This window comes from Pleurodeles waltl, unplaced genomic scaffold (assembly GCF_031143425.1).
Source record: "Pleurodeles waltl isolate 20211129_DDA unplaced genomic scaffold, aPleWal1.hap1.20221129 scaffold_97, whole genome shotgun sequence".
Classification (NCBI taxonomy): Eukaryota; Metazoa; Chordata; class Amphibia; order Caudata; family Salamandridae; genus Pleurodeles; species Pleurodeles waltl.
The window spans coordinates 373,686-517,864 of record NW_027150408.1 but is presented as its reverse complement, the minus strand read 5'-3'; the positions used below and the strand labels follow the sequence as shown (position 1 = coordinate 517,864).

Below are 144,179 nucleotides of genomic sequence, written 5' to 3'. Positions count from 1 at the left end.
GCTAGGGAATTATATGGGTGTACCAGTATGCCAATGTGAATTGGTGAAATTGGTCACTAGCCTTTCAGTGACAATTTGGAAAGCAGAGAGAGCATAACCACTGAGGTTCTGGTTAGCAGAGCCTCAGTGTGACAGTTAGTCATCACACAAGGAACACATACAGGGCACATACTTATGAGCACTGGGGCCCTGCATGGCAGGGTCCCAGTGACACATAGACTAAAACAACATATAGACAGTGAAATATGGGGGTAACATGCCAGGCAAGATGGTACTTTCCTACAAGCGCCCCTTCTGTCTCCTCCTCCAAGGGGCAACCTCCTGGTCCTTCCTGGGCCCTGGCAGTACCCAAAATCTTTAACTGCGACTCTTGCAGCTAGCAAGGCTTGTTTGCGGTCTTTCTGCGTGAAAACAACTCTGCATCCTCCAGTACGCCGTGGGACATCTTCTGACAAAAGGAAAAGTTCCTGGCACCTTCCGTTGTTGCAGAATCTTCAGCTTCTTCCACCTGGGGGCAGCCCTTTTGCACCTTCATTCGGGGTTTTGTGTTGCCCCTAGGCCTATTGTCTCCTATTGCATTCTATTGTGTTCTACAGTGTTTGCACTACTTTTCTATCTGTTACTTACCTGATTTTGGTTTGTGTCTAAATATTTTGTGTATATTACTTACCTCCTAAGGGAGTATATCCTCTGAAATACTTTTGGCATATTGTCACTAAAATAAAGTACCTTTATTTTTAGTAACTCTGAGTATTGTGTTTTCTTATGATATAGTGCTATATGATATAAGTGGTATAGTAGGAGCTTTGCATGTCTCCTAGTTCAGCCTAAGCTGCTCTGCTATAGCTACCTCTATCAGCCTCAGCTGCTAGAACACCTCTAATCTACTAACAAGGGATAACTGGACCTGGCACAATGTGTAAATACCACAAGGTACCCACTATAAGCCAGGCCAGCCTCTTACACCAGTGCAGAGATAAGCCCAGGTGGGGGGCCCCGGGCACCCCCTCCTTTATTTTAGACATGAAAATGATGCTGCAAACTCACTTCTCATGTACTCAAGCCACCACCCGAGAGGCCTAAGAGATAACCTACCCTTCGGACAGTTTTTAAGGGTTAGAAGGAATTGCTATAAGAAAGAAGATTTCTTTCATGAATCTGATCTACTCATCTCTCGTGTAGCTGAAAGAGGGTCTCCTATTAGGCTACTTCGCAGATCCAGAATGTGGAAATGGTACACACACAGGGAGCATCGTCGGGTCCCAAAAGATCGGGGAGAACCTAGAGACCATTTGATCTTTGTTAGTACCTACAATACAGCCAGTAATGGCATACGAAGAATCATTTTCAAGTATTGGCCTTTGATTAATGACATTATTGAGCAGAAGGAGATGCCCCTCTGTTCTTTTAAAAGAGGCCCTAACCCAAGGGATAAGCTTGTAAGAGAAGCTTTGCTTAATGGGGGTCCCATGACTATTCATACGCAATGTGGCCTACCTCCAATGTTGGGGCGTTATAAGTGTGGCCACTATGCAGCACGTTCGATGTGTGTTGAAACTAAGATTTTTTCACATGGTGATGTGTTTCACAATTTGAGATAATTGTCCAACTGTATTTGTCAATTTGCTGTGTGTGCTCTCTGGTGACCTTGTGAAAATATGTATGTGGGACAAACTTTGCAGAAAGTGAAGACTCGGATCCTACAGCATAGGAGCCGGATCAGCTGCCAAACACCTGGGGCGCCGATAGTGGAACACTTCACAGCTATGGGACACACAGCAAGAGGAATCCTGTGGCAAGTGAGTGAAGCCCTACGACCGGATCCGAGAGGAGGGGACTGCAATGCCAAACTGCTGTCTTCGGAATGCCGCTGGATCCAAAGGGTGGGATCCATGGAGAATGGCTTGAACAGCCAGGAAGAGTGGTGCCAGTTGGTAACTGTGGCTCAAGGTTAATATAATTTGTTGGTCACTGTCCGCACTTTGCTTCAGGCCAACATTTGCATGTACAGAATGGCACATGGGCTCTGACATGTCACAGCCTTTGAGGGGATCACACACATAATTTACATGCAGACTTATCTGACAGACTGTATGGCATTGTCATCTGAGGATAAGGAGATGTGTTATATATGTCATTTTATTTTTGAAGATATGCCTTGTTTTTTCTTTCTGTCTGTTCTGGATCTCCGCGTTCTCTATATGTCTACGTGTCCTTCCATAGGACCTATCGCTGCTGTCTTTTCCTTATCACACATCAGCATTCCATGTATGGAATCTTATAGGGGCCCGTGTTTGTGCCGGCACCTGAGGGGTCATGCGCTCCCGGCATATATGTATACTTCAGTTTTTTGGATGTGACGGTATCATTTGTATACTAGGGGTTGTTTTTTCCACGTATTTCTAACTTTTACACTGCCTTTATTGGCCTGATGAAACCGTCTGTAAAGAATGGAGATGGCCTGGGTCAGTGTCTAGTTAAATGTGATGAGTGAGACGCTGTACTTATTAACTCAGGGAGGGGCGTCATAGAGTGTCCTAGGAGAAACAGCGGTCCAGTTGGTTTTCTTCTTTGAGACGCGGCCTGTACTACCGGGACTCCAGACAGCTCTGCGTTGATTGGTCGAGTGACCTCACGCAGGTATACATCTTTCCTGCAGGTTTTTGGGGGTGAGATGTACTCGGCGAGAGCATATGAGACGCTGGGGGTGAGAGGAGTGTCCTTCCCCTCAGACTCTTGTGGGGTTGTAGTGCTGCACCTCCAGACGCGCCTCAGGATATGTTAGTAGGGAAGCACCCCATACTGGGTGATTGCTTAGGCATAGTGCAGTGTGATACGGTATTGGGGCGTCTCTGGGCCTCACACTATACAGAACGTTTGGGACATCCTATTAACAGGTAAGTGTCTTGCGGAGCGTAGCCCTGTCGAGGTCACCTGGTGACTGGAGTTACTGGATTCGACTTGGAAATGTCCTTGGGTCGCTTCTGTTTGCACAGCACTCGGAGGTATTGGAAGTGGTGTTTGTTTGATTTACTATGAGCTTGGTTGCCCTGGAGAGACACGTTTTCCTATTATGAGTGATACAACTTTCTAGGTTCACTCGGTGGTTGCTCTCATTTATAGGAGCACTTTTTCACCTCCAAGACACCTTTTCCTCTTTCTTTCTTTCTTTTACTCTCGATCCTCTTTGGTGTTATGGTTTGGGATAGGTTCCCAGCATGAGCAAGCATGATATTTTTGCTTTTTCTACAGAAAGAAGAACAACCTTTTTGATGGAAGGGCTGCCAGGAGGTTTGTCTCCATGATCTTGTCTGGATTGGTGAGCCAAGTCTAACCAGATGTTGTTAGAAGGACTAGTACTGTTAGAAAGTGGGTTTCTTTTGACCTCTTTGGTTCTTTTCCTTTTCTCTTCTCTCTTTTTCTTTTGTAGGTGTCTACCTTTGTTTGTCCTGATGATGACCCTGGTGTATTCATTCTTGACAGGGGGTCGAAACATCAACTTAATCATCTGCCCTTCCTGGGGCTATAATTTTCCAGATACTGGATTATTTCAACTTTGCTGACGCTAAGTCTTAGATCCTGTGATCAGTGGAGGAATGAGCTCCTGGTGCATTGTATGATATTCACTTTCACATCACTTTTCCTCACTGCGCCATCACGTGGAGCACCTATTTGTATTTCCTTCTACATTCTTATTTTTTAAATGTCTGCAAAAGAGAGTGTTATTCAATGTTTACCCTCAATGGGGAGTTTTGCTTTCTATGATTCATTCATGCTGGATTCATGTCTTGCCTTATATAAGTGATTGTTTTTTTCCGATTGAACTTTTTTTCTAAAGATATAGGCAAGTCACAAACTCTTTTTCTCTGGAAAGATGGTCCTAACTACAACTACCTGCACATTTCACTTAAAGCCAGACCTACAAATTATGAAGCAACTGACCAGAAGTATTTCCTCCTCGTGCCCCTCAAATATAATATTCGGGAACTGAACAAAAAAATGTTCCACCGGTTGCACACAACAGAACAGATATGAATGGAAATGATAACATTCTAACTCGCCTTAAGGCACATGACAAATGTGATACAAGTGCAGAAATGAAAGCAAGTCTGTGAAACGATCATTCTCCCACAGACTCTCTGCTTTCCTACCACACTATTCAAGAACATGCAGCATGCGCCTTGTTTCTCTTTTTAGTTTACTTTTAGTTTTATATGCCCCACATTCTGGAAAAAAACATTGATCTGGACAGGGATCCATCTGTGCAAGAAGCAAAGCAAAATGTGCAGAGGAAGTATGAATGTTGAATACACAAGGAAGGTTGCTTTTGGGCGTTCTGCATTCCATCCCAATTTACATCACTCACATAGAATTAGATGTTGCGTATATTGATGGCTCAGTCCATCTTAGTACTGTAACCGAGGGCAGAACATCTGGGGCAAGAAGGGAGCCAAGTTTACTGGAGGTATCATTAGAGGCTTTCTGGAGCTTGGCCATTGTGGTAAAATCCAGTGGCTGCGGTATGTAGGTAATCTATTGCAGGACTTCGGTAACCACCTAAGTATTCAGCTTCCCTCGAGTCTTTTGCATTATAGCAAGAAAGAACCAAGGATAGTATTTATGCAGAAAAGGGAGGCTGTTGGCTGTGTGAGAGGACCAAGCCCACTGTGGATAGACATTTCCCGGGACTGTGGACCCAAGGGATACAAGCTTAGCTGACTACTGTAAATAAACCACAGATAGATTTTACCTGACCAGGCCAAGCTTCAAAGTGCTCCATCACATGGCCTTTTCCTAGATCAGAGACATGGTCTGGAAACTTACCCGAGTGCCCATGTGATTGAAAATAGAGTCACTCAAATGTTCATTTTATTGTTGTTTTGTAATTTTCGTGAAGATATTAGACTGCATGTCTTGCGCCCTCTCTTTGACACACAGATGCTGATTTATCATCAGGAGGTTTAATTATGTATGCAGTTTGGACGATGCCCAAACATGCTGTGCAATCCCGACATATGTTAAAATTGCTGCCAGGAGGCGGAAGGCACTTACCCGGTTAGAAAGGCTCTGCGACGAGAAAGAATAATCTGTGCTCTGGTTTTTATCTTTGTCTCTGCTTAAAGTGCAGCGCTAACTCATACATTCCTACAATATTCATGGTGATTGGGGTCTAACTGGATTATAAATTATTAGTTTGCATTTCTGGCCTTTGTGCACTTTAGGCTTTTGCACTTCATGGTCTAGTGGAGAAGTGTGGCTCAATGGTTAGAGCGGCAGACCCTGATGCAGAATTCTGGCCCGGGACCAGGGTTCAATTCCCGCCTCGGTGGGTCTTGGGCTCAATTTCCTCGGACCTGATAATTCTCGCATCGGTGCCTAATCTAATTCATGGGTCCCACTTTGTAACTCTGGGCAATAGCTTGCTTAATCGCCCCAACAGTGCTGGAATGCTTGGCTTCACGTTGGAGGTTGCCCAGGAGTGGGCACCTCATAGGGAAAAGCCAGGAGGGGTTCCACAGCGGTATGCGTACAGCGCCTTGAGACCCTAACGGGTGAGTAGTGCGCTATACAAGTACGAAGTTTACAGTTTTATATTTGGTGATTGTATTATATTTTATCTCTGTGAAGAATGATCTTTCTGATTGTTGCTTTTATGGACTTATTGAATAATCTGAATAAAGACTACTGAATTGAATTGAAATGGATTGTCAAGGAAAATGAGGCACTATTTGTAGACCCCAAAGAGCAGTCCCTGGACCGGAAAGTATCATAGACAGGGACAAAGGTAGAATTGGAGAGGTTTAGGATTGCAAGTCCTCCCAGTACAAAAGCTTCTGAAGAGATCAGACCCTGTTTTGACAAATGAGCCCGAAATACAGCCAAGCCTTTTTTTGCCAACTTAGGTTACGCGGTTATTTGAGCATCAGCAATTGCACTTGGGGACTTTATTGGACACATAACCTGACTATAAGATTATTTCAACTTCACAAAATATCTGGAGCTTGACACACAAAAGTGTAAGTTTACATTTGTGAATCAGGCCCTATTGTAGAAAAGACACCGGATCACGATGTAGGTAATGTTATTTATTTGGAACAAGCCCTCTACATGTAGCATCTCCACTCGCTCGTGCACGCTCTAACTCCCCGCTCGTTCTCCGCCCCTGTGTTCTGTGTTCTACATTCTCTTACCTAGGCATCGGTAACTAGGATACCAGGACGCCACATCTCCCCTTCTCAACAATATTACAAAATCATTCTACAGAACTAAACATTTAAATATACTGCTACTCACAAACTATTTACAGAGAAGAAGCTTACAGCATCTGTGTGATACTTACATGAAACAACTGTTGATGACTCTAAATGGTGCTTGCACGCCACCTTTTACATTTGTTTTTTTAACAACTAAGTTTACCTTTTTCAATAACATTAAAAAATCACAACTAAAAGAAGTGTATGACTTAGATAAACATATTTACAACCTCATTTAAAAATCACTGAATTTCTTAGGTAATACAACAGCTCTGCCACCTCTTGTTGTCATTTTAGCAGCAAAATTAACTGGTGCACTAATACTCTTATCGCACTAATACTCTTAGCGCTACTAAGTCATGCACCTGATGTTGGTACGTTCATATGCATGTCCCTGTTCCCAGTCTGGTTTGTCTTTCCTCCCCTCCCTTCCCAATCTAAAATGTTATTACACCTGGACATTCTACTAAAATGCTACCATTTACCAAAGACAATGTAGCTTGGAAGAATATGAAGATTTGTAGCAAATGGTCTCCATGGATGGTCAGATCTAACATAACAAAAATGCAGGAAGTATATAAAACTTACTATTATAAAAAACTTGGCGCGAAGGAAGAACATTTAACACCAGGAGACTGGATGAGAGTCAAAAAAAGTCACAAATCTAATAAAGGTGACAGTATGTTCTGTGAGCCATTACAAGTTGAAGAAGTGTAGAAGAGATCAGTATGCGACAATTCCATGATCCCCCGGGGGAATTGTCACCCCAATGCCATTCTGGCATTGGGGAGACAATTCCATGATCCCCAGTGGTCTCTAGCACAGAACCCGGGCACTGCCAAACTGCCTTCCCGGGGCCTCCACTGCAGCTGCTGCTGCTGCTGCCAACCCCTCAGACAGGTTTCTGCAGTCCTGGGGTCCAGGCAGCCCTGGCCCAGGAAGGCAGAACAAAGGACTTCCTCTGAGAGAGGGTGTAACACCCTCTCCCTTTGGAAATAGGTGTGAAGGCTGGGGAGGAGTAGCCTCCCCCAGCCTTTGGAAATGCTTTGATGGGCACAGATGGTGCCCATCTCTGCATAAGGCAGTCCACACCGGTTCCGGGATCCCCCAGCCCTGCTCTGGCGCAAAACTGGACAAAGGAAAGGGGAGTGACCACTCCCCTGACCTGCACCTCCCAGGGGAGGTGCCCACAGCTCCTCCAGTGTGTCCCAGACCTCTGCCATCTTTGAAACAGAGGTGTTTGTGGCACACTGGACTGCTCTGAGTGGCCAGTGCCAGCAGGTGACGTCAGAGGCTCCTTCTGGTAGGCTCTTACCTCTCTTGGTAGCAAATCCTCCTTCCGAGGTAGCCAAACCTCCTTTTCTGGCTATTTAGGGTCTCTGCTTTGGGGATCTCACCAGATAACGAATGCAAGAGCTCACCAGAGTTCCTCTGCATCTCCCTCTTCACCTTCTGCCAAAGGATCGACCGCTGACTGCTCAGGACACCTGCAAAACCGCAACAAAGTAGCAAGACGACTACTAGCAACCTTGTATCGCTTCATCCTGCCGGCTTTCTCGACTGTTTCCAGGTGGTGCATGCTCTGGGGGTAGCCTGCCTCTTTTCTGCACCAGGAGCTCTGAAGAAATCTCCCGTGGGTCAACAGAATATTCCCCTTGCAACCGCAGGCAACAAAAGACTGCATCACTGGTCCTCTGGGTCCCCTCTCAGCACAACGAGCGTGGTCCCTGGAACTCAGCAACTCTGTCCAAGTGACTCCCACAGTCCAGTGACTCTTCAGTCCAAGTTGGTGGAGGTAAGTCCTTGCCCTCCCACGCTAGACTGCATTGCTGTGTACCGCGTGATTTGTAGCTGCTCCGGCTCCTGTGCACTCTTCCAGGATTTCCTTTGTGCACACCCAAGCCTGGGTGCCCAACACTCTAACCTGCAGTGCACAACCTTCTGAGTTGTCCTCCGGCGTCGTGGGACTCCCTTTTGTGACTTTGCGTGGACTCTGGTTCACTCTTCTTCCAAGTGTCTGTTCAGGTACTTCTGCGGGTGCTGCCTGCTTCTGGGAGGGCTCCCTGACTTGCCTGGCGCCCCCTCTGTCTCCTCATCCAAGTGGCGACATCCTGGTCCCTCCTGGGCCACAGCAGCATCCAAAATCCCTAACTGCGACCCTTGCAGCTAGCAAGGCTTGTTTGCGGTCTTTCTGCGTGGGAGCACCTCTACAAGCTTCTTCACGACTTGGGACATCCATCCTCCAAAGGGGAAGTTCCTAATCCTCTTCGTTCTTGCAGAACACTAAGCTTCTTCCAACAGGTGGCAGCTTCCTTGCACCCTCAGCTGGCATTTCTTGGGCTCCTGCCCACTCTCGACACTGTCGCAACTCTTGGACTTGGTCCCCTTGTCTTACAGGTACTCAGGTCCGGAAATCCACTGTTGTTGCATTGCTGGCGTTTGTTCTTTTTGCAGAATCCCCCTATCACGACTTCTGTGCTCCCTGGGGGTAGTAGGTGCACTTTACACCTACCTTTCAGGGTCTTGGGGTGGGCTATTTTTCTAACCCTCACTGTCTTCTTACAGTCCCAGCGAACCTCTACAAGCTCACATAGGTTTGGGGTCCATTCGTGGTTTGCATTCCACTTTTGGAGTATATGGTTTGTGTTGCCCCTATACCTATGTGCTCCTATTGCAATCTACTGTAACCTTACATTGCTTGCATTACTTCCTTTTGCTATTATCTGCATAATTTTGGTTTGTGTACATATATCTTGTGTATATAACTTATCCTCATACTGAGGGTACTCACTGAGTTACTTTTGGCATATTGTCATAAAAATAAGTACCTTTATTTTTAGTATATCTGTATATTGTGTTTTCTTATGATATTGTGCATATGACACCAGTGGTATAGTAGGAGCTTCACATGTCTCCTAGTTCAGCCAAAGCTGCTCTTCCATAGCTACCTTCTATCAGCCTAAGCTGCTAGAAACACCTCTTCTACACTAATACGGGATAACTGGACCTGGCACAAGGTGTAAGTACCTCTGGTACCCACTACAAGCCATGCCAGCCTCCCACACCCCACCATTGGTATTTCCTCTCCTGTATAAGTAACTGGGTGTATATCATTGGGAGTCAGCTGATCTCCCAATTCCACAGCAAATTTTCCTTCCCATACAGAATGTTGTATAATGGTGTAAGGTGACCCTGAGTCAGCTACAATTTGTATGTGAACACCATTGGTCTTTATATCACACGTAGGTTTTTTTTCTAGTTAATGTTCACCCCTAAAACTGCAGAATCATTGCATCATCCCTTTGTCACTAGTGGATACATTCTCATCCTCCGTGACATCTTCGGCATTATCCGTTAAACATTTAGCGCCTCATTACGACCCTGACGGCCGGCGGTAAGCTGGCGGTAACACCACCAACAGGCTGGTCAGCCAGCTATTATGACCTTGGCGCAATAGCCATGGCCATACCACTGGCACCTCCACTTTACCGCCAGGCTTCCGCCTGGCGGTCATAATCCCCAGGGCAGCGGTGCCCTGGGGATTATGAGTCCCCGACCACCAGCCTGGCTACGTTGGTAAACACCGCCATGGAAAGGCTGGCGGTCAGGGGGACTTGGGGTGCCCCTGGGGGCCCCTGCACTGCCCATGCACTTGGCATGGGCAGTGCAGAGGCCCCCAGGCATAGCCCCATCGCGATGATATGCGCGACGGGTGCTACTGCACCCGCTGCACATCAGCATTGCCGCCGGCTCTATTACAATGTTGATGTGACTTTTCCGCTGGGCCAGCGTCCTCTGGCCAGGGGAAAAGTCAAAATAGGGAGCCAGAAAAACCACCAGCACTGGCGGTATTCTGGCGCCCGCAGCCTCAGCGGTCTTCTCAGGAGACCGCCGAGGTTGTAATGAGCAAAGCAAAACACAAATTGTAATGAGGGTCTTAATTATTTTCTTGCTATAATTCTTTTTCCAACAAACCTTTGCAAAGTCACCAACGATTCCACAATGAACACATCTAGCTTTGATAGCGGGGCAGTTCTTATCCTTGGCCAGATGACCTTTGTTACCACACCAGACGCATGCCAGTCGTTTGTCATTCATTTCATGTGTAGATTTTCCAGATTTTTTTCGTCCCGTTTTTTTTCCAGACTTCTCCATCTCCATCTCCTTGCCATCGGAAAACCTACTGCCTGTTTCTCCTTGATTATCATTTTTAATGCAACTTTACTTTTTTAATTATATCTACTACTTCATTAATTGGAGATACACCACATAACCACAACGTTTCTTGAATGCTAGCATTGTTAGAGTGCATGACTAATTGATCTTTTATGAGATCGTCGTGTAACACCCCAAATTTGCAATAGATGACTAATTTCTTAAGTGCAGCTGGTACATAATCTTCAATGGATTCTGACTTCCCTTGTTTCCTTTGGAAGAAGGAACATCTATCTATAGCTACACACACTGCAGGTGGAAAATACGAGTCCAAATCATCCAGTGCATCTTTAATTCATCCTCATATCCGGCTATCTAATCTTCTTTTCCATCTGCTTGTAGATGCGTAAACCTTCTGGTCCCAAACTGTGGGGAAGAATTTTCTTTTTACTGGAAGCAGTAAACAGTTCATAATTTTCTTTTTCTAAAGCTGAAATGTAACTAATAAAATAATCTTTCTAGTTCACCCATTTTAATAAAGGTCCACCTGGTCAAGGAAGAAAAGGAGCTGTTGGAGTAAGGCCACGATTTTGAGACGACATAACGAATTCAATGCTATTATTGTTTTTTCCTTTGTTTATATTAAGTACTGTAATGTAAAAGTTCTAGCTGTACATTATGCCAACATTTATTCAACATACAGTGGTATGTGTAAAACAATGTGCACTTTGTTGATGGCAATTACATTTCTTAGACTAGAATACACATTTGACAGATGGCCTTTCTTATTGCCAAATTGTGTTTGCATCACCGTAAAGTTTATTTTGTTATTTTTTATGTTCATAAAGATGAAGTGTACATAGTAAAATAGGTCTCTGCTCTTAATTCGTTCTCCAAAGGTGTGCACATCACTGAGTACTCTTACTTTTGAGCAAATAGTGTGCACATCACCAAAGTGCACACTTTCAATATGGGCAAAAGACGAGCAATGCTCTATGTTTCACTGCTTCTTTACTGTGACGCGTTGTACGTGGACACTTTCTCCCAGCGCATAATACGCTTTCTTTGTACGAACATTCTACACAAGCCACTTAAACAATGCCGCTCCAGCTGCACGAGCGCTGTTCTCGAGCCGCTCATCAGTACTGCTCCAACTGCCACTGCGTACTGATCTGGACGCAAGGTGTGTCCAATTAGAACAAAAAGTCACTCACTAACCAGAAAGTCAGTTTAGTGTAATACCAACTTATATCACAGCGCTGTTCCTCCATTGACAGTTTGTCCACAGTTGACGACTGTGATGTAAGTGCTGCCGCTTGCTCTAATCACAGACGTTATGATGAGGTGTCATAGGATCCCATCCTCGCCGCCAGATTTGTAGAAACAACACCAGATCACGATGTATATAACAGTATTTATTTAGAGCAAGCCCTCTATAACTAGTGTTACAAATGAGGTCTTTGGTTGGCAGTCAGGTTAACCCCGTCCAAGCAAGGACCCTCACTCTAGTCGGGGTAAGGGAGAATCATACTCAGTTAATCCCCGCTCACCCCCTTGGTAGCTTGGCACGAGCAGGCAGGCTTAACTTCAGAGACAATGTGTTAAGTATTTGTACCAACACACACAGTAATACAGTGAACCACTACAAAATGACACAACACAGGTTTAGAAAAATATTAAATATTTTATCTGAATAAACAAGACCAAATACAATAAAAATCCATAAGATACAATTAAAAATACCAATCTAGCACTTAAAAGCAAGAAAACAGTGATTTGAGGTGAAAACACTGCAAGTTGGTAAAACATGGCATCTTAACAGCGAAGTTTCCTACAGTGTGATGCCAATGGTGCCGTTCACGGAGTCGGTCGACCCCCAAGTACAGTACCTTCAGAACAAGTAGAAAACGGGCCGGAGCACGGAGTCGCGGAGAGCGGCTTAGCTGGACCCAATGAGGCGTTGGTTCCGGTGCCATGGGGCAGGAAGACTGTGACGTTGCGTGGTAGCGTCGGGTCCTCTCTACAGGGCGCTGGAGGTGAAGCAGTGTCAGATGCGGAGTCGGTCACTTGGTTCCAGCAGATGCAAAGTCCGGCAGAGTTACGATGCTTTGGAGCGACCTCACCGGGTCGCAATGACGTCACAGGGCTGCAGGTGCTGCAATGGCATTGGATCATCATGGACGTTGGACTTACGACACTACGGTGTCAGCGAAGTAGGGCAGGATCAGCGATTGCAGCGATGCAAAGCCTACAGAGGTCCACGGCTTTGGGGCAGGCGGTGTCACGGTTCCAGGTTAGTGGCGTCAGCTCACAGGCTCGTCGGATTCACACTCTGCGAGGTCCACGGCCTCGGGGCAAGTGGCGCCGCAGTTCCTGGCACCAGCATCCTTTACGAAGTCGCACGGCGTCGTCCGACATCAGTAGAATGTTTTTTCTACAGGAATTCACTTCCAGGGGTCCAGGAACTAGAACGGCACCCTCTGGTGAGCTAGAGTCCACAGCAAGTAGACTCAGGTCTAGTTGGTGAAGCCTTTGCTGCCCCTGAGGCTTCAAAACAGGAGGCAAGCTCTACTCCAAGCCCTTGGAGTCACTTCTCAAGCAGGAATGCAACAAAGTCCAGTCCCCGTCCCCTTCCACAGGCAGAAGCAGCAACTGCAGGATAGCCCAACACAGCACAGTCACAGGCCAGGGCAGCACTTCTCCTCAGCTCTTCTCCAGGTAGAGGTTCCTCTTGAATCTTAAAAAAAATTAATTCAAATTAATTTTTGATATACACCATCATACGACCAACAAGCAAGGACAAACACCTAGTATCTCCATCATTATGTCCGAGTTATTCTGTGCAACACCATACAAACTGCAATTCTATCGCGATCACTCCTAGTATCAATGCTAATCAGTCTGTACTAATCACACATATATGCAGAGTTGGCAGGAGCTCTCGTCCCACTGACGGCCACATGTGTAACAGGGAGGGAAGGAAAGGAAAAAGGGAGGGGGTTAAAGGAATGTACGCGCACTCTTATATCACTTACACGTACATAAGTGTACATTAAGTATATGACCTGTCAGGGAATCCTCCTGAGCCGGCCCATGCAGCCTGGCACTGCTCAGCAAAACCACCTTTTCTAGGTCTGAGACATAAGATGCATCTGGAGAGGCAGCCATATACCTGTCGGACGGGATCATAGTGGCATCATCTCCCAATAAGCAGTTAACTGCTCCTGACTATACGCTGCGTCCCTCAGCCAGTCTGCCTTGTGTGGTGCTTGCCCTCTCCCCCAGTTCATCGCTACTCTGCGCCTCCCCAAGACCAGCAGCAGTCCCACCAAACTCCTTTGCGTAGTCGTGATGTCTTTGACATATCCTAAAAGTGCAAACCTAGGGGTACGCAGGACTCTCAGTCCCATTATGTCATCAATCTCTTCTAGTGCCTCTCCCCAATAGCCTTGTATTCCACTGCAGCTCCATGCAGTGTGTAGAAAGTCAGCATTTGGTAAGAAACTTCTATTACATCTATCATCCGCTTTGAGACCCATGCATTGAAGTTGCTGCGGTGTATACTATAAGCGGCTTAAGAACTTGAAGTGAATTAAACGCAATCTATAGTTTGGGGAAAGATCACACATATGGGCACAGCAGTAGCGCCAGACATCATCTTCCAGGGTCTCTCCAGGTCTAATTCCCATTGCAATCGAGCCTTTGTGTCTGCTGAGGGGCGGTGGACTGCACACTAGCATACAGCCCGGTGACTAGTCTACGAGGTGATGGGGCCCTATATAGCAATTCTAGCGCATGAAATGTATATGGTGCGAGGGGAATTCTGGATATCGCATATACATCTCCGCTTTAATTTGTAAATAGGTCAACTTGTACAGCGCTGTATTGCAGGGTTCGTGGAGTGCAACTTCGGAAGATATGAACTGGCCCCCAGGGAACAGAGACCCCCGCGTGGTCAGGTTCATATTGTTGAGTCTGGTGCGGGCCCCTCCTCCTTCTGACATCTGCATCTCAGGAATATCTGAAATTGGCATGGAAGGGGCATACATAGCGCGAGCCCCAGTTCGGCGGAGCAGCGCGCGCCAGGCACGAGCCGTGCATGCCACCGAGTCAATATCCGCCCTGATCCGCTTACGGGGTTGATCTATTACGCTGATTCATTTATTCGGCCATACAGCATCAGTTTCAGGAGCCAGATGAGGTAAGTATCTAATAGGATGAATCTCGAAGTGCGCAAAGTGTGCCTGGGTGCAATAATAATATGATTCCAGATCAGGGGCCGCCAATCCCCCCCTCTCAAATGGTTGAGTTAGCATTTCCCATGAGATTCTGGGCCGCTTGCCCGCCCACACTAACGAAATTAACACCAATCGTAGTCGTTTTAGAAAGCTGGTTGTGAGGGAGACAGGAATGTTAATAAATAAGTATAAAAATGTAGGTAGTATGACCATCTTAGCTAGTGCTATCCGGTCTATCAGCGAGAGCAACAGAGAACGCCAGGCCACAACTTTGTCCTCCAGCCATGCTATAGCTCTGCCACAAATCTCAGCCCAGAACTCGACGACATCTCTACTAAGCCAAAGTCCCAGATAGCGCACCGGTTCTGACGCCCAGCGCAGAGGGTACTCAGAGCGGTGTGGAGTCGTGATGTCTGTCAGGGCGAGCACCACCGATTTGGCCCAATTGATGGTAGTGACAGAAAGGTGACCGAAACTCACAAATTATTCTATAATTGGGTCCAAGTGGACCTGTGGATCCCGTACATTCAGGGCAACATCGTTCGCATACATCAACACCAGAATTGGGCGCTGTCAAAAGATGAGCCCGCAGTTATTGTGATGTTGTCTCGAATGAGCCACAAGCGGCTTCATTGCCACCACAAACAGCAGCGGTGAGAGGGTGCAGCCTTGCCGGCCTCCCCTTGCAACTGGTATGGGACAGGTGATACTACCATTGATTCTCAACCTGGCCGTAGGGTTGGTATAAAGCAGCCGGACCAGTTGGATAAATCTGGGGCTCAGCCCCAGCCTGGCTAGTAGGCTGAATAAATAAGGCCATGCCAGGGAATCAAAAGCTTTTGTGGTATCTAGAAAAATCACTGCTGCCCGGGCTCCCAGATCCACCATCCGGGTCACTGCGAAGAATGTACGAAGGTTGTATGCTGTAGAACGACCAGGTACGAATCACAACTGGTCCGGGAGCACAATAGTGGTGAGCAGGGGTTGCAATCTGGAAGCTATTAATTTCGCTACAATCTTATTGTCAATATTTATGAGCGACAGTGGCCTGTAGGAATCGCAAACACTTGGCTCTTTGCCGGGCTTCAATATAGTGACAATGAGTGCTTCGTGGAGAAAAGGTGGAAGTATCCCCTCCTCCAACGACCCCGCATACATTTCCAGCAAGTGCGGCGCCAGGATACTTGCATATTCTTTATAAAAGGCCGGTGTTAAACCGTTTATTCCCGATCTCATCAACTGTGAAGGGGGCATCAAGATATTGTCTATGGGAGGTCTCCAGCCACAGGAGACTGATAGTGTCAAAGTATTCAGTGTATTTTGACGGGTCCAACTCCTCTGTCGGAGAATACAAAGAGGTGTAGAAATCTGTCATCATCCCCTGCACCGCCGCTGTGCCTGCGTGATGTGCCCCATTAGAGTCAAGGAGTTCAACAATGTAATCCTGTAGGAGGCTGGCCTGGCTTGTAGTGGGTACCAAGGGGTACTTACACTCTGTGCCAGGTCCAGTTATCCCTTATTAGTGTAGAAGAGGTGTTTCTAGCAGCTTAGGCTGATAGAAGGTAGCTATGGAAGAGCAGCTTAGGCTGAACTAGGAGACATGTAAAGCTCCTACTATACCACTGGTGTCATATGCACAATATCCAAGATGGCAGAGGTCTGGAGCACACTGGAGGACCTCTGGGCACCTCCCAGGGGAGGTGCAGGTCAGGGGAGTGGTCACTCCCCTTTCCTTTGTCCAGTTTTGCGGCAGAGCAGGGCTGGGGGATCCCTGAACCGGTGTAGACTGGCTTATGCAGAGATGGGCACCATCTGTGCCCATCAAAGCATTTCCAGAGGCTGGGGGAGTCTACTCCTCCCCAGCCCTGACACCTTTTTCCAAAGGGAGAGGGTGTAACACCCTCTTTCTGAGGAAGTCCTTTGTTCTACCTTCCCGGGCCAAGCCTGGCTGGACCCCAGGAGTGCAGAAACCTGTCTGAGGAGTTGGCAGCAGCAGCTGCAGTGAAACCCCGGGAAAGGCAGTTTGGCAGTACCCGGGTCTGTGCTAGAGACTCGGGGGATCATGGAATTGTCTCCCCAACAATTCCATGATCTTAGACATGTTACATGGCCATGTTCGGAGTTACCATTGTGACGCTATACATAGGTAGTGACCTATGTATAGTGCACAAATGAAATGGTGTCCCCGCACTCACAAAGTCCAGGGAATTTGCCCTGAACGATGTGGGGGCACCTTGGCTAGTGCCAGGGTGCCCACACACTAAGTAACTTAGCACCCAACCTTCACCAGGTGAAGGTTAGACATATAGGTGACTTATAAGTTACTTAAGTGCAGTGGTAAATGGCTGTGAAATAACGTGGACGTTATTTCACTCAGGCTGCAGTGGCAGGCCTGTGTAAGAATTGTCAGAGCTCCCTATGGGTGGCAAAAGAAATGCTGCAGCCCATAGGGATCTCCTGGAACCCCAATGCCCTAGGTACCTTAGTACCATATACTAGGGAATTATAAGGGTGTTCTAGTATGCCAATGTGAATTGGTAAATTTAGTCACTAGCCTGTTAGTGACAAATTTGGAAGTAAAGAGAGAGCATAACCACTGAGGTCCTGGTTAGCAGAGCCTCAGTGAGACAGTTAGGCATCACACAGGGAACACATACATAGGCCACAAACTTATGAGCACTGGGGTCCTGGCTGGCAGGGTCCCAGTGACACATAACAAACATACTGATAACATAGGGTTTTCACTATGAGCACTGGGCCCTGGCTAGCAGGATCCCAGTGAGACAGTAAAAACACCCTGACATACACTCACAAACAGGCCAAAAGTGGGGGTAACAAGGCTAGAAAGAGGCTACTTTCTCACACAAACACTATGCGTTTCGGCTGACAGGGCAGCCTTGATCACGTGCTCAAGGCTCACTTGTCAGCCGAAACGCCCTGAGTGTGCGCATTATTTTGTTTTTGTGTTTGGATTCTTATACAAGTCTGCTCTGCCGGTTTGCGCACCAACCCTCACGGGCCACCCGATCCTAGAAGGAGTGCTCTGTTTTGGGATACATATATATATATATAAATAAATATACATATATATATACTCCTTACTTCACCCTTCTGCGGGAAAACAATGTAACAAAGGACTTGATGCCCATGCGCAGTATCACTGAGAAGAGGAGTCACTCGATCTTGTGATTCGAAAAGATTGTTAGAACAAAAACAACTTGCAACACTTCAAACCCAACACTAGATGGCAGACTTATGGAGAACATGTGAATCTACAGCACTACTTGCCACAAACAGATGTCTACTGGGTAAGTAACATTTTCCTTCACCTGTGGATGGGCTCTGTGTTTCTAGAGGCAGTTGTAGCATACATTTAGTTTATGGGCTTGAAACCAATCATAGACCTTTATACATTTTCACAGACATGGAATCTGTTTCTATCACCCTGATTGGTTGTCATCACTAAGGTGCCACAGCCTGCTTCTACTTACCATAATTTAATATCTGGTTGTTCATTGGACAATGCAGTAATTATTGCATCGGATAACAATTCAACACCAACTTTTTTGTAATCTATCAGATGAGACAGTTATCACAGATTCCAAGTTTTTGGGAAATGACTCCAGATTCTGGTGCCTACTGCACCAAAATCTGCATGTTATGGTAAATACTGTCACCTTATCCATTTTTACATTCTGGCAGCTTTGACCAGCTCAGATGTAATGAAAGGTGAGGTCTTTATCACATCCAGGAACTACTGGGTGCGGTAAATAACACACAACCAGAATTTGGGAGACTGTACAAGCAAGAGTTTGCACAGAGGTCGGAAAACTCTGTCCCTCTCTAATCAGGGCCTAAGATGGCTTGTCCTTGACAGAAATCTACAGGTGTTGGGCGTTAAAGATTCCACATTCCTCAATAGATCACTGTGCTAGAGCGGTGCACTGTGTTACACAGAACACTGTCATACAGAGCCTTTGTTACAAGACAGTACATCCACAGTCAGTGGCGGCCGGCATCTTTAGGAGGGAGGGGGGTGGGCGGGGCACACACACACACACACACACACACACACACTCATTCTTTCACACACAGACACGCACAAACGCACATTAATTAACAACACTCATACCATTTAAACATGCACGCACGCAACAAACATTCATTTTAAAACATCACACACACTTAATCTTTCAAACACGCATGCACGCACATCCATTAACAACATTCATACCATTCAAACATGCACGCATGCACCAAACATTCATTTTAAAAGATCACACACACTCATTCTTTCACACACACATGCATGTACGCACGCACATCCATTAACAACACTCATAACACTCAAACATGCACGCGCGCACCAAACATTCAGTTTAAAACATCACACACACACACATAAACTTACCTTCAGCCTCCAGGTCCAGGAGGGTTGGGACTGCTGCCTTCCCTCATTGGCTGACATGAGGTCAGCCAATGGGGGACGGCAGCAGTCCCAGCCTCGTCACAGAGTGGGATGGGCTCAGTGAGACTGCTGACCCCACCCCACTCTGTGACGAAGTGTCACTGATTGACACTCGACCTGGGCGTTTCGGGGCTTAAACCTGAAGCACCCAGGGTGAATGTCAATGGGTGAAGCTTTCCTTGTCACCCAGGGGAGGGCCTTGAGGCACCTTTGCTGAGCCAAGAAGGACATGCTCATAGGAGCTGTGACCTCCTCAGCCCAGCAAAGTTCAGCTCAGGCAGCCAGGAGTCTGCACAAATCGTGCATGGCTCACTCCTGGCTGTCTGAGCTGAAAATTAAGAGTGTCTGTCAGGCTGGCCTTTGTTCAGCCTGACAGACACTCTTCATGAGGGGCAAAAGGTGGGAGGGCATGGCCCCTCTGCCCTAAAAGATGGTCCGCCACTGTCCACAGTACAGACAGAGCATTCACTGAACTCCACAGTGCCTGCACAAAAAGGTAGACTGCACTAGACAGCTTACTGTACTACAGAGAACACTGAAAACAGAACACTGCGTTAGAGCACCCGCTGCACTATACACTGTGCAGGGAGACCACAGCTTAGTGAGCAAAGCACCTATGGTACAAACTGCAGTGGACCGCAGTGGACAGTTCACTGTACTATACTGTATAACATACATCAGATGGAACACTGTGTCCACTGTATTAATCAGAGCACTGTGTTAGACAGCACACACTGTACAAGATAAACCACAGTGCTAGACAGAACACAGTACTAGATAGAACACTGTGCTAGACAGAACACTGTAGTAGATGGAACACTGGTAGGCAGAACACAGTACTAGATAGAACATTGTGCTAGACATAACATGGTACTAGATAGCACACTGTTGTAGACAGAACACTGTACTAGTTAGCACACTGTGCTAGACAGAACACGACACTAGAAAGAAACACCATGCTAGACAGAACACTGTACTAGACAGAACACTGCGCTTGACAGAACAATCTACTTGATAGAACACTGTGCTAGACAGAACATGGTACTAAATAGAACACTGTGCTAGACAGAACAAGGTACTAGACAGAACACTGTGCTAGACAGAACACTGTACTGAATAGAACACTGTGCTAGACAGAACACTTTACTACATAGAACACTGTTCTAGACGGAACATGGTACTAGATAGTAAACGGTGCTAGACAGAACACTGTACTATGTAGTCCACTGTGCTAGAGAGAACACAGTACTATATATAACATTGTGCTAGATAGAACACTGTACTAGATAGAACACTGTGCTAGACAGAACACAGTACTAGTTAAAACACTTCTGGACAGAACACTGCACTAGACAGAACACTGTGCTAGACAGCTCACACTGTACTAGGAGGGAAACGTCACTAGCCAGTTTACCTTATCACAGAACACAACACAGACAGTACACTGCAGAGCCCACTGTACTAGAGAGTACAATGTGCTGTAGAACTCCCTATACTAGACAGTACACTGTATTATACAGCACTAGAAAGCCCACTCTACTAAACAGAAAACTGTGCTAGAGAGCCCATTGCAATAGATAATACACTGTGCTAGAGCACCCACTGGACTAGAGGGCAGACTGCACTAGGCAGCACACTGTACTACAGAGCACAACACAGACAGTGCACTGTGCTAGAGTACCCCTACTGTACCAGTCAGAATACTGTGCTAGAGAGCCCGATACACTACTTCTCAGGTATACAGACGTAAACAGTGCTTGATGGCAAATGGCACAAGGCAGCTCACTGCACAACACAGCACATAGCAGGTATTCGGCTGTGCTAAAGAGCCAGCAGCATTAGGCAGTACACTGTGATAGAGAGCCCACTGCAGTAGAAAAAACACTGTGCTATATGGTAGACTACATTGGTCAGAACACTACACTACACAGCGCACCACAGACACTATACTGTGCTCGAGAGCCCACTGTACTAAATGGCCACGGAAGGTTCCCAAGGGCTGCAGCATGTATTAAGCCACCCTGGGGGACCCCCTCACTAAGTACATGCACACTGTCACTGCAGCTTGTCTGTGCTGGTAGGGAGAAAAAAGACAAAGTTGACATGGCACCCCTCTCAGGTACCATGCCCAGAAACCACTACCTGTGACAGGTCACCCCTCTAGCAGGCCTTACAGCCCTACGGCAGGGTGCACTATCCCACAGGTGAGGGCACATCTGCATGAGCAATATGCCCCTACAGTGTCTAAGTCCATTCTTAGACATTTAAGTGGAGTGTGGCCGTACTGAGTATATGGTCTGGGAGTTTGTCATTACAAACTCCACAGCTCCATAATGGATTCACTGAATACTGGGAAGTTTGGTATCAAACTTCTCAGCACAATAAACCCACACTGATGCCAGTGTTGGATTTACTGAACAATGCACCCAGAGGACATCTTAGAGATATCCCCTATATTTTACTCAATCCTTTAGTGCAGGACTGACTGATCTGTGCCAGACTGCCACTAACAGATGAACTTCTGACCACATGGGGTGAGAGCCTTTGTGCTCTTTGTGGTCAGAAACAAAGTCTGCTCTGGGTGGAGGTGCTTCACACCTCCCCTCTGCAGGAACGGTAACACCTGGCGGTGAGCCTCAAAGGCTCAGGCCTCTTGTTACAGTGCCCCAGGGTACTCCAGCGAGTGGATATGCCCGCCCCCCTGACAAAGCCCCACTTTTGGCAGCAAGTTTGCGTAAAACTTAGGAAAAACAAGGAAGAGTAACAGCGAACCCCTAAGGTGTCCAGAGCTGAAATGACCCCCTCCTTGCAAAATCCTTCATCTTAGTTTGGAGGACAGGGACCAATAGGGTTAGGTTTGTGTCTCCATCCCCAAAGGGAGTGGACACAGGAAGGGTGTAGCCACTCTCAGGGACAGTAGTCACTGGTCACTGGCCTATGACCCATGTAATGCCCCTAAATCCGGGAGTTAAGGGCTCCCCTGAACCCAGTTCGTGAGATTCCTGGTGACCTCATAAGAAGAAAGAAGAAAGACTGCTTAGCTGAAACCCCAGCAGAGAAGACGGAAGATGAAAACTGACTTGGCCCCAGCCCTACCGGCCTGTCTCTAGCTTCAAAAGCCCTGCAAAAGAAAGCGATGCATCCTGCAGGTCTACCCACCTCTGTCAAGCCTCCAGAGGACTGCCTGCATCACAGACGACCAAGAACTCCCATGGACAGCAGCCATGTGCAAGAAGAAACTACATCTAAGGACTCCAGAGGCTTCCCGGATCTGCGAGTCCTGACCATTCTGCACCCGAAGTCCATGTCCAGGTGGCCCAACTGACTAGAGAGGGTCCCCAGGCAATTCCAAGCAACTGCTCACCCTGGGATGACCTCTCCTGTCCTCCACAACAATGCCTGCAGCCTGAATCCAGAGGACCTCCCTGACCGCAACAGCACCGGATGAAGATACCCATCTCCAAAAGATACTTGGCATCCGCAGCCCCCTTGGCTTGGGGAATCAGACCTCCAGTGCAGCAACATTCAGAAGGCGGCCCTCCTACTTATCAAGCCTGTGGTTTTCCTGAACCGACCCCCTGAACCCAGCCTGCAACATCTAAGAGACCCACGGGGTCCCACTATGGGAAAGCATTGGGAGCCCGACGTTGTGTTTGCACCCTGCACCCGTCCGACATTGCTCCACTGAGGGTGTATGTTTGGTGCTGACCTGTGGCCCCCCTGGTGCTCCTCTAAACCCCAGGTCTGCCCTCCGAAGGCGTGGGTACGTACCCGCAAGCAGACCTGATCCCAAGTGCCCCCAGTCTCCATAGGAGCCCATGTTAAATTTGCCTCATCTTTGACCTCTGTACTCGGCGGCCTCGTGTTGCTGGTGGTGGGTGTTTGGGGTTAACTTGAACCCTAACCTGTGGACTTTTCAAACTCCAGAGACTAGAACTGTAAGTCTTGTACTTACCTGCAAAACATACTAAATTTTCTCCCCCCAGGAGCTGTTTCTGAAAATTGCAATGTCAACTTTTAAAACAGATTATTGCCATGTATTCAAAAACTGTATAACTTGGCAATTCTAACCAAAGTGGATTGATACATATGTGAAATACATATTTATTCATCTACTTACCTGCAACTTGAATCTTGTGGTTCTAGAAATAAATTAACAAAAGATATTTTTGCTACAGAAAGTCATTGGTCTGGAGTTAGTCATTGGGTGTGTGCTTCCCTTATTGCCTGTGTAATCGGAAATCCCCCCAAAACACTTGAAAATATAGAATGTATAGCTGATGGTATTAAACCGAATATAGAGGTGAAGGTGTGAACAAAACCAGAATGAACAGCCTTAAAAAAGTGGGTGATTCCATTAGTACTGGATGCATTAAATATTCGTCCCACGTGTTCACCAAAGTGTCTCAGAAAGTTTGTAGTTAAAAGGGACTGAATCTCTGACGATGACCTCGCGACCTGAAGCTCATAGGTCTCGCGTGCAGATGTAAGCGCCACATGTTTTTGTAACAATAAAGCCTTTAGTCTGCTCAACTTGTCAAAATTCACATCAGAAGTAGCAATATGAGGCCAAACGTCTGCTACTCCTTGAAACTGTGTAGGGGGAAAAAGGACATTCCCGCAACATATAACAATTTGGGAGACCGAAATGACGTAGGATGTTCCGCCTCGCATCCCGCAACAGCTCTCACTGTTAAGGAGCACATAGCTGCCATTGGAGAGCACCTGGAACGCAGGTCTAATCAAGGGTATTGGGACTCCCTTCAGATAAGCCAAATTTGCTGCGGAGGCATTGCATGCCCTGTGCAGGGACAGCTGTTTACAAACCATTGAATGGGTCACAGAAGTCTCACATTCACTACTGCTCAGAAAGACCTCTTTCATGCCATTGAAGCATTTGTATGAGAAAGGAAGCTTCCACACCTCGTGTATGTAACTATCTCCCAGTCTTTCATATCTGCCCGCTGGAATTTGTTTCAAACAGTATGTAGATTGAAGTGTTGAAATGGGCAGATTTAGAACCCCATGTATTAGCCATTCAGCAGATGGAATTTTCAGCCACAGTAAAAGGCAACTGTTCCAACTTTTCAATATTCAACATGACATGTTGCTTCTTTCTTAGCCATTATTTGTTGTTGTCACGTTAAATTAAATGTCGAAAAAAATCTCCCTTGCTCTCATGTGTTGCCAGTGAACACGACCTGCTTTCAATGTTTGTAGTGTCAAACTTTACGCATAATGAATCTTAGCTGACTTTGTCCATGTTGCAAAAATGATACATCACTCTATACTATATCTGTTGCAGAGGATATAATGTTATTTAAGGTGTATATTCGGTCGGACAAGGTATTAATCCCATTATCTACAACGGCTAATGCTTTCTGTAAGTTTTTCTTATCTATTTGCCTTAACCGGGCAGCCGCCTCTTGTTGGGAAAGTTTCCATATTTCATTTTATGCAGCATATAAGAAGTGTTTTCTGCGTTGCTTTCTGGGGCCTAACACGAAATCCTGTAAACCTGTGTTATTGGATAGGAGACTTAGATGTTCTTTGACAGCATCTAATGAGGAGACCTTCATCCATTGCTGGCATAGTTTCCCTACACTATGGGGGTCATTACGACCCCGGGGGTTGGCGGTAACATGGCCCGCCAATGTACCACTCCGACAGCCACGGCGCTCACAGCCGCTGGACTGGAGATATACATCTCCAGCCCGGCGGCCATCACTGTACTACCTGCGGGATAATGACCCCCCCTACCACCATGGTTTTCATGGCTTCCTTACCGCCACGAAAACCATGGCAGTAGGCACTATCAGTGACAGGGCATTCCTCCCCTGTCACTGATAGGGGTCTCCTCCCTTCCCTCTCTAGTTACCATCCAGCCCCCCTGCCTCTCCAAAGCCCCCCACCCCCATTCATTCTCGCCCCCTCCTGACAAACACACACCCTTTTCACACAAACATCAACACATGCATACATCCACTCACACACACCTGCACACACTTTCAAACATGCACACACATGTATTCACAAAATACAACATGCACCCACTCACACCTCCATACATGCACACTAGCATCCAACACGCAAAACACACCTGCATCCACGTGCAAACAAACATATACACACACACACCCACACACGCACACAACACCCCCCACCCCCTCTCCTGTCAGAGACCCAACTTACCTGTGTTCAGGGGGTCCTCCGGCAGGAGAAGGGACAGGCCGCTACTGCCACCAGCAGCGTCCACCAGCAGAACACCGCCAGGCCATGTAATGGGTCATAATACGGCTGGCGGTGGTCTACTGATGTGACGCTGCTGGTGGCAGCAGCGCCACCTTACCGCCATCCACCTGCATGGGCACAGCCGGATTTCCACCATCGTTCTGGCGGAAATCTGCTATGGTCATAATACGGTGGATGGCTGGTAGCCGTGGCGACGGTCTTTTGTCGGCCGCCGCTGAAGCGATAGGCAGTTTTTACCACCAGTATCGAAATGAGGGCCTACATGTTCTCACTATACCAAAGTGTTCTGAGGACACATAGCGAGGGTCTGGCCTATTCATTCTAAAACCCCAGTGGAGTTAACAAAACGCGTATGGCACCCATTGGTGTCCACAGGCTAGAATAACCACCCACAAGGACGTGAAAATGATGCATTAAATGTGCCATTCTGAACTCATTAATTGAGCTGATCTTTGGACACATTTATATATTTTTGCCATTTATACAATTTAACAGGGGTAGGAATATTGGGCGCACTCAATTCCTTAATGTTTGCTAAGCCTAGACAGCTTGTTTGTTGCACTGTTTCGTTTAAAAATATAATTTCAACAGGAATCATACATGCTCTAAAAAAAACTTCTCTCGTGTATAGTAGGTTAAGACATCCGTTTATGTAGAATTTGTAGAACATAGCACCGTATTAGCAGAAATCAATGTAGAAGTAGTTGTCAGTGAAAACAATGAAAGCTAATTTTCCACTCTCCCCAAGCTCGGATAGGTATCAACGTTACTGTTGAAGACTTGTAAGGCAACATCCTGGTCTGCAGTGGGAGGGATGCAGGCACTACTCAGGAGTCCTATAGGTCTGCTGTGCAGGATCAGCCACATGGTGTAGCTTGACATTGTTGATGGAGACAAAGCAATTTACTTTAGAGCCAGGCAGCGGTGGTAGAATCACAGTTCTGGTACCGTGTATTCCCAGGACTGGAACCTGGGCACGATAAGAAGGACTGAATTCCTTTTTCACAGCAATCTTTTCACGCACCAGATCACTAAGATTAGGAATCCAGCCGGTAGATACTGGTTACTGGTACATCCCAGATTCCAAAGGAGGCAGCATTGGCAGATGCGTTGTCATCACGGAATTGTTGTAAGTCCTGCAAGATAGTGACACAATCATTTATGTTAAAGGGTGAATCTTCCGCCTCCACGTCAGGAACATCAAGATCTGGAACATACACTTGAGTTACAAAAATACATTTGTAGGATGAACGCTCTCCCAGGGACCTTCTAGGCAGATTATTAAGTGCTATCTGGACTCCATATAGGCGTGTAAGCCAGCTACAACCCGTGCCTAATACTCTAGCTGTTAAGGATTGCTTTAAATCTCGGTTTTGTCGCTCCACGGCACTATTTCCTCGGGATCAAATAGAGACAAGTAATGCAGTTGGACCCCTAATAAAGCCATGGTGTCCCTGTAAGCTATTGAGGCAAAAGCAGGGCCCCTGTCCGAGTGGAAAGCCACAACTGCATATGTGCCAGTAAAGACTTGCACATCTTTAATAACAGCTCAAGCATCTGCCGAGCGTTGTGGCCAAACCCACAGAAATCTGAAGCATGAGTCAACAGCAACTGCAATGTATTTGTATGCACTATCCAGTGTCAGGGGACCACAATGGTCCAAGTACACACATTTTAAGGGTTTGTTGGAAATTAAGAGGGGTGTCTGCGGTGGGCTTTTCAAGCTGGACTCTCATTTGCTGGCAGATGTCACAACAAAGGACATACCGCTTGGTCTGTTTGTATAGACCTGGCCACCAATATAGTGATTGCAATATTGATATTGTAGCTGCCACACCAGCATGGGCAGAAGCAACACCCTCATGTGCTGCTTTCACTACCGCAGGTCTTATTTCTTTATTGGGAATTGTTCGAACTCCCACACCTGGTATTGTTACCTGTGCAGCAAACAAACCTGCCATCCGGTAGGAATATTTAGCAGGACATGCTTTAGGAAAAGGCTTGCAATCAGCTGAAGCTTTCACGGCTGCCAGTGTTTCATCATCCACTTTCAACTTAAAATGAGTTACTGCAGCAACAGAAGCCATGGCTACTGCTGATTTGGCTGCTTCATCAGCCAGAGTGTTGCCTTCAACGTTTATTCCAACACACTGGTGTCCTAGTGCATGTAGAACATGGACACTAGGTAGCGATTCTTTCAGCTCCACTACTTCCCCCCACAGAAGTCTGTATTTAACGGTGTTGCCTTTTGAATCTCTGAACCCATTTTGTCCCAAGTAAGGCAGATATTCATAGAAGGAACACAATAGTACGATTCACAGACAATCAGCGTCATCTGCTCAGAATCTGTATGTTCCAGTGCCATCACCAGAGTCTTGAGCTCTGCAAGTTGTGCAGTGCAATCTCCTAGAGCCTGTGTGTAAGTATTTGTGGATGGAACTAGCCATCTTTCATGGAACCACTCACTACTGTGCAAGCAGCGGCGTATTGATGTTTTGTTCCTATCGCTGGTTGGGCTGAACCATCAGTGTACAATACTTTATGATATTGTTCAATAGGCAATGTATTTGCTGGAACTGGATGCTCAAGTTCATATTGTAAGAATTATTGGGTCTGTAATTTGGAGTCAAAGACATCATCAACATCAGTGGCTGTCAAAGACGTTGCCCATTGGATCCAACGTGGATGTAGTGCTTTCGCATTTGGAACGCAGGCTTCAGTAACAGCCTCAAGGGCTGGAAACGGGGGAGATGACAATAATGTGCTTCCCCTGGGCAAGAGGTCTCTCTTCAAGGACCACCATCTGGACAGCAGTGTAGATTTTCTGAGTGGGAGCAAAGCGTTTTTCAGCTGTGGAATATAAGCGTGATTTATATGCAAATGTGACGGTCTCATCTCCATTGAATGTCACATAGGTGAAACTAATGGCACCAGCAATTACTCTGATGACCAAATGTTTTTTATTGTCCCTTGTATGCAAGTGTTTTGCTTCAAGCATGTCTTTTTGCAAAGCTTTTACAATGCGTGTGTATTTGACTGTCCAAAATTTACCAGTAAAATCAGGACATATTAAATCGTACAATGGTTTGATGCGTTGTGCATAATCTGGAATATATGTTCTGCCAAAATTTAAGAAGCCCAATACTGACTAGAGCTTCTTTATTGTGTTTGGAGGTTGTAGTTGAGGGCATTTTTCTAAAAATTTGGGCGCCAGGCTCCTGCCTTCATCCGACAATTCGTGTCTTAGAAACAGGACACTAAGGAAAGCTATTTTTGTTTTTTTTTAAGTTGAATTTGTAGCCGATTTCAGCAAATCCTGCAACAATGTGGGCGACCCGTCTTAAATGTTGCATGAGGTTGTCATCTGTGAGATAAATGTCATCCACATATGACAACACCTCAGGGTCAATGTCATGTAAGATTGATGTTACACGAGCTGAGAACAGTCCTCGGCTGTTCTCCTACCCCTGTGGGAGTCGGCAGAATTTTTCTGAAAGCCAAAGACGCTAAAAGTTGCTAGGTTCCTACTTTCAGGTACTATGGCCCTCATTATGACCTTGGCTGACCGCCGGGCGGCCGCCAATGCGACCGCACTCCTGCCGCGTCATTTTGAGATCCCCGCTGGGCCGGCGGGCGTAAACTTGGTTTCCGCCCAGCGGGGATCTCAGCCGCAACACAGGAGCCGGCTCCAAATGGGGCCGGCGGTGTTGCAGCCGTGCGATGGGTGCAGTTGCACCTGTCGTGCTTCTCACTGTCTGCTATGAAAAGCTGCATGGGGCCCTGTCAGGGGACCCCTGCACTGCCCATGTCAGTGGCATGGGCAGTGCAGGGGCACCCAGGGGCCCATGACTCCCCATACCGCCAGCCTTTTCCTTAAAGACTGGCGGTACGGGGACTTTTGTATAGCAAATTTTTTTGTGTGACTATTTAAATGTCTCTAGTCTAAGACTATTCAATATGAATTGTCGGGTTTAGTGACTGGAAATAATGGATTATTCATGGATGAGTCTGAGGGTTCAATGACACAGTGGTACTCCAACTCATTGAGGATTTCCCTCACAGATGCTTTAGCATCATATTTTATAGGATACTGAGGTTGCAGTTGGGGTTGGGATTTTATTGTTATTACGTGGTAGTGGGATTCTTTGTCCCATCCTACTTGGTTGTGATATAACGCAGGTGCCTGTGCCAATGCCCAATCAATGGCATGCATTTCAACAAGCTTTCTGGGAACCAGGGGCGAGAAAGAGTTTTCAATCACATCCTCTCCATAAAGGAGATTGCGGATGAATTCTGGTGGGCAATCTTTTTCAGCCAGCAAAATATCATAAATAGAGACTATGCGGTCCCAAAAGAAAGCGTCAATTATGCGTTCAATGTCTCCTTCTAACTGAATAGTTACTCTGTACACCCTATCTGGTGTGGGGGCACTCATGCCCACGGTCTCAACTTGTAAGAAGTCATCAGTTGCTTTCACCTCCAGATGCTCTTGAAGATCCTGGTGAACTATTGTGACCTCTGCAGCACTGTTGAGCAGTGCCAGTGCCCACTTCTTGTTCTTCAGTAAAGCCCTCTTCTTGAGTGGCATGTCAAATTCTAACTGTTGCCACCTTTTTCTTTTTAAACTGGGGTTTTGGTTAGCGACGCTTCTGTAACTTCAGACGAGAGTTGTAAGTCCTTTCTTAGTTTCAAGTACTCATTTTGCTGCTCTGGCCGCCCACCTCTCTCACTGCATGTTTCCGGTGAGTCCTGAAAGGAACTACATTAGCGTGTTTTAGTATATTGATATCTGTCAGGTGTTTTTATATTATCTATATTTCTAAGGTTATATCTATTTTGTGGGGTCTCCGGATGCGGAGATTCTCCTCTTTCTTTTTTAGGTGTTTGTTGTTTTTTTATCCAAGCGTTTTTTGAAACCTTCAGGCGCTTGCTTGGTAGTATCTTTATTGGATCTGCCTTGAAATTGTGGTTTAATCGATCTGGTCCCCAGACTATCTCGACCAATATTAGAATAGGTCTCTGCGATAAATTTTGGTAGCTCCCGTTCTTGATCCTGTGGAGGAACATCAGAGAGCTGCATGAGCACTGCTAGTGCAACTGCTTCCCCTTTAAGATTACTTAATATTATTGAGGATACTGTGGCAAAGTTGCCCATTAATTGCACCCCAAATCCAGGGCTGGGGCAGCCCCTTATTAATCTTGAATTAGCTTTAACACCTCCGGAAGATTGGCGTACTGTGTCCCATGTATTGCAGCTATCAACTGTGGGAACCATCCCAAAAGGCAAGCACTTAGTGAGAATTCTATGTTGATCCTGCGGCCCTGTATGAGGAAAAACTGCTTCCAGTGCATTTTTTTTTTGAGCTAACCAAAACGGAATTTCCTCCCGCTTGGTGGGTACCGTACCTATCATCGAATGTACAGTAGCATGGGTTAATGCCTGGCATGACTGCATGTTGTTGCACTGAGGCAGCATTTGCTGGGTTAGTATTTAATGTTTGCATGACAAACTGTACTAATAATCTGTATATTGTTGTGAGCTCTATATGTAGGCGGCAAACCTCAGACACCGCTAAGGTTGCTGCATCAGGGTGTGGTTTATATGTGGCCAATAAAGGCCAGGTCGGGCCAACACTGCTCAGAGGACCTAACCTAACATGTAATATTGTATGTGGTAGGGCGCCATCAAGCCAGTTGTTATGGTCTTGATAAGATAAAGGTATTTCCAAATATGCATAAGCTCTGTATTGTGCTGGTATGTTTGCAGGTATATACTGGTCAAATGTATTTGTGTTCCCATCTACTGCTGGAAAGGTGACCCAAGAATAAAACAAAATATGTTGTATAGGCTGGATGAGCCTCAACAACAAATGTGACTGGACCCCCCTGGGCTGTTAGGCCATTTGCCAATAAATGTGCAGTAAGGGGTGGTTGCATATTTACTGCAATTGCTACACGTTGTGGGTTGCCATTTTAATGGTGGATGTATGTTCAGAGTTAAGGACACCTAGCGGGGATTAGTCCTTTTAAGGTTCAAGCTTGAACAACCTATAGCTCAATATAGGTACTACCTATTTAGCTGAGGAGGAAATCCTCAATACCAGGAATGTCTCCGTATATAGTATTGAGGTGTCTTTAGCCTTAGATGAGACAGAGATACTTAGGAGGATCGGAATATTAGTGCCTGACCAAATGTTGGTGGCGCCATGTCATGTAGGTTCTCATTATGCTAATAAGGTTACTGGATTTGGGGGAGAGGTTCACATGGATTGTGGCTACTAAATAGAATTCCACACCACATAACGCCTGTCAGCCTAATCCAGGATCTCCGGCCAACTAGCAGCGCCTCATCTTTGGCGGAGATGATTGTGGCAACCAGGCGCATGGCGAAAAGACTCCTCAGGGGAATAATGGTCGATCAGATCCCATCCCTTTCTCTCAGTTACCAAAAGTCTCATACAGGCAAAGACAACAGAGGCAGAATATAGTTCAATAAGGATTTATTGAAGTAACTGCATCTTAGATAAAAACGCATGCATTGCAATAACTAGGATGATAAAACACAATAAAAGTAAACAGGTGACTAACAGAGTAAAACACAAGAATAGTCCTACCATACTGTCACTAGGAGTGATGTATCTATTTCTCCCACCTAAACTATGTCTGAGCACAGCATAAAAAGCCTAATCTGCCCTTTGGGTTTCCCCCCTGGGGGTACACCATCCTTCATACCTGGAAGAAGTAGCCTGTAATCTTGAGAGACACCGTCCCCATGTGGATCAGGGGTCTGGCCGTCTAGGCAGGTAGCTGTTGCGAAGCAGTCAGCAGTCAGCAGTCAGCAATCAGCATGCAATCGTGCTCATCTGGCTGGAATCTTCCTCCAACAGGTCTGGGACAAAGGGGTGTTTTTATAATGAAGCAGCTAATTTTCTAAGAAATAGTCCCCATGTATGAGTGTGTGTGTTGGAGACACAGCATATCACATTTGTCGGCAAACCTATCTGAGTGTAGCATAGGAGAAAGCACAAAGTGAAATAAATGCCCTACTAAAAATGTAATGCTTTCCTAGGCGAAAGTACAATGAGATAAAGAAAATAAAACAGCACTGCAAATGTTGCTATTGCAAGAAAAATAAAGCAATGTTGAATGAAATGTAACAGGGTTAAAGTATGTGTCTAAAACATGGATAAAATCGCTATGCAGTAAAGCGACTGAAGAATCAGATCAAAGTAATAGCGAAGGTGGTGCAGCAAGGAGATCAAAGAGAAAAAGAGTGCCAAGTCGTGGGAGAAGGAGTTTGCTGCCTTTTCTGCTAACAATTCGACTTCAGCTGCGCATTTTGGAGATTGAAAGAGCTTTGGAATTGGACTTTGAAATGTCATTGCCTCATGATGAACAGAGGCATTATTTGCTGAAGTACTCATCAGTGAGTTTCAGATGGTTTATTATTAGGGACATTTGAGCTTTCAATAGTGAACTTTGAACATTTGCAAACAGAGGAAATTCTTGCTGAACTCTTTCTAGAAGCTCAAGGACTGTGTAGATAAGTGCAACAATTTTAAAAGATAGATTTTTATTTTTGCTTTGCTCACATAAAAGAAAGAAAAAAAAGGAAAAGACGCTTTAAATGAATTGAAAGCCGCTTGTACATTTTTGACTTTTGTTTTTGCATTCTTTGAATTTTTATAATGTGGTCGGATTCTAGACAAGTCATGAAATCTGATCAAGGCAAAAGCAGTAAGTGCAAGTATGTGCGTGTAGGATTAGCAACAGTATGTGTGCTTGTGAGTGTTTTATTGATAGTTGGATTGAGTTTGCCTGAGAATTATGAGATTGAGAGCACAGTTACACCGGCGTTAGTCGCAGAACGAGATCCTGAGCATGAGGATCAGAGATTGTTACAGACTGACAGTTCAAAGGGAGATTCGACATTGAATGTGTATTATAAGTTGTTGTGTGAGTTCATTGACGCTATGGATGTACGCATTTCTTATATCTGCACACAGATCCCTTCATCATTTCAAGAAGGGACTACTTATCACAGTTTGCCACTAACTTATGGAATTTCTTGCTGTCTATTACTAACGCTATTCTATCAGCAGGAGTATTTTCAATATTTTTATTCAAATTTTGACCTTGTCTTTTCTTTTGTGGCTGTAAATCAGCACCTGAAAAGTTTTACTAATGCTAAAAATATTGATATTGTGGGCAGTTTCTTGTAGCCAACCCTGACTCTTGGTACAGTATATGCATAGAAAACAATTTAACCTGCATTTTGACACAAGCAGAAAAGGAAATCATTGGACAAGTAGATGACAGAAGGAGAGCAATTAAAACAAGAATAGAAAAGGGAACAGTTTTACCAGACGGGCAGAAGGACACTGCACATGCTGCAAGCAGTACTACACAAGGGTATTTGGCTCTGGATTGGCAACATGTAGGTAAACTATGTATATATAGGCCTAAGTCAAAGACAGATACACATTTTGTAGGAACTAGTGAATGTAGATGTGTATTTTTGTTTAAGTGTGTTTGGACTTTTTTGCTGAACAGACAAGATCCAGCCATAGCAGGTGCTTATTTCATTTGTGGGAAAAAAGCCTATTTCAAGCTGCCAAAAGGATGGGATGGTACATGTTATCTGGGAGTAGTTTTCCCTAAGATTTAGCACATAAAGATTTTTGACAATCCAGTCTGGAAAGAGAAACCAAATTCCAGAGTTAAGAGAGAAGCAAGTGCCGCAGAGATTACAGGAGATATCTTTGGTGCCATTATTCCATCAGTTGGATTGATCTTGAATGATATCAAGATTAGGAAGTTGTCAACTGTTGTAGATAAAGTATCTACAGATACAGCAGGTGCATTATTATTAGTGGATACAGAGATGCTTGCTATGAGATCAATGGTTTTGCAAAATCGTCTTGCATAAGACATTTTGCTTGTGAAGGTATGCGAAGTCTGTAAAGTTTTACATGTGCAACAATGTTGCATGTACATAACAGACAATAGTAAGGAGATAAGGAAATTTATCTCTAACACCAATGATCAAACAAATTACCTGAATGAGTTGTCAGTCACCACTGTGTGGAAATAAATCAGAAATGGGTTTTCAGTCATTGGAAAATTGTTTGCAAGCTAAGGAAAAGGAATAGTGGGAATGATTTTGAGACCTGTGTTGATCGTGGCTTTGTGTGCCTTAGTTGCATTTTGATTTTACAAGTAATACCGGATATGGAAAGAGAAAAGGGCTAAGAATAAACAAAGAAGGGAAAAGATTGAAATGGAGATAATGAGGAGTGCTTATTTAAGAACCTGGGAATTGAGATTTTAAGTAGACCAAGGTGTATAATATGTAAGACATCAACATTTTGAATTGTCTGATTGAAATGTGAATGGTCCTTTTGTGAGGGCATAGTTTGCCGTCAGAGGAGGGACTGTTGGAGCATAAATTTTAGTAATGCTTTTAGTGCACCAGGTGTCAGTTTTTGGCAACATATATGCTAACGTTTTTAAGGCCTAACTTGGAAGAAACTGCTCTGACATGTATTCTGAAAGTGTCCCCGTTTAGAAAGTGGCAGATATTGTGCCTACCAGAACTGACAATGTGCTAGCATGATTTCACACAGTATTTGAGTATAATCAATTTTAGAGTAACAGTTATCAGAGAAATTATTTGATTTATAATGTTTAATGATTTATTAGTATAGAGTTATAAATGCACATCTCTGTCATATTTTATGTGATGCCTTTACAAAGATTGTAATTATTAATAAAATGTTTCTGCTTATTTAGATGAGATGTTAATAATGTTGAAATTCTGAAATCATGAACTTGCATATTATGTGTGTTTTATTAAAGATGATAGGAATGCATTTTATTTTCTTGTGTAAGCATAACCAGGCTGGAAATTGTATATTTGAAGTCACATGAATAGTGAATCATTTCTTCTTTCTGACATGAATTTTTCCCTTAGGATGTCTCCCACGAATAGTTAAGAGTCGTATTGTATTATGTGTACATTTTGTTTGCGGCAACCTTGGAATGGTTATGTTGAGAACATTGGACTGAATATAAAGTAGTGCCATTATATAAGGGAACAATTATAACGTCAACGAAAGAAGACAACCTGTGCCATGGGAAGGAATTTAATTTGCAACAAGTGATGTATAAAAATTGTTCTATTATTGGAGTCACGGGGAAAAGAGAGATGTCTTCTCACCAAGTCCTGGGAAGACACTCGGATGTTTCAATTTTGATCTGTGCTAAATTCTAATTGGACCTTGCCCCTTTTGCAAAATGTGGAGTCATCGAACTGACCAATTGAACCGCTTGGAGTATTTTTGATTAGGGATGGACTGAGGAAGTTTGCGAGAAGTCCCTTTCTGAATTTATTGCCGTTGACTTGTCTGCTGGAGCTTTTTAGATTTCTGTGTGAAGCCCGTGTTCTGCATTCCCCCCTGATGCTGTTTCTAATGGATTTTGCTGACGTGCTTTGCTGCCAAAAACTGAATGGTCTGCTGTCCTAAAGGAGTCCCTCTTCCGGGACTGACAATGCTGCACAGGAGCACAACTCTTTTCCTGGAGTGACAACGCAGCACAGGAGCACAACCCTCTTCCGGGAGTGACAACGCAGCACAGGAGCATGACCCCCTTCCGAGACTGGCAACACAGCAGAGGAGCACGACCCTCTTTCAGGACTGACAATGCATCACAGGAGCATGACCCCCTTCCGGGACTGACTATGCAGCACAGGAGCAGAGCCCTCTTCCAGGACTGACAACGCATCACAGGAGCATGACCGTCTTCTGGGATGGACGACGCAGCACAGCAGACGGCCCACCTCTTAGTTTGTGATTGCGCAGACCAAGCACTCTTAAAAAATTCTACCAGTATGGATGACGTGAACCCTACTCCTTGTAGTCCCCTTTGTCTTACATAACATGGTCTATACACTGATTTACACACGTATGATTCATTGTCTCTGTATGTGTGTGTGATGTAAGTTCTCCAACACTCTACGCTGGTAAGAGGTGCTATAAAACAAATTAAATACATGTGAGAGGTGCTATGGAGATATCATCATCATCTTTATTTGTTATAAACCATTCAAGCTACAAAAGAAAAACCTTTAAAAATCATACTACACAAATTCATCATAATTACAGCTAAAAGTTCATCATGATTACAAATAGAAAGTTATAAAAATACTAATCAAAGCATAAACCATGCAGAGTTTAAAACAAAATATCTTCATAAAACAATGTACAATAGCCTTTTACAAAACATACAAACCCGAATGATTCTCAGTTAAAAAAACACCACTACAAAGCATATTTTTTTCTCGCTTTCAATGATTCTATATTAAAATTCAAAACTGCACAGCAGAGTCCTGGGGACTCAAGGTGCTGGGGAAAGCTCTCCTTATGGTTATCAAAGTACCTACCCCTGAGCACTGGGGTAAGAGCCGCAGCCTAGGATCAGAGCATCGAGTGTGAGAAAGAATAAAGTGCTTGGAAGACTGAAGTGACCTTCCGTCTGTGGCCGTCACAAGGGGAACCAGCAGATTGTGGAACCATGTACCCGGTACCGGAAAGGCCACTGAGAAATGAATCCTGTTTCCATGAAAATGGGTGAGATACAATCTAACTGCTGAATCTTTAAACCACGTTAGATACGGCTCCTTGCCCATAGCAGCGGATATAGGTACGCATGACTGAACTGATACAAAATCAAGCTTACGCCTATATCTGGCCTCCTCTTTAAAAAACAGATATTTCTCCCTTCCCTGATGTTTGCTGTTACAAGGGATCTCATCAGGATTACAAAATAGCTATTCAGACCCGAGCATACAGTGACTCTTTAATATACTTAATCCAGGGGAGAGCTTGCACAGTAGACTCTGCAAGACAATCTTAAACAATATTACAAGGAAAGTGTAAGTTCTTGGAGGTCCAAATCTTGATCCACATCAGGAGTGGTACTAACCCTTCCTTGTCTTCCAGGTAGTCCACCCCCAACTCACTGTGGGTATTAAAACTTGTTAAATTCCTTGGATTTCCCAAGAGTAACTCAAGTGTAGTATAGCCCCGTATTCCTGCACCATGAGTGCCGACACTGAGAACTTTACCCTATATAAGGTGATGATTTCAGCCAACGGTTTATGTCTGAGTTTCCTGGCAACACTGAAGATGGCCTCACTAGAGGCTTCCATCCCCGTCTTCTCTGAAGGATGAATCTTTCCCTTTGTAAATTGTCGTTAAACATAAAACCCAGATAGTTAAAAGTTTGCGTCTTCGGAATCTCTGTGCCTCCTATAAAAAATCTTCTGGTTCGAGTATTTTTTGGGCCACAGGTCAAGACAAAGGACTTCATGCCATTTACTTTGAGTTTACGGCTTCCCATAAAACTATTAACCCCTTCTAAGAGGAGCTGTAACCCATTCGCCGTGCGAGCAATCAGCACAGCATCGTCTGCATATAATAAACTGGGACAGGTTGAGAGGCAATCACAGGGACATTACAATTAAGAGATATCAAAAAAGACTCCATGCATTAATATATAATAAAAATAAAAAGGGAGCTAAGATACAACCCTGCTTTACAGCTTTGTCCACAGAGATAAACGTGGTGCAATCTCCCTGTTGGGTGTACTGAAATTTCATCTGGATATTGGGGTGCAGACTTCTAACTACATTTATAAGAGCAGGGTCTATCCCCCTCTGCCATGATGAGGTGAGACATACCTCACTGAGAACTCAAACCCTCCTATTCCTGGTTATGGAAAGACATACTTTAATTGTTACCTCAAACACTACAACCTCACGGTAGCTTCATAAATAAAACTCTCCTGTTCCAGGATTAGGGTGAGACATATCTCACTGATAACACAAAACCCTCCTATTCCTGGCCGGGGTGAGACATACTTCACTGAGAACTCAAAACCCTCCTAATACTGGCTAGGGTGAGACATACCTCACTGGTAACTAAAAACCTTCCTATCCTTCGCTGGGGCGACACCTACATCACCAATAACTCAAAGCCCTCCTGTTCCAGGATTAGGGTGAGACATACCTCATTGACAACTCAAAACCCTCCTCTTCCTGGCTGGGGTGAGACATACCTCACTGATAATTCAAACCCTCATATTCCTGGCTCAGGTGAGACGTACCTCACTAATAACTCACAACCCCCCTTTGTTCTGGCTGAGGTGAGACATAGCTCACTGATAACTCAAAACCCTCCTCTTCCTGGCTGGGGTGAGACATACCTCACTGATAATTCAAACCCTCATATTCCTGGCTCAGGTGAGACGTACCTCACTAATAACTCACAACCCCCCTTGTTCTGGCTGCGGTGAGACATAGCTCACTGATAACTCAAAACCCTCCTAATCCTGGCTGGTGTGAGACATACCTAACTGATAACTAAAAACTCTCCTATTCCCCCCTGGGGTGACACCTACTTCACTAATAATTCAAAGCCCTCCTATTCCTGGCATGGGTGAGACATACCTCACTGACAACTCAAAACCCTCCTCTACCTGGCTGGGGTGAGACATACCTCACTGATAACTCAAACCCTCCTATTCCTAGCTGGAGTGAGAATCCCTCACTGATAATCCAAACGCTCCTAATCCTGGCTGGGGTGAGACATACTTCACTGACAGCTCAAAACCCTCTTGTTCCTGGATCGGGTGAGACATACCTCACTGATAACTCAAACCTTCCTATTCCAGGATTAGAGTGAGACATACCTACCTGATAACTCAAACCTTCTCCTTACATAGTGGAATTAGACATATTACAGAGAAACCCCAAACCCTCCTACCCAAAGGTAGAGGGCGGCATATCTCACAGGATAACTAACAGTTCGATTCTAAGATTGAGCGTGACATACCCCACTTGATTACTCAAACCCTTCCAGGCCAGGATGAGTCGTACTTTACTGCTTCCCTCCGTTATGGCTGACTTCAGGAGTTGCTTTCCGTGACCTGGTGTGAGAAAGTAGTCTCTTTCTAGCCTTGTTACCCCCACTTTTGACCTGTTTGTGAGTATATGTCAGGGTGTTTTCACTGTCTCACTGGGATCCTGCTAGCCAGGGCCCAGTGCTCATAGTGAAGACCTTATGTTGTCAGTATGTTTGTTATGTGTCACTGGGACCCTGCTAGCCAGGACCCCAGTGCTCATAAGTTTGTGACCTATATGTATGTGTTCCCTGTATGATACCTAACTGTCTCACTGAGGCTTCGCTAACCAGAACCTCAGTGGTTATGTTCTCTCTGCTTTTCAAATTTGTCACTAACAGGCTAGTGACTAAATTTAAAAATTCACATTTGCACACTGGTACACCCATAAAATTCCCTAGTATATGGTACTGAGGTACCCAGGGTATTGGGGTTCCAGGAGATCCCTATGGGCTGCAGCATTTCTTTTGCCACCCATAGGGAGCTCTGACAATTCTTACACAGGCCTGCCACTGCAGCCTGCGTGAAATAACGTCCACGTTATTTCACAACCATTTACAACTGCACTTAAGTAACTTATAAGCCACCTAAATGTCTAACCTTCATCTGGTGAAGGTTGGGTGCAAAGGTACTTAGTGTGTGGGCACCCTGGCACGAGCCAAGGTGCCCCCACATCGTTCAGGGCAAATTCTCCGGATTTTGTGAGAGCGGGGACACCATTACACGCGTGCACTGTACATAGGTCACTACCTATGTACAACGTCACAATGGTAACTCCGAACATGGCCATGTAACATGTCTAAGATCATGGAATTGTCACCCCAATGCCATTCTGGCATTGGGGGGACAATTCCATGATACCCCAGGTCTCTAGCACAGAACCCGGGTACTGCCAAACTGCCTTTTCAGGGTTTGCACTGCAGCTGCTGCTATTGCCAACCCCTCAGACAGGTTTCTGCCCCCCTGGGGTCCAGGCAGCCCTGGCCCAGGAAGGCAGAACAAAGGATTTCCTCTGAGAGAGGGTGTTACACCCTCTCCCTTTGGAAATAGGTGTGATGGGCTGGGGAGGAGTAGCCTCCCCCAGCCTATGAAAATGCTTTGATGGGCACAGATGGTGCCCATCTCTGCATAAGCCAGTCTACACCGGTTCAGGGATCCCCCAGCCCTGCTCTGGCACGAAACTGGACAAAGGAAAGGGGAGTGACCACTCCCCTGACCTGCACCTCCCCTGGGAGGTGCCCGGAGCTCCTCCAGTGTGCTCCAGACCTCTGCCATCTTGGAAACAGAGGTGCTGCTGGCACACTGGACTGCTCTGAGTGGCCAGTGCCAGCAGGTGACGTCAGAGGCTCCTTCTGATAGGCTCTTACCTCTCTTAGTAGCCAATCCTCCTTCCTAGGTAGCCAAACCTCCTTTTCTGGCTATTTAGGGTCTCTGCTTTGGGGATCTCACCAGATACCGAATGCAAGAGCTCACCAAAGTTCCTCTGCATTTCCCTCTTCACCTTCTGCCAAAGGATCGACCGCTGACTGCTCAGGTTGCTTGCAAAACCGCAACAAAGTAGCCAGACGACTACTAGCAACCTTGTATCGCTTCATCCTGCCGGCTTTCTCGACTGTTTCCAGGTGGTACATGCTCTGGGGGTAGCCTGCCTCCTTCTTGCACCAACAGCTCTGTAGAAATCTCCCGTGGGTCGACGGAATCTTCCCTCTGCAACCGCAGGCAACAAAAGAATGCATCACTGGTCCTCTGGGTCCCCTCTCAGCACGACAAGCATGGTCCCTGGAACTCAGCAACTCTGTCCAAGTGACTCCCACAGTCCAGTGACTCTTCAGTCCAAGTTTGATGGAGTTAAGTCCTTGCCTCCCCACGCTAGACTGCATTGCTGGGTACCGCGCGATTTGCAGCTGCTCCAGCTCCTGTGCACTCTTCCAGGATTTCCTTCGTGCACAGCCAAGACTGGGTCCCCGACACTCTAACCTGCAGTGCACAAGCTTCTGAGTTGTCCTCCGGCGTCGTGGGACTCCCTTTTGTGACTTTGTGTGGACTCCGGTTCACTCTTCTTCCAGCTGCCTGCTCAGGTACTTCTGTGGGTGCTGCCTGCTTCTGTTAGGGCTCTCTGACTTGCTGGACACCCCCTCTGTCACCTCATCCAAGTGGCGACATCCTGGTCTGTCCTGGGCCACAGAAGCATCCAAAAACCCTAACCGCAACCCTTGCAGCTAGCAAGGCTTGTTTGCGGTCTTTCTGCGTGGGAACACCTCTGCAAGCTTCTTCACGACGTGGTACATCCATCTTCCAAAGGGGAAGTTCCTAGTCCTCTTCGTTCTTGCAGAACACCAAGCTTCTTCCAACAGGTGGCAGCTTCCTTGCACCCTCAGCTGGCATTTCCTGGGCTCCTGCCCACTCTCGACACTGTCGCGACTCTTGGACTTGGTCCCCTTGTCTTACAGGTACTCAGGTCCGGAAATCCACTGTTGTGGCATTGCTGGTGTTTGTTTTTCCTGCAGAATCCCCCTACCACGGCTTCTGTGCTCTCTGGAGGTAGTAGGTGCACTTTACACCTACCTTTCAGTGTCTTGGGGTGGGCTATTTTCCTAACCCTCACTGTTTTCTTCCAGTCCCAGCGACCCTCTACAAGCTCACATAGGTTTGGGGTCCATTCGTGGTTCGCATTCCACTTTTGGAGTATATGGTTTGTGTTGCCCCTATACCTATGTGCTTCTATTGCAATCTATTGTAACTTTACACTGCTTGCATTACTTTTCTTGCTATAACCTGCATAATTTTGGTTTGTGTACATATATCTTGTGTATATTTCTCATCCTCATACTGAGGGTACTCACTGAGATACTTTTGGCATATTGTCATAAAAATAAAGTACCTTTATTTTTAGTATATCTGTGTATTGTGTTTTCTTATGATATTGTGCATATGACACCAGTGGTATAGTAGGAGCTTTACATGTCTCCTAGTTCAGCCTAAGCTGCTTTGCCATAGCTATCTTCTATCAGCCTAAGCTGCTAGAAGCACCTCTTCTACACTAATAAGGGATAACTGGGCCTGGCACAAGGTGTAAGTACCTCTGGTACCCATTACAAGCCAGGCTAGCCTCCTACACCTGGAAAATGCCAGGTCTAAGCCTAGCGCCTTGAGACCCCACGGGTGATAAGCTGCGCTTTACAAATACCTGATTGAATGATTGATTGATTGAGCTCCTACCTGGAGAGATTTGCATTAAAAGAGTCGGGTAACCTCTGTGTGTCTTGGTTCTCATGAGAAGATGCTGGCTTGACATTTAGTTTATAAGTTACAAATGTCTAATAGAGGAAGAGAAGATCCTGTCCTTTTAGCATCAGTAGTCACCCCCATCCCCATGGTCTCACTCTGGCTACTCTACTCACTCCTGATGCTCCCCCAACACCGTGGCACACACTGCTAAGTGCCTAGAAGCCCATCCTTCGTATCTGTGCCGTGAGTGGTGTGACCTCAGAAGAGTGGTCCCCAGTGATGGCTGTCTGTGCACCTACACATGGCCATCCCTCTGAACGTCTGATGCCCACAGTGAGGTGGCCTCAGACTCCACTGTCCACACAGAAGGACCACTCCCACTGCCCCATTGACGCAGGCATCTGTCTCTTCGGTAGCCCCCTCCCTAATCTCCTGCCCTCCACTCCGAGTGCCAAAACTTCCTGGGCGCTCCCTCATTTACCCTCTCCCCTGCGGAATATCAGGAGCACAGACATGCGGGAGAAGGCTTTGTTTTCATTTCATAGGTTTGTTGCTACTAACGTGAACAGAGAAGTACATCTTCACTTTGTTACTTTGCATCACATCTCATCGATACAATCCAATTGCAGCAAAACAACCGTTTCCTATACACCCAACCTCCCTCGCAGCTGGCGCGAGCACCGGGTGCACCTCTGTAATGGCAGCGCAGTAGCACAAGCAGGAATAATCCCGTGGGGGGCCCTATTCGAGAACGAGGGGTTGATCCCTTTTGATGCTTTGGGACCTTCTACAGGATCATTCTCACAGGCCGATATTGGTCTTAATGCGCACCTTCTGGCGCATCACAGACTCTGAACCCAACCACACAGCTATATTCAATCTCTCTTCACCACGGTCACGGGCGGCACAGAGCACCTGGTCATTTATGTACTAATGCGCACCTTCTGGCGCATCACAGACTCTGAACCCAACCACACAGCTATATTCAATCTCTCTTCACCAAGGGTACGGGGCGGCAAAGAACACCTGGTTATTTATGTAGGAAACTGGATGCCACCTTCCCCCACGTAGTGCCCCTTTTAGAAGTGCTCTTTCCTTAAAACAAAGTATGTCTGATTGTTTCAGTACTTGCAAAGGACTTTAGCACCCATGTATGTCCCTAGTAGATGGTACCCTGGGCACATAGGGCATGGGTACTAAAGAGGGTCTGCAGCATATCTTATACCACGAAGGACCCACATACAAATTGTACTCGGCCTGCCATCGCAGACTGTGTGACAGGGTGCAGGCCCTTAGTGACAACACAACATGGCACACTCACTGTGTGCCACACCAAGGTCACTGCATGCATTATATGGAAAACACCCCTATAGCAGGCCTTGAGAGCCCTAAAGCAGGGTGCATTATAATACATGTGAGGACATAGCTGCCTGAGCAGGTATGGCTCGTGATGTCTATTTCTATTCTTAGACATTGCAAGTGAATGGGCCGCCATCTTAAAGCATGTACTGCCAGCGGGTGTCTTAGAGGTGCCCCCTCAAACCTCCTAGTCTTCTAGTGTGCTGGCTGACTGATTTCGCCCAGCCTCCCACCACAGAATACTTTCTGACTTCCTGGGGGTGAGAGCCTCTGCTCTCCGAGGTCAGAAAGAATGCCTGCTCTAGCAGCAGGTGTTATCACCTCAGCCAGCAGGATGGCTAGTAAATCTGCAAACCGAGGCCAGGGAATTCTGTCTGTGCCGCCTTTAGTATGCGACCTCCACCTCCCCCCAGACCTGGGAGAGGCAACCCCCTGCCCTGAGGCCCATTTGTCACCAGGACAGGGGGGGAAATTTGCTATGCAGGAGGCGTGTTGCTCTGCCAGGCTGGACACACCCCTAGGGTGACCAGCCTGAAAAGAACATGAAAATAAGAATCCCACCATCTTGTGTGTAGTGGAATTAGGAATTCTGGGACAGGGTGATGCCCACACCCCAAAGGAAGTGGTCATTTATGGGATGTAGTGAGCCCAGGGGTAAGGAGCCCATTGGCTACTACCCTTCACTCCCCTTAATGCCCCTGAATTGAGTATTTACGGGGGCCCCAGATACTAGGACTTCAGAGTTCGACAGACAAAGGAAAGGACTGGACGAAGAAGAGTGCTGTCCCGAGAACAGAGAAGCAACAACTGACTTGACGCTAACCCTGCCTCTCTGTAGCCCCCAACAATCGTGGAAGAAAGAGACTCATCCTGCTGCTGTGTAGACTCCAAGAAACCTGGGGGGCTGTCAGTGCTTCACCAGTCACCAGAGAATCTCCCTTGGAGTTGAGGAGCGACTCCCCTGCAGCTGCAGACACCAACACCCGACCCCCTGCAGCAGCCAAGGCTTGTTGTGTTCAGTCCGGACACCAACACCGAGGAAAACCAACCTGCAAGCCAAGGAACTTCAAAGGCAGTGAGAGCCACATCAAGACTGGCCCAGCTGACCTGCCGGCCTCCCTTCTGCATAACCCAAGAGAAAGAGTGAGTCCCCCGACCGCTGCCACCTAACACCTAAAGTGCCTCTGCACCCGTGCCCCACAGCCTGAGTCTGAGGGAGGTGACAGTGCCCACAGGGCCTGAGACCCACAAGAGCTGAGCCCATCCTTGGGGTTGGCCAAGCTGGACTTCCAGTCACCGCCTGCAGCCTCTTTCTTCAGGCCCCCTCCAACTGTGAGTGACACCAGCACACAAACCCGACACCAAAAGACACTACTGCACCCCAGCCCCCCACTGAGAAGAAGTGGACCTACGGTGTTCCTACATGCCTGAGAGCTCAAGGATCAAGCCCCCCTGTGGGTTCCCCCGGACTGACCCCTCCCCCGTCCATGCTTGCAGCCTCTTTCAAACTGGGCCAATCTCCATTGAAGTGAATGAAACACCCAACTCTGTAACTCACCACTGCACCTGGACATTCCAGAGCCCCCAAAGGTGGCCTTGTGCACGCACAGTACCTCAAACGAGAGCTTTTAGGGTTATTATTTGAACCCTTGTCAGCCACTAAGGGTCACCACGGACTATCTGCGTAGTGTCCCCTTACATTGCTACACTACATAGCTAGCCAGCTTCCTACAGCCAACAACTCTAGATTGCTTTTTTCATTTGTGAGCCAGACCTACAAGCTTTGCCAATAATAAAAAAAAAACTTTGAATTAAGATGACTTGTGTTGTAGTCCCCAAGCATGAACTCTTTTACAGTCCATCTTCCCTTCCCCACACTTTAAAGTCCACCCTCCTCTTCCCCTGAATATATGCTATAGTCCCCGCCCCGTCCTATGCATAGACAGTGGGGGCAATGTCATCACGCAGCGTAAAATGTGCAGCGCTACCTTCTCTGTGCACTTCCTGTCATTTCCCAAATGCCGATGCAGGACAATTGATGTTCAGTCTTTGCAGGACACTAGAGTATTGGAGACAGTTATGGCCACACTTGTGACAACCACAGGCCAATGTGCAGCGGTGAGTCCTGAAGAAAACTCTAAAATAAATTGTTCTGTTCACAGGAATGTGGACACCCACTGAAGAGGAGAGAACAAATACACACAACGTAACACATAACATACCACAGAACAGAATTCCTTTTATTTGTAAACCACTTAAATTGGGGTTCTGGCCATTTTTTGCCACTGCTACCTTTGATTTACCCAGGATCACACATTGAGGGTAAATGGAAATGCTGTAACTGATATGTAGGTCTAGTGATACATGTAGGAAGAGCTGCCACAGACATCTGCTCACTCCCTGTGTGGTAGTTCAGGTCCGTCTTGGACAATGTGGGTGTTTTTGTAAAGCTTTGGTGCATCACCACACATTTAGGGCTTGGTAATACCACAATAGGAATCATGGACACTGGGGTCCAATCAGGAGTATTTCCAGTTGGCCTCTGCGCCCACTCAGTGCTTTTACTATTGCGTCTCTGATAGGAGTCCTGCTAATGTTATAGTTTGACACAACTATGGCCAATTATAGGTTTTCTTTCAAATGTGCTGACTTAACGATGACCTGGAGAGCCCTTCTCATACTCAATGGTGCTCGGTTTACCGAACATAGAAGCCTGATGTGCACATGCAAACAGTACTCCTCAGCAGATGCAGGGCTAAGAGTTCCCTCGGAGGGTGTAGTAATAACTAGTGGAGTTGTGTCAGTCCTCCTGTGCCGTGTGCAGGGACCAAGGGGTCCGTAATGATTCCCACCCACTTGTCTGACAACAATAATTTCACCATCAACTCTGTGGCACATTAATATAATGGGATTCATATTTATCCTGACACTCTTTCGGCTTCTTCAGAGAGGTGAGTTGTTTTGCCTACTGCCCACCTCTAATCAGACACGGTGAGAGGCCCAAAGCTGGAATTCGCTAGATTTCTTGATTACGCTCAGACACATTGTTCAGGCTTTTGTCTGGTCAGTCTGTGGTGAGGACTCTGAGAGATGGCAGCAGAGATCAGGTATCTTTGTGTTAAGCGCCTGCTGGAAAACTGGGGATGCTGAGAAGGATTGGGGCGTCTTCAACTCAGCGTCAAGGTGGAGAGAAGCTGGACATCATTTATAAGTTCCAGGGAATGAAGTGGAATGGTGGTAATAACGGTCAATGGGGTTACTGGATTTTTAAACTACCCACTGTTACGATAAGTGACATCATTACTGGTATCTGACGGTAATACCATCACTGATTACCAGCAGCTCAAGGCTGGTGGTGACAAGAGGTGAAATACTGAGTTACAGTGATATGTTTTCTGGATTTTATTCAGAAGACGTCCTGGGCTAATGTCTTCCTAGACCCTCTGGCAGCGCAGACTACGTCAACATAACAACACGAGACAGAGAACGCTGCTGCTGGAAACACACGCAACCCGTGGCACTTTTACGTGTGGAAGGTGTGTACTGGGCAACCATCAGACCTGTGAAACTCATAGACCGTGGACTCCTAATTTCTAATCACCATGAACAGACGTGCGCAAGAACCCACGCTACAAATATGCTTTTATGATTTTATTATAGTCAAAAACCTATCGGCGTGCCCATAATACGTACATTATTATAAACTAAACAAGATAGTGGCTCCAATATTTAGTAGTAAGAAACATGATAGGACATATTGAAGCATGATAACGGTGTCTCAATACTTCTTCCTAATTCTCCTCCAAAGTCTCCTTCCTCTCCTCTGTCTCGGCTAAGCCTAGCACCAGAGATAGCTTGAATGTTTCCTGGGAGGCCTTGCCCACCACATCTGCAGACCTTAATGGAATTACTGTTCTGTATGAAGCCAGATGTTGTCTTTATTCCTTTGTTCAACAGTTCTGTGTCCTTAGCAGGCTGATAAGCCCATCCCAAAGTACACTCGATGTGCCAGCCCTTGGCCTCCTGCGTGATCTCTTAGCCCTCTCTGGACTGAAGACGCCGCTCTGTCAAATAATGCTCATAGGCACCTTTATACCTTTTCGTTTCATGTCTTTTATTGACGCCTCTAAAATTAACAAAAGGCCCCACCTTGGCTTTTTCCACAGTGTGCACCTCTAAACATTCTCACGCACAATCAGGGGAGCAGTCAGCAGTGCCTGTGCTTGGAGTAAGAATTATATACAATTGAGAGAACAGTGAATATGCTTGAGTCAGCAATTCCTGTGTGTTGAGTCAGCAGTGCCTTGCTTGAAGACAAGTGCCTAAAATCAAGTGTACCTGTTACTGGAGACAATAGTTCCTGCGTTTTGAATCAGCAATATTTGTCTTTTGCATCAGCAGTGCCTTTGCTTGGAGCTAGCATTAGCAGCACAGCTGTCAACAGTGCCTGCGGTTTGAATTAGAATTGCCTCGGCTCGGCTGGCAGTCAGCAGTGCCTTTGAATTAGAATTACATGTAATTCAGTTAGCAGTGCATGGACCAGGAGTGAGCATTAACTGCACCGGAGTCATGAATGTCTGTATATGGATTTATAATTTAGTGAGTAGTGCCTGTTATTGAAGTCCACATTGACTGTTTAATGCCAGCAGTGCCTGTTTGGAGTCAAAGTAAGCTATACTGGAGTCAGCAGTACATGTGTTTTGAACCGGAAGTGCCTGTGATTGATGTCAGGAATGCCTGTAATGCTCATGCTAGGAGACAGAAGTGCCTATGACTGGAGTTACCAGTACCTGCATTTGGAGAAAGGTTATGTGTATGTGAATGAGTAGTGCCTGCTTGTGGATTAAGCACTGACAGCATTTCATCTCAGTAGTGCCCATATTTAGAAATGCCTGTATTTGTAGTAGTCAGCATTATCTGTAATGAGCCATGAGTGACTGTGCATGGAGTGAGCAGTGCATGTCTTTTGAAAGAAAAGTGGCTGGGCTTGAAGTTAAGTGCCACTGAGCGGAGTCAGTAATGTCTTTGTTGCGGGTTAGCAGTGCCTGTATTTGGAATCAGGATCATCTATAACTGAGGCAGCAGTGCATGTGCTTGGGAGAAAGTCTTAGATGCACTGGAGACAGGAAATTCTGTGCTTGGTGTAAACATTATAAAAAATATCCATAACTGAGTCACCAGTGCCTGTGTTTGGAGCCAATAGTACTTGTAATTTGATTCAGCTGTGCTTTTGGATGAGGTGAGTAGTGCCTGTATCAGAGGTGCCTATATTGAATCAGCAGTGCCTGTGACTGAAGTCAGTAGCTTCAGTCTTGTCTTCCTGTTTTAAATTGGCAGTATTTGTTTTTTGCATCAGCAGTGCCTGTGCTTGGAGTCAGCATTATGAGTACTGTAGTCAGCAGATCCTGTGCCTGTAGTCGGGACCTCTGGGATTGGAGTCAGCACTATCTGTAATGAGTCAGCAGTGCCTGTGCCTGGAGTCTGGGATACCTGGAATTAAGTGAACAGTGTCTATTCATGGAGTAAGCAGTGACACTAATTCACATCAGTAGTGCTTGTGTTTAACAGTGCCTGTATTTGCAGACAGCATTATCTGTAATGGGTGACAAGTGACTGTGCTTGGAGTGAGCAGTGCCTGTGTCTTAAACCAGAAGCCCCTGTGCTTGAAGTCAGGTGTCAGCAGTGCCTGTGTTTTGAATGAGGTGTTTCCGTGATTGAAGCCATCAATACCTGTTGTCTTTTTTAAATCAGCAGTGCCTGTGTCTGAAGTGTCTATGCCTGGAGTCTATAGTTCCTGTGATTTGGAGTCAGCCGTGGGCGTTATCTCTGACACAAATCACAGGCACTGCTGACTTCAAGTGCTAGGTTATCAATAATTAAGGCAGAAAAACCTGTGTTTGAAGTCAGTATTAGTGAAGTCTCCAGTGCCTATGTTTTAATTCAACATTGCCTAGGCTTGGAGTCCAGGAACTCCTTAACTGAATCAGCAGTGCCAGTGCAAAGAGTCAGCGCGGCCTATGCTTGGAGTCTGGGTTATATTTAATTAAGACAGCAGTGCCTCTACCTGGAGCGAGCAATGCCTGTGCTTGGAGTAAGGATTATTTAGAAATGAGGTAGCAGTGTGTGTGCTTTGAGTCAGCTTTGCCTCTTTTGAATGAGCAGTGCCCATTACTTGAGGCAGCAGTTTCTGTGTCTGAATCAGCAGTACCAATGCTCGGAGTCAGCAGTGCCTGCCACACGTCAGCAGTGGTTTTACTTTGACTAAAACATGATTGGAGTTAGCAGTGTCTGTCTTTAGAGTCAAGAGTGCCTATGATAGGAGTCTGGAGTACCTATGCCTGGAGCCAAGGTTAGCTGTAACTGACTGAGCAGTGCCTGTTCATGATGTAAACATGTATTGTGTTTTGCCTCAATAATGATCATGCCTATCGGGTTGGAGTCAACATTATCTGTAGTGTCAGGATTTATTGTGTTTGGGTCAGCAGTGCCTGTGTATTGGACAAGCAGTATTTTGAATAAGCAGTGGCAGTAACTGGAATCAAAGGTGCCCAGTTTGAATAAACAGTAGTTGAGTTTTGAATCAGCAGTGCCTGTGCATGGAGTCAGGTGTATCTGTGCTTGGATTCAGAAGCGCTCTGAGTTAGCAGTGCATGTGGCTGGAGTCTGGAGTGCCTGTGACATGAGTCTGTTATACCTGTGTATAGTTATCTGTATTTGAGTGAGCAGTGCCTGTTTTTGGAATATGCACTGACAGTGTTTCACATCAGTAGTGCCCATCTTTAGTGAACAGTACCTGAATTTGAAGTTATGGTTATCTGTAAATGAGCCAGCAGTGCCTGTGCCTCGAGTGCCTGGACCATCATTACTGAGACAGAAGTTACTGTAAGTAGACTGACGAGTGCCTGTGACTTGGGCCAGCAGTGCCTGTGACTAGAATCGGTAGTGTCTGTGACTGGAGTAGGTGGTGCCTGTATTTGGAGTCAGTATTATTTGAAATGGAGCGACCAGTGTCTGTGACAGGAATCGGTAGTGCCTGAATTTGGAGTCAGGTGTGCTCACGGAGTCAGTGCTGAATGTTAGTTAAATGAAGAATCAGGAACAGAAGGGGTTAAATCTGAGATGGAATGTCACAGCCCCTCCCCTCACAGGAGCTACAGCCCCTCCCCCCTGCAGCTCCTACACCAGCCTCAGCTCCTCTCATCCCCCCAAGAGACGGAAGATGGAGAAGATCCTGTGAGTGAAGGGGCCGAGGGAAAGTGCCTGTATGAGCAGTACCAATTTTGAATGAACAGTGCCTGTTACTGGCGACATTAGTTCCTGTGTTTTGAATCAGAGGTATTTGTTTCTTGCATCAGCAGTGCATGGTTGGAGTCAGCATTAGCAGAACTGTAATGAGCAGTGCCTGTGCCAGTGGAATTATCGTGGTTGGAGTCAGCAGTGCCTGTGCTTGGAGTCTGGGTTACCTGTAATTAAGTGAACAGTATCTGTTTGCAGAGTAAGCTGTGACAGTGTTTTATATCAGTAGAGCATGTGCTTGGAGTTAGTAGTGCCTAGTCACTGAACAGATAGTGCCTGTGAAAGTACTGAGCAATATGTGTACTTGCAACCAGGAGTGCCTGTGATTGCAGTTGGAGTTATGTGAGAGCAGTGGCTGTTTGTGGAGTACACAGCAACAGTGTTTTACAACAGTAGTCCATGTGCGTGGTCAGCAGTGCCTGTTCTTGAAGCATACATTAGCTGACAAGGAGTCAGCATTGCCTGTGTATTGAACAAGCAGTGCCAGTTACTGGAATCAACGTTGCCCAGTTTGAATCAACAGTAGCTGAGTTTTGAATCAGCAGTGCCTGTGCTTAGAGCCAGCAGTGCCTGTGCCTGGAGTCAGGTGTATCTGTGCTTGGATTCAGATGTGGTCTCTGTTAGCAGTGCATATGGTTTGAGTCTGGAGTGCCTGTGACATGAGTCTGTTATACCTGTGCATAGTTATCTGTATGTGAGTGAGCAGTGCCTGTTTTTAGAATATGTGGTGTTTCACATCAGTAGTGCCCATCTTTAGTAAGCAGTATCTGAATTTGAAGTTAGGGTTATCTGTAAATGAGCCAGCAGTGCCTGTGCCTTGAGTGCCTGGAGCCATCAATATTGAGACAGGAGTGCCTGTGACTAGAATCTGCAGTGCCTGTGACTGGAGTAGTTAGTGCCTGTAGTTGGAGTCCGTATTAATTAAAATGGAGCCACCAGTGCCTGTGACAGGAATCGGTAGTGCCTGTATCTGGAGTCAGGTGTGCTCAGAGTCAGTGCTGAATGTTAATTAAATGAAGAATCAGGAGCAGAAGGGGTTAAATCTGAGCTGGAGATGGAACGTCACAGCCCCTCCCCCACAGGAGTCACAGCTCCTCCCCCACACACACACGTCACAGCCCCTCCCCCACACACACACGTCACAGCCCCTCCCCCACACACTCGTCACAGCCCCTCCCCCACAAACATGAGTCACAGCCCCCCCCCCCTGCAGCCCCTACACCAGCCTCAGCTCCACCCCCCACCTGAACCACAGCCCCTCCCCCACCTGAGTCACAGCCCCTCCCCCACATACGTCACAGCCCCGCCCCCTGCAGCTACTACACCAGCCTCAGCTCTGCCGGGAAGAAGAGCCCATGCTGGAGACGGAAGATGGGGAAGATCCTGCGCGTGAAGCGGGTCCGGGGGAAAGTGTAGAGAAGCTCCATGGAGTCCGCATTGTACAGGGACAGCCGCCCCCCCTCGTAGTCCAGATACACCCCCAGCTTCGGGGGCCTCCCACGAGGGGACAGGGGGGTCCCAGGGGAGGTGAGAGCCCAGTACTGACCCCTCCCCCTCCTCTGCACAGCCCAGACCCCCCCCCTCAGGTGACCATGTGACCCCCCCCTTCCTCTCCACAGACTCTGCTGCGACCTCCACAGCCCATCCCCCCCCCTCCTGCAGCAGCTGCACCTCCCAGTAATGTCTGCCTGAGGTGAACCCCTCGATCCCCAGCACACAGGGATAGAAGGTGAATCTCTTGGGGGTGTCCGGCAGGGGCTGTGCTGTCCATGTCCCTCTCACACGTCTCCCCCCCTCAGACAGGAGGAGCTCAGGATGTGCTGTGTCTGGATCCAGAGTCACCATCACTGCAGGGAAGAGACTCAGAGTTAGAGATTTAAAGCTAAATACATGTTATTTATATTTTATATTCAGGTTATTGACACGAGGCAAAACTATACAGCACCTCTCTAGAAGGAGCACGCTGCACTGTACAATACACTGCACTATACAGCACCTACCTTGAATAAGTACACTGCACAGCACCTACCTGGAAGGAGCACACTGTACTGTACAATAAACTGCACTACACAGCACCTACCTGGAAGGAGCACTCTGTACTGTACAATACACAGCACTACACAACACCTACCTGGAAGGAGCACTCTGTAGTGTACAATACACTGCACTACACCCCACCTACCTGGAAGGAGAACAGTTTACTATACCGGAATGAGCACACTGGAGAGTACAATACACTGCACTACACGGCACCTACCTGGAAGAAGACACTGCACTGTACAATACACTGCACTAACAGCACCTACCTGGAAGGAGCACACTATACTATACAATACACTGCACTACACAGCACCTTACACCGCACCTACCTAGAAGGAGCACACTGTACAATACACTGCACTACACCGCACCTACCTGGAAGGAGCACACTGTACTGTACAATACACTGAACTATACAGCACCTACCTGGAAGGACCACACACTACTGTACAATACACTGCACTACACAGCACCTACCTGGGAGGAGCACACAGCACAATACACTGCACTACACAGCACCTACCTGGAAGGAGCAGACTGTACTGTAAAATACACTGCACTACACAGCACCTACCTGGAAGGAACAGAATATACAATACACTGCACTACACAGCACCTACCTGCAAGGAGCACCCAGCACAATACACTGCACTACACAGCACCTACCTGGAAGGAGCAGACTGTACTGTAAAATACACTGCACTACACACCACCTACCTGGAAGGAACACGCTGCACTGTACAATACACTGGAATGCACCGCACCTACCTGAAAGGAGCACACTGTATAATACACTACACCGCAGCTACCTGGAAGGAGCACACTGCACTGTACAACACACTGCATTACACCCCACCTACCTGGAAGGAGAACACTTTACTATACTGGAATGAGCACACTGTAGAGTACAATACACTGCACTACACAGCACCTAACTAGAAGGAGCACATTTTACTGTACAATACATTGCACTAACAACACCTACCTAGAAGGAAAACACTGTACTGTACAATAAACTGAACTACAAAGCACCTACCTGGAAGGAACACGTGGTATAATAAACTGAACTATACTGCACCTACCCGGAAGCAGCACATTGTACTGTACAATACACTGCGCTACACAACACCAATCTGGAAGGAGCACACTGCACTGTACAATACAATGCACTACACCACACCTACCTGGAAGGAGAACACTGTACTGCACAATACACTTTGCTAACAGCACCTACCTGGTTAGGAGCACACTGTACTACACAATACCTACCTGGAAGGAGTACATTGTACAATACAATGCACTATAGAAGGAGCACACTGTACTGTACAATGCACTGCACTACACAGCACCTACCTCGAAGGAGAAGACTGTACTGTACAGTACACTGCACTACACAGCACCTATCCGGAAGGAGCACACTGCACTGTACAATACAATGCACTACACCACACCTACCTGGAAGGAGAACACTGTATTTTCTGCACAATTCACTGGGCTAACAGCACCTACCTGGTTAGGAGCACACTGTACAATACACTGCACTACACAGCACCTACCTGGAAGGAGCACACTGTACTGCACAACAAACTGGCCTAACCTCACCTACCTAGATATGAGCACACTGTACTGTACTTTACAATACACTGCACTACACAGCACCTACCTAGAAAGTGCACACTGTACTGTACAATAAAATGCACAATACAACGCCTACCTTGAAGGAACAAATAGTACAATAAACTGCACTATACTGCACCTACCTGTAAAGAGCACATTGAGCAATACACTGCACTACACAGCTCCTACCTGGAAGGAGAACACTGTCCTGTCAATACACTGCACTACACAACACCTACCTGCAAGTACCACACTGTAAAATATACCACACCTACATGGAAGGAGCACACTGTACAATGCACTGCACTACACAGCACCTACCTCGAAGGAGCAGAATGTACTGTACAATACACTGCACTACACCACACCTATCTGGAAGGAACACACTGTATTGTACAATATACTACACTTCACAGCACCTACCTGGAAGGAGCACGCTGTACTGTAGAATACACTGCACTACGCAACACCTCTCTAGAAGGAGAACACTGCACTGTACAACACACTGCACTACACCACCTACCTGGAATGAGCACACTGTACTATACAATACACTACACAGCACCCACCTTGCAGGAGAACACTGTACTGTACAATACGCTGCACTACACAGCACTGACCTGCAAGGACCCCACTGTAGAATAAACTGCACCTACCGGGAAGGACCCCACAGTACTGTATTACACACAGCACTACACAGCCCCTACCTGGAAGGAACACAGAGTACAATAAACTGCACTATACTGCACCTACCTGTAAAGACCATACTGACGATACACTGCACTACACAGCACCTACCTGGAAGGAGCACACTGTATTGTACAATACACTGCCTAACAGCACCTATCTGGAAGGAGCATACTATCTTGTACAATGCACTGCACTACACAGCACCTACCTGGAAGGAGCATACTGTAGAATACACTGCACTGCGCAGCAACTACCTGGAAGCAGTACACGGTATTGTACAATACACTAAACTACACCAGACATACCTGGATGGAGCACGTTGTACTGCACAATACACTGCACTACACAGCACCTACCAGGAAGAAGCACACTGTTCTATACCATACACTGCACTAGACCTCACCCATCTGGAGGGAGCACACAGTACAATGCACTGCACTGCTTCTGCCTGGAAGTAGCAGACTACACAATACACTGCACTACACAGCACCTACGTGGAAGGTGCACAATGTACTGTGCATTACCCTGCACTATACAGCACATGGAAGGAGCACACTGTACTGTACGAGACACTACACTGCACAGCACCAACATGGAAGAACAATACTGTAGAATGCACTGCACTATACAGCACCTACCTGAAAGGATCACACTGTACTGTACAATACACTGCACTATACAGCACCTACCTGGAAGGATCACACTGTACAATACACTGCACTACACAGCACCTACCTGGTTGGAGCACACAGTAAAATACACTGCACTACACAACTTCTACCTCGAAGGAGGAGACTATACATTACACTGCACTACACAGCACCTACCTGTTAGGAGCACACTGTACTGTACAATACACTGCACTACACAGCACCTACCTGGTTGGAGCACACAGTACTGTGCATTACACAGCACTATACCGCACCTACCTGGAAGGAGCACACTACTGTGCATTAAACAGCACTATACAGCACCTACCTGGAAGGAGCACAGTGTACAGTGCATTACACAGCACTATATAGCACCCACCTGGAAGGACCACACAGTACAATACACACAGTACAGTACACTGCACTACACAGCTTCTAGCTGGAAGGAGCAGACTATACAATACACTGCACTACACCTCACCTACCTGGAAGGAGCACACTGTACTGTACAATACACTGCACTGCACCGCACCTACCTGGAAGGTGCACACTATACACTGCACTACACTGCACCTAACTGGAAAGAGCACACTGTACAATACACTGCAGAACACCGTACCTACCTGGAAGAACCACACTGTACTGTACAATACACTGCACTACACCTCACCTACCTGGAGGGAGCACACGTACTGTACAACACACTGCACTACACCCCACCTACCTGGAAGGAGCAGACTGTAGTGTACAATACACTGGCCTAACAGCACCTATGTGGTTAGGAGCACACTGTATAGTAAAATACACTGCACTACAGAGCACCTACCTGGAAGGAGCACACTGTACAATACACTGCATTACACCTCACCTACCTGGAGGGAGCACAGAGTACAATACACTGCACTTCACAGCTTCTACCTCGAAGGAGCAGCCTATACAATACACTGCACTATACAGCACCTACCTGGAAGGAGCACACTGTACTGTGCCTTACACAACACTATACAGCACCTGTCTGGAAGGAGCACACGGTACTGTGCATTACCCTGCACTATACAGCACCTACCTGGAAGGACAACACTATAGAATACATTGAAGTACACAGCACCTACCTGTAAGGAGCACACTGTACTGTACAATACACTGCACTACACAGCTTCTACCTGGAAGGAGCACACTATACTGTACAATACACTGCACTACACAGCACCTACCTGGAAGGAGCACACTGTAGAATACACTGCACCGCACCTACCTGGAGGGAGTACAAAGTACAATACATTGGACTACACAGCTTCTACCGGGAAGGAGCAGACTGTACTGTACATTACACTGCAGTATACAACACCAAACTAGAAGGAGCACACTGTACTGTGCATTACACAGCACTATACAGCACCTACCTGGGAGGACAACACTATAAAATACACTGCACTATGCAGCATATACCTGGAAGGAGCACACTGTACTGTACAATAAACTGCACTACACAGCACCTACTTGGAAAGGCCACAATGTAGAAAACACTGCACGTACCTGGAGGGAGCACACAGTACAATACATTGCACTACACAGCTTCTACCTGGAAGGAGCAGACTATACAATACCCTGCACTACACAGCACCTATCCGGAAGGAGCACACTGCACTGTACAATACAATGCACTACACCACACCTACCTGGAAGGCGAACACTGTACTGCAGAACAAACTGGCCTAACTTCACCTATCTAGATATGAGCACACTGTACTTTACAATATACTGCACTACACAGCACCTACCTAGAAGGTGCACACTGTACTGTACAATAAAATGCACAATACAACACCTACCTTGAAGGAACAAATAGTACAATAAACTACACTATACTGCACCTACCTGTAAAGAGGTCATTGAGCAATACACTGCACTACACAGCACCTACCTGGAAGGAGCAAACTGTGCCATACAATACACTGCACTACACCGCACCTACCTGGAAGGAGAACACTGTCCTGTCAATACACTGCACTACACAGCACCTACCTGGAAGTACCACACTGTAAAATATACCGCACCTACATGGAAGGAACACACTGTACAACAGCACCTACCTCAAAGGAGCAGACTGCACTGTACAATACACTGCACTACACAGCACCTATCTGGAAGGAGCACACTGCACTGTATAATACAATGTCCTACACCACACCTATCTGGAAGGAGGACACTGTACTGCATAAAACACTTGGCTAACAGCACCTACCTGGTTAAATCAAATCAAATCATTAACATTTATAAAGCGCGCTACTCACCCGTGCGGGTCTCAAGGCGCTACAATGTACTACATGTACTGTGTATTCCACACTTTGCTCTCCAATGATGACGGCCGAACGCCAGAAACACGTGTCCGGAGATACGGCATTCGCCGCACCAACTTATGGTGAAAAACTTTCTACAACGTTACAGCACTTGCTGCACCCATTTATGGTGAAAGACTTTTAAAAAAATTATTCAAATTAATTTTAATGACTGCATTTATAATGGTGCTTTGGGGCTATTCGAGCTGAAATGTAAGACAGGGTGCTCCCTTTTTGGACTGTGTACTGTACAATACACTGGCCTGACAGCACCTACATGGTTAGGAGCACACTGTACTGTAAAATACACTGCACTACAGAGCACCTACCTGGACGGAGCACACTGTACTGTACAATGCACTGCACTACACCTCACCTACCTTCAGGGAGCACACAGTACAATACACACAGTACAGTACACTGCACTACACAGCTTCTAGCTGGAAGGAGCAGACTATACAATACACAGCACTACACCTCACCTACCTGGAAGGAGCACACTGTACTGTACAATACACTACACTGCACCTACCTGGAAGGTGCACACTATACTATACACTGCACTACACTGCACCTACCTGGAAAGAGCACACTGTACAATACACTGCAGTACACCGTACCTACCTGGAAGAACCACACTGTACTGTACAATACACTGCACTACACCTCACCTACCTGGAGGGAGCACACTGTACTGTACAACACACTGCACTACACCCCACCTACCTGGAAGGAGCAGACTGTAGTCTACAATAACTAGCCTAACAGCACCCATGTGGTTAGGAGCACACTGTACAGTAAAATACGCTACACTACAGAGCACCTACCTGGAAGGAGCACATTGCACCGTAAAATACACTGCACTACAGAGCTCCTACCTGGAAGGAGCACACTGTACAATACACTGCATTACACCTCACCTACCTGGAGGGAGCACACAGTACAATACACTGCACTACACAGCTTCTATCTGGAAGGAGCACACTGTACTGCACAACAAACTGGCCTAACCTCACCTACCTAGATATGAGCACACTGTACTTTACAATACACTGCACTACACAGCACCTACCTAGAAGGTGCACACTGTACTGTACAATAAAATGCACAATACAACACCTACCTTGAAGGAACAAATAGTACAATAAACTGCACTATACTGCACCTACCTGTAAAGAGCACATTGAGCAATACACTGCACTACACAGCACCTACCTGGAAGAAGCACACTGTACCATACAATACACTGCATTACACAGCACCTACCTGGAAGGAGAACACTGTCCTGCCAATACACTGCACTACACAGCACCTACCTGCAAGTACCACACTGTAAAATATACTGCACCTACATGGAAGGAGCACACTGTACAATGCACTGCACTACACAGTACCTACCTCGAAGGAGCACACTGTACTGTACAATGCACTGCACTACAAAGCACCTATCTCAAAGGAGCACACTGCACTGTATAATACAATGCACTAGACCACACCTATCTGGAAGGAGCACACTGTACTGCATAATACACTTGGCTAACAGCACCTACCTGGTTAGGAGCACACTGTACAATACACTGCACTACATGTACTGTGTATTCCACACTTTTCTCTCCGCTGATGACGGCTGAACGCCAGAAACACGTGTCCGGAGATACGGCATTCGCCGCACCAACTTATGGTGAAAAACTTTCTACAACGTTACAGCACTTGCTGCACCCATTTATGGTGAAAGACCTTTTAAAATGTTACTCGAATTCATTTTAATGACTGCATTTATAATGGTGCTTTGGGGCTATTCGAGCTGAAATGTAAGACAGGGTGCTCCCTTTTTGGATTGTGTACTGTACAATACACTGGCCTGACAGCACCTACATGGTTAGGAGCACACTGTACTGTTAAATACACTGCACTACAGAGCACCTACCTGGCAGGTGCACACTGTACTGTACAATGCACTGCACTACATCTCACCTACCTTCAGGGAGCACACAGTACAATACACACAGTAGAGTACACTGCACTACACAGCTTCTACCTGGAAGGAGCAGACTATACAATACACTGCACTACACCTCACCTACCTGGAGGGAGCACACTATACAATACACTGCACTACACCTCACCTACCTGGAAGAACCACACTGTACTGTACAATACACTGCACTACACCTCACCTACCTGGAAGGAGCACACTGTACTGTACAACACACTGCACTACACCCCACCTACCTGGAAGGAGCAGACTGTAGTGTACAATACACTGGCCTAACAGCACCTATGTGGTTAGGAGCACACTGTATAGTAAAATACACTGCCCTACAGAGCACCTACCTGGAAGGAGCACACTGTACCGTAAAATACACTGCACTACAGAGCACCTACCTGGAAGGAGCACACTGTAGAATACACTGCATTACACCTCACCTACCTGGAGGGAGCACACAGTACAATACACTGCACTACACATCTTCTACCTGGAAGGGGCAGACTATACAATACACTGCACTACACAGCACCTACCTGGAAGGAACATACTGTACTGTGCATTACCCTGCACTATACAGCACCTACCTGGAAGGGGCACACTGTAGAATACACAGCACTACACAGTACCTACCTGGAAGGAGCACACTGTACTGTGCAATACACTGCACAGCGCCTACCTGGAAGGAGCATACTGTACTGTAGAATACACTGCACTACACAGCACCTACCTGGAAGGAGCACACTGTAGAATACACTGCACTGCACCGCACCTACCTGGACGGAGCACATAGTACAATACATTGCACTACACAGCTTCTACCTGGAAGGAGCAGACTATACAACACACTTCACTACACAGCACGTACCTTGAAGGAGCAGACTGTACTGTACATTACACTGCAGTATACAGTACCTACCTGGAAGGCGCACACTGTAGAATACACTGTACTACACAGCACCTACCTGGAAGGAACATACTATACTGTACAATACACTACACAGCACCTACCTGAAAGGAACACAGTACAATAAACTGCACTATACCACACCTACCTGTAAAGAGCACACAGTACAATACACACTGCACTACACAGCACCTAAGTGGAAGGAGCACACTGTCCTGTATAATACACTGCACTGCACCATACCTACCTGGAAGAAGAACACTGTACTGTACAATGCACTGCATTACACAGCAGAAATCTGGAAGAAGCACTCTGTACAATACACTGCACTATAGAAGGAACACACTGTACTGTACAATACGCTGCAATACACAGCACCTACCTAGAAGGTGCACACTGTACAATACACTGCACAATAAAACACCTAGCTGGAAGCAACACATAGTACAATAAACTGCACTATATTGCACCTGCCTGTAAAGAGCACACTGAGCAATACACTCCACTAAACAGCACCTACCTGGTAGGAGCACACTGTACTGTACAATACACTGCACTACACAGCACCTACCTTGAAGGAGAACACTGTACAATACGCTGCATTACACAGCACCGACCTGCAAGGACCACACTGAGGAATAAACTGCACCTACCTGGAAGGACCCCACTGTACTGTATAGTAGACTGCACTACCCAGCACCTACCTGGAAGGAACACAAATTACAATAAACTGCACTATACTGCACCTACCTGTAAAGACCACACTGAGTGATACACTGCACTATCAGCACCTACCTGGAAGGAGCACACTGTACTGTACAACACACTGCACTACACAGCACCTACCTGGAAGGAGCACACTGTAGAATGCACTGCACTGCACAGCAACTACCTGGAAGGAGTGCACTGTATTGTACAATACACTGCACTACACCAGACCTAACTGGAAGGAGCACGCTGTACTGCACAATACACTGGCCTAACAGCACCTACCTGGAAGGAGCACACTGTACTGTACAATACACTGCACTACACAGCACCTATCTGGAAGGAGCACACTGTAGAATACACTGCACAGGAACTACCTGGAAGGAGTGCACTGAATTGTACAATACACTGCACTACACCAGACCTACCTGGAAGGAGCACGCTATACTGCACAATACACTGGCCTAACAGGAGCTACCTGGAAGGAGCATACTGTCCTGTACAATACACTGCACTACACAGCACCTACCTGGAAGGAGCACAGTGTAGAATACACTGCACTGCAACTACCTAGAAGGACCACACCGTAGAATGCACTGCACTACGCAGCAGCTACCTGGAAGGAGCACACTGTACTGTGTATTACACAGTACTATACAGAACCAACCTTGAAGGAAGGTGGGGAGGGAGTTCCAGGTTTTGGGGGTGAGGTAGGAGAAGGACCTGCCTCCTGTGGTGGTGCGTTGGATGGGGGGGGCTTCGGCTAGGGCAAGATCGGCTGATCGGAGGTTGCGTGTGGGAGTGTGGAAGTTCACTCTTTTGTTGAGGTAGGTTGGGCCGGTGTTGTGAAGCGATTTGTGTGCATGGATGAGGATCTTGAATGTGATTCTCTTGTCTATGGGGAGCCAGTGAAGGGATTTGAGGTGTGGTGAGATTCGTTCGTGCCGGGGGAGGCCAAGGACGAGGCATACGGCTTCTGCCTGGAAGGAGCAGACTATACAATAAACTGCACTAAACACTACCTACCTGGAAGGAGCACACTGTACTGTGCATTACACAGTACTATAGAGAACCTACCTTGAAAGAGCACACTGTACTGTACAATACACTACACTAGACAGCACCTACCTGGTAGAAGCACACTGTACTGTACAATACACTTCAATACATACACAGCACCTAACTGGAAGGACTACACTATAGAATACACTGAACTACGCAGCACCTACCTGGAAGGAGCACACTGTACTGTACAATACACTGCACCACACAGCACCTACCTGGATGGACCACACTGCAGAAAACACTGCACTACACAGCACCAACCTGGAAGGAGTACACTGTAGAATACACTGCACAGCACCGCACCTACCTGCAGGGACAAGATAGTACAATACACTGCACTACATAGCGTCTACCTGGAAGGAGCAGACTATACAATACACTGCACTACACAGCATCTACCTGGAAGGAGCAGACTGTACTGTACATTACTCGGCAGTATACAGCACCTACCTGGAAGGAGCACACCGTACTATACAATACACTACAGTGCACAGCACCTACATAGAAGGACGCACTGTAGAATACACTGCACTAATAGCACCTACCTGATAGAAGCATACTGTACTGTACAATACACTGCACTACACAGCACCTACCTGGAAGGAACACACTGCAGAATACACTGCACTGTGCAGCAACTACCTGGAAGGATTACACTGTATTGTACAATACACTGTACTACACCAGACCTACCTGGAAGGAGCACGCAGTACTGTGCATTACACACCACTATACAGCACCTACCTGGAAGGTCCACACTGTTGAATACACTGCACTACACAGCGCCTACCTGGAAGGAGCACACTGTACTGTACAATACACTGCACCATACAGCACCTACCTGGAAGGAGCACACTGTACTATACGAGACACTACACTGCACAGCACCTACCTGGAAGGACCACACTGTAGAATACACTGCACTACAGAGCACCTACCTGGAAGGACCACACTGTAGAATACACTGCACTACACAGCACCTACCAGGAAGGAGCACACTGTACTGTACAATACACTGGCCTAACAACACCTCCTGGTTAGGAGCACACTGTAATATACACTGCACTACAGAGTACCTACCTGGAAGGCGCACACTGTACTATACAATACACTGCACTACACCTCACCTACCGGGAAGGAGCACACAGTACAATATACTGCACTACACAGCTTCTACCTGGAAGGAGCAGACTATAAAATACACTGCACTACACAGCACCTACCTGGAAGGAACATACTATACTGTACAGTACACTACACTACACAGCACCTGCCTGGAAGGAACACATAGTACAATAAACTGCACTATACTGCACCTACCTGTAAAGAGCCACAGTACAATACACTGCACTACACAGCACCTAACTGCGAGAATCACACTGTACTGTACAATATACTGTACTACACAGCACCTACCTGGAAGGAGCACACTGTACTGTATAATATACTGCACTGCACCACACCTACCTGGAAGAAGAACACTGTACTGTACAATGCAGTGCACTACACAGCAGAAATCTAGAAGGAGCACATTGTACAGTACACTGCACAATATAATGAGCACACTCTACTGAGCATTACACAGCATTATACATCACCTACCTGGAAGGAGTACACTGTACTGTACTGTAGGAGGCTGGAATGGCTTGTAGTGAGTACCAAGGGGTACTTACATCTTGCACCAGGCCCAGTTATCCCTTATTAGTGTATAGGGGTGTCTAGCAGCTTAGGCTGATAGAAAATGGTAGCTTAGCAGAGCAGCATAGGCTGAACTAGGAGACATGCAAAGCTCCTACAGTACCACTAGTGTCACTTGCACAATATCATAAGAAAACACAATACACAGATATACTAAAAATAAAGGTACTTTATTTTTATGACAATATGCCAAAGTATCTCAGTGAGTACCCTCAGTATGAGGATAGCAAATATACACAAGATATATGTACTGTAGGAGGCTGGACTGGCTTGTAGTGAGTACCAAAGGGTACTTACACCTTGCACCAGGCCCAGTTATCCCTTATTAGTGTATAGGGTGTCTAGCAGCTTAGGCTGATAGATAATGGTAGCTTAGCAGAGCAGCTTAGGCTGAACTAGGAGACGAGTGAAGCTCCTACAGTACCACTAGTGTCACTTGCACAATATCATAAGAAAACACAATACACAGATATACTAAAAATAAAGGTACTTTATTTTTATGACAATATGCCAAAGTATCTCAGTGAGTGCCCTCAGTATGAGGATAGCAAATATACACAAGATATATATACACAATACCAAAAATATGCAGTATACTCTTAGAAAACAGTGCAAACAATGTATAGTTACAATAGGATGCAATGGGGACACATAGGGATAGGGGCAACACAAACCATATACTCCAAAAGTGGAATGCGAACCACGAATGGACCCCAAACCTATGTGACCTTGTAGAGGGTCGCTGGGACTATTAGAAAATAGTAGGGTTAGAAAAATAGCCCACCCCAAGACCCTGAAAAGTGAGTGCAAAGTGCACTAAAGTTCTCCAAAGGACATAGAAGTCGTGATAGTGGAATTCTGCAGGAAAGACACAAACCAGCAATGCAACAACAATGGATTTCCAGTCGAGGGTACCTGTGGAACAAGGGGACCAAGTCCAAAAGTCACAAGCAAGTCGGAGATGGGCAGATGCCCAGGAAATGCCAGCTGTGGGTGCAAAGAAGCTGCTACTGGACAGTAGAAGCTGAGGATTCTGCAGGAACGACAAGGGCTAGAGACTTCCCTTTTGGAGGATGGATCCCCCACACGGTGGAGAGTCGTGCAGAAGTGTTTTCCCGCCGAAAGACCGCCAACAAGCCTTGCTAGCTGCAAATCGTGCTGTTAGGGTTTTTGGATGCTGCTGTGGCCCAGGAGGGACCAGGATGTCGCCAATTGCGTCTGGGGACAGAGGGGGCGTCGAGCAAGGCAAGGAGCCCTCTCAGAAGCAGGCAGCACCCGCAGAAGTGCCAGAACAGGTACTACGAAGAGGAGTGAAACAGTGCTCACCCGAAGTTGCACAAAGGAGTCCCACGCCGCCGGAGGACAACTTAGGAAGTCGTGCAATGCAGGTTAGAGTGCCGTGGACCCAGGCTTGGCTGTGCACAAAGGATTTCCGCCGGACGTGCACAGAGGCCGGAGTAGCTGCAAAAGCCGTGGTTCCCAGCAATGCAGTCTGGCGTGGGGAGGCAAGGACTTACCTCCACCAATCTTGGACTGAAGAGTCACTGGACTGTGGGAGTCACTTGGACAGAGTTGCTGGATTCAAGGGACCTCGCTCGTCGTGCTGAGAGGAGACCCAAGGGACCGGTGATGCAGTTCTTTGGTGCCTGCGGTTGCAGGGGGAAGATTCCGTCGACCCATGGGAGATTTCTTCAGAGCTTCTAGTGCAGAGAGGAGGCAGACTACCCCCACAGCATGCACCACCAGGAAAACAGTCGAGAAGGCGGCAGGATCAGCGTTACAGAGTTGCAGTAGTCGTCTTGGCTACTGTTTTGCAGTTTTGCAGGCTTCCAGCGCGGTCAGCAGTCGATTCCTTGGCAGAAGGTGAAGAGAGAGATGCAGAGGAACTCTGATGAGCTCTTGCATTCGTTATCTGAGGAATTCCCCAAAGCAGAGACCCTAAATAGCCAGAAAAGAGGGTTTGGCTATTTAGGAGAGAGGATAGGCTGGAAACACCTGAAGGAGCCTATCAGAAGGAGTCTCTGACGTCACCTGCTGGCCTTGGCCACTCAGAGCAGTCCAGTGTGCCAGCAGCACCTCTGTTTCCAAGATGGCAGAGGTCTGGAGCACACTGGAGGAGCTCGGGGCACCTCCCAGGGGAGGTGCAGGTCAGGGGAGTGGTCACTCCCCTTTCCTTTGTCCAGTTTCGCGCCTGAGCAGGGCTGAGGGGTCCCTGAACCGTTGTAGACTGGCTTATGCAAAAATGGGCACCATCTGTGCCCATGAAAGCATTTCCAGAGGCTGGGGGAGGCTACTCCTCCCCTGCCTTAACACCTTTTTCCAAAGGGAGAGGGTGTAATACCCTCTCTCTGAGGAAGTCCTTTGTTCTGCCATCCTGGGCCAGGCCTGGCTGGACCCCAGGAGGGCAGAAACCTGTCTGAGGGGTTGGCAGTAGCAGCAGCTGCAGTGAAACCCCTGAAAAGGCAGTTTGGCAGTACCAGGGTCTGTGCTACAGACCAGTGGGATCATGGGATTGCGCCAACTATGCCAGGATGGCATAGAGGGGGCAATTCCATGATCATAGACATGTTACATGGCCATATTCGGAGTTACCATTGTGAAGCTACACAAAGGTAGTGACCTATGTGTAGTGCACACATGTAATGGTGTCCCGCACTCACAAAGTGCGGGGAATTTGTCCTGAACAATGTGGGGGCACCTTGGCTAGTGCCAGGGTGCCCACACACTAAGTAACTTTGCACCTAACCTTTACCAGGTAAAGGATAGACATATAGGTGACTTATAAGTTACTTAAGTGCAGTGAAAATGGCTGTGAAATAATGTGTGCATTATTTCACTCAGGCTGCAGTGGCAGGCTTGTGTAAGAATTGTCAGAGCTCCCTATGGGTGGCAAAAGAATTGCTGCAGCCCATAGGGATCTCCTGGAACCCCAATACCCTGGGTACCTCAGTACCATATACTAGGGGATTATAAGGGTGTTCCAGTATGCCAATGTAAATTGGTGAAAATGGTCACTAGCCTGTTAGTGACAATTTGGAAAGAAATGAGAGAGCATAACCACTGAGGTTCTGATTAGCAGAGCCTCAGTGAGACAGTTAGTCATAACACAGGTAACACATACAGGGCATACTTATGAGCACTGGGGCCCTGGTTGGCAGGGTCCCAGTGACACATACAACTAAAACAACATATATACAGTGAAAAATGGGGGTAACATGCCAGGCAAGATGGTACTTTCCTACACAACCCCGCCCCCCCAAACGAAGGACAATAAGACTAGCCATGACCTGATGAGTCTTCATTGTCTAAGTGGAAATATCTGGAGAGTCCATCTGCATTGGAGTGGGTACTCCCAGGTCTATGTTCCACTGTATAGTCCATCCCCTGTAGATATATGGACCACCTCAATAATTTAGGGTTTTCACCTTTCATTTGTTTTAGCCAAAGTAGACGTTTGTGGTCTGTCTGAACAATGAAGTGAGTGCCAAACAGGTATGGCCTCAACTTCTTCAGTGCCCAGACCACAGCAAAGGCCTCCCTCTCTATGGCAGACCAACGCTTTTCTCTAGGGGTCAACCTCCTGCTGATAATAGCAACAGGTTGATCCTGGCCCTCAGAATTAAGGTGTGATAAGACTGCCCCTACCCCTAATTCAGATGCATCAGTTTGGACAATTAATTTCTTGGAGTAACAGGGGCTTTTCAGGACAGGTGCAGAGCACAGGGCCTGCTTCAGCTCCTCAAAAGCTTTCTGACAGCTTGCTGTCCATAATACCTTTTTAGGCATTTTCGTGGATGTGAGGTCATTAAGAGGGGCTGCAATGGAGCCATAGTTATTTATGAACCTCATGTAATACCCAGTGAGGCCTAAAAAGGCTCTCACCTGAGTCTGAGTAGTAGGGGGAACCCAATCTATAATAGTTTGGATTTTCCCCTGAAGTGGTGCAATCTGTTCTCCACCTACCAGGTGTCCCAGATAAACCACCTTCCCCTGCCCTATCTGGCACTTTGAAGCCTTGATAGTGAGGCCTGCCTTCTGCAGGGCCTCCAAAACTTTCCATAGGTGGACCAGGTGATCATCCCAGCTGGAGCTAAAGACAGCTATATCATCAAGATATGCTGCACTAAAAGCATCTAGCCCTTGCAGGACTGTATTCACCAACCTCTGAAAAGTGGCAGGTGCATTTTTCAATCCAAAAGGCATTACTGTGAATTGGTAATGTCCTCCAATGGTTGAAAATGCAGTTTTTGCTTTTGCATCTTCTGATAATTTGATCTGCCAATACCCTGCAGTCAAGTCAAAAGTGCTTAGATACTTGGCAGATGCCAGTGTATCTATGAGCTCATCTGCCCTGGGTATAGGGTGAGCATCAGTTTTGGTTACCTGGTTGAGACCTCTGTAGTCAACACAAAACAGCATTTCCTTCTTTCCATCTTTGGAATGAGGTTTTGGTACCAGTACCACAGGAGAGGCCCATGGACTTTCAGAGTGCTCAACCACTCCCAGTTCTAGCATTTTCTGCACCTCTTGCTTTATGCAGTCTCTGACATGGTCAGGCTGCCTATAGATCTTACTTTTGACAGGCAAGCTGTCTCCAGTAACTATAGTGTGCTGTAGGAGGCTGGACTGGCTTGTAGTGAGTACCAAGGGGTACTTACACCTTGCACCAGGCCCAGGTATCCCTTATTAGTGTATAGGGTGTCTAGCAGCTTAGGCTGATAGATAATGGTAGCTTAGCAGAGCAGCTTAGGCTGAACTAGGAGACGTGTGAAGCTACTACAGTACCACTAGTGCCATATGCACAGTATCATAAGAAAACACAATACACAGTTATACTAAAAATAAAGGTACTTTATTTTTATGACAATATGCCAAAAGTATCTCAGTGAGTACCCTCAGTATGAGGATAGCAAATATACACAAGATATATGTACACAATACCAAAAATATGCAGTATAGTCTTAGAAAACAGTGCAAACAATGTATAGTTACAATAGGATGCAATGGAAGCACATAGGGATAGGGGCAACACAAACCATATACTCCAAAAGTGGAATGCGAACCACGAATGGACCCCAAACCTATGTGACCTTGTAGAGGGTCGCTGGGACTATTAGAAAATAGTAAGGGTTAGAAAAATACCCCACCCCAAGACCCTGAAAAGTGAGTGCAAAGTGCACTAAAGTTCCCCCAAGGACATAGAAGTCGTGATAAGGGAATTCTGCAGGAAAGACACAAACCAGCAATGCAACAACAATGGATTTCCAGTCGAGGGTACCTGTGGAACAAGGGGACCAAGTCTAAAAGTCACAAGCAAGTCGGAGATGGGCAGATGCCCAGGAAATGCCAGCTGTGGGTGCAAAGAAGCTTCTACTGGACAGAAGAAGCTGAGGATTCTGCAGGAACGACAAGGGCTAGAGACTTCCCCTTTGGAGGATGGATCCCCCACGCCATGGAGAGTCGTGCAGAAGTGTTTTCCCGCCAAAAGGACGACAACAAGCCTTGCTAGCTGCAAGTCATGCGGTTAGCATTTTTGGATGCTGCTGTGGCCCAGGATGGACCAGAATGTCGCCAATTGCGTCTGGGGACAGAGGGGGCGTCGAGCAAGACAAGGAGCCCTCTCAGAAGCAGGCAGCACCCGCAGAACTGCCAGAACAGGCACTACGAAGAAGAGTGAAACGGTGCTCACCCGAAGTTGCACAAAGGAGTCCCACGTCGCCGGAGACCAACTTAGAAAGTCGTGCAATGCAGGTTAGAGTGCCGTGGACCCAGGCTTGGCTGTGCACAAAGGATTTCCGCCGGAAGTGCACAGAGGCCGGAGTAGCTGCAAAAGTCGCAGATCCCAGCAATGCAGTCTGGCGTGGGAAGGCAAGGACTTACCTCCACCAAACTTGGACTGAAGAGTCACGGGACTGTGAGGGTCACTTGGACAGTGTTGCTGGATTCGAGGGACCTCGCTCGTCGTGCTGAGAGGAGACCCAAGGGACCAGTGATGGAGCTTTTTGGTGCCTGCGGTTGCAGGGGGAAGATTCCGTCGACCCACGGGAGATTTCTTCAGAGCTTCCAGTGCAGAGAGGAGGCAGACTACCCCCACAGCATGCACCACCAGGAAAACAGTTGAGAAGGCGGCAGGATCAGCGTTACAGAGTTGCAGTAGTCGTCTTAGCTACTTTGTTGCAGTTTTGCAGGCTTCCAGCACGGTCAGCAGTCGATTACTTGGCAGAAGGTGAAGAGGGAGATGCAGAGGAACTCTGATGAGCTCTTGCATTCGTTACCTAAGGAATTCCCCAAAGCAGAGACCCTAAATAGCCAGAAAAGAGGGTTTGGCTACTTAGGAGAGAGGATAGGCTAGCAACACCTGAAGGAGCCTATCAGAAGGAGTCTCTGACGTCACCTGCTGGCACTGGCCACTCAGAGCAGTCCAGTGTGCCAGCAGCACCTCTCTTTCCAAGATGGCAGAGGTCTGGAGCACACTGGAGGAGCTCTGGGCACCTCCCAGGGGAGGTGCAGGTCAGGGGAGTGGTCACTCCCCTTTCCTTTGTCCAGTTTCGCGCCTAAGCAGGGCTGAGGGGTCCCTGAACCGGTGTAGACTGGCTTATGCAGAATTGGGCACATCTGTGCCCAAGAAAGCATTTCCAGAGGCTGGGGGAGGCTACTCCTCCCCTGCCTTCACACCATTTTCCAAAGGGAGAGGGTGTAACACCCCCTCTCTGAGCAAGTCCTTTGTTCTGCCATCCTGGGCCAGGCCTGGCTGGACCCCAGGAGGGCAGAAGCCTGTCCGTGGGGTTGGCAGCAGCAGCAGCTGCAGTGAAACCCCTGAAAAGGCAGTTTGGCAGTACCAGGGTTTGTGCTACAGACCACTGGGAGCATGGGATTGTGCCACATATGCCAGGATGGCATAGAGGGGGCAATTCCATGATCATAGACATGTTACATGGCCATATTCGGAGTTACCATTGTGAAGCTACACATAGGTAGTGACCTATGTGTAGTACACGCATGTAATGGTGTCCCCGCACTCACAAAGTCAGGGGAATTTGCCCTGAACAATGTGGGGGCACCTTGGCTAGTGCCAGGGTGCCCACACACTAAGTAACTTTGCACCTAACCTTTACCAGGTAAAGGTTAGACATATAGGTGACTTATAAGTTACTTAAGTGCAATGAAAATGGCTGTGAAATAATGTGTGCATTATTTCACTCAGGCTGCAGTGGCAGACCTGTGTAGTATTTGTCAGAGCTCCCTATGGGTGGCAAAAGAAATGCTGCAGCCCATAGGGATCTCCTGGAACCCCAATACCCTGGGTACCTCAGTACTATATACTAGGGAATTATAAGGGTGTTCCAGTAAGCCAATGTGAATTGGTAAAATTGGTCACTAGCCTGTTAGTGACAATTTGAAAGAAATGAGAGAGCATAACCACTGAGGTTCTGGATAGCAGAGCCTCAGTGAGACAGTTAGTCATAACACAGGTAACACAGTCAGGCACACTTATGAGCACTGGGGCCCTGGCTGGCAGGGTCCCAGTGACACATACAACTAAAACAACATATATACAGTTAAAAATGGGGGTAACATGCCAGGCAAGATGCTACTTTCCTACACAACCCCCCCCCCCCAAACGAAGGACAATAAGACTAGCCATGACCTGATGAGTCTTCATTGTCTAAGTGGAAATATCTGGAGAGTCCATCTGCATTGGAGTGGGTACTCCCAGGTCTATGTTCCACTGTATAGTCCATTCCCTGTAGATATATGGACCACCTCAACAATTTAGGGTTTTCACCTTTCATTTGTTTTAGCCAAAGTAGAGGTTTGTGGTCTGTCTGAACAATGAAGTAAGTGCCAAACAGGTATGGCCTCAACTTCTTCAGTGCCCAGACCACAGCAAAGGCCTCCCTCTCAATGGCAGACCAACGCTTTTCTCTAGGGGTCAACCTCCTACTAATAAAAGCAACAGGTTGATCCTGGCCCTCAGAATTAAGTTGTGATAGGACTGCCCCTACTCCTAATTCAGATGCATCAGTTTGGACATAGAATTTTTTAGAGTAACAAAGGCTTTTCAGGACAGGTGCAGAGCACATGGCCTGCTTCAGCTCCTCAAAAGCTTTCTGACAGTTTGCTGTCCACAATACCTTTTTAGGCATTTTCTTTGAAGTGAGGTCATTAAGAGGGGCTGCAATGGAGCCATAGTTCTTTATGAACCTCCTATAGTACCCAGTGAGGCCTAAAAAGGCTCTCACCTGAGTCTGAGTAGTAGGGGGAACCCAATCCATAATTGTTTGGATTTTCCCCTGAAGTGGTGCAATCTGGTCTCCACCAACCAGGTGTCCCAGATAAAACACCTTCCCCTGCCCTATCTGGCACTTTGAAGCCTTGATAGTGAGGCCTGCCTTTTGCAGGGCCTCCAAAACTTTCCATAGGTGGACCAGGTGATCATCCCAGCTGGAGCTAAAGACAGCTATATCGTCCAGATATGCTGCACTGAAAGCCTCCAGCCCTTGCAGGACTGTATTCACCAACCTCTGAAAAGTGGCAGGTGCATTTTTCAATCCAAAAGGCCTTACTGTGAATTGGTAATCTCCTCCAATGGTTGAAAATGCAGTTTTAGGTTTAGCATCTTCTGATAATTTGATCTGCCAATACCCTGCAGTCAAGTCAAAAGTGCTTAGATACTTGGCAGATGCCAGTGTATCTATGAGCTCATCTGCCCTGGGTATAGGGTGAGCATCAGTTTTGGTTACCTGGTTGAGACCTCTGTAATCAGCACAAAACCTCATTTCTTTCTTTCCATCTTTGGAATGAGGTTTTGGCACAAGTACCACAGGAGAGGCCCATGGACTTTCAGAGTGCTCAACCACTCCTAGTTCTAACATTTTCTGGACCTCTTGCTTTATGCAGTCTCTGACATGGTCAGGCTGCCTATAGATCTTACTTTTGACAGGCAAGCTGTCTCCAGTATCTATAGTGTGCTCACACCAAGAAGTGGTACCTGGCACAGTAGAGAAGAGTTCAGAAAACTGACCCAGGAGATTTATGCAGTGGTCTTTCTGCTCAGCAGTAAGACAATCTGCCAATACAACACCTTCCACTATAGCGTTTTGTTCTGTGGAAGAGAAGAGATCAGGTAGAGGATCACTGTCTTCTTCCTGTCCCTCATCAGTTGCCATGAGCAGGGTGAGATCAGCCCTGTCATAGTAGGGTTTCAGGCGGTTGACATGGAGCACCCTAAGGGGACTCCTGGCAGTGCCTAAGTCAACCAAGTAGGTGACTTCACCCTTCTTCTCAACAATTGTGTGGGGTCCACTCCATTTATCTTGGAGTGCTCTTGGGGCCACAGGCTCCAAGACCCACACTTTCTGCCCTGGTTGGTAATGAACCAAAACAGCCTTCTGGTCATGTCATTGCTTCTGGAGCTCTTGGCTGGCCTGAAGGTTTTTACTGGCCTTTTTCATATACTCAGCCATCCTTGATCTGAGGCCTAGTACATAATCCACAATATCTTGATTTGGAGCTTTTAAAGGTTGTTCCCAACCCTCCTTGACAAGTGTGAGTGGACCCCTAACAGGGTGTCCAAAGAGGAGTTCAAAGGGGCTAAAGCCCACTCCTTTCTGGGGTACCTCCCTGTAGGCAAAAAGGAGGCATGGTAAAAGGATATCCCATCTCCTGCGGAGTTTGTCTGGGAGTCCCATAATCATGCCTTTGAGAGTTTTATTAAATCTCTCCACCAGTCCATTTGTTTGTGGATGATAGGGTGTGGTGAACTTGTATGTCACCCCACACTCTTTCCACATGGCCTTCAAGTAAGCAGACATGAAATTGCTTCCTCTGTCTGAAACTACCTCTTTTGGGAAGCCCACCCTGGAAAAGATTCCCAGGAGGGCCTTTGCCACTGCAGGAGCTGTAGTGGTCCTTAGAGGAATTGCCTCAGGATATCTTGTGGCATGGTCCACTACCACCAAGATAAACCTATTGCCTGAAGCAGTAGGAGGGTCAAGGGGGCCAACTATGTCAACCCCTACCCTTTCAAAGGGAACCCCAACCACAGGCAGTGGAATAAGGGGTGCCTTTGGTGTGCCACCTGTCTTGCCACTGGCTTGACAGGTTTCACAGGACTTACAAAAATCTTTTGTGTCCTCAGACATCCTAGGCCAATGAATCAAGGGAACAAGCCTGTCCCAAGTTTTCATTTGCCCTAAATGTCCAGCAAGGGGAATGTCATGAGCAAGAGTTAGGAGGAACTTTCTGTACTCCTGAGGAATCACTAATCTCCTGGCAGCTCCAAGTTTTAGGATCCCTTGCTTCAGTGTACAAGAGGTTGTCCTCCCAGTAAACTCTGTGAGAGTCACTGACATCCCCATTTGCTTGTTTGACAGCTTGCTGCCTTACACCCTCTAAGGTGGGACAGGTTTGCTGTGCCACACTCAGCTCCTCCCTGGCAGGCCCCCCTTCACCCAAAAGCTCAGCAGTGTCTGCTTCCAGCTCCTCTGGTGTAGGTTCTGCACAGGGTGGAAACTCTTCTTCCTCAGAAGAAGAATCCACTGTAGAGGGAGGGATAGTAGGAAGTGCTTTACTTCTACTAGCCCTAGCTTTAGGGAGCACTTGGTCCATTGTTCCAGGATCCAAGCTTCCCTGTCCTTTTTGCTTTTTGGCCTGAGCCCTGGTTAAAGCAAAAATATGCCCTGGGATGCCCAGCATTGCTGCATGGGCCTCCAAATCCACATCTGACCAAGCTGATGTCTCCAAATCATTCCCTAGTAGACAGTCTACAGGCAAATCTGAGGCTACCACAACTTTCTTTGGACCAGTAAACCCCCCCCCCAGTTGAGATTTACAACAGCCATGGGGTGGCTAAGTATGTTGTTGTGAGCATCGGTTACTTGGTACTGGTGACAAAGTAGGTGTTGTTCAGGGTGTACCAGTTTCTCAATCACCATTGTGACACTGGCACCTGTGTCCCTGTAGGCCTGGACCTCAACACCATTTATTAGGGGTAGTTGCTTGTACTTATCCATGTTAAGGGGACAAGCAACCAAGGTGGCTAAATCAATAGCCCCCTCAGAGACTAACACAGCCTCTGTGGTCTCCCTAATCAGACCAACCCCAACTAAGTTACCAAAAGTGAGCCCAGCTACTCCCTTGGATTGGCTATTAGTCGGTTTGCTCCCACCACCACTGCTATTAGTAGGGACACTAGGTGTAGCAGTAGGGGTTGTAGTGGTAGGAGGCTTGGTGCTTTTCTTTGAACAACTGGGATCTGTTGTCCAATGGCCTTTTATCTTACATAAATAGCACCATGGTTTATTTTCCTTATTTTGATAAGAAGAGGATTTAGGCCCACCACCCCCACCAGAGTGTTTTTGTGGACCTGATGAAGACTCATTTTTAGATTTGTCCCCACCTTTGTCTGAAGGCTTACCATCCTTCTTCTTGCCATCTTTGTCACCCCCTGTATGAACTTTTCTGTTCACCCTTGTTCTGACCCATTTGTCTGCCTTCTTTCCCAATTCTTGGGGAGAGGTCAGATCAGAGTCTACCAGGTACTGGTGCAACAAATCAGACACACAATTATTAAGAATATGCTCTCTCAGGATTAAGTTGTACAGGCTTTCATAGTCAGTCACTTTACTGCCATGTAACCACCCCTCCAAGGCCTTCACTGAATGGTCAATGAAATCAACCCAGTCTTGTGAAGACTCCTTTTTGGTCTCTCTGAACTTTATCCTGTATTGTTCAGTGGTTAAGCCATAACCATCAAGGAGTGCATTCTTAAGAATAGTGAAATTGTTGGCATCACTTTTTTCACAGTAAGGAGTCTATCCCTACCCTTACCACTAAATGATAGCCATAGGATAGCAGCCCACTGCCTTTGAGGGACATCTTGAACAACACAAGCCCTCTCAAGTGCAGCAAACCACTTGTTAATGTCATCCCCCTCCTTATAAGGGGGAACTATCTTATGCAGATTCCTGGAATCATGCTCTTTTACAGGATGACTATGGGGAATACTGCTGCTGCCACCATGGGTTTCTAAACCCAGTTTCTGTCTTTCTCTTTCTATCTCTAGAGACTGCCTATCTAAATCCAGCTGTTGCTTTTTGAGCTTCAGCCTGGATTCCTCCACTCTCAATCTATTGAGCTCCCTTTCTAACACTCTGTCATCAGGGTGGGTGGGAGGGACATGTCTTGAAACAGAAGTATGCTGAGAATGGACAGAAGGAGACCTATCCCTTACAGAAGCCACCCTAACAGCTTGGCTAACAGTGTAATGAGAGAGCACACCATCTGTATGATGTGACCCATCCTCTGTACCAACTATGCTAGACTGTCTAGTAATGGGCAGGCTAGGAAGTTTCCTTCCTGAATCTATCTCTAGGGGAGTCCCTGGATCAGATTGGGAACCATTAGCTACTTTTTCAACAGATGGGGCCCTTCTGGCCTTATCTTGTTCTCTAAGCATGTTAAGCAACAATTCCAAAGAAGGATTCTTCCCTACACTCAAACCTCTTTCTATGCAGAGACTCCTTGCTCCTTTCCAGCTAAGGTGATCATATGCAATTTTGGACAGATCAACTGTTTGACCTGTACCAGACATTTTTAGAAAGAGTTAAGTGATAGAAAAAGTGAAGAAAAGGTTTTTCAGAACTTTTGGAAAGACAGAAAAAACTTTTAAAACTTTTTAAGAACTTTAGAAAGTTTAGATGTACTTTTCAGCACTTAGAAAAGAGTGAAAAGAGGAAATGCAAAACTTTTTAGCTATGTGTACACACACTGAACTTGTTTTGTATATTTTTCTCTTATGAAAAGTACAATGTCAAGAGTGGTAAGTAGTCTCAAAGCACTTATCCCACCGCTGCACAACCAATGTAGGAGGCTGGACTGGCTTGTAGTGAGTACCAAGGGGTACTTACACCTTGCACCAGGCCCAGGTATCCCTTATTAGTGTATAGGGTGTCTAGCAGCTTAGGCTGATAGATAATGGTAGCTTGTGAGAAGGTAGCCTCTTTCTAGCCTTGTTACCCCCACTTTTGGCCTGTTTGTGAGTGTATGTCAGGGTGTTTGTCACTGTTTTCACTGTCTCACTGGGATCCTGATAGCCAGGCCTCAGTGCTCATAGTGAAAACACCATGTTTTCAGTATGGTTGTTATGTGTCACTGGGATCCTGCTAGTCAGGACCCCAGTGCTCATAGGTTTGTGGCCTATATGTATGTGTCACTGGGACCCTGTCACACAGGGCCCCAGTGCTCATAGGTGTGCATGTATATGTTCCCTGTGTGGTGCCTAACTGTCTCACTGAGGCTCTGCTAACCAGAACCTCAGTGGTTATGCTCTCTCATTACTTTCAAATTGTCACTAACAGGCTAGTGACCATTTTTACCAATTTACATTGGCTTACTGGAACACCCTTATAATTCCCTAGTATATGGTACTGAGGTACCCAGGGTATTGGGGTTCCAGGAGATCCCTATGGGCTGCAGCATTTCTTTTGCCACCCATAGGGAGCTCTGACAATTCTTACACAGGCCTGCCACTGCAGCCTGAGTGAAATAACGTCCACGTTATTTCACAGCCATTTTACACTGCACTTAAGTAACTTATAAGTCACCTATATGTCTAACCTTTACCTGGTAAAGGTTAGGTGCAAAGTTACTTAGTGTGAGGGCACCCTGGCACTAGCCAAGGTGCCCCCACATTGTTCAGAGCCAATTCACTGAACTTTGTGAGTGCGGGGACACCATTACACGCGTGCACTACATATAGGTCACTACCTATATGTAGCTTCACCATGGTAACTCCGAATATGGCCATGTAACATGTCTATGATCATGGAATTGCCCCCTCTATGCCATCCTGGCATTGTTGGTACAATTCCATGATCCCAGTGGTCTGTAGCACAGACCCTGGTACTGCCAGACTGCCCTTCCTGGGGTTTCACTGCAGCTGCTGCTGCTGCCAACCCCTCAGACAGGCAGCTGCCCTCCTGGGGTCCAGCCAGGCCTGGCCCAGGATGGCAGAACAAAGAACTTCCTCTGAGAGAGGGTGTGACACCCTCTCCCTTTGGAAAATGGTGTGAAGGCAGGGGAGGAGTAGCCTCCCCCAGCCTCTGGAAATGCTTTGTTGGGCACAGATGTGCCCAATTCTGCATAAGCCAGTCTACACCGGTTCAGGGACCCCTTAGCCCCTGCTCTGGCGCGAAACTGGACAAAGGAAAGGGGAGTGACCACTCCCCTGACCTGCACCTCCCCTGGGAGGTGTCCAGAGCTCCTCCAGTGTGCTCCAGACCTCTGCCATCTTGGAAACAGAGGTGCTGCTGGCACACTGGACTGCTCTGAGTGGCCAGTGCCACCAGGTGACGTCAGAGACTCCTGCTGATAGGCTCCTTCAGGTGTTAGTAGCCTTTCCTCTCTCCTAGGTAGCCAAACCCTCTTTTCTGGCTATTTAGGGTCTCTGTCTCTGGGGAAACTTTAGATAACGAATGCATGAGCTCAGCCGAGTTCCTCTGCATCTCCCTCTTCACCTTCTGATAAGGAATCGACCGCTGACCGCGCTGGAAGCCTGCAAACCTGCAACATAGTAGCAAAGACGACTACTGCAACTCTGTAACGCTGATCCTGCCGCCTTCTCGACTGTTTTCCTGCTTGTGCATGCTGTGGGGGTAGTCTGCCTCCTCTCTGCACCAGAAGCTCCGAAGAAATCTCCCGTGGGTCGACGGAATCTTCCCCCTGCAACCGCAGGCACCAAAAAGCTGCATCTCCGGTCCCTTGGGTCTCCTCTCAGCACGACGAGCGAGGTCCCTCGAATCCAGCGACACCGTCCAAGTGACTCCCACAGTCCAGTGACTCTTCAGCCCGAGTTTGGTGGAGGTAAGTCCTTGCCTCACCTCGCTGGGCTGCATTGCTGGGAACCGCGACTTTGCAAGCTTCTCCGGCCCCTGTGCACTTCCGGCGGAAATCCTGTGTGCACAGCCAAGCCTGGGTCCACGGCACTCTAACCTGCATTGCACGACTTTCTAAGTTGGTCTCCGGCGACGTGGGACTCCTTTGTGCAACTTCGGCGAGCACCGTTTCACGCATCCTCGTAGTGCCTGTTTCTGGCACTTCTCCGGGGGCTACCTGCTTCAGTGAGGGCTCTTTGTCTTGCTCGACGTCCCCTCTCTCTGCAGGTCCAATTTGCGACCTCCTGGTCCCTCCTGGGCCCCAGCAGCGTCCAAAAACGCCAAACGCACGATTTGCGTGTAGCAAGGCTTGTTGGCGTCCATCCGGCGGGAAAACACTTCTGCACGACTCTCCAAGGCGTGGGGGATCCATCCTCCAAAGGGGAAGTCTCTAGCCCTTGTCGTTCCTGCAGTATTCACAGTTCTTCAGCCTAGTAAGAGCTTCTTTGCACCAACCGCTGGCATTTCTTGGGCATCTGCCCATCTCCGAGCTGCTTGTGACTTTTGGACTTGGTCCCCTTGTTCCACAGGTACCCTCAGACAGGAATCCATCGTTGTTGCATTGCTGATTTGTGTTTTCCTTGCATTCTCCCTCTAACACGACTATTTTGTCCTTAGGGGAACTTTAGTGCACTTTGCACTCACTTTTCAGGGTCTTGGGGAGGGTTATTTTTCTAACTCTCACTATTTTCTAATAGTCCCAGCGACCCTCTACAAGGTCACATAGGTTTGGGGTCCATTCGTGGTTCGCATTCCACTTCTGGAGTATATGGTTTGTGTTGCCCCTATCCCTATGTTTCCCCATTGCATCCTATTGTAACTATACATTGTTTGCACTGTTTTCTAAGACTATACTGCATATTTTTGCTATTGTGTATATATATCTTGTGTATATTTCCTATCCTCTCACTGAGGGTACACTCTAAGATACTTTGGCATATTGTCATAAAAATAAAGTACCTTTATTTTTAGTATAACTGTGTATTGTGTTTTCTTATGATATTGTGCATATGACACTAAGTGGTACTGTAGTAGCTTCACACGTCTCCTAGTTCAGCCTGAGCTGCTTTGCTAAGCTACCATTATCTATCAGCCTAAGCTGCTAGACACCCTATACACTAATAAGGGATAACTGGGCCTGGTGCAAGGTGCAAGTACCCCTTGGTACTCACTACAAGCCAGTCCAGCCTCCTACATAGCTTAGCAGAGCAGCTTAGGCTGAACTAGGAGACGTGTGAAGCTACTACAGTACCACTAGTGCCATATGCACAGTATCATAAGAAAACACAATACACAGTTATTCAAAAAATAAAGGTACTTTATTTTTATGACAATATGCCAAAAGTATCTCAGTGAGTACCCTCAGTATGAGGATAGCAAATATACACAAGATATCTGTACACAATACCAAAAATATGCAGTATAGTCTTAGAAAACAGTGCAAACAATGTATAGTTACAATAGGATGCAATGGAAGAACATAGGGATAGGGGCAACACAAACCATATACTCCAAAAGCGGAATGCGAACCCCGAATGGACCCCAAACCTATGTGACCTTGTAGAGGGTCGCTGGGACTATTAGAAAATAGTAAGGGTTAGAAAAATACCCCACCCCAAGACCCTGAAAAGTGAGTGCAAAGTGCACTAAAGTTCCCCCAAGGACATAGAAGTCGTGATAAGGGAATTCTGCAGGAAAGACACAAACCAGCAATGCAACAACGATGGATTTCAAGTCGAGGGTACCCGTGAAACAAGGAGACCAAGTCCAAAAGTCACAAGCAAGTCGGAGATGGGCAGATGCCTAGGAAATGCCAGCTGTGGGTGCAAAGAAGCTTCTACTGGACAGAAGAATCTGAGGATTCTGCAGGAACGACAAGGGCTAGAGACTTCCCCTTTGGAGGATGGATCCCCCACGCCGTGGAGAGTCGTGCAGAAGTGTTTTCCCGCCGAAAGGACGCCAACAAGCCTTGCTAGCTGCAAGTCGTCCGGTTAGCGTTTTTGGATGCTGCTGTGGCCCAGGATAGACCAGGATGTCGCCAATTGCGTCTGGGGACAGAGGGGGCGTCGAGCAAGACAAGGAGCCCTCTCAGAAGCAGGCAGCACCCGCAGAAGTGCCAGAACAGGCACTACGAAGAAGAGTGAAACGGTGCTCACCCGAAGTTGCACAAAGGAGTCCCACGTCGCCGGAGACCAACTTAGAAAGTCGTGCAATGCAGGTTAGAGTGCCGTGGACCCAGGCTTGGCTGTGCACAAAGGATTTCCGCCGGAAGTGCACAGAGGCCGGAGTAGCTGCAAAAGTCGCGGTTCCCAGCAATGCAGTCTGGCGTGGGGAGGCAAGGACTTACCTCCACCAAACTTGGAATGAAGAGTCACTGGACTGTGAGGGTCACTTGGACAGTGTTGCTGGATTCGAGGGACCTCGCTCGTCGTGCTGATAGGAGACCCAAGGGACCGGTGATGCAGCTTTTTGGTGCCTGCGGTTGCAGGGGGACGATTCCGTCGACCCACGGGAGATTTCTTCGGAGCTTCTAGTGCAAAGAGTAGGCAGACTACCCCCACAGCATGCACCACCAGGAAAACAGTCGAGAAGGCGGCAGGATCAGCGTTACAGAGTTGCAGTAGTCGTCTTTGCTACTTTGTTGCAGTTTTGCAGGCTTCCAGCGCGGTCAGCAGTCGATTCCTTGGCATAAGGTGAAGAAAGAGATGCAGAGGAGCTCTGATGAGCTCTTGCATTCATTATCTAAGGAATTCCCCAGAGCAGAGACCCTAAATAGCCAGAAAAGAGGGTTTGGCTACTTAGGAGAGAGGATAGGCTAGCAACACCTGAAGGAGCCTATCAGAAGGAGTCTCTGACGTCACCTGCTGGCCCTGGCCACTCAGAGCAGTCCAGTGTGCCAGCAGCACCTCTGTTTCCAAAATGGCAGAGGTCTGGAGCACACTGGAGGAGCTCTGGGCACCTCCCAGGGGAGGTGCAGGTCAGGGGAGTGGTCACTCCCCTTTCCTTTGTCCAGTTTCGCGCCAGAGCAGGGCTGAGGGGTCCCTGAACCGGTGTAGACTGGCTTATGCAAAAATGGGCACCATCTGTGCCCATGAAAGCATTTCCAGAGGCTGGGGGAGGCTACTCCTCCCTTGCCTTAACACCTTTTTCCAAAGGGAGAGGGTGTAACACCCTCTCTCAGAGGAAGTCCTTTGTTCTGACATCCTGGGCCAAGCCTGGCTGGACCCCAGGAGGGCAGAAACCTGTCTGAGGGGTTGGCAGCAGCAGCAGCTGCAGTGAAACCCCTGAAAAGGCAGTTTGGCAGTACCAGGGTCTGTGCTAGAGACCCGTGGGATCATGGGATTGTGCCAACAATGCCAGGATGGCATAGAGGGGGCAATTCCATGATCTTAGACATGTTACATGGCCATATTCGGAGTTACCATTGTGAAGCTACACATAGGTAGTGACCTATATGTAGTGCACGCGTGTGATGGTGTCCCCGCACTCACAAAGTCCGGGGAATTGGCCCTGAACAATGTGGGGGCACCTTGGCTAGTGCCAGGGTGCCCACACACTAAGTAACTTAGCACCCAGCCTTTACTAGGTAAAGGTTAGACATATAGGTGACTTATAAGTTACTTAAGTGCAGTGAAAATGGCTGTGAAATGATGTGTGCATTATTTCACTCAGGCTGCAGTGGCAGGCCTGTGTAAGAATTGTCAGAGCTCCCTATGGGTGGCAAAAGAAATGCTGCAGCCCATAGGGATCTCCTGGAACCCCAATACCCTGGGTACCTCAGTACCATATACTAGGGAATTATAAGGGTGTTCCAGTATGCCAATGTAAATTGGTGAAAATGGTCACTAGCCTGTTAGTGACAATTTGGAAAGAAATGAGAGAGCATAACCACTGAGGTTCTGATTAACAGAGCCTCAGTGAGACAGTTAGTCATAACACAGGTAACACATACAGGTCACACTTATGAGCACTGGGGCCCTGGCTGGCAGGGTCCCAGTGACACATGCAACTAAAACAACATATATACAGTGAAAAATGGGGGTAACATGCCAGGCAAGATGGTACTTTCCTACATGTACATTAAAAAACACTATACAGCACCTACCTGGAGGCAGCACACTGTACTGTGCAATATACTGCACAGCACCTACCTGGAAGGAGCAGACTGTACTGTACATCACACTGTAGAATACAGCACCTACATGGAAGGACCACACTGTAGAATACACTGCACTACACAGCACCTACCAGGTAGGAACACACTGTCCTGTAGAATACACTGCACTACACAGCACCTACTGGGTAGGAACACACTGTCCTGTAGAATACAGTGCACTATACAGCACCTACCTGGAAGGAGCACAGCGTACTGTACAATGCACTGCACTAACAGCACCTACCTGGAAAGAACACATAGTTCAATAAACTGCACTATACCTCACCTATCTGTAAAGAGCACACAGTACAGTACACTGCACTACACAGCACCTAACTGGAAGGGGCACACTCTACTGTACAATAGACTGTACGACACAGCACCTACCAGGAAGAAGAACACTGTACTGTACAACGCACTGCACTACACAGCAGAAATCTGGAAGGAGCACACTGTACAATACACTGCACTATAGAAGGAGTACACTGTACTGTGGAATACACTGCACCACACAGCACCTACCTGGAAGGAGCAGACAGTACTGTACAATACACTGCACTACACAGCAGCAATTTGGAAGGAGCACACTGTACTGTACAATACACCACACTGCACAGCACCTACCTGGAAGAACAACACTGTAGAATAAACTGCACTAACCAACACCTACCTGGAAGGAGCACACTGTACTGTACAATACACTACACTGCACAGCACCTACCTGGAAGGACCACACTGTAGAATAAACCGCACTAACCAGCACCTACCTAGAAGGTGCACACTGTACTGTACAATACATTTCACGATAAAACACCTATCTGGAAAGAACACATAGTACAATAATTGCACTATATTGCACTTACCTGTAAAGAGCAGACTGAGCAATACACTGCACTACACAGTACCTACCCGGTAGGAGCACAACATACTATACAATACACTGCACTACACAGCACCTACCTTGAAGGAGAACACTGTACAATATGTTGCACTACACAGCACCCACCTGGGAGGACCCCACTGTACTGTATAATAGACTGCACTACACAGCCCCAGACCTGAAGGAACACAAAGTACAATAAACTGCACTATACTGCACCTACCTGTAAAGACCACACTGAGCGATACATTGCAGTACAGAGCACCTACATGGAAGGAGCACACTATACTGTACAATACACTGCACTAACAGCACCTACCTAGAAGGAGCACATTGTACTGTACAATACACTACACTAACAGCACCTACCTGATAGGAGCATACTGTACTGTACAATACACTGCACTAACAGCACCTACCTGGAAGGAGCACACTGTACTGTGCAATACACTGCACCACAGAGCACCAACCTGGATGGACAACACTGCACTACACAGCACCTACCTGGAGGGAGAACACTGTACTGTGGGATAGTGCACCCTGCTTTAGGGCTGTGAGGCCTGCTAGGGAGGTGACTTACCTATGCCACAGGCAGTGGTTTGTGGGCATGGCATCCTGAGGGGGATGCCATGTCAACTTTACCTTTTTCTTCCCACCAGCACACACAAGTTGCATTGGCAGTGACATGTGTTTGGTGAGGGGTCCCTTAGGGTGGCACAATATATGCAGCAGCCCTTAGGGACCCTCCCTGCTCACAGAGCCCTTGGTACCACTGAGACCTTTTACAAGGGACTTAGCTGTGGGCCAGGGGTGTGCCAATTGTGGAACAATGGTACAGTTTTAGGGAAAGAACGCAGGCGCTGGGGCCTGGTTAGCAGGATCCCAACACACACTTAGTCAAGTTGGCATTAGATATCAGGCAAAAAGAGTGGGGGTGGGTACTGCAAACAAGGGGCCAGCTTCCTACAACTAGAGAAAACACTACACAAGACAGCACATAGTTCTAAGCAGGATACAGCACTAGACAGCACAACAGAATAGACAGTGAACTATTTCACAAAACGCTGCACCAAACAGCAGTTGCACAGGAGAGCACACTGCATTACACAGAACACTATACTACACTGTCCACAGTGCTGCACTAGACAGTATACTGTAGTAAATGATACAACTGCAGCATCATCTCTATTCCCAACCAAATCCTCTTATCTTCTGAACACAGCTCAAGACTTTTCTGCTAATGCAGAACTTTAATCTTGGTTAACCTTCACTTTTGTGGCCCCCCCTTACTTCATTCTGGATACTGACTCTCGGTTGGTTACCTCACGAGCGCGTGCACTTCCTTCTGAAGCCGCTGATTGCACTTTTACAAATGGTCTCAAGCAATGCACCACCCTCTCTAAAGCTGCCCCACCGCTGGTAGTGGTATCAGGGGAGCCTTGGGTTTGCCTCCTCCCTTGCCACTGGCTTGGCAGGTCACACAGGAGCGACAAACCTCCTTGACCTCCTCTGACATCTGGGACCAGTAGAAGTGGTTGACCAGCCTCTCCCAGGTCTCGGTCACCCCCAGATGCCCAGCCAAGGGGATATCATGGACAATGTTAAGGAGGAACTCCCTGTACTGCTGAGGGACCATCAGCACGGCTCAGGAGTTAGCACAGCCGAGGGGGTCAGTGTGTAACCCTGCACTCGACAAATTGTCAACCAGGTCTTTCCACAGTAAAAGCTGTAGCTGTAGCTGGTGGAGGCTGAAGGTCTCAGTGTGGACACCAACATATAATTACATTCAGCACAACTCTATTTACCTTTATATTTCTTTATGTCCTCTTCAGGTTTCAGAGTTATCATAACCTCTTCTTCCCTTGTTTTCTTCATCTCACTCTCCGGACCCTGAAACTTCACCTTCTTACACCTGAAGGACACACAAATCATTTTAGTGTTACAGACGACTCGGAGACTACAGAATCTGAAAAGGAACTGCACAAACACCCTGTGTTTGGAAATAGAATACTGTAATTTACAGGAGCACCTGCAGGACAGCAGTTGGTGTGTCTCACTACACACACACACACACCAACAACTCTGGGGGGCATCCACAAGTGTCACACATTATCCCTTCTACTATGCACACCCCTCTGCTCAGAACCTTGCAGGGATTAGCACATGATAATACAAGCTTCAGGATCTCAGGGGAAACAGTGAAAAACTCAGCAACTAACACACATGACCACTCTCTCTCCACCTCCCTTCCTGTCTATTTATCTGATTACCTGTATAACTCTTTCTTCTTCTCTCACATCACTTAGTGTTCCTCGCTCTCTCTGGTCCTCTCTTTCAGAAAGCTCCAGATATCGCAAAGGTATCTGTAAGGAAATGCCTCCTTGGCATGGTTACCCCCTGACTTTTTGCCTTTGCTGATGCTATGTTTTGATTTGAAAGTGTGCTGAGGCCTGCTAACCAGGCCCCAGCACCAGTGTTCTTTCCCTAACCTGTACTTTTGTTTCCACAATTGGCACACCCTGGCATCCAGGTAAGTCGCTTGTAACTGGTACCCCTGGTACAAAGGGCCCTGATTCCAGGGAAGGTCTCTAAGGGCTGCAGCATATCTTATGCCACCCTGGGGACCCCTCACTCAGCACAGACACACTGCTTGCCAGCTTGTGTGTGCTAGTGGGGATAAAAAGACTAAGTCGACATGGCACTCCCCTCAGGGTGCCATGCGAACCTCACACTGCCTACAGGTATAGATAAGTCACCCCTCTAGCAGGCCTTACAGCCCTAAGGCAGGGTGCACTATACCATAGGTGAGGGCACAAGTGCATGAGCACTGTGCCCCTACAGTGTCTAAGCAAAACCTTAGGCATTGTAAGTGCAGGGTAGCCATAAGAGTATATGGTCCTGGAGTCTGTCATGCACGAACTTCACAGCACCATTATGGCTACACTGAAAACTGTGAAGTTTGGTATCAAACTTCTCAGCACAATAAATGACCACTGATGCCAGTGTACATTTTATTGTAACATACACCCCAGAGGGCACCTTAGAGGTGCCCCCTGAAACCTTAACCGACTATCCGTGTAGGCTGACTAGTTTTAGCAGCCTGCCACACACCAGACATGTTGCTGGCCACATGGGGAGAGTGCCTTTGTCACTCCGGTTGCAACCACTTGCTGTAGGTCAGGCTGTTCATACCAGGGGTAAAGGATGGATTGCTAGCAATTGGAGTCAAGGGCGAGGGAAATATAGTAAAGATTTTCCTTGTTGCCACCCGGTCCCACGTTCTCCTAAGTGAGTGGGTGATTGGAGAAGAATATAAATCTCAGGGATGTTGCGGGTGGGATAGGAAGGGGATCTTCCACAGGGATGTGCCTGCGAGGGCCCTATAAATAAACAGCCACCTTTTCGGACTCGTCTCTCGACCACTCTACTAAATAGTAGAGTTGGGTGGCTTGAAAATAGTGCAGTAGGTTAGGCACTCCCAGACTTCCTTGTGCTGCCGATTGATAGCATAGGGAGGCCGCCTCCCTGCTCAAATGAAATGGTAAAAATCTTTCTGTAAAGATTAAAGCGTTCCCGGGAGAGGCTCGACCGGTAGGGTTAGGAAAAGGTATAAGATTTGCAGAAGGATCATCATTTTAAGGGCAGCAATGAGGCCCAGCCATGAAATCAGGGGTGATTGTCATTTGGCCAGGCTGCATTGTACTCGCTGTACCAATAAGCGGTAGTTAATAGTGGTAGTGTCGGAGATGATCGGAGCAAACTTGAGCCCTAGATAAGGGATGCTCTGTCTATGCCAACATATTGGAAACTGCCTTTCCAGATACTGATGGTCAACAAGAGGGACCGAAATATGAAGGGCTTGGGATTTCTGAAAATTTACGCGGAAGCCGGAGGTCTTCCCGAACTCCTCTATCTCCTGCAGAAGAGCCGGAAAGGCCCTCTTGGGATTATTATTTAAGGAGACTAAAACATCATCCACGTATAAAGCCAAGGTGTGCATGTTGCCTTCAAATGTCACACCCGTTATATTTGGATTAGATCGTACTCTGTGTAAACTGCTCCAATAGTAAGGGTGACAAAGGGCAACCCTGTCTGGTGCCTCTGCATATGGGAAATGATTGGGAGGATTGTCAGTTCACCCACACCGTCGCCCACGGTTTGCTATAGGTGCTATGGATCCATGTGAGAAACAGAGGGCCGAAACCAAAGTGGGTTAATGTTGTTGTCAGTTAAGGCCAATGCTCTCTGATGAAGGACTTCTCCACGTCCAGGGTTAAAAGCATAATGTCCCTACGAACCCGATCTGCCTTATTTATTAAGTCAAGAATGCGTTTCGTGTGTCCCCACGTTGGGGGTGTCTCACAAATCCATTTTGGTCTGGGTCAATCAGACCCGGTATAGCTAGAATAGCGGTTAGCATCAGCAAGCTTTCTAGGATCAGTCAGCTTACTGTCAACCAGGTACTGGTGCAGCTCTGTAGAACAAATACTGAGCATATGCTCTCTCAGAATCAAATCATATAATCCTTTGTAATCATTTATTTTGTTGCCCCGCACCCAACCATTCAGTGCCTTATTGGAGAAATCAAAACAGTCTACCCCGGTCTGTGTGGAAAGTCTGGTGCTGTCCCTAAACCTCTGACGGTATTTTTCAGGGGTCAGTCCAAACGTGGGCAGTAGAGCGGCTTTCTTGGGTTCATAGACATTCTGATCATGTGGAGGGTGAAGGAGGTCTTGAGTATGCTGTGATTGTGGAAAACTTGAGGTAGTTTCTGTGGACAAAAGTGATTTTTGTGGACATGAGCGTGTTTTCCTGGGCTCAGGGGGTATTTTCATAAAACTTTGAGTTCCAGGATAGGCAGAGGGGACTCAACACTGTTGGGAAGACAGGAGAGTAGCCACGAGATGGTCTACATATAATAATTGTATGAGGTAGTACTGCTCGGGCAGCAGAGTGGATTTGTGTGAGCTCAGTACTGACATTTCCACACTGCAGCCAGATCTGCTCCTTACACACTGAGAAGAGAACAATAAACCAACCTTACCTGTCCAGGGCACTTCTAACATCCTGCAAAACAGAAGAACAGGCAGAAGGACATCAGTTTCCACAACAGATTTCAAATTCTGGCAGACGTTTAGGTACAATATAAGTTGTGAAATTCAAGTTCAGTTACACACCGGGGAGTAAGTTCTGAATAGGGTCACATGACAGCACAGCTTGTGATATCCCAAATGGTCCCACAAGACAGCAGAACTTTGGAATTCTGAATGAGGGCAGATGACAGTACAATCTGATATATTCTGAATGCATCATGTATTATAGTCTAGAGTTCCTGAGATCAGATGCCAGACCCGTTATAACTCCTGCATCACTTGAGAAACAACTAGTGTCTATACCCAATGTATACCACGCCAAAAATACTTCTAACGCACTTCTATGGGATTAAATGTAAATAAACAAGGACTTTGGATAAATCACGGGATAAGATCCTTAGGTCTCTTGTTTCTGTTAGAAAATGTCCACTTATACAAGCTGCAGCACTAGAACTGGGTATAACCAGTACTCAGGAAAAAGCCCTTGTGTCTATATACCGTGGGGTTTTAGTGAAAAACAGGAGGCTGCAAATGCTCTCTGAGAACTGATCACACTTGAACCGGAACAGTCTCAGTCATCAGATTATGTTCTATGTATAAAACTGGACGTCCCTCTGAACTGTTTCAATTTGAAGAACAAATTATGAAATGAATGGACGGAAGAAATTCTATGTCATGACCAGAGGGGAGGATTATGCTTTTCTTCCTTCGCTGTAATCAATGGCAGCCATATTCAAACTTTATGATAAACTACAAATCCCAAGAACCTTTGGGAATGGAAAAGACAAAACATCCGATCAAACATAGACATTAGTCTAATCAGATCCCAGCAGAGACCCATACAGTCGACTTTGGACCAATTGGCACTTTGCAGTGCTTTCGCTGTATATTCTGGTGTTCACTTGAAAACTAGTGCAGTGCCGCCTCCTTCCTCACTTGCACCTAATTTTAGCAGACATGGAGGTTTCCAGGGATCAGCAGTCGAAAGGGGACCCCTTAGAGTTCCTGCCCTGAGACGATGAATTTTATGAGGCGGTAGATGCCTTAATTTACCAGGCAGTTGCTGGGGCCATGGGCTCCTTGGAACAGCACCTGGTGGATCAAGTTGCGCGTGCCTGCACCCATATCTCTAATCCCATGAAGGAGCCCACTGCACCCTCTGGGATCTTAGGCACCTTCCATTCTGCCCCATATCCAGACCATGTGCCTGCCAAGCTTCCTCGCAAGGATGGCATTGACTATGATGCTTCTGCTCTCCTTAAGCAAGCTTTCTTGGCTACCCCCGCCAATCCCGGGTCCTACTGAACCAGCCCTGGAATCCCCATGCCCTATTTCCCCAGACCCTCAAGATGATGAGTCCCCTGTGGACTCAGATGATGAAGCAGGGTCCTCCAGACCTTGGCATCCATCCATCCCTTACTCTGCAAACCCAGAGGCCCAGGGCTTGGACATTTCCTGACCCCGATGACATCCTCTACCCTTGCTCCTCTGAGTGGGCTCTGGCAGAAAAGGTAGCCAGCTATGTGGTGGTTCACCTTAGGAAGCCCCTGGAGAAAGAAGCCTGCAGCTGCTTTCCGGCCGAATGTCACTGCCCTGGCTTGTAGGGTAAAGTTGCCAGACTCCCGACATTGACTCTAGAATGGCCACTTCCCTGTCAAAATTCATAAAAGACCCGAAAAAGACCATATTCTATTCCTGGAGGGCTTGTCAGGATAAGCTTTTGAATACTATTGCCCCTTACCAAGATCGTTGATACAAATGAAGACGCCAAGGCCACAAGTGCCCTTATTTCACCGGAGGCCCTTTCAGGGTGGGCACGTCACGCTATCATCTTCTTAGGTAATGCTAATTGCATGTCGTTCACACAGTGCTGCCACTCCCTTTTGATTAAGATGGACCCAAAGTACCGGGACAATGCGACCATGGAGGTGGGGCTTATCACCCAAGGGTACCCTTTATCAGACTCTCCCCAGACTAGGCCAGGTCCTCCATAAAGAAAGTCTTTAACCCTCAGGTTTTCTAGGGGGCTGGTCATGGCGGAGGCCGCTTGGTCAGCCACACACTTTCCCAATACCCTCCCAGCGGGCAAGACTCCAGACGAAGCTCCTTTCAGGACCAGACCAGATTCACCAACTTCTACCCCACCAGAGGGCAACATATCCAGGGCAGAGGATTCAAAGGGAGCTCCGCTTCCTCCAGTTCTGCTGAGTGCTCATCCTTCCTCTCTTATAAAAGTGGGGTCAGGCGGGGTTTTTTCCTCCAGGCCTAGAGATCCTTTACAGCAGTTGCTTGGGTTTTACAAATGACCCAAGATTTCCAAATAGAAATCTATGGTGTCCCTCATCAGGAACCATGGCCTTGTCCCCTTCAGTTTTTCTCCCGAGAGGCAGCCCTCATGGACGAGGACGTCTCTTCCTACTGGATAAAGGGGCTATTAGCCGGATGGTCCCACATCTCCACAGGTTCATCAGCAACATCTTTCTGGTGGACAAAAGCAATGAAGGACAACACCCAGTCATCAACGAATGAGAATTCAATGACTGGCTTGTCTACTACGATTTCAAGATGGTGGGGATCCACTTCCTCAAAGACATGTTACGTCCCTCAGACTGGTTGGTCCGCTTGGACCTCAAAAACGTGTACCCATTGATTCCAATTTTTTCCCTGTATTGAAGGTTCCCCCAGTATGTTTGGTGCCAACAAACGTTCAAATTTTTCACTTTGTCTCCTATGCCCCTAGTGCTTCACGAAGGTTCTCAAACCGGTCGTGAGACATCTAAGGGCTCAGGGGATACGCCTTATCATCCACCTCGATGACATGCTGATAATGGGTCAATGTCCACGTCATCTCTCCCTCCAACTTCAAACAGTCATTAACCTTCTGGAGGGGGTAGGCTTTGTGATAAACGAGAAAAAGTCACTCCTAGTTCCTTCCCAGAGAGCAACTTTCCTGGGCTTCATCATAGACTCTACTATGACTGTCCACAGCCTTCTATCCCAGAAGGTAGCGAAGATTCGACACAAGTTGAGGAAGACCCTAGCCAAACCTCACACCTCGCTGAGGGAGATCACTCGCCTGGTGGGCTGCCTGTCGACGTCCATCTAGGCCACCCTTCCTGAGCCCCTACATAACTGAACCTTACAGAGGTTAAAGACTTCTCATTTGAAGAAAGGACTAACTTACTCCCAACTGGTGTGTCTCCCAGAAAGGGCGCTGGCAGAAATCGGCTGGTGGCTGTCCCACAAAGAAGCATGGGATGGGAGAGTGATTTTCGGTTCGGCCCCAGACCTCATTATAGAATTGGATGCCAGCCGGTCAGGTTGGGGCACCAGATGCAGAGAGTTTTCTACAGGGGACTCTTCAAGAACAGAAATTGAATGAAGCTTCTAACCAGCTCTTTCATGGTACGATGTTGGACGAAGAACAAGATTCAGTTGTGTGTTCTCCTCAAGATGAAAAATGTGTCAGCGGTCCAATATATCAACCATCTGGGGGCACTCGCTCCAAGCCTCAAATTATTGGCAGCACTGCCTGGACCATCAAATCTCTGTCATGGCAGAATATCTCCCTGGGCAAGCAAAGTGATCAGGCACACTCTTCATCTTTGGGATTCTAGCCTGTGGAAACTTTGCAAAGCTTCAGGTATGCCGGGGACCTTTCTCTGGAGACCTTTGGTGTGCTGGCTGGACCACCAACTACCCCGCTTCTTCAGTTACAGACCGGACCAGTTGGTGGCAGCGACAGACGCCTTCCTACAGGATTGGAGTAAGGCGAAGGGTTAGGCATTCCCTCTATTTGCAATGACCACCCGGGTCAAATCAGGAGGCAACATTCAGAAGTAGTGTTGATCACACCTTTTTGGAGATCTCCAGTCTGTTTTCTAGCTCTTCTGAAACTTTCCTGGGATTTTCCAACCAGTTTCCCCCTGCTTCAGAACTGGTGATGGAATATTGATGCTTCTCTTTCTTCCTAGGGACTTGGACTGGGTAACAGGAATCATGATAGATGTGCGGTGGCTGATCTCGAGTGAAGAAAGAGGCTGGCACAACATGGACAATGGACTTTATTGGTCTCTGCTGGGGCCTGATTGGTCATGGAGTAATGCCTATGTTTGATTGGATGTTTTGTCTGTTCCATTCCCAAAGGTTATTGTGATTTGTAGTTTATCATAAAGTTTGAATATGGCTGCTATTGATTACAGCGAAGGAAGAAAAGCATACTCCTCGCCTCCGTGTCCTTAATGGAAACAAATCTTTCAATTTCGACAGATAGGAAATTTTTCATTCAGGTTAGGAAATCTTTAAGACCACAAGCAATGGAGCTTAATTGCAGCAGTTTTAATAAACAGCACTGAAGCTGGTGAAAAAGCCTGACACTGTTGTTGAAACTGCTGCACCAACGTAAGCAACCATAATTCACAATGTGACCGTTCTACGCGAAACTTCCTTCTTAATCTGCACACTCATGGTTTGTCGTTAAATGTAAATAAGAGAAGGTGGGACGTGCTAGCGGGACTGACCAAAACTGCACACACTGTAGTAGTTATATTCAGTATCATCCAGTAAATGAATGTAACCAGTGCTCACTCTATTTGTTAAAGTTCCATCGATAATTAGGAATGTACAAATGTGTCATTATTATGATAATTTAGTTTAGGAATAGAACTGAAATATATTTATATTTTACATTGTTTTAAGAATGGTTATTTTTTAAATCTGTAGGAAATTTGTAACAATAAAAATGTATCTATAAACACATCCTGAATGAGGTCACGCGACAGAGCACAGTGATATTCTGAACGGGGTCATGTGATGAAGTACAGCTTGTGAATTTCTGAATGGGATCACATGACAGTCTGTGATATGCTGAGTGGGATCACATGATGCAGGACAATAGGTTAAATAATGCAGCCCAGCCTGCAATAATTCAAAAAGGGCCGTGTGACACTGCACAATCTGTGATATTCTGAATACTGGCTCATAGCACAACACCATCTGTGACACTTTGAATCTGGCCACACAACAAGGTGCAGAGTCTGATATTTTGAACAAGGTCACATTATAGCACAGTTTTATTCTGAAAGGGGTGAAATAGCACAGCAGAGAGTTTAAAATTCTGAATAGGGTCACCCGAGACTGCAAAGTCTGATATTCTGTACCAGGTGACAGGACAGCATAGTCTGATATTCTGATTGGGAATCACATGACCCAGACCAGTCTGTGATATTCTTAAAGAGGTCACATGATAGAGAAGAGTCTGATATTCTGAATGGAGTCACATGACACAGACCGGTCTGTGATATTCTTAAAAAGGTCACATGATAGAGAAGAGTCTGATATTCTGAATGAAGCCACATGACCCAGCCTATCATATTCTTTATATCGTGTCGGAGTGTCACTATGTAAGGAGTTTGCTCTGTACTGGATTGCCTGTACATTGCGCTGGGCTGTCAGAAAAGAGGAAGTTGCAGTTAGTTTAACTTGTCTGTATGTTATATTGGGTTGTCAGAATACAGGTCACTGTAAATTGACCCTCTATGTTGATCATGCATGTTCTCACGTACATTCAACGCATCACACACAATATGAATGGAGCACTTCTGTATTGTCTTGTATTTACGAAGCAGTCTCTCACCGTCAGGAGGTCCAAGGCTGGTTCCTTGCATTTTTTCTCTAGATCTACTATCAGGGCGTTGAGAGAGGTGATTTGATTGGACAGTTTGGAGATATTTGCATTTTCTACCATGGTAATTTTCTTCTCCAACTCCTCCATTTCCCTGTACAGCGTTTGCTCTTTATCTCTCAGGAGCCGGCGCAGCTGTTCAATCTCAGACTCAATTTTCTGCTTCTCGGCTCTCACCTTGTTCTGTCAGCATCAAAGAAATGATGGTTAGATTCTGGGAAGCTTCCAGTGTCAGAGAGCCCACCCCTTCCTTCCCTCTCAAGATATTCAAGAAAGATGATGATTGAAACAAGAAATCTGATTTTGAATTGCTTGAATATAGTGGTAATTATATGTTTCAGGAAGTTTATAGAATTGGACAGTCTAATGACAATTGATTTGCAATCTCAGGATTACAAATACTCGATCTTCTACCTTTCTTACCTATTAAGAGTGTGAGCGGAACTACACAGACTTATAAAGCTTCTTGCAATGAAACTCATCTACACACAATGGAGACATCCTTAAATCCGAATACAAGACCATTTGAGATTCAAACTCATCATAGAAACTTAGAGAGCCTCTGTAATTGACAATGTGAGAACAGTCACAACTGATTTGCTCGGTACATCTTCTTCATTACTTATATCCCTTGGTCCAAGAACACACTTTCTGATGCGCTGTCACAAAGATATCCAATCACCTTTGTTCATGCAATCATTCAACCCAATCAAATAACTGATGCTGTACAACATTTGTAGACATGTGTCTCACTCATTCTCAGTTTATTCTTAAGGCTGTTAAAGACTTAACTGAATCACTGACTGTCCAAGAAGATATGTAAGTTCAACAACAGCCTCTACTCACTCTTACCAAGGAACGTCAGGAAGAGGTTTTGTGAAATATGTAATGACACTGCCGCAGTGTAGGAGGCTGGCCTGGCTTATAGTGGGTACCAAGGGTACTTACACTCTGTGCCAGGTCCAGTTATCCCTTATTAGTGTAGAAGAGGTGTTTCTAGAAAAGCAGCTAAGGCTGAACTAGGAGACATGTAAAGCTCCTACTATACCACTGGTGTCATATGCACAATATCATAAGAAAACACAATACACAGATATACTATAAATAAAGGTACTTTATTTTTATGACAATATGCCAAAAGTATCTCAGTGAGTACCCTCAGTATGAGGATAAGTTATATACACAAGATATATGTACACAAACCAAAATTATGCAGATAATAGCAAAAGGAAGTAATGTAAGCAATGTAAAGTTACAGTAGATTGCAATAGGAGCACATAGGTATAGGGGCAACACAAACCATATACTCCAAAAGTGGAATGCGAACCACGAATGGACCCCAAACCTATGTGAGCTTGTAGAGGGTCGCTGGGACTGTAAGAAAACAGTGAGGGTTAGAAAAATAGCCCACCCCAAGACCCTGAAAGGTAGGTGTAAAGTGCACCTACTACCCCCAGAGAGCACAAAAGTCGTGGGGACTGAATCAGAATACTTAAAGTGAGCTGTACAACAACAATGGCCCCACAGTACCTCTGATATTCCACATGGCAGAGCCAGGGGTCAATGTGATTTACTGTTTCTCAGACCCTGTCAGGCGCCGTGGGGAAGGCAGAGGCTAGAGGGCCTCAACCATGGGGTTTTTAAGTCATTTGCCAGTGATGGCACATGGCCAGCCCTAATATGGCTTTGCTAAGTGGGTCAAGTACAGTGCCTTTGCACTTGACACCCAGGGCAGGGAGGGCGAGCACACTTAAGTAGCTTTTTAACCATGTCTCGGGCCTGCCACTGCAGAGCCGGTGTGGTCAGTTTTACACTGCTGCGTGGACCTGCTAAAATAGCCATTTTGCCAGGCCCAAAGCTACCCTTTTTAAACATGTAAGTCACCCCAGATGTAGGCTCTGGACAACCCAGAGGGCACGGTGCAATGTATTTAAAAGGCAGGATATGTACACTTAAGTTATACTTGTCCTTGTAGTGAAAAACTCCCAAAGTCATTTTTCACTACAGCAAGGCCTACCTCTCCCATGGGATAACACTGGAATAACCTTATTACAATTTACAATTGGGAAAAGATAAACCTTTCAAGTTTGGTGTCTCTAGAATCACAATTTAACATCACAACCTATGGTAAAGTAGGATGTTAAATTGCAACTCTGAAAATGCCACTTTTAGGAAGCTGGCATTTTCTTACTTAAGCCATTTGATGCCTGATGCCTATCTCTGATCACATGTCTGGCTGACAGCTGGGCTTTGTGTATTCCTCCTAGACAGCCACACACAATGGGAGCTTGGGTGTGTCTTAGTGAGCCACCTCTGCAAGATGGGAGAAAGGAGCTGGGCACAGTAACATTTACATCTGAGTACGATGTGTCCTGTCTACTTACAAAAGGCTGCATACCCCCTTGTAGGGAGTCTGGAGCCAGGGCAAAAAGGGCAGGACCTCTGTGCCCTTAAAAGGGATGTCTTTGGAGTAACCCTCCACTTCAAAGGTACCACTGTGTATAAGTACAGAACCTCAGACACCACCACTTCAGTACACGTCTGGACCTATGGATACTCTGCCAGGAAGGAGGACTGTTGTGATGGACTGCCTTTCTGTTGGACTGCTGCTTTGCTGAACTCCTGGCTGCCAGAATTCATCCGCAATCTCCCTTATGGAGAGGATGTGATTGAAAAATCTTTCTCGCCCCTTGTTCCCACAAAGCTCGATGAAATGCATGCCATTGAGTGGGCATTGGCGCACATACCTGCGTTATATTGCAACCATGTAGGATGGGACAAAGATCCCCCCTACCACGTAATAACAAAAATCCCAACCACAATCTCAATATCCTATCAAATATGATGCTAAAGCACCTGTGAGGGGAATCCACAAACATTTGGAGTACCAGGGTGTCACTGAACCCTCAGACTAATCCATAAATAATCCATTATTTACAGTTGCTAAACCCAACCATTCATATAGAATAGTCTTAGACTATAGACATTTAAATGGTCACACAAAAACATTTGCTATACAAAATGCACACAGCACAGCACTTATGAACAATATAGTGCGCAGAAAATACTAAACGACCCTGGATATATCCAACAGGTTTTTCTGCCAAAACATAGCGCCTGAAAGTAGGGACCTAACAAGTTTTAGCGTCTTTGGTTCTCAGAGACAATTCTGCCGACTCCCACAGGGGTACAAGAACAGCACAGGACTGTTCTCAGCCTATGTAACATCTATTTTATACGACATTGACCTGGGAGGCTACTGGATTTGGGAGACAGGATCACATGGATTGTGGATACTAAGTATGATTCCACACCACCTGACGCCTGTAGGCCTAATCCAGGTTCTCCGGCTAACTAGCAGCGCCTCATCTCTGGCCGAGATGACTGTGACAATCGGGCCCATGACAAAAAGACTCCTCAGGGGAATCGTGGTCGATCAGATCCCATCCCTTTCTCTCAGTTACCAAAAGGTCTTGTACAGGCAAAGACAACAGAGGCAGAATATAGTTCAATAAGGATTTATTGAACTAACTGAATCTTAGATAAAAAGGCATGTATTGCAAAAACTAAGATGATAAAACACAATAGAAGCAAGCAGGTGACTAACAGAGTAAAACACAAGAATAGTCCTACCATACTATCACTAAGAATGATATATGTATATATTTCTCCTACTTACACTATGTATGAGCACAGTGTAATAAGCCTAATCTGTCCTTTGGGTTTTCCCCCTGGGGGTACACCATCCTTCATACCTGGAGGAAGTAGCCTGTAGTCTACTGAGACACCGTCCCCATGTGGATCAAGGGTCCGGCCGTCTAAGCAAGCAGCTGCAGCAAAGCAGTCAGCAATCATCATGCAGTCGTGGTCATCTGGCTGTAATCTCCCTCTAACAAGTCTGGGACAAAGGGGTGTTTTTATAATAAAACAGCCGACATTCTAAGAAATAGTCCCCATGTATGTGTGTGTTTTCTGTGAATGTCGGAAACACAGCATACTATGTTTGTCGGCAACCCTATCTGACTGTAGCCTTGGAGAATGTCCTCCTAAGAACGTAATGCTTTCCTAGGGAAAAGTACAATAAGATAAAGAAAATAAAACAGCACCACAAATGTTTCTATTTCTAGAAAAATAAAGCAATGCTGAATGAAATGTAACAGGGATAAAGTGCACAGCAGCAGGCCTAGTTAGCTTAAAACAACGTGTCTAAAACATGGCTAAAATAGCTAACCAACACCCTCCCCTTGCCGATCAAAGGTGGTTTAAAAGCTTATGAAGAGAAAAAAAAAATCTAATAACTCTTACGCAAAAAAAAAAAAACTTATATGTCAATAGTGCCAAGTTAAGAGACACAGAGGCAGGAAAATGGCCATCTGAACAAGCCAAAGTCAATAGTCAGTGTCACTTTGGAAATCGCCAATTACATCTGGGACAATTGAAGCCAGGAGACGTTCTACTTCGGCAGGTGTTAAAATATCCAGATCATATCCAAGGAAAGCCACAGAGCACTTGTGTTCCAAAGCCTCAGCTTAGGCAGCAGCATTCCGTGTCATGCCCTCCATAGAGTTAAGAGTTGCGGCATCCATAAAAGGCAACTTGTAAACGGCTTCCGGTAGCAAACACACCCTCACTGCGTATGTCTGATAATGGGCCCTCATCGAGAACATCAACAGATCAGCATCCAATGAAAGTAAGCGCTGCGTAGAAAGAAAGACTTTCAGTGCACATTCAAAGAGGCACCAGAGGCATCGAAACACGGGCTGCACACAATCCAAAACTGGTCGGAATGACAAAGACCAGTCACACTCCAGTTGTTCCAGGAGTGGTGCTCCGAAATACTGCATCATGCGTTCACGACACAGTTGTGCTGGCGGTAGCGCTTTCAGTACTCCTCGCTGTGACAGGACAGCCATTGCGCAGAGATAGTCGCAACAGGAAAATGCCAACTATTATAGCCAAAGTAACCGGAATTCCCCAGAACCAACAGCCTTAAAAAAGTGGGCGATTCCAGTAGTACTACACGCATTAAATATTTGTCCCACGAATTCACCAAAGGGTCTCGGAAATTTTGTAGTTAAAAGGGACTGAATCTCCGCCGATGACCTCACAACCTGATGCGCATAGGTCCTGCGTCCAGATGTAAGCGCCACATGTTTTGAAACAATAAAGCCTTTAGTCAGCTCAGCTTGTCAAAATTCACATCAGAAGTAGCAATATGAGGCCAAACGTCTGCTACTCCTTGAAACTGTGTAGGGGGAAAAAGGACATTCCCGCAACATATAACAATTTAGGAGACCGAAACAATGTAAGCTATTCCGGCTTGCATTCCACAACAGCCCTCACTGTTAAGGAGCACATAGGTGCCTTTGGAGAGCAGCTGGAACGCAGATCTAATCAAGGGGACTGGGATTCCCTTCAGATAACAAGCCAAATTTGTTGCAGAGCCATTACACGCTCCGTGCAAGGACAGCTGTTTACAAACCATTGAATGGCTCACAGAAGTCTTGCATTCACTACCGCTAAGAAAGACCTCTTTCATGCCATTGAAACATTTGTACGAGAAAAAAAGCTCCCACACTTCGTGTATGTAACTATCTCCCAGCATTTCATTCCTGCCCACTGGAATGTGTTTCAAACAGGATGTAAACTGAAGTGTTGAAATGGGCAGATGTATAACCCCATGTACTAGCCATTCAGCAGATGGTATTTCAGCCACAGCAAAAGGCAACTTTTTTAACTTTTCTATATTCAACATGACATATGTTGCTTCTTTCTTAGCCTGATTTGTTGTTATCGTGTTAAATTAAATGTGGAAAAAATCTCCCCTGCGCTCACGTGTTGCCAGGATACGCGACCCTCTTTCAATGTTTGTAGTGTCCAACCTAACTGCATAATGGATCTTAGCTGACTTTGTCCATGTTGCAAAATGATACATCACTCTGTACTATATCTATTGCAGAGGATACAATGTTATTTAAGGTGTATATTCATTCGGACAATGTGTTAATCCCATTATCTACAATGGCTAATGCGTTCTGTAAATTTTGCTGATCTATTTGCCTTAACCGGGCAGCTGTCTCTTGTTGGAAAAGCTTCCATAGTTAATTATATGCAGCATATAAGAAGCGTTTTCTGCATTGTCATCTGGTGCCTAATAGGAAATCCTGTAAATCTGTTTTTATTGGACAGGAGACTAAGGGCCAGATGTACCAAGGGTGATTTACCCATTCTGTGTCTATGGGAAAATGTGTTGGTACATATGGCCCTTAGATGTTCTTTGACAGCATCCAGTGAGGAGACCTTCATCCATAGCTGGCATATTTTCCCTACACTATATGTTGTCACTCTACCCTGAGTGCTCTGAGGACACATAGCAAGGGTCCGGCCTATTCATTCTACAACCACCGAGGAGTTAACAAAACGCTTATGGCACCCATTGGTGACTGCAGGCCATTGCATTTATATACTTTTGCCATTTGTAAAATTTAGCAGGGGTGCGAGTACTGGGCGCATTCAATTCCTTAATGTTTGATAATCGTAAACAGCTTGTTTGTTGTACTGTTTTGTTTAAAAATATCATTTGAACAGTAATCATACATGCTCTAAATAAAGCTTCTCTTCCTCTTATTTGCCAATTTTTGGTTCCCCACACACTTTTTAAGTCAATTGACTTCAACCAGTACTCATAGCCTTCTATAGTCAATCGGGAAACAAAGGAATCAGAGTAAATCAATTTTGTATCAATAAAACATGTTGACTTTCTATTTCTGGCAATTTAAAATATTATGACTCAGCATTCTGGACATTGTGCCCAGAAAAATATGCAAATTTCTCAGTATACGTTTTAGAACTGCCTACTGGTGGAGTCGGGCAGTGTTCCCATTGTGTATATTTAAAAATAGTCTTTGGAGTACTTTCTCTGTGAATGTAATAATGCCCATAATAATTATAACAGAACATATCACCATAATTTCCTTCAAACTGGTACACATCTTCATTTTCAAGTACTGTATAATACTTTAGATCAGATATCATGGCATCAACAGTTTTCACATCCCAATCATCAGAAACTACTCTGGGTGTGATCACATCTGTCATTAAAAGATTAAAGACATATGGTATTTGAATAACCTCAGTAGGCCCATATATATCGAATAATAATACTTTGGCCCAAACAAACCCATTGGGAATTGGTATGGCTGTAATGTTCACTAGGGTCAAGTGCACTGCCCTTTCACACAGAACCTTTCTGAACCTTGCTGACTATTCACACAGACCTTGCTGAACTGTGCTCTGCCCACCCTCGCAAACCCCAATTATATATGCACTGCTCACACACACACACACACACACACACACACACACACACACAGAGCCCTCTACTGAGCTGTGCATTGCTCACACCAACACAGAACTTTCTCAGCTGTGCACTGCCAACCTGCACAGATCCCACTGAGATGTGCACTGCTCAGACCAACACAACCCTCCTCTGAGCTACACACTGCTCACAACCACACAGACATTGCTGAGCTGGGCACTGTCCACCCAGACAGACCCACTAAGCTGTGCACTGCCCACCCACATAACTCTCTTCTGAACTGTGCACTGCCCACTCAAAGCCTTCTGCTGAGCTGTGTACTGCCCACCCACATAGACCCACTGAGCTGTCGCTGACCATTAACACAACTCTCTACTGATCTGCGCACTGTCTACCCACAGAACCCTCTTAATGTGCATTGCCGAGCCATTTAGACCCACTGAGCTGTGCATTGCCCACTCACACAGCCTCCACTGACGTGTACTGCTCACACTGACATAGACCTCGCTTAGATGTGCACTGCTAACCCACACAGACTTTGCTGAGCTGTGCACTGCTCACACCCAGAGTCTCTACTGAGCTGTGCACTTCCCACCCACATAGACCCACTGAGCTGTGAATTGTCCATTCACACAGCCCCCTACTGAGCTGTGCACAGCTTACACCCACACAGACCTTGCTGAGCAGGACCAGCTTGACGTGTATTTCAAGTACCATTGCGTGTCCGGACAAGTATGGCTTCCTGAAGGTGAGTGTCACTGGTGCAGATGCTGAGCAGAGGATAGGACTGAGGAGTGACACAGCACATTTCACTGTAGCAGCTGGAGAGAGGGCAGTGATGCTGGAGCAGAGGATAGGACCGAGCAGTGACAAAGCACATTTCACTGTAGCGGCTGGGGAGAGGGTAGTGATGCTAGATCAGGGGACGGGAACAAGCAGTGACAAAGGACATTTCACTGTAGCAGCTGGAGAGAGGGTAGTAATGCCAGTGCAGAGGATGGGAACCAAGCAGCGACACTGCACATTTCCCTGTAGTGACTGGAGAGAGGGTAGTGATGCTAGAGCAGAGGATAAGACCAAGCAGTGACACAGCACATTTCACTGTAGTGACTGGAGAGAGGGGAGTGATGGGAAAGCAGAGGATAAGACCAAGCAGCGACACTGCACATTTCACTGCAGCGGCTGGAGAGAGGGCAGTGATGCTAGAGCAGAGGATAGGAGGTTTATTTTCTTGGCAGTACCTGCTTTACCTGATGCAGGGAATGATGGTGCAGGATCCCTGCAACATTTTCATAATAATGGTGGTAGCTGGAGGGAGATGCATTGCACATGCGCGATAATTACACCAGTACTGATGCTAACCCAGTGCTCATGAGAGCAAGCTTTCCCGTGTCCACATTCCAAAAACAGGTTCAGCTATGATGTGTACTATCAAATGTTGTCGGAATATATTAAGATCATGAATGTTACTAATTGTTTTGTGTGTTCCTAGCTTCCAGTATCAACTGCCCACAGCTCGGCATAGTATCACTTACCTTTAACTTATGCATTTTCGTGCTCTGTGTTGTGAATGTGTTTTTTAACCAAACTTCCATGAAGCTGTATTGTTCTGGTCACCCATGTACTTTTCAAAATGTACCGTAAGATACTGATGCTGACAATAGAAAACTAGACATCCGGTCGGTTTCTGAAACCGTATAATATACTAAAGAAGCGTGAGTATATGATGAAATTCTTCGCCCCTCTAACGAATGCGACCCCCACTAACCATCCGAGTGAAAACCTGCGATGCAGAATAAGCGAGGAAGAGCACATTCTGTCGATGAATTAAATGTCAGGATACGGAGTGAAGAAGAAAAGGCAAGGAAGGGGAAGGAGGTGAGAGGGAGTGTGAAGGAGGAGCCAGAAGGAACGCAGAATGATCATCCGAGACTGAGTTTAGACTTGGAAAAGAGAGGAATGTTTGCTTAGTTCACAGACAAGAAGGAAATGAGACTGTTGAAGATGCTGGATGGAGTGAGTGTGATCATAATACGTTAGTTGTAGATCGAACCTTTGCTGAACTCAATGCACGTATTAAATACAAACCAGCTGACGTCAGTTGCCGCACAGTTAGGGAGGTAGTTGTTACGTGGCCTGAGTGTTTCCTAAGACTTACCATACAAATGACCTAGAAAGACACCTGACACCAAATAAAAGAGGTATTGAACAGATATTAGGTGATATATTTGGAGCGCTGATCCCCTCGATGGGAGTAGCTCTGAATGACGTCAAGATTAGGAATCCTTCCATGCTAGTAGATCCCCTAGATGCCAACTCTTCTGGTGCTCTAACAGTGATTAACAAGGAGCTGCTTGCGGTGAAAGCCATGATCCTGCACAATCGGCTTGCTGTAGACAAGCTTTAAGCAAAAGAAGGCAGAGTCTGCCGCGTAACCCATACTCTTGAATGTTGTGCATCCATTTCTAAAGCAGACGACAAGCTTGATCGCTAAATTACTAATATCACAATTGTGACCTCTGAATTACATGATCGAGAAGAGACGGGTGCTGGGAAGGGATAGGGTCATTGTTTCATTCCACTGGAAAGGGCTTTGCTAAGATAGGTGCATGGCTACGTAGTGTAGGAGGGGGAGTGCTTAAGATGCTATTAACACCTCTTCTTGTGATTCTAATCTGCGCCGCATGCGTTTGTCTTTCACTCAATGGAGGGGCCCGCGGAGAGGAGGAGACGCAGTCTAGTCTCTCTCCGCGGGCAGTTTCGGGACGGGAAGTGGCGCGCAATGCGCCTCATTGGCAGAGAGCTAGGTGGGGGTGGGTTTGTTAGGTAGGCTATTTAAGGGGGAGGGAAGGTAGGTGTCGGCCTCTTTACCGCGCCGACGCTAGGTAGGAAGGTTTAGTCAGGAGGTAAGGGGTTTTTTGCTGGTCGGGCCTTTCCGGCCACCAGGTCAGTTTTAGGGAGGTTTTTCCCTCGTGCACAGGCACGAGCCCCGCTCCGCGGGGCCATTGATTTTCTTTTGTTGCCTCGTAGCAGAGGCAGAGCACGGGGGCAGGTGCAGGCGGTTTTTGGCGGGGGAGCGGCCCCGTTCACAAGAATAAAGCAGCGGGGGATCGGGGAAGGCGGCCCCACCCCTTTTGGGCATAATTACATAGCGCGGAGCCGCGCGCTGTCGGAGGCGGCCCCCAGGGGGTTTTATTGGGGCGGCAATAGGACACAGGAGCATATAGGCGGGGCAGGTATACAGCAGTGACGCGCGGGGCCCCGGGGGGCCATTTAGGAGGCCCCAGATAAAATATTTTAAAAAAAATAATAATAATTTGCCCAGCTTGTTTGTTTCGGCGGGCACTTTTGGGCATTTTTAGAGGCACAACCCCCCGAAGGCAGAGGGCGGCCCAGGGCACACCCAGTAGGGGCCAGACATTTTTGGGCACACAAAAAAAAAAAAAAATATATATATATATATATATATATAAAAATAAATTATAATATATATATATATATACTTACAGCCACAGACTTAAGAGGACAGGCTATAGCATGGCCAGCGGCCACGACGCGGAGGCGGTAAGGGCAGCACTACGCGTGCTAGGCGAGGCGGGCAGGGCAGGGCAGATTTGTTGAGACCTGGGGTTCTGGAGCAGGCCTGGGTGGGGATGACACGCCCCAGCAGGGCAGCGTCGGGGCGGGTAGCGGCCGCAATTGCGGCGTGCGAGTCACAGGACTCTGAAGGGGATGGTGATGACGAAGCGATAGCCCCCGGACAGGCCACGAGCACGCAGCAAGGTCCCCCCAGGACGCAGAGCCCGTTGATGTTTGTGGGGGACACCCAGGTTACACAGGACGCAGCGACAGCCAGCGCGCAGGCAGGCGTGGACCCGGTAGGCATGGGGGCCCCCGAGGCGGAGGAGACAGCAGACGGCAGTCATGGCAAGGAGACAGAGCAACCCATGGCGGGGCCCAGTGGTGATGTTGCCCCTTTAGATCTGTCATACCACGGGGGGGCGCTTTTGGCTCTGGTTTTTTCGGGGCGCCTGTCAAGAAAAGAGGAAAGTATGCCGGAAGGCATAGGGGCGGGCCGGGTAGGTCCAAGGCAGCGCCCCGCCAGGCAAAAGGGGGGAAAGTCAAGGCAGCGCAGGGAGCTGGGACCGAGTGGGACAGGAGCCCGCACACGCAGGTGTCCCGAGACCCGGCAGAGACATTGGATTTAGAGGCCAGAATAAGGGAACAGCGGAAGGCAGTGGCGGAAATGGAGGCCAGGTGGGCACAGATCTGCAAGGACAGGGACGAGGCACAGGCCCGCAACGAAACAGCGCTTAAACCCAGGGAGGCCAAGGGACAGGTTGGGCCACAACAATCGGGGCAAGGCGGGGGTACATGGGTATGGGTGCCTCAGGCAAGGGGAGAGCAGAGTCAAGAGGCTCGAGCGGCCGAAGGGTCAGCGGGCGCGGTGAAACCCGGTGACGCAGACGGTCATGGGGTAGAAGCGCATCAAGGCCAGCGACAGAGGTTGGCAGGAGATGGTTTACGCCAACTGGGGGCAATACGGCCCAAACGCGTTGGCACGAAGCTCTGGAGGAGTCTGTAGCGGCCTTCTCCACACCGAGGGACCTCGGACACCGTCCTGATGGCACGCGCCATGCGGGGGGGGAAGCAAGTACGAGTACATCGGCCAACACTAGAGATTTCGGCCAGCACAAAGGCCGGTGGGAAGGAGAGGATGAACTTGAACTGGATTATGAGGAGGGGGGGGAGGAATGGGAGGATGGCGAAATACGTGATTGGGAGGTGAACAAGGTTACCAGAGGGGGCGGGCGAGGGCGCAAGTGCGGCGCAACCTCTTCGTTGTCTGTTTTACAGGTGGCAGCTCCGCTGGAAAGCTCCGTGGGCGGCAGACAAGCTGCACCGCGAGGCAGAGGCCTAAAAAGGATCCCAAGGAATCTGGCAGACGCCACTGGAGGTAAGAACTGGTGGTCAGTGTGGGGCGAAGGGAGTGGTTTACTGAATGAGGCTAACACTAAAAGGTCCATTGGGGTAGGTGAAGGGTCAGTTTTAGAGAAGGCAGTTGATAGCGACACTCAGAAGTCGGGCGAGAACAAGGACAGAGAAGGCACAGCCACGGGTGCTACGGCTACAACGGGGAAGGAGGATACGGGAGAAAAGACAGGAGAAGAAAAAGAAGGGAGAGGCCTCAGAAAGAGACTACCTTACATGGGTTTAGCCATGCCCCTAGGTTCGCACGTAGCAGAAAAAACAAAAAACAAGATATGGAAACACGAATACGTGGACGTTTTTAAATTGTTGCACAGGGACATACAGGCAAAGGAAGGGTCTAAGGAAGAGGAATGGGAGTTAGCGCGTAGACCCCGGGTGCCGATAACAATGGATAACTGGACATCGGCCTTTTTGATATTCGCCAGTATATACTGCGAGAAATCCCCGGACAGGGCCATTGCACTATTTAAATACATGGATATAATTAGAAAAGCACAGATGCATTTTGGGGGTTTCGCATGGCTCAGTTATGATGAGGAATTCAGGGCCCGGGTGAGTATTAATCCGGAAAAACCGTGGGGTGACGTGGACCCCGAATTGTGGATGCAATGGATGGCATCCGCACAGACAGCGGCGTCTACTCACACGGCTAGTGGCCTGCCAGTGACGTATAAACCCTTTCAAGCTCGCCCCGCCCAGGGAGGGGCGGGCAATACTAATAAGACTACAGGAGCAACGGCAGGGGCCTGTTGGAACTTTAACAAAGGTTTCTGTTCCAGGGCACAATGCAGATTCAAGCATGACTGCTCCAAGTGCGGGGGCCGTCATACAGTCACCCAATGTTTTTCATTGTCCAGCCCAGCTGAACAGTGGAGGGCTGCTAGAGGGAGAGGGGGGCATGGCACTCCTGCGCCAAAAGGGACCTACACCAGTTAGACTGGATTTCTTGTTACCATGGTTGCATAGATACCCAGACAGGGATAAGGCGCGTTTACTCGAGTGGGGTTTTAGAGAAGGTTTTAGAGTAGGTTACCAAGGCCCGCGACAACGTAGATGGGCTGACAATTTGCGGTCAGCCAAAGATCGCCCGCAGATAGTGCATGATAAATTGGCAAAAGAGGTAGCGTTAGGCAGAATAGCAGGCCCATTCTCTGAGTGGCCAAGTGACACTCTTATGATTTCTCCTTTGGGAGTGGTACCCAAGAAAGCACAAGGAGAATTCCGGTTGATTCATCATTTGTCTTGGCCGGAAGGGACGTCGATCAACGACTTTATTGCGCAGGAGGACTCCAAAGTAATCTATGCATCAGTTGACGATGCGATAAAGTTGGTTTTAAAATGTGGCAGGAGGGCGGAATTAGCAAAATGTGACATTCAATCAGCTTTTAGACTGCTCCCTATTCACCCGGCAGATTTCGACCTGTTGGGCATGCAGCTGGATGGCAAAATATACGTGGACAGGGTGCTGCCCATGGGCTGCTCGATATCATGTGCCCTGTTTGAGATGTTCAGCACCTTTTTACAATGGGTATTCGTAAGAGCGAGCGGCCATAGGTGGGTGACACATTATCTAGACGACTTTTTATTCGTAGGGCCGGTGGCATCTGGGGTATGTGGACGGGCCCTGGGCGCTTTCCAAAACTTGACACAGCAGGCAGGTGTGCCTTTGGCCCCAGAAAAAACAGAAGGCCCAGTGCAGATGCTAACCTTTTTGGGCATCGAATTGGATACACAAAATTTGGTCGCTAGGTTGCCAGCGGCAAAAGTGAGGGAAATGCTAGATTGCCTTGAGGAAGTGCGCAGTTTGCATAAGATGGATTTGAGGACGGCTCAGAGGCTGTTAGGTTATCTTAACTTTGCGTGTAGGGTTGTTAGGGGAGGCAGAACTTTTTGTAGGCGTCTGGGACTCTCCATGTCAGGTGCAGTGCTTCCGCACCACAGGATACGGGTATCATTGTCGCTACGTGAGGACATTAGAGTGTGGGAGATCTTTCTGAGGCATTTTAATGGAGTGCCTATGTCCTTTGGAGAGTCAGACACGGTATGGCAAATACAAATTTTTTCAGACGCAGCAGGAGCGTCAGGTTTTGGTTTGTATTGGGATGGGAGGTGGTGCGCGGAGAAATGGCCTGCAATTTGGATGCAACAAGGGAGAAGCATTGCGTTATTGGAGTTTTTTCCCCTTCTAGTTGCACTGGCAGTGTGGGGTCAAGAATTGGCAAACAGGACAGTGATTTTTCAGATAGACAATATGGCCGTGGTGGAATTGTTCAATAGACAGAGAGCAAGAGACCTCAGAGTGTTGCGCTTGTTGCGCCAGTTCATGCTTTTATGCCTGTCATTGAATGTTATTTTTAAAGCTGCGCACATACCGGGGATTTACAACGAGATTGCAGACTCACTATCTCGTTCACAGTGGCGGCGTTTCCGCGAATTGGCTCCTGGAGCGGATCGGAACAAGACTGTGGTCCCGGCAGACATCTGGGAATGGGGGGCATGATGATCACGGGGCTGGTGGAGATGTCATTAGCGGTATCTACGCGGCGTTATTACAGGATGGCATGGTTGGAATTTCTATCTTTTGAACATTTTTGGGGCAACTTCTGGGCACAAAGTTTGCCAATGCTGGAAGCCAGAACTAGACGTTTTGTGCGGTTTTTGATCGGGGAGGGTTTATCTCCAGCTACCATTGGGGGGAAGTTGGCTGGCGTGTCGTTTTATGGCAAACTGTTTTTCGGCTATGATCCAGCGCGTAATGACTTATTGGGCAAAATGCTGAGGGGATGGAGCAAAGTTAGAGCGAGGGGGGACAAGCCAGCAAGGGAGCCCATTACTTTCGAAATGCTGGTAGAGATGTTACAAGTGTTACCAGTTTGTTGTAGGGATGAATATGAGGTGAGTTTGTTTAGGTTATGTATGTTGTGGATGTTTTTTGGCGCCTTTAGAGTATCAGAGTTGTTGGGAGTGGGAAAAGAAATCGGAGTAAGGAGAAAAGAGGTACATGTGCATAGAGATAGGTTGGGGATATGGTTAAGACGGTCAAAAACTGACCAATTGGGAAAAGGCAAATGGATATGGTTGAGAAAAGGGGGTGTGGGTTTAGCTTGCCCGTTTGAGGAATGGGTCAGTTTCAAAGACAGATGGCCAAGGGCAGGTGAAACAGGTGTTTTTATACATGCGTCAGGAAAGAAACTAACGAGTTACCAACTGTTACAAGTGATGAGAATGACACTTGGCAGGTTAGGGCGGCGCGCAGGTGATTACGGCACACACTCTTTTAGGATTGGCGCGGCAACAGAGGCGGCACATTTGGGTTGGGACTGGGCTAAGATCAGGGCCATAGGGAGATGGAAGTCGAGGTGCTGTGAAAGATATGTTAGGCTGTGAATGAATACGGTATGGACAGAAGAAGACAAATAGGGGAGCGAAGGGGGGGTTTTCTTGCATATCTAGGCAGTTTTGTTACAATGTTTTTTCTTTATAGGTTGCGTGGCTGGGCCAGAGAAGGGAAAGATGACGACATGGTTGGTCGGCCATTCGTTTGTACATTGGGCGGCAAAATTCGCAGAGAAGCAAGTGTACGGCAGATCATTGGGACTGCCCAGCAGGAACCATGAAGTGCGCTGGTGGGGCAAGAGTGATATGAGGTGGGGGAGCCTGCTCCCATTTATCCCGAGTAACTTGCCGCATTGGGGGTGTCCAGATTTATTATTGATACATTTGGGGGAGAATGATCTGGTGAAGTTATCGGGACTCACGTTGATTCAAATGATGCAGAGGGATCTGGAACTTTTAAAACACAAACTGTGTGGAACATGTTTGATCTGGACGATATTTGTGCCAAGAAGGGTTTGGAGAGGGGCTATCAATCACGGAGCCATAGAGCGGGCTCGGAAGAAATTGAACAGAGCTATGAGGGTTTTTTGTTGGGCCCAAGGGGTCAAAGTGCTGAGACACGGGGACATAAGAGAACAAGAAAGAGAATTGTTTCGGGATGATGGGGTACATCTATCGCAACTGGGCAATGTGTATTATATTACAGAATTGAGATTGATGCTAGAAAGCGCATGGGGTATAAATTTGTGTACCAAGGAATAAGAGAGGGTGGGGCAGCGAAACGCCTCACGGGTTTCCCTGGTTGGCAGGAGATGGGGGAGGGTGGAGAGCCAGGTGCGGGCTTGTCCACCCTTCCAGGGGGAAAAACAAGGATTTGAAGGATCAGAACGGGGAGGGGTAGGCTACAGGCAGGGAAGGCATGGGAAGAATAGGGGAGTAGATACCGGTAGGGAAATTGAAGGGAGATATTTTAAGGAAGAAATAAAAGGAAAGGAATTGTTTAAGTTAAAGTCTGTTAAAGGAAATATATTTAAGTTTCGAGTAATGATGTTTAAAACCTGTTCTAATAAATGACCTTTTACACCAACAAGAGTGTCACGTCTGTATGTCCCGATGGAGGGGCCCGCGGAGAGGAGGAGACGCAGTCTAGTCTCTCTCCGCGGGCAGTTTCGGGACGGGAAGTGGCGCGCAAGGCGCCTCATTGGCAGAGAGCTAGGTGGGGGTGGGTTTGTTAGGTAGGCTATTTAAGGGGGAGGGAAGGTAGGGGTCGGCCTCTTTACCGCGCCGACGCTAGGTAGGAAGGTTTAGTCAGGACCACCCACCCACCCAGCTTAGGAAGACAGAAGGAGGAGATCGGAGGTAGGCAGGAAAGGGTAGGTAGGGGCGGTTTAATAGTCATTTAGGACAGGTGAATTCGAAAGGATGGCAGGAGATGGGGGAGGGTGGAGAGCCAGGTGCGGGCTTGTCCACCCTTCCAGGGGGAAAAACAAGGATTTGAAGGATCAGAACGGGGAGGGGTAGGCTACAGGCAGGGAAGGCATGGGAAGAATAGGGGAGTAGATACCGGTAGGGAAATTGAAGGGAGATATTTTAAGGAAGAAATAAAAGGAAAGGAATTGTTTAAGTTAAAGTCTGTTAAAGGAAATATATTTAAGTTTCGAGTAATGATGTTTAAAACCTGTTCTAATAAATGACCTTTTACACCAACAAGAGTGTCACGTCTGTATGTCCCGAACTTTGAGGCTGAATTTCATCAAATGATAAAGTAAACTGCAGGAGACATGGATCAAGGAAGAGAAAACAAACCAATGCGGACTTGGAGAATCTACAAGACGGGTTCTATAAAGGGACGCAGAGTTGGAGGCGGTAACAGCTAAAACTCCGTGAATGATGACTACTGATCTGTGACGATGCCGTGGACTGAGGATTACAAGAGTCATCACAAAACTGGGAAATCCTTTATTTCACTGCTTAGGGCTAATTTAGCAAATAGACGCCATCCTGCCGCCGACGTGTTTAGAGATCATGTGATCAGATGTGGTGTTTGTTGTGTGCATGATAAACAATCATACGCTTCGACCGTAAGCTGTGATAGAGATGAGAGGAGAACGCACTTTTCCAAGGACACATCTGTCCCAGACAGGGACTGCGGTAAAATGTGTCTTTCTCTGAACAATGAGGCTTCGCACAGTATCTGTGAGTGTGACCTTGATAGTAAGAGATGCATCTCTTGTGTCTTAATCCCTATTGGATGAGCCCATGAGATCACCCACTCATGTAGTAAGTGTATGAAGTCTTTGATTTGCTATAAAAGAGAATGATTTCTCCTGCTTAAGATGAGATTCTTTCCCCATCCTATGAAAGCGAATCTATGCTCTTTTTTGTATTGAATCTTGTTGCACTTCATGTACTTGCTTAGAGCTAACTTCAGTACTTGGACTAATTCTGAGCAGAGCTTTAAAATGTACATCAGTGTCTGACATCTGTGACGGGATTACTTTATTTAAGTGATTGCATCTGTTTGACACCCCAGTTGTGAAACAGATCCAATGGGGAGCACCAAAGCCCTGGCAAGGGACTACACCGCTTCAGATCCAGAATATTCTGTGCGCAGTCCCTGGAGGTGAGACGCTTCGGAGGATCCACGCGGGGTTGTATGCTGACAGAAGGGAACACCAAAACACGCCCCCTATGCAAATACCGATTCGATATGTAGTGGCAAATACCAATTGTGATTCAGCAGTGTGTTCCCGAATGGCAATCTGGGTTTCATATGTAGCAAAGGGCCTTTTTGCGATCTTTTTATCAAACCTTTGTAACTGCAAAAAACTTTCACACACCTGGCGTAAGACTTTTAACCAAGACAACATCTTTTATAAGTTAGAGAGAATGGTTGTGAGTTACCAGGATGCCAGACACAAGTTGGGTGAAGAGAGAGGAAAGTTATTAGAAATGATAGGCCCGGTAAAAGGATAGGACTACCATAGCTACATCACCAAGGAGAATTGAGAAAGAGATAAAGCTGGGAGATTGCCTGGAAGGACAGCTAATCCCATGAGAAGGCTCCTCAGTGTCAAGGACACAACAGTGTGAGGGAAGCTGGTCACAGAGAGAAATACCTGCACCTCTCAGGGCCTGTTGTACACAGCTATGTGCAGCGTGGATGCTCCTGATAGTCAAGCATTGCACGGCTATTGGTCTCATTTAGATTTCGGCAGACAGGTTACTCCATCACAACAGTGACGGACACCCCATCCGCCAACATATAAACCCCATAGGAAATAGTGGGATTTAGATTTCAGCGGAAAGTCTAAATCAGTCCCTTTGTCCTTCTGGCTGTGACACAGACTGACCAGCGAGGAAGCAGCCTTCTTGCTTGGGGCGCATTGGTTCAGGAAGTGCGGGTGCTATTAAATCCCGGGCCAGATGAAAGCTGCCGGGGTCCGATGGCCTCTCCATTGAAGTTTACGCAGCGTGTCTCGATGAATTGGCTTCCATACTGACAGAGCTGTATAATGAGTCTAAAATACCGGCTAACTCCGGCCGGCATTGTGTGACGCTGCTTAAGAGGAACAGGTGACCTGCTATAGACCACTCTCAATACTTCATGTGGATTAGAAGGTACTCAGAAAACCTTAAGTAACCAGATCACTCTGTAAGCTAAGGGAACTGATCCACCCTGATCACTCGGGGTTTGTCCGCACATGAAGCAAGGTACCATATATAAGGCGGCCAGTGCAGGTATTACATTCTCCTTGGATAGACTAACCTAAGGCATTATCACTCTCCATAGATAGAGAAAAATCTTTAATTCTCTGCAATGGGAATTTCTCTTCACAGTTAAGGCGGCCATGGGGTTGGGAAGCAGCTTCCTGAAATGGACACACAGCCCGTATAAAGGCTGAGAGGGTCATTTCAGACAAACAACTAGCCCTAGTGATACGATAGGGAAACAGTTACCAAGACCGCTTGGTTAATAATTCACCATTGTATATCTCAGTTTACGCGGACGAAATGTTGCAATACTATGTGGCAAGTGATCACATGTGAACACCTTTGATCACATGTGAACACCTTTGAGGCCTCGGAGCACTTCGACAAATTGTCTGCTATAAGGGTGAACTGGCACAAGATTGATGTATTTTTATTGCATTGCGATATATCGAACTGTTGAACGGAAATGTTAAAGCAGCCCTGTCCTCCCTGTGACAATCTATACGATTCTGGCGTACACGTCCCCTCTCTGTAATGGGTAGAATAGCCCCTGAAAGATGGTGCTACCTCTACGTTGCCGTACTTCTCTGCGCTTTACCACAACAGATACCCGGAGCTGTGATTGGGTAAATGGATGTATTACTCCTAAATGTAACCGTAGGGGGAGAGAACTGCACTGGCCAAACTTACACTTCTGGCAGATGAAGGAGAGGATGGCATCACCTGATCTAGAATTGTACTATTTTGCGGCACAACTGCGGTGGGTGGCACGATGGGGGGGTATTTGTTGGGGTGCTTCTGAAACTGGAGAGCTGTATGTACCCCCTTGGGGCACTCTGCTGGGTCTATTTCTTATTCCACCTTGAGGGGTGTAGTTTCACCGGGAGGGGCTTCTGGTCAGAAAGCAGCAGTAAGTATGGGATAGAGCCCGCTAGACAACGCATATGTAAATACTGTATGAGTGAGAGCCGCCGTTAACATCTTTATTAATCTTGCAGCTGGAGGGGACTATATATTTGAAAGGAGAAAGGATTGGACACTGGTGCAGTTGTTTGAGAACGGGTGAATAGCTGAGTTTTGGGACATAGTAAGTGAATATGAGATCTCACTGCAGCCTTTTCTTTTATATGGGGCACTAGTGGCTACAATGCAGACCTGGTGGTAGAAAGGCATATTAATTGCCCCAGAGCATTGACGTTTGAATTATATATGCACAACCAATGGGAAGCAGAGAGCAATTGAGTTTTATATTAGGTGCATCTCGCACAATCCAAGGGTGAGCTGATTGATCTGTGGTAACTGTGGCCATGGACAAGGGGACACCACCTAGTGATGGGAATTGGGGCAATATCTTAAAATCTACCCCTCCCCTGAGTTACCAGGAACTCCAGATTTAAATTACTTCAGCATTACTGCATGCAAAGGTTGTATCCCACTAGCAAAAGATTATTCCTATGTTCCCAAATGGGAGCAACTTTTTACCATATGGTGTGAGGTGCCTGATGCTAACCTATTGGGAAACAATTGTGCAGTCTGTTAACATATCCACAGAGGAACATTACTAAAACCCTGGAGATCTGTCTTCTAGGGCTTATACCTACGGCTAAATCAAATGCTGTTAGATCTAGATTCACAGATCTGGCATTAATATTAACTTGTCGCCAGCTATCTATGAGCTGGAAAGCTTCAGATGGACCTGGTCTATGTGGTTGGAGAAAAGAGTTGATTCAATAGGTGGATTGTAAGTGTCCGGCACTGAAAGGGGAAATAAAGCGGGGATTGAGGAAACACGACTGTGCTCAGGCTTGGGAAGCAATATTGCAAGATTGTCCTTCTATGGACAGTAAAGGTCGGATTCTTCTCTCCGCCGACGATGATGGGCAATAATGTACATATAGTATACCAAAGAGCCACTGTTTTAGAATAAGGATTTTTTATAGGCCGTCACTGGAATGTAACTCATCAGTGCAGATGGATGTAGGGCCCAGCCGAAGATGTATGCACCCTTCTAAAATACTATGGTATACGTATGACTGTACGGCATCTCCAGTGGTTTTTGTTTTTTTACATTTTTTGAGTTAAATAGGCAAATGTTTTAAATTAACACACTTTGTTTTCTGACAACATGATATTTTATGTATAATGTAAAGTCTCGATCCCTTGTAAGGTAACACAATATATACAAACATTGTAACAGGCTGCGGATATGCGACATTAAAGCTTTGTAAGATTTAACCCGATGCAACATGTTATACCATCGAAAATTAATAAAATAGGTTTAAAAAACAGATGTGTGGAGAAAAAGCATTTTATAATCTATATTTTTGAAATATTTAACATTTCAATGGCCTTTAATAATTATCAAATAACAAAATATATGTTATATTAATTTATTACATTAGCATTACTTTGAAACACTATACTTTTTCAGTAGATTTTATTTGTCAATTTTAATGTTACTTTACAATTCTTTGAAACTTCAGTGGAAGATATTTTGGTAGCAGATATTATTACACTTTCTTTTTTACATTACATATAATGTTTTGGTCATTTTTATATTAAGTTTAGAAATTCAGTAATTTAGTAGTAAATATTTTGACATCAATGTCCGGTACATAGATATTTTTGTAATTGATATTTAGGACTACAACCCGCTCATCCCAGAGAAGCACTCACTGTAATTCCTGGTTACGGCTGCCTCTAGGGGAGCAGATCATGACAATCCTACTGGCTGCACTGGATGCTACCCCCACAGGCAGCACTGGATGCTACCCCCCTACAGGCAGCACTGGCTGCTACCCCCCCACAGGCAGCCCTGGATGCTACCCCCACAGCCAGCACTGGCTGCTACCCCCACAGGCAGCACTGGCTGCTACCCCCAATCAGGTAGCACTGGCTGCTACCCCCATACAGGTAATACTGGCTGCTACCCCCACAGGCAGCACTGGATGCTACCCCCAGAGGCAGCACTGGATGCTACCCCCACAGACAGCACTGGCTGCTACCTCCACAGACAGCACTGGCTGCTACCTCCACGGCAGCACTGCTGCTACCCCCACAGGCAGCACTGGCTGCTATTACTGTTCAGGTGCTTCCAGGGCCACACAGACAAGTATGGCCGGTTACTGATGCTCTCGGGGCATCATCACTGTTGTGGTTGGTCCCTCGAGGACAAAGATGCTGCTATTGCTCATCACTTCTTGTTAAGATATATTTTTCTTTTGTGTCATGTTTGTGTGACCAGTAGGAGTAATAGTAGAATATCCTTTGTGCGCCTGTATCTCTGTGCGTTTCTCTCTGTGCTCCTTCAGTGTTGTCCTTTCCTGATGCTCCTTTTCATGTGGGTTGTTCTCTTAAGTACGTTTGCACCAGTGTCATGTTTAAAACCTTTAGTTCTTTTTTCAAGAGGTCTGGTTTGAAGGTCATGGTGTGATCTGTGTCTGTACTTTGGTGGTTGGGGTTGATGAGGTTCACACCTGTGTACAGTGACTGAACTGTGTGTGTCCTCGCCCATTGCCACTCGGTGCGTAGCACAATAAATGTAATATCTGTTGGAAATCCACATTTCAAGTGTGCACCTCTTTAAATTTTGATCTCGTTATAGACAGTTTAGGTGATTCATCGTTGGGATGGGAATGCCACCCGCGTGATGTACAGTCGTGCCCCTGCCCTGCGTGCCAGACCTACATATACCCGCGATCCTGTTTTTTATTTTTGGTCAAAGCCCCACACTGATCCCGTGTGCATGTGGTGACCTAGGCCTGGTCTGTGACAAAGATCGATTCTGGGACTTGTTCTACATTGCACATCTTCATAGTGACGGAGTACTGTTGGTGCTGCGGGTTTCATGCATGGAGCATGTAGTACCCGCGTACCACGGATGATGAATTATAGTGACTGGGCTTTTTACCTGTGAGACATGAATAGGCGCTTACATGACCATTCATCTACATTTCTGCTGCACACGATGAACTACGAATCCTCAACGATGACATCCCCGGTGTTGTGCATGTGATGTGCTTGTGTGCTAGGATGGATAGTGTGCCTTGCACAAGTGATACAGGCCTGAGGGATCCATTATGGAAGGCCACGGCCTGGACCACAGTACAAGATGGAGGTTGCTTTCTGTAGACCTCATATGTGTATTGTCGCCATCTCCTAGACGGCAGGTGAAGCACCAGGCACTATAATGAGGAAACCGGCCTTCTTTAGAAGTTTCAGGGCCCTTCTTGATACATTGGGAGGAAAATGACTGACTGCAGCTTCTGGTAGGAGATGGCAGGGGGTGCAGGGTGAGGCCTGCAGTTTTTGTTGATAGGGAAAGGAGTCCTTCGAAGAGGCACAGATTCTCGTCTCTCCTAATGATCTGTGTGTGTGTGTGTGTGTGTATGTACACATTTATGTGTGAGTATATATATATATATATATATATATATATATATATAAAAACATATATATCTTTAAAAATGTTATTTAATTTTTTATTTGATTTTAACTTTTAAATAACATTATATTGTATATGTTTGTGTAAATATTTACTTTAGGCAACTTTTTTGTTTTTAAATTAAATTTGAACTAAACATTTTAAAATAATTTTATTTGAAAAATAAATAAAAACGAGTGTGTGTGTGTTTATACATATAGGTAGTATGAAATAATTAGCAAAAACATTGTTTACATTTATTTTACATTATATTAAATGTATATATTTTAATATTTAAAGTATATTACTTTGAAGTTTCTATGTATATTTAAAAAAAAAAAACATTCCTACCTGTTTTTGAATTATATTGTCTTGTCATTTCTATTTCATGTATAAGGACATGATATTGTGTTAAATAAAGTTTTTGACACAGTATTTTTGTTAACAATATTTGTTTACCACAATATTGTGTCAGTTCACCCAAAGCAGCATTAGAGTCTTTCCTCCCTCAACAGTGGATACTGCTTGGAAAGCAGCATTACAAGATTACCTCCCTCGCAGAAACAGGCACAACAGTATGAGAAGCCTGCCTCCTTCACACAACAGGTACAGCAGCATTACAAGCTTCCCTCCCTTACATAACAGGTAAAGCAGCATTACAAGCTTCCTTTCCTCACACGTAAGGCACAGCAGTATTACAAGCTTCCCTCCCTTACACAATAGGTACAGCAGCAATACAAGCTTCCCTCCCTTACATAACAGGTACAGCAGCATTACAAGCTTCCTTTCCTCACACATAAGGTTCAGCAGCATTACAAGCTTCCCTCCCCTACATAGCAGGTACAGCAGCATTACAAGCTTCCTTTCCTCACGCATAAGGAGCTTCCCTCCCTTACACAAAAGGTACAGCAGCATTACAAGTTTATTTCAGCAGCATTACAAGCTTCCCATCCTTACATAACAGGTACAGCAGCATTACAAACTTCCCTCCTTTACATAACTGGTACAGCAGCATTACAAGCTTCCCTCCCCTACATAGCAGGTACAGCAGCATTACAAGCTTCCTTTCCTCACGCATAAGGAGCTTCCCTCCCTTACACAAAAGGTACAGCAGCATTACAAGTTTATTTCAGCAGCATTACAAGCTTCCCATCCTTACATAACAGGTACAGCAGCATTACAAGCTTCCCTCCTTTACATAACCGGTACAGCAGCATTACAAGCTTCCCTCCCTTACATAAAAGGTACAGTCGAGAAGCCTCTACTGGGAACTAAAATCAGCCCTAGCAGATGTTGCCATATCAGCTCCCATTGCATGTGGTATAAGTAAGTGTAATGAGTGAGCTGGACCACAGCAAGGGGGTAAAGAGGGGATCCCTACCAGAATGGTTTGAAACAAATGGGGATAAATGGTCAGAATTCGATGCAAAAACAAATAAAAAATATCACCCCAAGATTAATCAATCTGGATTAATCACCTGTGAGTAATCTTAAAGTGATTGGTGTTAGTGAAAAAGACACGTGGAACCCAAGAGAGCTGTGGCAGCGCGGGTGTCTAGGGACGGGCCTCCTGTGGACGGGCTGGATTGGTCGTTCCTAGACAGTCAGGGAGGGTCATGGGAGGGGCCATTAGCGAACGAGTGAAGGGGGCTTTCGAGCAAGTACATGTGTTGCAGGTGCGACTTGTCACATGCAGCTCCAGAGCAATTCAGAGCAGAAAAATCAAGAGGAGAATTTTTGTTTCCTCTTTTTTTCTCTTGTGTTTAGCTCTTCTGCTTCCATTTCTCTCTTTTCTCAGTCTTTTCTCATGTTTATTATTCTTTTTTGTTGTCACGCTCTTCTCTTAACTGTCACTCACACGTTCTTTACTCATACTTGCCTCTGTCCCACTCTCTCCTCTCCCATCCTATCTCTTACACCTTTTCTGTGTCACATTTCCTTTTTCCTCGCTGTCCCACCCATTGCACCCTCCTATCTCCTACTTCCATCTTCCTCTCCACCTCCAAGGACCAGTGCAAGGATTTTTACCGCCCTCTAAAAAGTACCATTTTCTCCACCACTCCTGCGTCCCCCAAGCAATGAAGACACATTCTTTGCTGACCCTGGTGATGTGAAATCCTCCCAGGGTGGCATTCATTTAGTATACCTTCTGCAAAACCTGCTCAATCCCCTCCTCTCCACATCCTTTCTCCATTCTATTCTTTTTTATAAAATCATTTTATTGAAATATCTCAGACATGCCAAACATTCCCCTACATTGACATCCCACCTTTCACAGAGAACATGATTAGTTACAAAGTTTAAACATGAGTGAACAGCTCACCACATGGTCAGAACGTGGGTTACATAACAGTTTCCTCAAACTGGAATATCCTGCATCCCCAGATTCCCACCAACCCCATCGTCCCCACAACATTTCTTCTATAATCTCACTAATCTGTCCAAACCTTATCATCTTTATTCAGACAGCCTGTAGATCATCTACTTCTTCTCATTAATCACACACTTCTCCCACCTTCCTCTTCCTCATCCTTCACTTTTCTGTCTCTCATACCCTCCTCTCTCACACTTTTATATACATGCCCCATCTCCCTCCATATTTACACCCTGCTCTCTCCCTTCTCCAGTCACTTTCTTGTACTCACCTCACATCCACACACCCGACTCTCTTCAGGACCAACATCTTACCATCCTCTCTCACAACTTCCTTTCACATGTATTCTTGTCTCACCATGTTCTTTTTATGAAGCCTTTTGAGGATTTGTGATAATTATAAACAAATTAAAGACATTAACTGAGGAATAACTAAAAGAAAAACATTAACCATAAAGTATGTCATTCAGGCAATTACACAATGTGTGAATATCTTCCAATCGAAACAAATATAATGTGTAGATACTTTGTGGCCACTTGGTGTTGGGAGATACCCACGCTCTAGTTTCCATGGTAACCAGGTGGAAAAGTAGTTCCAAATGTGACTCCCACATTTGGCTGGTGGGGCATTCTCAAGCCATATAAAAGGGATCTTCCTCAATCTACCGACCTCAGCTGCGCATCTAATGGTGGTGCCATCTGCGTTCTCCGATGTTCAGTGGGACCTATTAGCTAAAAGTAGGCAAAGCTCCACTAATGTACTGTCTCCTCTCGAACCACCCTCCTTCTCCAAACTTCCTGCTAAACGCACCTTGAAAGAAGAGTCGACCGGCCTTTGAAGTACCTCAGATAATGTTCTATTGACTCTTACCCGAAGGGTTTCATTTTTGCTTAGGAGCATGTCATGTGCATTAAGTCAGCTAGTTCATTATGGCATCTTGTACAGGCCAAGGAGACTACACCCACCTTCCATAGATGTTCAGCATTGGAGGACATTCTATATAATTAACATATTTGTATAAGTTGAAGTTTCAGGAAAATGGCTATCACCCTTAGAGTGTTCATCCAATCTGCCTTGTCCTATCTCCCTATATCTGTCTCCCAAAGATGAGGGAACAATACACCTTTGAACTACCACCCTATCGATCGTCCCCATGAGCAGCTGTGCCGCCAATGGGCTCTGCTTTGGTATTATCAACCCCTAGGGAAGCTGACATCAAGAGTGTGACGGCATTGAAGGTACTTTAATAAATGCGCGTTAGCTAGTGTAAATTCAGATTGTAGGTGGGGAACGATATCATGTAAGTATCTTTCCATAGGTTGCCTGATTGAGAGACGCCGATATTGTCCCATTCTCTAAGGTCTTCTAACAATTTATCATGCCTCAGATGTTCTCTGCCAGAAGGGTGTCTGCAATGCAAGTTTACCCTCCCATTTAGCCCATCGACGAGCTTTCTCGCCATCATTTAAGAACCACTATAATGTGGAGGAGGAGAAGCAAAGGGCCCTTGGGGCTCTACAGCAAACTTTGCATTCCCTAATACTTCAGAAGGGTGGATTCAATGTAACAATGTGGGCAGTCCCTTAACCCAAACGTTTGCCCAAATGAAGCCGATGTCACTGGATCGAAAATTGCTATGAATGTGTTTGGGCATTTCACAGGGATAGTTCTAAAATATGTACTCAGGCCTTTAGGAAGCAGGATCATTTTATAAAGTGCAATCCTCCCAAGTATACTGTATTGAGGAGCAGTTTGCTCACATAATGGTTGTCACTTCTGATTTGAGCCCTCAGGGGGATGAGGTTTAATTCTAGCAGCACGCAGGATCAGGAGCCAAATGTATCCCAAGATATTTAAATTCTGATGCAGTAGCGATGCACACGTCACACCCACTGGTACGTAGCTAGGTTCCCCTGCAGTGGGACCATGGTGGATTTATCCCAGTTCAGGCAGTCACGATCCCTGCCTGTATAAATGCAGCATTTGCACGAGTCTCTGACTCATCCACCCCGGATATCCCAAAAAAGGAGTAGGCGATCCGCATACAGAGAAATGTAGTCTTCATAATTCCCCTGCCATTTATTCTACTAGCAGATCACCCCATTCCAGGTTGCTAAAGTTTTGAAGGCAAAGAAGAATAAAAAAGGAAAAGAGGGGTCATCCCTGTCTTGTTCCCCTGTGGATATCACATGCAGAAGACAAAACGCCTTTGATTCTAACTCTTGACTCTGAATGATCATGTAATAACTTCATGTTAGAGAGAAAGTACGGCCCAAAGTTCAATCGAGTAAGAACATGCTGCATAGGGGTCAGGGCAGAGAATCAAAGGTCTTTGCAAAATCAATGAGCATTAGTGCACAGGGGCCAGACAAGTCCTGCATTCGTGTGAGTGCAGTTTGAACTCTTCACATGCAATGACTAGTGCCCCTGTTTGGCATGAAGCCATTTTGGTCTCTTCATATCAAAGAGCCAACTACCCCCATCAAACTGTTGGCTAATGCTTTGGCAAGAACCTTGGCTTCTAACTTAATTAATGAGATTGGCCAATACAATAGGCAGATGTCGGGCGCTTTGCCCAGTTTAACTAGAACTGTTACTGTAGCAGATTGGAGATCTCTAGGCAAAGAAATGTTCAACCCGGCCTCTTTCAACGTACAGCAGGTGTGTTGACGTATTTGATGCAATCTGCAGAAAGAACTCCACCCGGAATCTGTTTCAACATACGTCTTACCGGTTTGTATTCCAGCCAAGGCACCGGCAAACTCATCTTCATTGAGTGAAGATTCAAGTTTGTTCCAAAAATCATTGACTAGACTTTGAAGGGGAAGGTCACCTATAAGGCAGGACAGATTCTCTATTTTGGGAATGGACCTGGAGTGATACAAGGCGAGACAGTAGTCTGTGAATATCTCAAGGGTGTCTGTTCTCAATATTCTGGAAATGCCTTGGATACAGGAGACTAGTCTAGAGATGATCTCTCTATGTGTCAACCAGTACAACACTTTACCCAATTTGGCCCCCATCTAGTATACTCTCAGTAGAGATGCTATCCATGTTAATCTAGCTGAGTCTAATGTCAATTGTAGGAGACATTCTCTAGAGATCTCTAACGCGCGTAGCAGTGAGTTCTCCATAGTAGATTTTGAATTTGTTTGATTTAAGATTGCTAACGTCTGTGTCTTTTAATCAATTTTTATGGGCCAGATAGCATTTCACTTTCTCCCTAATTACCGTTTCAAGGGCTTTCCATGATGTGCTATAGCCCAACTCATGAAATAATCACTGACGCTGGTTCTCAGCTCATCCGAGCATTAATAGGGACACATCAAGAACAGGAAGTCACTGATTGTGCATCTCAGCTGATCCAAGCGTTATTAGAGACACATCAAGAACAGGAAGTCACTGACTGAGGATCTCAGCTGATCCAAGCATTAATAGAGACACATCAAGAACAGGAAGTCACTGACACTGGATCTCAGCTGCTTTGAAAAAGACCCATCAAAGGGAAGAAACAATCACTGATGTTGCACCTCAGTTCTTCTAAACCCATCAAGAACATGAACTAATCACTGATGCAGGACCTCAGCTGGTCCAACCTTTCTCCAGAATCCAGATCAGAAATGATTTAAGAAGTACATCTCTTACCCAAGGAGATAAAATTGACATCAATTAGAAACTCCTAAAACTGACCTAGCACCTTCACAACGCTTTAGGACATAATCGCAAACCCTACAAAGGGCAACAAGCACAAATCTCAACTACAAAAGGCCAACACCACAATACTGACTACAATAAGACATTCCCCTTATCATGCTCAGTACACCACTCCTCCACTGGCATGTAAAAAAAGACAATATTCTGTGGCTAATGGCAAGCCGATATTAAGCACACATCGTCGATAATGTATTCAAGATTCAAGAATCAAAAAATGCTCTAGTAAACATTTTGGAATTCAGATTATGACAGCAAAACAACAGTGCAACGACACACAGACAAATGCATACATACATTCATACTCAATTGCATATATGAATGTCCAAACTTACTGAGAGATAATACCAGACATATTCATACACAAACCCAGTGGCACACACACTCACACAGATGCACAAATTGAGCCTGTGACACACATACTCACAATATCTTCCACACCCAAATCTATAGGCAGACATGTACAAAAAGACACAGGTAAGTGCACTCGCTCAAAGAGATACACACACACGCAAAAAAACACATACACAGATGCAGGCACTCCCACAAATTATTGTTACCATGCACACAAACAGGGGCGGCTCCTCCGCTAAGGTGAAGGAGCATCACCCCACTAGATTTTCGGGAAAGGAAAAATAAAATTATAATAACACTAAGTTATTATCATTTTATTTTTCCTGGGAGAAGGGGTGGGGCGGGGTTGGAGGGAGGGGGCCGGAGCAGGGGTATGTGCTGTATAAAGTGCATATGTCTGTTTGGCCGGCCGTGTTGGGCCGACCAAACTAACATGCACACTTTGCATGGTCTCTACCCGGCTGTATTGTACAGCCGAGTGGAGAACATGCCCAGGCTCCCATTCCCAGTCTGAGGGGTGAAGCAGGCCACTCAGACCAATCACGACATTGCTGTCATGCTGGTGACAGCAATGTCGTGATTGGCTGGGATCCTGGGTGCACCAAGGAAGAGGACAAGGACGGAGGTGAGACGAACGCATCTCCCCTACAGGTAAGCGTTTTTTTTCTTCCCCGTGCTTCCCCCCCCACCCCAGCCACCCCGTTGAGTGGCAGCCGCCACTGCACACAAAAACACACCAAAAGACACATGCACACAAATAAGTAGACAAATGTCTGCACGGGCACACAACCAGATGCCTATGGTCAATGCATATCTACTCTGACACAGGCCACATAACTATGTGATTACTGCGTAAAGGTTGGGAGAGTAATTCTTGTTTTGCTTCTTTCAGGAAGACCCTTGGAGTGCTCTGGGCCCCAAACTCCCCACACCTTGGCTCTCCAACCAGTACATTTACCTGGTGGAGGCACCACCCAGGCTCAAGGGTGGACCATTGGCGTCTCTGCATCTCTAACCTAGACAGTCACATACACAGATCTGCACATACACAATGATAGATCTGTAACTGCACAGGACTCACGGCTGCCACTCACCCTCATGGTGGTGCACTGTTCCTCTTCCCTGAGTTTAGACTCCAGAATGTATCCCATCTCTTTCCTCAGAGGACACAGCCAGTCCTGGAGCTTCACCTGCAGAGAGGAAAACGCACAAGTGACAAATGTAGATCTCTAAAGTGAAGTTAATCACTTGATAATAAACACTACATAGTGATCAGCCACACCTACCCGAGATGTAAGCACCACGCCCCACATATACAGATTTTAAGTCTGTTTTTATTATGAAACAATTTTTCACCCAATATAATAGATTTGCTCTTTATAGTTTAGCTTTTGTACAGTCTGTTCCTTTTGTGTATTTGATGTGATTTGTTTTTATACATTTTGCCTCAATGGGTTTGCACCTGCTTTTAGTGTATATTGTATACATCCTATGTTTTTAATAGTATGTAAAAAAAAAAAATTGATAATTGCAGCCCTGGTGAAGATCGTTATTTAACAGCGAAACGTGTTGACTACCTTGCTGAGTCTTATGCTTTTTACTGGAAAAAGAACAAAGAATTCATTTATAAGAGAGGGCTGGACTTCCTTGGTTATTTGGACATAAAGGGCCTGATTCTAACTTTGGAGGACGGTGTTAAACCGTCCCAAAAGTGGCGGATATACCACCTACCGTATTACGAGTCCATTATATCCTATGGAACTTGTAATACGGTAGGTGGTATATCCGCCACTTTTGGGACGGTTTAACACCGTCCTCCAAAGTTAGAATCAGGCCCAAAGACTGTTATATTTTGGTTGTTGTTGCCTCTCTGTTTGAGTATGAATTTAGAAGTTTGGATTTGGGGGCGGCTGATCCAAGGAGGTAGACAACACTGTTGCCTATTTAAATAGAAGGTTTACAGGAATCAGCCAGTGGGTGCTGGGAGGTGCCTTTAGCTGTCCACATTTTTGCAAACTTTATGAGAGGGGCCGATGAGAGGTGAGTAGAAGAAGAGGATTAGGGCCTTCAGCAGGCATATGCAAAGAGGAGCAAATGAGAGGTGCGCAGAGGAAGAGGAGTATAGTGAAAAGTAGGTTTTAGACCTGGCATCCTTGGTGTGGTTTTCCCCCTAACTTTTTGCCTTCAACGCTCCAGTCTGCTAACTTTGCATTGCTGGTTTTAAGACCCTGCACACTTTACCACTGCTAACCTGTGCTAAAGTGCTTGTGCTCTCTCTCCTTAAAACATAACAAAATACCCAATTACCACACTTCCTGTGCTTGTAAGGTCCTAGTAGAGTGGAACTACCTATTCCCAGGGCCTGTAAACTAAATGCTACTAGTGGGCCTGCAGCAATGATTGTGCCACCCACTTAAGTTGTACTTTAAACATGCCTCAGGTCTGTCTTTATATGGAGTTATAAACTGCTATTTCGACATGGGAAAATAAATCTTTTTCTAGGCCCAACCCTTACTTTTAAGTTTTGCATGTACTGGTGGTAAAAACTCCTAAAGTCGTTTTTCACTACTGCAAGGCCTTTCTCTCCAATAGGATAACTTTGGAGTCCCCTTATTACATTTTATAAGTATAATTTCCAAATGGGAACAGGTATTCAAATCATGTTTGGTGTCTTTCAAATCATATTGAAAAATCCTAACTTTGGGTAAAGTTGTATTTAAAATTACAATTTTGAAAATGCCACTTTCAGAAAGTTGCCATCTTTCTGCCTTAGTCATTTTGTGCCTACAGCGTATCTCTTGGTCGCATGACTGGGTGTGAGTGACAGCTGGGCCTTGTATATTTCTCCTAGACAGCCACACACTGTAGGGAGCTTAGGTGTGTGTCTGGATGGGTCATCATCGGCAGGATGGGAGAGAGGAGCTGGACTCAGCCCCACTTGAAAAGGATGTTTCCTGTCTCCACATAAAGGGTTGGATTTCCCCTGACGTTAGTCTGGAGCTAGGGCAGAGAAGGTCAGGGAATCTGTGCACGTCAAATGCCTGTCTCTAGAAGCTTCGCCCACTTCAGAGGCACAACTGGGTATGAACACTGGACTTTAGACACCACCACTTCATTTCCCTTCTGGTCTGTGGATACTCTGCCAGGAAGAAGGACTGCTTTGCTGTTGAAAGGACTGCTATTCTGCTGGGCTGCTGCTCTGACGGACTGCCACCCTGCTCTGCTGATTGGCTGCCTACTGCCCTCTTGTCTCGGTGAGAATGATTGGACCTGCATCTCTTAAATCCGGAACCCCAGAGTGACTTCAAGAGCTAGTTGCCTGACCTCCTGGTGTGAAGCTTCAGGCACACAACAGGCTTCCAACAACCTTGCACCTGAACCTAGACCTTGCCATCTGTGAGTCTACCCTGCCAAGTGCAGTCTGGTACCCTTGGAAGTGGGTTTAAGGTGCTCTGCCTGCCTCAGTGGACGCAGCAGAACCAAAGCATATCCTCGGCAGCGAGGTGCAAACGCGAGCAGAAACGACGCATCACCGCTGCTGCATGGATTGGACCCATTGTAAAGACCTGCAGCGCCACCTCAGCCTCATAAGAACCACCACTGTGCAACACATCCTCGGCACAGGCCCTCTCATCCCTCATCAACAGCAGCCTTGACGCCAGATTTGGCATCGCAGCCTCACAGCTCTTCGGAACCGATACATCACATACATACCCGACTATGCACTTCATCCTGTACTCTGGACTTTGCATCTCAAGCCCGTTTGATGAGATCCTCGACCACGAGGCAGGCCCTCGCATCGCAGCCTTGCCGCATCTTGGAACCAACGTATCACTTTGGCTGTGTGAAGCATCTTCCACGCAGATCCTCGCAATGCTCCGGAAAGAAGGTTTTAAGGTACTCTGTTCAATGGGTCTGAGTGGGTCCCTGTACCCACCTCTGTTCGCTGACGGGGTGAACCTGTGACTTTGTCCTGGTCCGGCGCAACCAGATCTCCACAAGTGGAGCTTTGTGCTTTTTGGAGCTATTTTCACTTAAATCTTTAAACTTGAATATCTCCTGTTCTACTTATTGGATGTTTGCCATTTTTTTCTTGTTTTATGTATTTAGGAAAGTTCTATTTCTCTAACGTGGTGTGGGAACATTTTGGTTGTAGGTGTTTTTTTCACTTTACTACTGTTTGAAGTGTTGCACAAATACTTTACAACTTGCCACTACATTATGCATGACTGCTGGATGCACAGCTACCCGAGGGTTGAACACAGGCTAATTTAGGGTTGGCTTATGCCTCCACCTGACAAAGATTGTGGAAGCTCCTTCTCCAGGGCTCACACCCCAGTCAGTTAACAAACCAATTTCTTCAAGTAGGCGTCTACTGAGGGCAACAATGAGAGGCGAGTAGAGGGAGCAGAGCAGGGTGATGAGTAGGCATCTACTCAGAGGTGGTGATGAGCGGTGAGTAGAAGAAGAACGGGTTATGAGTAGACATGTACTGAGAGGACCCAATCACAAAAACTGGGAGGGAGCACACTGCCTCTTATGCTATCACACAATTCATCCAGATGCATTGTGGTAAATGCAGTGCATAATAACACACTTGAATTGAAATTCTTTAGTGTCCAATAAAAAGGAAGGTTTAGGCTTTGCAGAAGGGATATTTTGCCAAGACAACTTAGCAGTTTAAAAGCTGGCATCCTAGGCTGCAGTGGCAGGACTAGAGTCATGTTTTCACTTTGTCACTTTAGTGGTTGCACAATCAGTGCTGATGTCCAATAGTGACATTTAACTTTCCGGCCCTGGATACACAGAGAACCAGGAACTTATATATAAGTGTACCAATCAAGTGTTAGACAATTAAACATATACTTTAGGGGTCAGATAACAGGCACTGGGGCCTGGTCAGCAGAGCTCAGAGCACTTCAGAGTCATAAAACCAGCACTTACTCCAGCAAAACGTGGGGGTGATCCTGTAAAAAGGGCATTCTCTCACACTTAGCTGCAGACGGAACAAGGGAGACGAGCGGTACCTGGAATTATTGGAGGGATCCAGAGGACGTTTCCTTAGGAGGGGGGGTGAAGGAGGTGGGACACACTAGAGAGTATTGGAGGGATCCACTAGAGAGGGATATTGAGGGAGGTGAGACAGTACTTTGAGTATTGGAAGGACATATAGGAGTCTTCTTCAGGAGAAGGAGGACAAGGGAGTTGGGGCTGTACCTGAGAGAATTGGAGGGATCCACAGGAGTATCTTTCAGGAGAAGGAAGACGAGGGAGTTGGGTCTGTACTTGAGTAATGGAGGGATCCTCAGGTGGTTTCTGCAGGACAAGAAGGTCTGCACCAACCTTAAAGAGAACTGATGTGCTGACAGCAGACACAGCAGAGTTCAGGATGTCTGCTGGAGGATTAATCAAGATATTTTTCATAAGTGGGAGGAAGCTCACTGGAATCAGGCCCAACAGATTACCAGCGGTCAGGATCCAATAACACAAATTATCAAAGTTAATCACATTAAAGCCAGTCCATAAGTGGCAGGTGCTGGTGGGAGTGCAGGAGAAGGGGTAATAAGACCAAATTCCACAGCAATCTTTTCTCTGACGGTTCAGCTTTTTGTGAAATAAATGCTGGCTACACAAAATATTTAGAAGATAAAATTATACCAGACAGAAACAGAAGTTAACCATTGATCATTTAAAAAAATATTGACGCCACGCCTCTCTAATGGGGGATTCGTATTTGAAGAGCACAACTTTGTACTGGAGTCTTAAGTGCGTCTCCAGATGTGTTCCTTACATTCTATTTCTTGTTTTATCTCAGCTACCCTCCGTAAACCACACTGACCACACAGGGGCCTATTTAGAGTTCAGCAGAGAGGGTACTCCATAGTAATGGTAATGGACCTGCCAGATCTATAGTCAGCCAGGCCTCAAGTATTTCAGTGGCAGCACGGCTCCGGCTCAGTTGCTGGCGTCATGGAGCAGGGACCATCAGAGGTTCACGTATAACACCTTCTGCCTGACTCAGAGTTGATGGTGTAATGTTCTTTTTTTGTTTTTCTGTTTATCACCACCAGAGGGACAGGGAAAATAATTACCCCCACAACATGGGAGGCAACTCACAGGGGGCAGAAGGATTATTAGTTTTACTTTCCAAAAATGATAGCCCGCTGTGGGAGTTTGTTATTGGATAAAGTAAAATGTTGCAGACGTTTGACAGGTGGCTGTCATGTTTGATGGAGCCGTCCGTCAAACATTTACAATATTGGCAGGAGCCAACAAGAACGAGCGTAACAGCGGATCCTGCCAATGCTTAGAGTGGTCCGCAAGGCTGCAGATAACCCTAAATTTGACAGGCGCTGGTCCCTCGGCATGGCAGGAGTAAAGTAAAGTTCTCTGCCAAGATCTAAATCAGCACCCTGCGTTTTATTCACCTGCATCTACTGTTGACATTAGATCAGTGGTTCCCAACCTGGGGTCCGCAAAGCCCCCTCAGGGGGTCCGCGACTGCTTAGAAAATGTAATAGTTTTAACAGATTAGGTCCCCAGATTTCAGTAATGACTTAGTGGGAGGTCCCCGGATTCCAATAATGATTCAGTGGGGGTCCCTGGGTTCCAGTAATGATGAAGTGGGGGTTCACAGAAGTCAAAAGGGTGGGAACCGCTGCATTAGATAACACGTGCAGTGCTGTAGAGACAGCAGCGAAACATACCTCATATGTAGTATGTGGGCAGTTGAGCGTGGAGACAGAGCTCAGCGCACCAGGTCGGAGACCAGATATCCTCCCTTCACTTGATCGAAGACTGACTGACAGATCTCCGCAGGCAGATCACTGTGGTTACATCTGAGCCGCTGCGTCGCCGATGAAGACTGCCAGATCTCCGCAGGCAGATCACTGTCGTTACATCTGAGCCGCTGCGGTGCCGCTGAAGACTGGCAGATCTCCGCAGGCAGATCACTGTGGTTACATCTGAGCCGCTGCGGCACCGATGAAGACTGCCAGATCTCCGCAGGCAGATCACTGTGGTCACATCTGAGCCGCTGTGGCGCTGCTCAAGACTGGCAGATCTCTGCAGGCAGATCACTGTGGTTACATCTGAGCCACTGCGGCGCCGATGAAGACTGCCAGATCTCCGCAGGCAGGCAGATCACTGTGGTCACATCTGAGCCGCTGCGGCGCCGCTGAAGACTGGCAGATCTCTGCATGCAGATCACTGTGGTTACATCTGAGCCGCTGCGGCGCCGCTGAAGACTGGCAGATCACTGTGGTTACATCTGAGCCGCTGCGGCGCTGCTGAAGACTGGCAGATCTCTTCCAGGCAGATCACTGCGGTTACATCTGAGCCGCTGCGGTTACATCTGAGCCGCTGCGGTGCAGCTGAAGACTGCCAGATCCCTGCAGGCAGATCACTGTGGTTACATCTGAGCCGCTGCGGCGCCGATGAAGACTGCCAGATCTCCGCAGGCAGGCAGATCACTTTGGTTACATCTGAGCTGCTGCAGCACCGCTGAAGACTGGCAGATCTCCGCAGGCAGATCACTGTGGTTACATCTGAGCCGCTGCGTTGCCGATGAAGACTGGCAGATCTCCGCAGGCAGATCAATGTGGTTACATCTGAGCCGCTGCGGCGCTGCTGAAGACTGGCAGATCTCTTCCAGGCAGATCACTGCGGTTACATCTGAGCCGCTGCGGTTACATCTGAACCGCTGCGGTGCCGCTGAAGACTGCCAGATCTCTGCAGGCAGATCACTGTGGTTACATCTGAGCCGCTGCGGTGCCGATGAAGACTGCCAGATCTCCGCAGGCAGATCACTGTGGTTACATCTGAGCCGCTGCGGCGCCGATGAAGACTGCCAGATCTCTGCAGGTAGATCACTGTGGTTACATCTGAGCCGCTGCGGCGCCGCTGAAGACTGGCAGATCTCCGCAGGCAGATCTCTGTGGTTACATCTGAGCCACTGCGGCGCCGCTGAAGACTGCCAGCTTTGCTGAGCAGGCGCTGTGTTTAATGAGTCAGCTCAGTAAAGTTTTTTTTCCAAAAACAAACTACAAATTTTGTTATAGAAAAACAAAAAGGAAAAGTAACAGAGTTTTCTACCATTTCGGGGGGTTAATTTCTTTGGTTTGCTGTGTGAGACCGCCAGACGCTTCCTGGTGAACCCAGTTAGGTAAACTGGACTCTAAGAGCCACTTCTATCTCTGGTATAGTGACCGAGGGCCCAGCGGCAGATGGGCCGTAGAAAGGGTTTCTGCTGACGGAGCCCAGGGAGGCTCTGCTGTTGGAAACAAGGCACTTCTCCTGACCCTAAACCGAGCGGGTGAGCTGCGGGTTAGGCCGACAAGACAACCGCTGCTTTCTGGTGGATCCCTTCACCTGCCAAACTCTGGTGAGGCCCATACTCAGTCATTCCTGGCAGCATTCTCTGTGGCTCCTCAAGAATGTCATGAATAATCCCTGCTTCCCTACTCCCTAGACTAGGGTCTCAAGTGTGCGACCTGTAATCCCAGGGCTGTGACAGATGCACCATGTGCTCTTCTGCGGCCTCCTCTCTGGAGTACAAAGTGGGATTCGAAGGCTGCGACCCACACACCCTGTGCTCCTCGGCAGCCACTTCTGTAGCACTGGCACTCTCAGTTTGTGACCAGTGATCCCTGGACGGCACCTGCCATACCTTGTGCTCTGCTGCACATGGGGCTCACGGTATGAGATCTGTGATCCCGGGACAGACACAGACACAAGTTGTACTCCTGGCCCTCTCTCCGTATAAAGCCCACAGAACTGTCCAAGATCCCAGAACATATTATGTGTACACTGGATCTCTTTCACTGCAAAGCCCACGGTGCTGGAGATCCCTGAACACGCACAGACATACTATGTACACTTATGCAGCATCTTCTGTGGGGCTCAAGGTCTGGGACATGTGACCACAGGGCTGTGACAGACATACCGCCTTTCTATAGGCTTCACACCTTGTGCTCTTGTGCAGAATTCTCTATGGAGACCTTGCAGTGCAATGAGTGATCTCTGAATTCCTCCAGACCACCTCTGTGCTCCTGGGCAGAATTCTCCATGAAGCCTTTACTAAGCACTAACTTCTGCCTGGATTGATACAGACACACCTCGTACATCTGCAGCCCCTTCTTGTTGGCTCAATGTGGGGTTGTGATCCCAGGGCTGTGACATACCTTTCTGCCCTTGGATAGGCCTGGGTGGAACTCCGCAAAGTGATAAAAAAAACTCAGCCGTGCTCCGTGGAGTTGCGCAAGCAGCGGAGTGCATTAGGCCCTGCCATTGGTGCTGATTTATAGCGCTGGGTGTTTGTCCTGCGCTGAAAAATCAGCACGAACGGCACCACGTGCAGCGCATGAGGGTGCTGCTTCTTTTCTGCCGCTCAAGTAGATTTTTAACTTGAGAAGCAGCTTCTTCAACGTGAACGGAAGGTTTCTCAATGCGTGAGGTAGCGACCATCCGCGACCGCCCAAGTTGAGAAATCTCACTGGGAGGTGGTCTGGAGTAAGATTTTCCTCGCTTACCAACTTAACGTTAGCGAGTGCAAACGAGGAAAAAAACTCCACTCCACACCACTACATGGAGTTTTTTGGAACTCCGCGCTCTAAGCGGAGTGGGAAAAACTCTGCAAACTCCGCGAGCCGAGCGGAGTTTACCGCCCACCCCTACCCTTGGGCAGCTTTCTCAATGTAGTCCTAAGTACGCAATCAGTGCTCGGTGACCATTAAGGATAAAACAACAAGCGCTGGATTTCCAGATCTAAGTGGCCTTGGGTGGACACGGCACTTCGTTGGGTGGGACGGGGCACTTCGTTGGGTGGGACAGGCCCACCTGGCTTAACCTCTAGAACTGGACCCGTTTCTCTATATTTCTCAAGGAGTGACTTCACTTGCGATCCCATCACTCCCTCAGACATACCTTGTACTCCTCTGCAGCCTTCCCTATAATTCTCAAGGAGTGAGTTCACTTGTGATCCCATCACACCTACACACATACCTTGTACTCCTGGGCAGCCTTCCCTATAATTCTCAAGGACTGACTTCACTTGTGATCCCATCACACCCACACACATACCTTGTACTCTTGGGCAGCCTTCCCTATAATTCTCAAGGACTGACTTCACTTGTGATCCCATCACACCCACACACATACCTTGTACCCTTGGGCAGCCTTCCCTATAATTCTCAAGGAGTGAGTTCACTTGTGATCCCATCACACCTACACACATACCTTGTACTCCTGGGTAGCCTTCCCTATAATTCTCAAGGAGTGACTTTACTTGTGATCCCATCACACCTACACACATACCTTGTACTCCTGGGCAGCCTCCTCGATGGGACTCACTGAGTGAGACCTGTGCTCCTTGGATCTGTCACACACAACACAGATGAGCGTCTGGTCCTCTTCACAGAACAGCCGGAGTTTCTCCTCGTGTTTCTCGCACAGATTCCCCTCCGGGGGCTTCACGGGGGGCAGGTGAAGCTGTTTTACCATTTCCACCATGTTTCCCAGTTGCCTGATGGGTCGGAGGCTTCTCCCAGGAGATATCTCTCTGCACTGCGGACAGGGGGAGTTTCCATCTCTCCCCTCCCAGCTCTGAGTGATGCAGGAGCGGCAGAAGACGTGTCCACAGTCCGTGGACACCGGGTCCGTGAAATATTCCAAACAGATGGAACAAGTGGCCTCATCTCTGAGACCCGTGAGCTGAGCTGCGGCCATGATCGCGGAAATGCAGGGAGGGAGGGAAGTTTCGTTTCTCAGTTTGTAAAGTGGGAGCGTCTGTGTGTAAAGTGGGAGTGTCTGTGTGTCTCTTCCTGTGTGTGCTGGGACTTCGTAGCTCTCTGTTTGTGTAAAGTGGGGGTGTCAGTCTGTATAAAGAGGGAGTGTCTGTCTGTATGAAGTTGGGGTGTCAGTGTGTATGAAGTGGGGGTGTCTGTGTGTATAAAGTGGGAGTGTCTGTGTGTATAAAGTGGGAGTGTCTGTGTATATAAAGTGGGGGTGTCTGTATGTGTAAAGTGGGTGTCTGTATGTGTAAAGTGGGAGTGTATGTGTAAAGTGGGGGTGTCTGTGTATATAAAGTGGGGGTGTCTGTGGGTATAAAGTGGAAGTGTTTGTGTGTATAAAGTGGGAGTGTCCCCCCTCCTCTCGTGTGTACTGGGACTTCCTGGTTCAAACCCCCGTCGCGTTCCAATCTGGGCCACTGAAGAAGGCCTTTCTAATTGTATTTTAAATGCGTGCATTTAGCGCTTACTACCCCGGACGAGACATCGCAGCACTAATGTGCAAGTTCAGCTCTGACTGTAGCAGCCCCGGCCCCAGAGGCGGTAAATAACCCCCGACTGCGTCCCGGGGGTTTATTTCTGGGGAGAAGAGTGAGGCGGAGGGTGAGAGAAATACAGGGAATTACAAGCGACCCCAAGACTTTCAGTCTGAGACCACAAGAGAAAGGGGCGGGGGAGGGAGGAATACCCGGGTGTGAACGAATCACAGGGAAGAGAGGGAAACACGGACATAAAGGCAGAGAGAGGAGGAAAGAATGTCAGAGGAGAAAAGGCAACAGAGGTGGAGAAACGAAAAGGACGAGGAATAGAAAACGCTTCATCTTTTTCAGAATTGAAAGTTTCACAAAGTTCCATTAACTGACCCTAAACAGGTCCAGCAGCACTGAAGGTGCCTTTAATGCACAGACAGGCGCGCCTATGGCTGCTCTGCGGCTCTATTTTAGCGCACAGTGCATTCTGGGACTTGTAGTTTGTCTTTATAGATTGAGTATTCTCTCAAACCTCATGGCCAGTAAGAGCTCTTAGCTAACAGGCCAGGACTGCTTGGAGGTGTCAGACACGCAGAGGGTGATGGGAGGAGTGAGTGCACTTTGTCTAACCCAATCCATGCTCCTTTGCTCTGATGCCTCCTCAGTTTGGCTGCAGCCGTGTGCACATCAGCCATGAGCCTGTTCAGGTAGGAAGAGTCCAGCCCGAGCTGCCAGGCCAGGTCCTCCCTGAACCAGAACACAAGTGACCAGGGCCGGTCCCGCACCGACGGGGTCTTCAGTCGGGTACAGCTTGGTTCCAGTGGCACAGTGCACAAAAGAAGGGTGGGTTGGGTGCGACCCGAGCGATTGCTGGTGGTTAGACACATTACAAGCATTCGTGCCATCACCTTTTGTCTGCTTGGAGGTGTCACCCATGGCATGGACCCCTGGCAGGTGCGGGGGAGTATGGACAACAGCCGTGCAAGCTTCCCTCACTCACACGGGGTGGGCACAGCACAGACAGCAACAGCACAACCACCGCTCATGCGCAGAACAATTACTGTCATGGGTCACAGGTGCAGCCATAAAGCAAAGAAGGCAGCCGCCTAGGGTGCCCAGGCACGTCACATACCAACTTGAAGGGAAAGAAATAAAATTACTAAATCAAAGCTCAGCCTAGATCTATATGTATGTGTGTGGTCTTTGTACAGCACACACCTGGCCGGACTGTACCATTGAGCTGTACAGGTCAAAGACAAAGTTACCATCAGTGGAGGGGCCACTGGGCTCTGAGAGCTTCAGTGGTCTTTATTACATCATAATGTAGTGTAGTGTTCTTTTAAAAGGTTGTGTCTTCAGCTTTAAGTGTCTATTTATCCAGCATCAGCCAAATAATATATAATCTCTGCTGTTTACGCAGCAGCCAGCAAAATAGTTCATACTCTCTGCTGTTTACACTGCAGCCAGCAAAATAGTACATAATCTCTGCTATTTACACTGCAGCCAGCAAAATAGTACATAATCTCTGCTATCTACACAGCGACCAGCAAAATAGTACATAATCTCTACTATTTACACAGCAGTCAGCAAAATAGTACATTATCTGTGCTATTTACACAGCGACCAGCAAAATACTACATAATCTCTACTATTTACACAGCAGTCAGCAAAATAGTACATAATCTCTGCTATTTACAAAGCAGTCAGCAAACTAGTACATAATCTCTGCTATTTACACAGTGGCCAGCAAAATAGTACATAATCTCTGCTATTTTCACAGCGACCAGCAAAATAGTACATAATCTCTACTATTTACTCAGCAGTCAGCAAAATAGTACATAATCTCTGCTATTTACACAGCGGCCAGCAAAATAGTACATAATCTCTGGTATTTTCACAGCAACCAGCAAAATAGTACAGAATCGCTACTATTTACACAGCAGTCAGCAAAATAGTACATCATATCTGCTATGTATACAGCAGTCAGCAAAACAGTACATAATCTCTGTTATTTACACAGCAGTCAGCAAATTAGTACATAATCTCTGCTATTTACCCAGCAAAATAGTACATAATCTCTGTTATTTTCAAAGTAGTCAGCAAAATAGTACATAATCTCTGCTGTTTACACAGCAGTCAGCAAAATAGTACATAATCTCTGCTATTTACACAGCGGCCAGAAAAATAGTACATAATCTCTTCTATTTACACAGCTGCCAGCAAAATAGTGCATAATCTCTGCTATTTACCCAGTGGCCCCCTAAATATCTGAAGTTTCACTGTTTATCCAGCTGCAGACTAAATAGTAGTGATGATGTACTATTGACCAGCTGTTGGATAAATAGTGTGAAGGAGCTCTTTATTTAGCTGGACATGGTGGTATAAGGGACTCCAGGCGAGGGTAGGGTGGGGGCCATCTTGTAATGGAAGTGCAGGAAAGTGAGTGAAGGATTAGAAAGTAAGTGTATACACACATGTGCAAAAGTATGTCAAAAGGTAAGTGCATGAACTATGGTTGTTTACAGATCAAAAACAGTACGATCAGTTTGGATTAAAAATATTTATTCTATTTTAATATTAAAATAAGCAAAGTAGGAATCAAGACTTCGGTTTCAGCAGCTTCGGGATATGGCGCACAGACATTCTGTGCTGCAGTCTCGGAGTATTTGGCTGTCCTCAAAGAATAATGAGTATTGTGTTAGAGCAGGTTACGTAAAGGTTGTATTTACTCGTGAAAATACATGTTTTTTAATGTTCATGTGCTTCCTGTTGATGATTTTTGACGGCGGGCTCATTGTGGGCTTCTTGTAAAAGCCTTGCACTAGTTTTAGGCTTCTTTTTGAGGCACATTCAGACCTGGCGGGACAGCAGCAGTCGACAAGCAGCAGCAAAGAGGGACTGCTGAGAGACAGTCAGTGTCTGGGCCACAGAGGGAGCAGCCCTGCCGAGCGCCACACATCGGGGGGTAGGAGCGGACAGAAAATTGAACACCCCCCTTAAATCTCATCCAAAACCAATGTGGTAGAGAGAAGTGAGCGCGCTCGAGTCTGTCTAGGGAAGTTTGGGGGTGGAGGGGTTGGAGGATCTCCCACTAATATGTGTCTTTTAAAAGCTGGACCAGTTGCTGCATTTTACAGGACAATCTTCAACAAATGTGGACAGCAGCTCATTATTCCCAGCATTTCTTAAAGGGCCATCAGCAAATAATCCAAAAACAAGGTCCAGTTTACTGATCTTCAGCATGGATTTTGGGAGGTTTTAAACCAGGAACAATGAGGGAACAATATTTCCCTGTACAATTTCCTAGGAAGCTGGTTAAGTGACATTGGTTTGCAGTTTGATACAGGTTCCTGCCACTTCTTTCAGTGATAAAAGTGTTTTTGTTTACTATTACCCGTCGCATCCTTTCACAACTCACCGTAGTAACAGTTACAGACACACAATGCTGGTGTTCTCTGTCAGCATGGATTCCTACTGGGTGTGTGACCCGATGCCCTGATGTATCATCAGCCCAGTAACAACCCCACCCCGCTGATGAAGCCAGGGATCGCAACACCCCGGTCTAGATCTACTAGATGATCCCCTATCAGTGTATCCATTTTATCTACACGATAACAAGTCCCTGCCTAATTTGCTGGCAACTTAAAATGAGGGTTCCGTCCATATACAAACTAAACTCCAGGAATCACCAGATCTTCTCCTGTAAGAGTTTGAGCAGGGCCACCTAAAATCTCAAACGTATTCAAACTATTTCACACTCACTTCCTCTCATTAGTGTATTCCTGGTTGCATGTTTTCATTTATGTACAAAGAATATACTCTTTTGCAGCCAGTTCAGTTTCATATTAGGGTGTCCTCCCTTTTCCCTATACTCATCTTCCTCCTCTTTCCACGTTCTTCAAAGCATCCTCTCCTCCCATGGATGGGTGGTATAGGAGGCTGGCCTGGCTTGTGGTGGGTACCAGAGGTACTTGTACCTTGTGCCAGGTCCAGTTATCCCTTATTAGTGTAGAAAAGATGTTTCTAGCAGCTTAGGCTGATAGAAGGTAGCTATGGCAAAGCAGCTTAGGCTGAACTAGGAGACATGTAAAGCTCCTACTATACCACTGGTGTCATATGCACAATATCATAAGAAAACACAATACACAGAAGTACTAAAAATAAAGGTACTTTATTTTTATGACAATATGCCAAAAGTATGTCAGTGAGTACCCTCAGTATGAGCATCAGTTATACACACAAACCAAAATTAGGTAAGTAATAGCAAGAAAAGTAATGCAAGCAGTGTAAAGTTACAGTAGATTGCAATAGGAGCACATAGGTATAGGGGCAACACAAACCATATACTCCAAAAGTGGAATGCGAACCACGAATGGACCCCAAACCTATTTGAGCTTGTAGAGGGTCGCTGGGACTGTATGAAAACAGTGAGGGTTAGAAAAATAGCCCACCCCAAGACCCTGAAAGGTAGGTGTAAAGTGCACCTACTACCCCCAGAGAGCACAGAAGTCTTGATTGGGGGATTCTGCAGGAAGAACAAACACCAGCAATGCAACAACAGTGGATTACCGGACCTGAGTACCTGTAAGACAAGGGGACCAAGTCCAATAATCGCGACAGTGTCGAGAGTGGGCAGGAGCCTGGGAAATGCCAGCTGAGGGTGCAAGGAAGCTGCCACCAGATGGAAGAAGCTTGGAGGTCTGCAAGAAAGAAGAGAGCTAGGGACTTCTCCTTTGGAAGACAGATGTCCCACGTCGCGATGAACCTTGCAGAGGTGTTCCCACGCAGAAAGACCACAAACAATCCTTGCTAACTGCAAGGGTCGCAGTAGAGGGTTTTGCGTGCTGCTGTGGCCCAGGAGGGACCAGGATGTCCCACCTGAAGGAGGAGACAGAGGGGGCGCCCAGCAACGTAGGGAGCCCTCACAGAAGCAGGCAGCACCCGCAGACGTACCTGAACAGGCACTTAGAAGAAAAGTGAACCGAAGTCCACCCGAAGTCACAAAAGGGAGTCCCATAACGCCAGAGGACAACTCAGAAGGTTGTGCACTGCAGGAAGGAGTGTCAGGGACCCAGGCTTGGCTGTGCACGAAGGAAATCGTGGAAAAGTGCACAGGAGCCGGAGCAGCTGCAAATCACGCTGTACCCAGCAATGCAGTCTAGCGTGGGGAGGCAAGGACTTACCTCCACCAAACTTGGACTGAAGAGTCACTGGACTGTGGGAGTTACTTGGACAGAGTTTCTGAGTTCCAGGGACCACGCTCGTCGTGCTGAGAGGGGACCCAGAGGACCAGTGATGCAGTCTTTTGGTGCCTGCGGTTGCAGGGGGAAGATTCCGTTGACCCACGGGAGATTTCTTCAGAGCTCCTGGTGCAGAGAAAGGTTTAGACAATGTCTCAGGTCACATATGTAAGTGGATAGTAGGCCTACAAGACTTTTTACATGAAGTATGTACCAGGATGTGAGAACAGGACTGCAGATTGCTTATCCAGGTTGAAGAAAGAAGGATTGGATGAGTGTGAAGATGATGATTCTTGGTGGGCGGATGAGGAAGTGAAAGTTTGTGTTATCACGAGTGGTTGTATTACTGAGGAAGAGTGGAAACAAGAATTGAATAATGATGTAGATTTGTCACGAATCAAGGACTTGCTGTCTGCTGGGGTGTCTCCAGGTCATGCTGAGAATTTTGGTGAGCAATATAAAAAAATCTGGCATGAACTTTCTATTCAAAATGAAGAGGTTATAAGGGGGAGTAGGTTGATTCCTCCAAGCAAATTGCGTGAGCGCATAATAGATCTTGCTCATAGTGGGCATCATGGCATTTGCAAAACTAAGGAAAGGTTGAGAGGGGTGTATTGGTGGCCCAGTATGGATATAGCAGTTGAAAGGAAAGTGCAGGATTGCGTGGAATGCAAAGTGGCGGACAAGACGTTAAAAGTTAGAACGCAACACATCATGGTAAAAGAAGTTCCAGAAGAAGTGTGGGAAGCGGTTTCGATTGACATTTTGGGCCCGATAAATCGTGGCACACACTCAAAATATGTGGTAGTCCTCATGGATGAGTTATCTAGGTGGCCAGAAGTTATGATCACTTCTGAGGTGTCTTCTTTGAGAGTAGTAAAATCTTTGACGGAAATGTTTGGTAGAGAGGACAATCCAAGATACATATTGTCTGATAATGGAGTTCAATTCACATCCAAGTTAATCTGTGAGTTTTTGAGAGAAAAGGGGATTGTACACAAAAAATGTGCTTTATACCATCCAGAAACGAATGGGATGGTGGAACGTTTCAACAGAACATTGAAAGAAACTATGCAGTTGGCAAATCAGATGCGTTGTGATTGAGAGGAGATGATCAAATGTAAGGTTGAAGACTACAGGTTTACGCCTCACCCCAGTACTGGTCAATCACCTTTTGTTATGTTCAGAAAACTCATTCCTCACACAATAATAGATCTACACTAAAGAATAATTTGACTATGAGAAACTGAAGAATTTTGCGGTGACCCCCATCATCCCACCACCTCACACATACCCCACTATCACAACCTACCCATCCCAATACCAAGCCCTGCATGCCACAACAATCCATGAATCCCCATCACAGACCTGCATGGACACCCATCACCACAGCATGCCCATTAGAGAGAATCACCTAGCCCACAAAACACCACGCACACAAGGCAAAGCTGACAGGACAATCACAACCATACAGGGAAACACACCCATGCAAAACATGGCACACGCAGATACAATAACACTGCACTTGCATCCCCACAGGACCCTTACTCAACATCACTGGAGAGGAGTTGCCAGCAACATCCAGTCCCCCCCGAAGAGGCCCACAGTGATGACAGCAGCTCTGCACGCCTGGATCACGATGACCAACCTGGCCCATCAGGGACCTCTGGACAGTCGGTTACCCTGCCACAGTCCCAGCCCACTACAGAGCCTCCCCCCTCAGGAAACACCACCACAGCACCCACCCAGCAGGCCCATACCACTGTCCCCAGGACACGTCAATCAGCAGTGTGTCCACC

The 144,179-nt window shown here is 46.8% G+C and overlaps 1 protein-coding gene across 1 annotated transcript; it reads right to left on the bottom strand.

Moving 5' to 3' along the window:
* Positions 1-26,404: 26,404 nt before the first annotated feature.
* On the bottom strand, positions 26,405-136,955 carry LOC138282300 (E3 ubiquitin-protein ligase TRIM11-like). The gene is made up of 8 exons (XM_069219686.1): positions 136,198-136,955; positions 126,978-127,073; positions 95,614-95,844; positions 89,930-89,952; positions 86,691-86,797; positions 52,787-53,059; positions 27,305-27,525; positions 26,405-26,503 (listed from the first exon to the last, which is right to left on the bottom strand). Exons 1-8 carry the CDS (start codon positions 136,606-136,608, stop codon positions 26,405-26,407), a joined length of 1,461 nt encoding a protein of 486 aa, XP_069075787.1. The 5' UTR covers positions 136,609-136,955.
* Between the last annotated feature and the right edge of the window lie 7,224 nt (positions 136,956-144,179).

Coding starts and splice junctions, on each gene's coding strand:
- LOC138282300 (XM_069219686.1), bottom strand. CDS start 136,608: ATGGCCGCAGCTCAGCTCACGGGTCTCAGAGATGAGGCCACTTGTTCC. Junction 95,845..126,977: donor AACAGTGCACCACCATGAGG/GTGAGTGGCAGC, acceptor TGATGCTGACAG/AACAAGGTGAGAGCCGAGAA. Junction 27,526..52,786: donor ATGGTCACCTGAGGGGGGGG/GTCTGGGCTGTG, acceptor TACATGCACTAG/GACACCAGTGTGTTGGAATA.